The sequence below is a fragment of the Dama dama genome, chromosome 15 (assembly GCF_033118175.1).
Source record: "Dama dama isolate Ldn47 chromosome 15, ASM3311817v1, whole genome shotgun sequence".
In the NCBI taxonomy this organism is placed as follows: domain Eukaryota; kingdom Metazoa; phylum Chordata; class Mammalia; order Artiodactyla; family Cervidae; genus Dama; species Dama dama.
Window position 1 is genome coordinate 80,117,188 of NC_083695.1, and position 144,179 is coordinate 80,261,366.

At 38.9% G+C, this 144,179-nt stretch overlaps 2 protein-coding genes across 3 annotated transcripts; one reads left to right on the forward strand and one right to left on the reverse strand.

The window, feature by feature from the left end:
- Positions 1 to 6,985: 6,985 nt before the first annotated feature.
- Positions 6,986 to 31,262, reverse strand: DCLRE1A (DNA cross-link repair 1A). 2 transcript variants are annotated; one of them, XM_061162719.1, is made up of 10 exons: positions 31,183 to 31,262; positions 29,517 to 30,640; positions 25,033 to 26,724; positions 23,148 to 23,281; positions 21,969 to 22,087; positions 18,860 to 19,000; positions 14,965 to 15,110; positions 14,037 to 14,191; positions 9,072 to 9,213; positions 6,986 to 7,738 (listed from the first exon to the last, which is right to left on the reverse strand). In XM_061162719.1, exons 2-10 carry the CDS (start codon positions 29,980 to 29,982, stop codon positions 7,578 to 7,580), a joined length of 3,156 nt encoding a protein of 1,051 aa, XP_061018702.1. In that variant the 5' UTR covers positions 29,983 to 30,640; positions 31,183 to 31,262; the 3' UTR covers positions 6,986 to 7,577. The 2 variants fall into 2 exon arrangements, with proteins under 2 accessions (XP_061018702.1, XP_061018703.1); XM_061162720.1 differs by lacking the exon at positions 31,183 to 31,262 and adding an exon at positions 31,073 to 31,093.
- Positions 31,263 to 31,309: 47 nt separating this feature from the next.
- On the forward strand, positions 31,310 to 93,902 carry NHLRC2 (NHL repeat containing 2). Its single transcript, XM_061162721.1, has 11 exons — positions 31,310 to 31,865; positions 37,885 to 38,037; positions 52,237 to 52,692; positions 55,042 to 55,163; positions 66,409 to 66,538; positions 74,288 to 74,387; positions 77,558 to 77,789; positions 78,358 to 78,480; positions 79,370 to 79,579; positions 80,590 to 80,809; positions 86,205 to 93,902. The coding sequence occupies exons 1-11, from the start codon at positions 31,688 to 31,690 to the stop codon at positions 86,459 to 86,461; spliced, it is 2,181 nt and encodes a 726-aa protein (XP_061018704.1). The 5' UTR covers positions 31,310 to 31,687; the 3' UTR covers positions 86,462 to 93,902.
- Positions 93,903 to 144,179: the final 50,277 nt, after the last annotated feature.

Sequence of the window (144,179 nt, forward strand, 5' to 3'; positions counted from 1 at the left end):
TTCAATCTCTCCAGCATTAGGGTCTTTATCAATGAGCTGGCTGTTCACATTAGGTGGCCAAAGTATTGGAACTTCAGCTTCAGCATCAGTCCTTCCTATGAATATTCAAAGTTGATTTCCTTTAAGATTGATTAGTTTGATCTTCTTGCCATTCAAGGGACTCTTAAGAGTCTCCTGTAGCACAACAATTCAAAAGCATCAATTCTTTGGCACTCAGTCTTCTTTATGGTCCAACTCTCACATCCGTACATGACTACTGGAAAAAACATAGCTGTTTAGAATCGACTTTAAATGCTACCTGGTCCCCGAAGACCTCCCTAAGGAATCCAAGCCCCTTCCCTTGCCCAACACAGTGTCTTACATATAATTAACATCCAGTAAATGTCTCCTGAATGAATAAACTAAGTCAACCAATGAGGATTCAAATGAACTTTTTCATGCTATGTGTTAAAAAATTTTCAAGTTTCTGCCATTAAATATTGAACAGCTGGAAAAGCCAGCATTGTTAACGTCAAGCACCATTCCTAGCCTAGACACAGACATGTAGCAAAAGGATATTTAACATTTTCCTCAATTGTTTATTTGGCACAGCAAGGGTAATGTAACCAAACCCATCTGTTTCCTCTTGTCTGGGGATTTCATATGGTGACAAAAAGAACTTTATGCTGACCTTCTCATGACTCCTGACTCATCTCACCTGTTCTTTGTCACAAACTTGTTAAAAATTTTAATACATATGAATAAATTACTAGGACATAACCTGGGATAAGTAAAGAGTTCTTATATAAATGTCAACAGCTTCAAAACGAAAAGATAAGTTTCTTGGCTGATTATCTATTCTCATGACAAGTGAATAGCTGAACTGTTTAAAACACTGTGCTTTTATTATGTACTTTAAAAAAACCTGGATGTTAACCAGGAATTATATAATTAGAGGGTTTAAGACTAAACAGGACCCAAGTAAGTTGTTTATTTCATTATCTAGCCTTCACAAAATATCTTAAATAGCATGCTGCAATTTTAGAGTTTAAAAACTGGATAAAGATTTACATTTATGTATTCACATCAACTTGTTGGCCACTTTTATAAACTGCATTGCTTATTCAATATGATCTGCTATTATCGACCACAATATTTGAAAACTTCCTGTCTTCCTATCTCAAGTCTTCCTTTCCAACGTATAATTACAAAGATCATTTTGCTTCCTTTTCGCAAACTGAGGCAGGAAGTCTGTGTTACCTGCGTTGCATATAACCACTTTATGGTACTTGGAATGCTTTTATGCATTTTAAATTTATCTTGTTATTAACTCAAGTAATTCTCATTGGACCAACATTTTACACCTGTCTTTACTAAACATCATCTTCTTCTAGCAAGTCAAAGCCACAGTCTATAAAACTGACTATTTTACTTAGGCTTTACTAACACATTTTACAACAACCAGTTAAGTAAGCTTTCTGAACAGTGTACTCTTTCAAGATAGTGAAAAATTGCTCAACATCATTAGCCATTAGGGAAATACAAATAAAAAGCACAAATAGATACCACTTCATATCCACTGGTAGTAATCAAAAAGGCAGACAATAATAAGTGTTGGTGAGAATGTTGGAGAGGTTGGAATCCTCATAGATTCCCGGTGGGAATGTAAAATGGTGAAGCACTTTGAAAAACAATTTGGAGTTCCTCAAGAAATGTAAACGGAGTTGCCATATGACCCAGCAATTCCCTTCCAGTTACACACCCAAGAAAAAGATATAAAACCTTTCCCACAAAAACTTGGACAAAATGTTAGCTGCAGTTTGTTCATAATAGTCAAAAAGTGGATAACCCATATAGCCACTAGCTGATGATTGGATGAACAAAATGTATTTTCAAGCACTGGAATATTATTTGGCCATAAAAAGGAATGGAATACTAATACATGCTCTAACATGGATGAACCTTGAAAATATTAAATCAAAAAAGTCAATAACAAAAGACCATGTATTATATTTCATTTATATGAAATGTCCAGAATAGGTAAATCTACAGAGACAGAAATATTAGTTGTTGCCTAGGGAGAGAGGATGGTGGTAGTGATTGGGTGGGGGGAGGGGAGCAGAGGCCTAGGGAGTTATTGCTAACAGGCATGGGAGTTCTTTGGGGGGTGATAATATAAAATTCATTGTGGCAATGGTTGAACAACTCTGTAAGTATACCAAAATCCATTGAATTGTACACTTTAAATGGGTAAATGATATGGTATGTGAATTATGACTCAATAAAGCTATTTAAAAAAAAACCAGAATTTAGCACTCTTTCCATGGATAAAAGATGCTAATAAAAAAATTGGCTGATTTAACAAAACAAGGGTATTTGGCCTTTAATCCCCTTCCAGACACTGTTGCTTTTAGTTCATTTACAGTTTTATCTGCTTATCCTGTGTGATATGTAATCAGAGCCTGGAGCCTCGGAAGGAAGTCCACAACAGTTTTTCAAACAAACTTAAAAAAACAGTTTAATAACATTATCTGATAGTGTATTAAAGCATTGCTTTGAGCATTGCTTTATGATTTTAAGCTCCTTGCTTTCCACTTTGAAATAGCAGAAGGACTTATACAGATAATATAATTTGACTTTATGAAATTTCTTTTTTCATTAGAAAAAATCTATCATATTTAGGACAAAGTAAACAGTGTTCTTAGCTGTTTTTAAATCCCTATGTAATCTACAATAGCTTGATAAGGATTTTAAACCACAAAATGCAGCCCAAATATAAGAACAGCACTTATATAAACCAAATTTGATTTAAATAAGCTTGTTAAAGACCTGTTCAATTGATCACTCATAAACTGTTTACATATTGTTTCTAAATTAGTTTCATGTGTATTCTATTTCATCAGCTAGATCATATAACTCCAACCTACTCCAATCTCCTTTCTCAAGATATAAAGCCACATAAATTTATCTCTTAATAATTTTACATATATTAGCTTTCTTTTCCAGCCCCCTAAGGACATGCTAGGCTCCTCAAAGGCAAGGATTTTGTCTTAAATGTCAACATCTCTGATACCCCATAATTATAGTGCTTCTCAAGGTTCAACGCTTAGCCCAGTTCTCCTGTCAAGCTGTATATATTGTTCATATATGTATTAATATATGTGTGTAGATATATCAATAGCTATCTTTTACTTCATTTCCTATACATTAGTATATGCTGGTGACACCCAAACCCTCAAAAACTTTCAATTTTCTTCAGAATAACCTCCAAACTCCTTATTAGGGTTATCAGAGTTGTTTACCATCTTCCCCACCTATTATTTCTAGCCTGAGCTTCACATGCCAACACACCAATTGCTCAAAGCTAATCTTCCACACCTGACATCTGCAATTCCCACCTTTTTGGCACCAGGGTCTGGTTTTGTGGAAGAAAATTTTTCCACAGACTGAGGCAGGAGGAATGGTTTCAGGATGATTCAAGGGCATTACATTTATTGTGTGCTTTATTTCTATTATTATTATATCAGCTCCACCTTGGATCACTGGGTATTTGATCTGGGAGGTTGAGGACCTCTGCCTTACACTGTCATACTTCCAGGACCCACTGTCTTTTAGTTTTCTCTCCAGCCTATGAAAAGTCTGTTGATCTTTTAAGGGCTGTGTAAAAAGTCATCTTCTCTATGGACTCTTTCTTATCAGAATTAAGTTCTCCCTTTGAAGTGTTTGGTATTATATCAGTTATCATGACTGGACTTACCTGGTGCCTGAAGACATGTCTTTCTCTCCTAATACTACTTTTTGACATTGAAGACTATTTTATTTATATGTGAATTTCTGGACAAAGAACATATTTGTATGCCTTTCACCTTATACAGTATAATCACTCAATAAATCTTTATTCAATTGAATTAGTCTCACTTTCCCCACGACACCAAAAACAGTGTGGGCACACAGCAGTTATCAATCAACAACAAATAATGTTGATTGACAGAATATAAGTTATGGGAGGGAGGATTCAAATACTCAATGACTGATTTTAGTGACAAACTAAAGTGATAAAACTTGATAAAAAAAAGTTTATTCTTTAAATTGATCATGTACTGAAGTAATAGACATTTTAATATACTAAAACAATCAACTGAATAGTTTCAATATATTTTTATTTTTAGTGGTTCTTCTGGAATCAAACTATTTTCACCTGAGGAAAGCACATAAAAGAGTTTTAGAAGTCAAATTCTTATAATATAGATGGATTTTTTTCACTGTTTATTCATGATTCATTCAAGCATTTACCATCTGTTAGAACTATCTCTGGACCAGACTAGACACTGAAAAAGGTACTAGATTATAAAATGAGTAAGATTATGAGCCCTGCCCTGAAAGTATTTATAATATCCCAGGTGAAGAATCACAAAGGAATCTGGGTTTTGGTGCTGGTATAATTACCTCTATATCAATGAATCTGGAAATTCTTAAAAATATACTCTTCTAAATTCAGATTACAGTATTTACAGATATTAAAAACAGTGTATATAAAAGTATATATATATATAAATAGTATATATTAAAAACAAAGCTACAGTGATATTCTATTTAGAAAGCCATTTTGGATTTATCAAAATAGCAAAAAAAAAAAAAAAAACAAACCACAATTAGGGGCTAGCAATCAGGGCTTAGAACTAGTGTGAGGCAAGAGAGATTTCCTAGTGTTGAGTTTAAGAAGATACTCTCAGGGTCATGCGAGCATGGCGTGAGCTTTAAATTAAGACTTTCAACTTTTGCCTTTTAAAATCTTGTACTCTAGGCATCTCTGCTGCCTCACCCTAGCTCTGGCCCAGCTATGACTGTTCAACAAAAGAATAATTCTGTTATACTTGGTGTTGTATATTTGGTCTACTCCATAACAAGAGTTTTATAAATTATTTGTGGCTTACCAAAAATAGAAATGTGAAATCATGAAGGACTGAGTTCCTAAGCAAAGACAGTATGTCTACTTTCCGGAGAAGGGGTAGATACTAATGGAAAGATGAAATATAATTAGCATATGAAATGATTACCAAGTTAAAAGCTTCTATCTAGTCATGTTAGAATGAATTCTCTTACTAGATCATTCTATTATTATCCATAACCATTAACTTATAATTCTGCTGATTTCAAATAACTGCTTATTTGGAGTTTTTCTAGTATCGATTCCAAATGAACTGAATGAACAGGAATAAAACCACCAGAAAAGTTACAAGGCAATATCAATAGTCTTTCAAGACAGATAATTTTGGATATTAGCACTTGAAGCTCTCTGGTCCAGTACAGATGGTTGCTGTCGCTGTTGTTCAGTTGCTCAGTCGTGTCCGACTCTTTGCAACCCCATGAACAGCAGCACGCCAGGCCTCCCTGTCCCTCACTATCTCCCAGAGTACAGATGGTTATTCAGGATCAAATAAGTAAATTCTTGATGTATTTGGTTCACAGAAATATAACTCCATACTGAAGAAAGCCAATAATTTAGTTTTTCTGAAAACCAGTTTCATATTTAGGGACATGAAAAAAATGCAGGGAAAGTGATAAATAACTTAGAAATAAAAGGCACTGACATCAAGTAGAAAAGGTTTTCCCATTAAATCAAAGTCATGAGAACTTGAAAACAACCTGTCACGTATCATTGTATCTGGTAACTGAATGTTCAGTGTCAGATTAAGAGTATAAAGGAGCTTTCTGAAAAGTTCCAAATCCATGTAATGTGTAGTGAAGCATTTTCCCCTGCATTGGCTTAATTCTACTTCTCCCTCTCTACTCCTGTTAAGGCTGTTCAAGAGCTGCTGTCCATTTATGTTTTTTCTTCTTTTGTTTTACTTTAAAACTGAAAATTTTAACCTACCAAATTAGGTTGTTGGGCATTTAGAACTAAGAATTTCATATACAGTTCTCAACAGAGCCTTGAAAAGTTTGGTTGTTGTGACTTATTTATAAAATAAATCCCATTTTTGGAATGGTCTCTAAATGAGGTTGTGCATATTCTGCAATAATAATAGCAAAACAAAATAATTCTAAGCTGCCATAAATGGACTATTGTGTAGAAAGATGTTTCTGCACTAGAAAATGAGACAGCTGAGGCTGCTCTTAAATAATGCCTGGATTTCCAAAGTAAAACATTCAAAATCATGAAAAATCTTTTTGCCAATGAAAAATATAATTCTAGGAAAAAAATATTACTCAAATAAGTAATAATCTTAAATGACTATACTGTCTCTCCCATGTTAAAAATTCCTTTATTTATAGACTATAGTCTTTCTAACTCTTAATAACTTATAAAAAGTTTAAAACACCAAGCCCAAACAAGTAAAAATATTTTAAATATGTAATTGAAGTCAACTGAGAACATACTTACACTGGATTTATTACTACTGGGCCCTCAAAGCTTTTCCTCCCTTATTGTGATCTCTGTTAACAATTACCTCCATAACAAAGTAAAATTCAAGCTTATAAAAACAAACTTCATTGACAGTACCATCCTTCTGGTGACTAAAACTGTTATGGAAAATAATTTTCTATTAAAACATTTATTAAGAAATCCCTAAATTAATTTCATTGTTAGAGGCAATGTAAGAATTGTTGTGTTGTTGTGTAGGACTCTTATGACCCCATGGACTGTAGCATGCCAGGCTCCTCTATCCATGGGATTTCCCAGGCAGGAATACTGAAGTGGGTTGCCATTTCCTCTTCCAGAGGATATTCCCAATCCAGGGACTGAACCCATGTTTCCTGCATTGGCAGGTGGATTCTTTACTGCTGAGCCACCAGGGAAGCCCAGTGCAAAAAATCTATTTCCTTATTTAAACTCCATTAAAACATTTAAAACACGCATTACCCCAAATTTTCATTTTGGATCAGCTACTTAATCTCTGTTGGAGCGATCAAGATTCATAAATAAATTATATAATCTCACTTAAAAAACTGCAGTCTAAATTTTTAGTTATCTGATGTCTTGAGCAAACAATCCAGATAAACATTATTCATGCAAGCTTTTCTCCATCCTTTATTGGGTAATTGTCTAGGCTCTCTGAGTCATCTTCAGAGTCAAACATTTAATTACTGTCACTGAAATTTTATAAAATTACATGAACATCAATTATAAATCCTAAAAAAACAAATGACACTATAGCATATTTAAGATTAATTTATTTAAGTATGCATATAATATAAACTTTTTATCTCATAAAAATATGCCCCATATTAAATAATTTTAAAGATACATAATTACTTATATATAATGCTTTCAATCTAGTTCATTATCATGAATTCTTTGGCTTCTGAATCTGCCTTTGTTTCCCCTCCTACTGCTGGAGGCAGAATACAATAGACCCCGCAAGAAGGGGCAAAAAACAAAGATACTAGGCTGACCAGTTATCATGGATGATGCTAAGATGCTCTCCATAGTCAGCACCATGAACATACTACTCAAATGTAAATGAGAACGTAAGCAGAATGAGTGACCTTCATGAGGTTTTTCACATAAAGTGTACTTCATTATCACTCAAGATTTAACTACTAACAAGTGAGGTCTAAGTTATTTAACTATATCTGAGCCCTCTGAGGTAATGTCAATATCCAGCTTCCAGTTTCCACTCTTGAAAATATTTCTCCATTGTGCGTCTAGATTTCAAGGTGCCCACATTCACAGTAGGTATGATTTTCTGCGGCCTCAGCCACTGAACAAAACGTTTCATCTCTAGGTAGCTGCTGTGTTCACTGTAAGGAATCCCTGCAACACAAAAGATAGTGCCTATTAAACATCAAACTAATAAAGAAAATTGCACACACCCAAAATAAAATAAAAGAGAAAAAGAAAGCAATCCGAGTATTTCTGCCAAAAACTCCTTGGGGCTTTTTTTTTCTGATAACAAAATTTGCTAGTATTTTTTACAAATTGTTTTTCCTTTGTTCAGTCGTTAAGTCGCACTCGACTCTGTGCGACCCCATGGACTGTAGCATGCCAGGATACTCCATTCATGGGATTCTCCAGGCAAGAATACTGCCATGGGTTGCCATGCCCTGCTCCAGGGTATTTTCCCAGGTGAGGCATCGAACCCGTCTCCTGCCTTGGCAGGCTGATTCTTTACCACTGAGCTACCAGGGAAGCCGTCTTTTACAAATAATAAAGATTAAAATTATATAAACACTTTCGAACATTAAAAAATGCTATTACTTTTCTACGTGGGCTTCCCTGGTGGCTCAGATGGTAAAGAATCTGCCTGCCAATGCAGGAGACCTGGGTTCAATCCCTGGGTCTTTTCTACTTTTCTATGTAGATACTTAATAATAATATGCATTTCTATAGATTCTTATTTGTAAATAGATTTTTTCTTTTTAAACAATTCTTCCCCTAAGCACTTTGCCCAGCTACTGATTTCACAAAAATTCTGGAAGAAATATGAGTAAAACCTGAAGGGTAACAAGCAAAAGATTCTTGATTTCCAGAGCAAGCAAGCAGATTCCATCCCCAAACTTTGTACACATAAAAAGGAAAAAAAAAGATTAAGTATTCAAAATCTCATTATCTTCTTTACTGAAGATCAAATACCATAGAGAAAGGGTCCTGGTTAGAGTAAACTAGGGTCCAAAAATGTCTTCTTCGGCCATTATAGTCATAAGCCCATTTCTGAGGACAGAAATGGTTAACGTACTCCAAAGATGAAAAAACTAAAGTCAAGTCTGTAACTCTTGCTGTCACCGCATCCGTCACTGTCTTCCCATTCTCAGTGCCACCGCATCATTTAACCTTCCACAGCACAGTGGTACTACCCATCTCTCCTTTCAAGTAGTATATTGGGTTGGCCAGAAAGTTCTACAATCTCCCCGACATGTCACTGATAACACACATGGACTCCTCTGTATTAGTCATTGTCTACTAGCTGTACTCCTTTATATGAGTTTACAATGTACTAAAGATACAGGTTTAGAAAGTGAGGAGCAATTTTCACCTGTTAAATTCTTAAAGATACTTTGGTGCCTCTTTTTTGTTGTATCTTAATTTTACTGCCTTTTTTTTTTTAATGTAACTACAAATATTAAGAGTAAAAGCAAAATGAATATACCATATATTGAAATGTTTCCTTTGGTCTGGGGAATAATATCTGTTAGTCTAGTTAACTTGTTAGAATGCGTCCAACCTGTAGGCCGAAAAGCCAAAATCTGATTGTATTTCCCACCACACTTCTTCAAGTGATTCTGTAAACCCTGTTAAAAAAAAAACAAGATATTTATTTAACGGTCAGTGAAGATGGGTAATGTAGAATAAAACAGAATGATTAAAATGTTACATCGGCACAGTTTTAGGGAGTTTTCAGTTGGTGAGCATTGGAAAACCTAGTGCTGTGTTCCTCACCAGAAAATAAAAAACTGAAAAAAAAAAAAAAAATTTTTTTTCCCCTTTACTTTTCTGAAGTTGTGTGTGTGTGTGTGTGAGAGAGTAGCTCAGTCGTTTCTGACTTTTTGCAACCCCTATTAGAGGTATGATACTAACACTGATACATGTGAGTCCATACTCTCCATGCATTTACACCAATAGAGGACTGACAGACGGCTATAAAGATGGAAATAACTTTATAACCGCGTTATGCTCAGCACAGACACACATTTGAAGATGCACAGTAGCTCTTTTCAAATGTTTACTCCTTTTCACCCTTTATATATGAACTAGAATAACTGCAAAACTTCTCATGCTGCTATAATTAGAAATAAAATGCTAATACATTTTGAGTAGAATAGAACTTTCCAAGCTAAGGTTGTCACTAATGAGGACATTAGGTAAGCTTCTTAGAAAATCAATGACCAAGGTTCAACCTTCGAAAGATAAGAAAAACCCAGATAAAGGCAAAATGTCATGAGGGATATTAAAAAAAAGAAAAGTCTAATACTTTTTGGCTAAAGACTAAAGCCAGAGTGTCAAAGGCTTCATGTAAATTTATAATAACATCCTAGTTTTATTTAAAACAATGGAAAACCTAAACAGTATATAGTGTCATCTTGGATTTCCAAAAGTCTCCTGTTTCTTTTTTAACCATATATATAAACTACTGAATATTAAAAAGATGCTGGCAGGAAGTTCTGAAGAAATCATAAAGACAAAATCACTCATCTACCTATTCATTCCTTCAATAAGTATCTGTTCCAAGTGCTGAAGTTTGAGTGGTCAGTGAGACAGAGCTTTCACCTTCTGGAAGCCTACAGCATAAGGGGAAGACTTCAACGAACACCACTTTCTGAATCCTTTTCTTTTTTTTTAATGGAAACAATGTGCTGTTTCTTTTAAAAACTCTCATCATCTATTACACCATCAGCACCTAGGAACTTAGATTGATCTCTTCAGAAAGGACTTATTTTTTAGTAGAAACTCTTAGAAATGGAATAGCTAAGGATTTACCCATAATATCTCCTATAAGTGGATGAAGAGTGCCACTTTCTCTGAATCTCAGCATAGGAATACTACCTTCTTTAAAAGTATGCCTATTTGGTAGAAGATAAACATATCATTGTGTTTCATTTAAAAAATTTTTTCTTCTTATCTAGAGGCTGACAATTTTATTGTGTTTATCAGACATTAATATTTCACTGGTGAATTAATAATAATCCTTTGATTTCTCTTTTATATCAAATAATGATCTTTTACTAATTTGTACACCTACCAATAAACAGTCACATATCTTACCAACTACTATCCCTCCTCCAAAAAAAAAGTTTCAGTTATAGATATATAAGTTTTCATTACCATATCCCTGGCTCTGAAAATTTTCAGGTTTTTGTCTTGCTTAGTCTACGATCTAGCTAATATAATACTGTTTGCTTAATTACTAATCCTTTTCTCTTCCTGGCCTCACAAAGAAAAGAAAATTACAGGAACCAGGTTTAGAGCAATTATACATGTAATATCATAAACTAAGAGTCCAACTTTCAAAAATAGGTTATCAAATTTATCCATTCTTATGTTTCTCTGTAAAAACACTCGGGAGAACTGAATCAGAAGTAATTTCTGCTTTCCATGAGACAAATTAGAGTTACCACAAAAACATTATTAACCTGTGCCACAAACAAAAACATAGGACATCATCATCTAAGCCAAGCACATAGAAAAGACTGCAACCACCACTAGGCATTCATTAACCACAACTGGAGGATTACTATCAAGAGGAATTTTATTATGATTTAGTCAACATAAAGTCCCTGATCTATGACTTGTCTCTCTGTTTATTAGTAATTAGTTTGTGATAAAAATGCTACTAAAGTTATTTTTCAGTATGTAAATTAATCATCTATAACTAATGTTTACCACATCCTATCAATCAGGTTAAAATCAGTGGTGGTAGTCAATTATGTTCTTACATATATGAACCTGGGATGTTGAACTAGGTAGCATGAGTGCTATTATTTATAGCAAGAGTCTCCAACCTCTGGGATCTAATGTTTGATGATCTGAGGTAGAGCTGATGTAATAATAATAGAGATAAAAGTACACAAGAAATGTAATGTGCTTGAATCATCCCCAAACCATTCCCCTCCCACCTCCCAGTCTGTGGAAAAACTGTCTTCCAGTAAACCAGTATCTGGTGTCAAAAAGGTTGGGAATCCCTGATTTACAGTGTTTCTAAGTCTTTCAAGCATGCCTCAGAAACACTGACAATTGTATCATGTTTACATTTCCACAAAAATGTCATTATCTCTGATGCAATAAAACGATTTTGCCTAGTTTAAAAAATTGGCTTTAAGTACTAACTAAAATGTAGCTTTATGGTAACCATCTGCTTCCATGCCATCTGTGTTTTGAAGATATGAAATTGTAAAAAGAATGTCATCAATATCTGGTCACTTTAATGGAAGAAAGGGAAGGGCTACAGAAAAATACCAACATACAACAAATAATGGAAATAAGACAAAGATTTCAGATTTTTTTTTTTTTTTTCCTTCAAAGCAGGTAACGGCCAGTTTTTTTTTTTTTAAAGCATACTGTTCAGTGGTTGTTGGTATAGTCACAAAGTTACGTGACTATCACGCTGTCTAATTCTAGAACGTTTTCATCAATACCTCCGCCCACCCTCCAAAGAAAACACAGTTCTCATTAGCAGTTGCTCCCTATCCCCCCTCCCTCAAGCCCTGGAAACCACTAACCTACTTACTCTCTCCAGATTTACCTATTCCAGACATCACATATAAATGAAACCACAAAATATGTAGCCTTTTGTGTCTGACTTCTTTTACTTGGCATGTTATTCACAGAGTAGCATGAAACAGTAATTTATTCCTTTTTACAGCTGAATATTTCTGTTTTATGTACATATCACTTTTTTTTCTTTTTATCCATTCATCATTTAATGGACACTGGAGCTGTTTCCAGCTTTATGGCTACTATGAACTATGCTGCCATGAACATCTGTGTAGAAGTTTTTGTGTGGACATAATGTTTTAATTCTCCCAGGCATATACCTAGGACTAGAATTACTGATCATATACTCACTCCATGTTTAACTTTTAAAGACATTAACAAATTGTTTTCTAAAGTGGCTATACCACTTAACGGTCTTATTAGCAATACATGAGGTTCCAGTTTCTCCATATTCTCATCAACACCTGGCACTATCTTTCTTACTACAGCTATCCCTGTGAGTGTAAAATGGTATCTCACTGTGGTTTTGATTTACAGCTCCCTGATGGCTAACAGTGCTGATCCTCCTTTTTCATGTGCTTCTTGGCTATTTGTATACCTTCTCATTCATTCCTTAGCCCTCTGCTGCCTCTGGCTTCCTCCAACATTACTTCACTGAAATGGTCCTTGTGAATGTCACCCTTTCCTTATATGACCTCTGCACAGCACACGGTACTCTTGAACATTCTTTCCTGAGAACTCTAGCCCCTTCAGTTCCATAATATTCTGACTCCCCCACCTGTTTTGTCCCCTTAAATGGATCATTTGTTCAAATGAAACAAACTAAGCAAGAGATAAGACTAGGATAAAAATCATAAACACATGTTATACCCTCCTCAGGATATCAGTGATGGTTTTCTGATTAAGCAACATGCTCATTAGCCTCCATGCAAACTGGATACCTCTCAAATTTAACATATGTCTGCAAAGCTGGCTTAACCACTAATGGACGACACTGTGACTTGATTATCCTTGACATTTTGATGAATTACAAACTCACGGAAACAGGTGCCAAAAGGATTTTATCATAATCTCGTGAAAAGAGGAGCATTTCCTTACTCAAAGGACAGCACTAAAATACTAATTTTCCTTATACTATATCAGTGTTCTTATTTATGACAAAGTAATCAATACCTACTAAGCTATTTCAGAAGGCTCCATAAAATTGTTTCATAAATATTATAACAAAATTAAAAATATATTTTTTTGGTGTACATCATGTTCTTTATTGCTTTTAATACACAGGTTTGATGTATTCCTTTGCAAGGTGTCAAAATGTTAGTAAAAGGAATCAATCTTAGTATCTGAATAAATCTGACAAACAAACCCCCATAAATTACAGGGAGGTCACATCATATGTATCTTAATTTATACCTCAGAACTAACACTAGAACTTTCTTTTAAAATATACTTCTACTATTTCATTTAATCCTCACATATATATTTTCAACATATATCAATGGTATAGTGGCTTAATATTATACAGAATAGACCTGAAGAAAAGTAAGAATGCCTTAGAATTCTTCACTCATTTCCCCACTCATCCAGGAAGAAATGGAAAATAATCTTACAAACAGAAGGTTTGAATGACCAGAGAGACGCATACTTTTTTCTACTTTTGTTTCTTCGTTTCTTCCTTCCCTAGCTCCTAAACTCCTGGTGAGCATGTGAATCATGCTATACAGCTGCACCAAAAAAACTTAAAAACATTTCAAATTCCACTTAAAAGATTTTCTAGGGCAAACTTTACTTTGACTCCATTGTAAATTGAATTCCTCTAATGCAAGTAAAATGGGATTCTAGTTTACAATCATCAGATTGCCTTTTCTAGTTTATCCTAAAGATGTATCTCTTGAATGCTTACCTTAAAATTAATTTGCATCATTGGGAGAAGGTGAACCAGTGAATTGCACATATCTGTAGTGATGAGGGAATTGACTTCTCGTATATTGAAGCACTGTAATGTGTTATATTTTTCTTTGGACATGCCTACTTTTGAACCTAGAACATCGGCAATGGCTACAGGAAAAGTTCAAAAATAGTAAGTTATAGTTCATGAAAAGATTAAATAACAATTTAATCAACTTTAAAACAAGAATTTACCAAATAGAAAGAAATTCAAAACATTCACACTTTTGCAATGATGTCTCAAAAAGGCTAAATAATTTTCTTGGTTAACCACGAGGAATAAATTGTGAGAAATTCAAGAACTTATTTTTAAAGAACTAGTCTTTCAAAATTGCAAAAGATAGATGGAAAGGGGTTGAGGGAGGGGGAAAAAATAAGTTTGCAGGAGTTAAAACCCTGACTTTATCATTTTACATCTTAATATTTGACATTATGGGACCATAGTTAAGAAGAAATAGAAAATACTTTGCAAAATAGTACCATACTATCTAGAAAAATTACAGTTGCATTTCCAGAAATCATTTAGGAACAAAATCTAAACCTGTTCTCTAAAATAATTGATAGTTATCCAAAAATGCAGTGAAACAACTATGCACTAGTCATCTCTCAGTCTGCTAAAATATTAATGTAGCATGGACTTTTGCTCTATAAACACTTTGTAGATATAAAGGCTACCATAAACACACTTATCAAATGTTTCCATTAAGTCTTTCAAAGTTTAAAGGAATTAAACTCTATCAAATTTTTCTTCGACTTCAAAGGTAATACTGAACTGTTTCAGGAAATAAACATCGAGCACAAGAACGATGCCTCCAAGGGCTTTATGCAAAAAGAATCTGATCCTTGTAATACAGTAATGTAAATTAGCTATAGCTATCACCCACCTAGGAAGATTTTCTCTTTTCCAATAGAGTAAGTGCCACAGACAACAAGAGCCCGTGGGTTTAGAGTTACAGTCTCAAAGGCAGTGTTGATGGCAAACTGGATAACCTCTTGCTGAGACGGAAAAGAGTATTCTGGGCTGCAATATCTGTAATATGTAAATACAGTCTTATTAAAAGAACAACAAGAAAGCCATAGCATTAAGTCAGATGCTATTTTAGAAAAGAAGCTTTATCAAAATTATATACAACAGCAGTATAGTATATTAACACCACTGCAGTTACCTCACCAGTGCCTGTGGTTAAAATATTTGTTAACAGCTATTGATTATTTATGATGGAATTATACATTTTCAATATACCTTTTTCATTATATTTCTTTTATCACTCTCAAATAAAGAAATTGCATTTTCTTCTTTCAAGAATATTTCTAGCTAGCTCTTTTAGCTATGAATTGTAAACCTTAATATCCTCTTTTTTTTAACCCCAACCCATATCAAAGAAAATACTATTGATAGGGATTATCTTAATGGACTAAAGAATTCTGCTTTATCAAAAATATATATTTTTAATAATTGAAACTGAACATGAATTTGATGAAGTAGCATTAAATCAAATAGTTAATATTCACATGGTTGTTATTCTTTCTTGGGCGATTCAGAAATATATATAGTATTATAGGAATATAGCAGATCTAGTTGTGTCTACCTCAATATAATAACACCCAATGAAAAATACTACTATTAGTATTAACCCTAACACTACTAGTTATAGATATTTGACATGAAGTTCAGCACTTTTCCACTAAAAAACTCATAAAGTATAAACATCAAAGAAATATACTCTTTGCTGGTCAGCTATGAGAGTAGACAAAAAACTCAGTCCTCTCTCCTGTAAGAACCCACAAAGAAATTCAGAATGGTATGTAGACTAAAGCAACAATAAAAACGTTTCTTTTAAAACATTATTTTCTTAATTCACCAGGTATTTAAGTACATATAAAAGGATGGAAAAATTAGCTATAGTGTTAGAAAACTGGATATGGAAAGATCATCTCTTACTAAAATATGCCATCCAAACTCAGGTCTTCTTGAGACAGATTGAAATAGTTAACATCATCTCTGAAAAACCAATTAGAGATATTTTAAGAATAATAAAAAGACAAGGGATTAGATCTGATAGACAGAGTGCCTGAAGAACTATGGACAGAGGTTCATGACACTGTACAGGAGATAGGGATCAAGACCATCCCCAAGAAAAAGAAATGCAAAAACGGCAAAATGGCTGTCTGAGGAGGCCTTACAAATAGCTGTGAAAAGAAGAGAAGCGAAAAGCAAAGAGGAAAAGGAAAGGTATACCCATTTGAATGCAGAGTTCCAAAAAACAGCAAGGAGAGATAAAAACGCTTCTCAGCGATCAATGCAAAGGAATAGAGGAAAACAATAGGATGGGAAAGACTAGAGGTCTCTTCAAGAAGATCAGCGATACCAAGGGAATATTTCATGCAAAGATGGGCACAATAAAGGACAGAAATGGTATGGACCTAACAGAAGCAGAAAATATTAAGGAGTGGTGGCAAGAATACACAGAAGAACTATACAAAAAAGATCTTCATGACCCAGATAACCACGATGGTATGATCACTCACCCAGAGCCAGACATCCTGGAATGTGAAGTCAAGTAAGCCTTAGGAAGCATCACTATGAACAAAGCTAGTGGAGGTGATGGAATTCCAGTTGAGTTATTTCAAATCCTAAAAGATGATGCTGTGAAAGTGCTACACTCAATATGCCAGCAAATTTAGAAAACTCAGCAGTGGCCACAGGACTGGAAAAGGTCCATTTTCATTCTAATCCCAAAGAAAGGCAATGCCAAAGAATGCTCAAACTACCGCACAATTGCACTCATCTCACACGCTAGTAAAGTAATGCTCAACATTCTCCAAGCCAGGCTTCAGCAATATGTGAACCGTGAACTTCCAGATGTTCAAGCTGGTTTTAGAAAAGGCAGAGGAACCAGAGACCAAATTGCCAACATCTGTTGGATCATCGAAAAAGCACGAGTTCCAGAAAAACATCTATGTCTGCTTTATTGACTATGCCAAAGCCTTTGACTGTGTGGATCACAACAAACTGGAAAATTCTTCAAGAGATGGGAATACCAGACCACCTGACCTGCCTCTTGAGAAATCTCTATGCAGGTCAGGAAGCAACAGTTAGAACTGGACATGGAACAACAGACTGGTTCCAAATAGGAAAAGGAGTACGTCAAGGTTATATATTGTCACCCTGCTTATTTAACTTATATGCAGAGTACATCATGAGAAATGCTGGGCTGGAGGAAGCACAAGCTGGAATCAAGGTTGCAGGGAGAAACATCAATAACCTCTGACATGCAGATGACACCACCTGTATGGCAGAAAGCGAAGAACTAAAGAGCCTCTTGACGAAAGTGAAAGAGGAGAGTGAAAAAGTTGGCTGAAAACTCAACATTCAGAAAACTAAGATCATGCTATCTAGTCCCATCACGTTATGGCAACAGATGGGGAAACGATGGAAACAGTGAGAGACTTTATTTTTTTTTGGCTCCAAAATCACTGCAGGTGGTGACTTCAGCCACGAAATTAAAAGACAGTTATTCCTTGAAAGAAAAGTTATGACCAACCTAGACAGCATATTAAAAAGCAGAGACAAAAACAAAACAAAACAAAACAAAAAAAGCAGAGACATTGCTTTGCCAACATAGGTCCATCTAGTCAAAGCTATGGTTTTCCTAGTAGTCATGTATAGATGTGAGAGTTGAACTATAAAGAAATCTGAGTGCAGAAGAATTTATGCTTTTGAACTGTGGTGTTGGAGAAGACACTTGAGAGTCCCTTGGACAGCAAGGCGATCCAACCAGTGCATCCTAAAGGAAATCAGTCCTGAATATTCATTGGAAGGACTGATGCTGAAATTCCAATATTTTGGCCACCTGATGCAAAGAACTGACTCATCTGAAAAGACCCTGATGCTGGGAAAGACTGAGGGTGGGAGGAGAAGGGGACGACAGAGATGGTTGGATGGCCTCACCGACTCAATGGACATGAATTTGAGTAAGCTCCGGGAGCTGGTGATGGACAAGAAGGCCTGGTGTGCTGCAGTCCATGGGGTCGCAAAGAGTCAGACACGACTGAGTGACTGAACTGAACTTTTTCAAAAGACAATGGGGCTTTCCAGGTGGTGCTAGTAGTCAATAACCCCCATCCAAGGCAGGAGACATAAGAGACGTGGGTTCTATCCTGGTTTGGGAAGATCCCCCTGGAGGAGGAAATGGCAACCCACTCCAGCATTCTTGCCTGGAGAATCCTATTAGTCAGAGGAGGCTGGTGGGCTACTGTCCATGGAGTCGCCAGGAGATAGACAACAGCTGAAGCAACTTAGCATGCATGCAGTAAAAAAGACAATGGCTTATGCTATTATGTTGATAGCACTTAGTAATTCAAGACTCTTGCTTATAGATTACCTTTTGGAGAAAGAACGTAATTCTGAATATTCAGACACAGACCTCATTCTGTTTTCTTTTCTTCATAATCACACTTGTTACACAGATACTTTAAAAGGATAACTTTAAAGGATGTTTTCCTAAAGTTTGCTCAAGATTCTCATATAAACCATATTTTCAAAGGGATATTACAAAAAAAAAAAAATCGAGCTGGAGTCTTAAATTAAGACATGTAATCCCAGATTTGTCCTTAGTAAGTGTATGTTTTTTCAATTATTTTTCTGATAAATACTTAAAATGATAATTAACTATAAGTCATCGCTTTGATTACCTAAGCACAAGCTCAAAATTACTCATAATACACAGGGAAATACTGTCAGTGGGAAAAAGAGGCAAACAAACAAGCTTCTCTTACGTTGTATCTAGGTAAAGCGTGTGGACCTTCTGGCCTGCAAGTAGAGAACGTTCCATGCTGGGGTCTGCCCTGAAGTCTCCCGTGTGTAGTATGACATGACCGTTAGGAAGATAAAAAAGGATCATGACAGCACCTGGACAGCTGAACACAAACATTTCAGGGGAATATTATTTACACAGATCAAAGCATCTAAAGAAAGAGTTTCCATTTCAATATCAACAAGCTAACACACTTTATCAACTGACCATAATGATATAGTATTGTACTACAGAGAGGTGTAGCATTTTAACTTCAGGGAATTTATGTCACACACACAAAAAATTGGTGTGCAGGAAAAGGTTAATTCAGCAGACCAAGGCTGGTAAAACTCCACACATCCTCAAGAAAAGCCTGTCTTTAGGACTAGTCCTTGGCTGGCCCTTGGGAGATGAGTTTTGAGTCCTTTGAGCATTCTGCCTGCTAAGAGTGTTTTGGATGCCTCACCCATTGGGCCATGTGTTATTGGTTTGATCAGATAGTTACTAGCAGTGGTGAATACTTGTTTTTTGCTTTAGCTGACTGGAGGTCAGTCATATGGGTGCTAGAATTATATACCACTGACTTTCAATAAAATCCCTGGATACTAAGGCTCAGCTGAGCTTCCCTGGTCAGTCACAGGTCCCATGTGTTTTCAAGGGCTTCCCTGGTGGCTCAGATGGTAAAGAATCTGCCTGCAATGAAGGAGACCCTGGTTTGATCCCTGGGTAAGGAAGATCCCCTGGAGAAGGGAATGGCAACCCACTCCAGTATTCTTGCCTGGAAGATCCTATGGACAGAGGAGCCTGGAGGGCTATAGACCATGGGGTTGTAAACAGTCAGACACAACTGAACAATTAAACAACAGCAAGAATGCCGCTTTACTAGAAGAGGACACCTGGAAGCTTGGACCTGGTTTCTCCTAAGTTCACCCTCATTTGCCTTTTTCCCTCTGCTGATTTTAATGTGTCCATTCACTGTGATAAGCTGTCACCACAAATAAAACAGCTTTTCCATGTCCTGTTAGTCCTTCCAGTGAGCCGAGAGGTGGTCTTGTGGACCCCTGACACAAAGGGGTTTGGAAATTACCGCCAAAACACAGAGAACTTTAAAATTCTAGGAAAACACAGGAAATAATTACAAACTTCCCCTTACTTCCCTGAACCCAAAATCCACACCTCAGTGACTTCACTGGGCAATTCTATGAAACATTTAGGGAAGAAATAATAACAATTACTACATGACATATTTCAGAAAATAGAGGAGAAGGGAATACTTCATGAGGTCAGTATTACTCTGATAACAAAGTAAGATAAAAGTATTATTTAAAAAAACCTGTAGACCAATAGACATTGTAAAAAAGACAAAACTCCTTAACAAAATATTAGTATATCAAATCCACCTATGAATTTTCAAAAAGGGTAATACATGAAGTTTAAGTGGGTTTATCTCAGTAACGTAAGGCTGGTTTAAATCCATCTTTGTCATTTACCACATTAACATTATAGAGGAGAAAAATTATATTATAATCTCAATAGATGCCAAAGAAACACATTGGACAAAATTCAACACCCATTCATCATCACAAACTTCCAGCAGAGGGGATTTTCCTCAAAACTGATAAAAGGCATCTATGAAATACCTATTGCTAACATCATACTTAATGGAGAAAGACTGAATACTTTCTTCTTAAGATCAAGAACATGGGAACATGTCTAGTCTCACCACTTACATTTGACAGTATCTGAAGGTCTAATCCAGAACAATAAATAAAAGAAAAAGTACCACTCTAAATGGAAAGAAAGAAGTAAAATGAAATCATCTTTATTTGTAGACATATATGGAAAATTTTCAAGAATCTATTAATACAAAAAAACCTAAAACAACTAATGATCAGGTTTAGCAAGGTCTCAGGATGCAAAGTCAAAGAACAAAAATCAGTTGTCCATCAAGAACTGAATGGATAAAATAATTGTATTATGTCATTCAGTAGATACTACACAGTAATAAAAAGGAACATGTAACAGCATGGATGAATCTCAAAAATAAAACATGTGACAGAAGTCAGATACAAAACAGGAGTTACTATATGATTTCACTCAGATGAATCCCTAGTAAAGACAAATCTAATCCACAGTCACAGAAAACAAGGTTTTCTGAATCCGAGCTGGGATTTGGGATTGACTGGGAAGGAACATAAGGAAAACTCCTGTGGTAGGGAATATTTTCCATATTTTTATTGTGGTGGGAATTACATGGGTGTGTACTTTTGTCAAATTTCAACAAAGACTTAAAATAGGTCCATTTTATTTATGTAAATTATACCTCAATAAAGATCACCAAAAAAAAAAAAAAATTCAGAACGGAGTTGTTATAATTGGTGATTAAATAAATAATCAGCAGCAAAGTTAGCAGATAAAATCTCACAGGCGATCTGAAAAAAAAAAAAAGCACTGGCCTGGAATTTAGGAGACCTTGGTTTAGTCCTAGTTTTAATTCTCTAGGTATCTATGATCTCTAAGGTACATAAGGATAACATTCCACGGAAAGTGTAAAGACGCGTAGCTGACTGAAAGCTGTATTTTGGCACTGTGAATCCTGACAGTACTTAACATTAAAAAAATGAGGCGAAAAAGAAAAAATTCTTTCAAGAAAAAAATCTTCCAAGTCTTTAGCATCAAAAACCTAAAGGATTTCTTAAAGGAAAAAAAAAAATCCTCTAGAATCTGAATGGAGTACCAGCTGTTAATTTATATAAGTGATATTAAAGAAAATGGCAAAAGGTTATCTCTTAAAGAACAGCAGCAATATGTTAAAAGATTAAAAAAAAAATAAGATAGAGTCTCATATGTAAAGCACAGTAATTTAAACTGTATTAAAAAAGGGTTAGAAAACACTTAGATTAAACTCTACATTTAATCTTTGTTTCTGTATTGGGTACATTTTGTTTTTTCAAAAGAAGAAACACATTTTACTTGTTTTAAGAAATATCAAGCATAATAGTTTCAATAAAAAGTTCTTAAATAACCATGCAATGTGTTTCCCTTTTGAATATTTAAAAACAGGTTGTCAGTAAGGTAACTTTAATACTTACTGATTGGCATCTAGCAAAATAACCTTGATACCATTCACTATACATTCAGTGTCTATTGGCAATGGATGGATATATTGTTCTTGTACGTGAAGTTTGCTCTTCAACAAATTGCCAGTTATCTGCAAAACAGGATGAGCTTATTGCTGATACATTAAAACACTAAATAAGTCTTTTATTTCATATCTACTTAAGAACTCAAGCATCTTAATAATTTCCTTGTTCTCTCACTTATATAAACTTACCAGAATGCCAGGATGAACTTTCTAAAATGACTGCATCACAACTTTGCTTAAACACTATCACCAACTTCTCCCTCACCTATAAAAAGTCTATTACCCCATCATGAGACACAGAATCCTTCATGATTTGGCCCCTACCCAATTCTGCGGGTTTATCTACTGTTATTCCTTAGCTTGCTTTTAGCAACTGGAGTTCTTGGAATGGCTATACTTCTCAGTGTCTGTTCCTTTACACAAACTCTTCTCTACCTGGAAGGCTCTCTTCTCTTTCTTTTGCCTGGATCTGGAGTCAGACAGACCTGTGTTCAAATTCTGCATCTGTCATTACTAGCTCTGTGACTTGGAACATGCTATTTAACCGCTCCAAGCCTCAGTTGCTTCACTAATAAAAAGAGGATTATTCAAGAATACTTGAGGATTAAATCAAATTCTAGCCAAAGTCCTTAGTAGTACACATTAAAATGCTCACCTTTTTATAATAAGCTCAAGGTGTCTCTTTCACCATGAAACTGTTTCTAACCTTAGCCTAGGACACAGTAAAGCCCCCGACTTCTCCCCACTTCTAGGCATTCTGTTCACTTTTCTACTACAAATAGAGAGCCCACGGGAGTACTGGTGAATGTGTAGGCTGTAAGCTCCCTGAAGTTAGGTATTTTGCATGAGTCTCTTTTTAGGCATATTCAGTAAATATTTACTGAATGAACCGTATTTCAGTACATCATGAACTAGCTTATCTTTTGTCTCCATAAAATAAAGTATATTTTAAAACATCTACTGTAACTATGACAATAACTCATTTGATTTTAGAGTCTCAATGTGGAGTCTGCTTTTTCATATATTTTCTAGAAAAATGATCTTACAATTTTAATTATTTTTTAACCAGACTGCTTAGAAATTCACTGCATTCCACAAATTCAGAATTTAGAATACTAGAACTTACCTCACTACAATAAATGGGAAACATGAAGTTTTTAGACAATCCAGCGTAATGATCAGAATGGAAATGAGTGAGAAAATAGGCAGTGCAACCTTCAACCCATCCATACTGAAAGGCATCGACTGTAAAGCCAGTTCCTACAATGAAAACACCGAAGCAGCTGCTTTAGCAAGAGTGATGTAAAAGTTACCCAATTTGCTTATATAGCAAACCCTCTTACACCTTTACATCTCATGTCCAACTTAACTTTACAATTTAATTTAAAAATCTATATCACATAAATTCACCAAAGGATGATCCTAGAGATGAAAATGAGTCTTGTAAGTCTACGCTAAATATACCCAGTATAGTCTTTTTTAAGAATAACTCCCCCCCCCCCCCAAAAAAAAAATGCACTAAGCTACAAACCAGTTATTTGGCTAGCTGAATATTTTCATGATACTTACTAGGCACCTAAAAATCCTTTACTTCTGTGAAACAGCAAAAGGAGAATGCTATCTTTCTTCTAAAACATGAAATATCAATGGGGGTGACACTGACCTGCTTCTGGCAGGAGAAAAATGGTTGATGACCCAAATGATCTCACTGGCCCTCCAAAGAGTCACAGAACAACAGGTAATAGATATCTGTAGTATTTGAATTTCATTGTGGGCGGTGGGGAAGAGAAAGGGAAATGAGGGGGAAAAAAGCCTAAAAAGGCTCCCTAGAGCAGCAATTATGAAAAAAAAAAGCTGTTCTAAAATATGCAGGTAAATAAGCATACCTCCTATATATATAAATAAGCATATTTCCACAATTCTACAGAGGCCTATCCACACATGGCCCACTAGTTCTGAGCTCACTTTAAATATATAAATTTAATCAAAATAATTAATAAAAACAGAACTGGTGCTATGATGTGCATAAATACTTTTCTTTACATAAATATTTTGAGCAAATCATACATTTATAGTACCAAAAAAGCACATTAAAGAATCTTCCTGAAACCAAGTGCATTTTGGTTTCTTTTCAGAAGGGTACCTGGTTTCTTCAATAATAAAATTCATTTTACTACACATTTTTCTATTAGCTCTTCTATGAAGGCACAAGAAATTAAAAAATATGAAAAGATTATGAAACTAAGTTATGATATGGTTTTAAAATGTTTAGCATTTTTATGAAAATTTTATGAACATTTAAAATGTTTAGCATTATTATGACCTGTGTAACCCATGACATTTTCCTTCTTTGAACTTTTTACTTTGAACTTTTACTTTTACTTTGAACTCTGAACTTCTTTTGAACTTTGAACTTCCTTTTTTAGAACTCTGCATTTTTCTTAAGTTCTTAAAGGATGTCTGTTACTATGGTTACTTACAGAAATCCTTTCCTTCCTCTGTATTAAACTGGTCTATATTCATTTTTGTCAAATCTGTAATATCTTATTTAACTAGTACAGTATCTTGTATATGGTGGTGGTGGTAGTCACTCAGTTGTGTCCAACTCTTTGCGACTCCATGGACTGTAACCCACCATGCTCCTCCGTCCATGGAATTCTCCAGGCAAGAATACTGGAGTAGGTTGCCATTCCCTTCTTCAGGGGATCTTCCCGACCCAGGGATTGAACCTGGGTCTCCCACACTGAAGGCAGATTCTTCACTGTCTGAGCCACCAGGAAAGCCCCATTTTGTATACAGAAAATGTTTAGTAGAAGTTTGCTGAACTAAATGGACCAAAAACGATTAAATAGGCACACACACACAAAAAAAATCTGCTACAGGTTAATGAGGTATCAAAAATAAGGAAAACGCAAAAAATTGTTTCACAGGCATACAACATGAGCGATGAACATGAAGTTTAAAGAAGTTGCGTCTTTGTAGATACACTGAGCATTGATACTGCGACTTACCAGGTATTTTCTTATAGAATGGACATGTCCTTTTCCTTAATTCTCCTGCATTAGATGACTCTGAGATTTTCGTGTTCTCCCTCTGCACCCTGCGATGAGCTGATTTCATGAAGGCTTTGTCTTTACTTAAATTGACTGTTCCAGGCACTGTCTTTTTAAGGTGACCTGGATTCTTCTGATGTTCTCCTTCCTGCAATGAATCTGACTTTTTAAGTCTCTTTCTTTGACGCTGTGACCTCTTATCAGAAAGCTCCACAGAGGGCTGACTTTCACTTAAATTCTTTGCCTCTAATTCTAAATCACTTAAAGATTTTTCTGCTTTCCTCTTGCGCTGCTGGGACCTCTTTTCATTAGGACTTACAGCTGTATTGAAGTTCATCCCTTCTAATGAACTTTCCTCCAGCAATTTCTCTTCTTTTCTTTTGGGTGGCAGTCCAAAATACACACCTATATCCATCTGCTTCATTACCTTAGTAGAAGGCTGTGTTGCATGACACTTAGGGCCAGAGGGCAACATTTTCGAAGGCTTAGCAACAGTAGGTGTACTAGAAAATGTTTCTGAATTTAAAACTGGAACTTGATTGTCCAGCATACCATCTAATGTCTTTCTGCAGAAATATGCTGAGTTTGCGTTGTTCTTAGCATTGGAATTCTTATTTGATAACTCTCTGATTTTACTTTGGGTTGGGTGGACAGAATGACACCCTCCTCTCTGGTTTTCAAAAGGTTTTGGCATTTTACTCTTAAGTAATGGAAGACAGTTTTGATTGTAAACAGCTGATTCTTCAACCACCTGTTTCTCTTTATTTGATTGAGATGAATGAAATTCTGGCTCATTAGGTTTTGCTTTAGAGGCTTGGTAACTAGAAGAAGTAAACCTCTCTGTTAATGCAGGTGGAAGCAACATAAAATCATCATCAGTATATGCTGGATGACCACGTGAAACAATTCTCTTATTTTGGAAAGTAAGTTGAGACGAATCATTAAGAGAGTTGCATTCATACAATTCTTCATTGTATTTATCCTGTGTTAAGAAGCTATCCACTTCGGGGCAGGCCTCCTGGTCCTTCAGTAAGGGGTCATATAGTTTTTTAGACAAAGTGGAGCTGTTGTCATCTTCTTCTAGGCTGCCATCTTTAGAGCTTTCCATGAATAATAGTTCCTGTTGTGAATCATCCAGCTTATCATATGTATCGTAAGTTTCTTCATCACTTTGAAGTGGAGAATAGGAGATTTCACAGTTGCTAAAGTCATTTTCTGGCAATGGCAAATTTCTTTGTTCTGGGTTGTTTTGGTCTAATTCTTCAACAAGAGGCAAACCAACTCCTACCAGTTTGTCACTATTAACATGTCCTGTAAATTGTGTGACTTGTTGGGAAGTTTGGATATTTGTCAAAGAGGAAATCTTTTTATGGGTTTCAGTTGGAGACTGAGAACTTTTTAGACATTGTGTCACTAGCAAGGGATCAGTTGAAACATTTTTTAAGTTTTCTGTTTGTTTCTGATGTGAAGACCATCTTTTCTCAAGGCTACAAAGAAAGTCTGAATTAGTCTCACTGAAACTCCAACCTGATCCATGGGAAGGATCCTTGAGAGGACTATTACCAGCCCTGCTTTGAGCTAGCAGAAGGTGAGTGTATCTCTGGTAATGAGAAGGAATTGTTGAGGAACACTGAAGGCCATCAGGACACTCTGAAAATTTTAATAAAGAAAAAAGTATTACTGGATCAAAGCACAGACTAAGCTTTGACAGTATTAGCAATATAAATTAACAGGTAAGTGGTTTAACAGGTAAGTAATCAGCCCTACTTTGCAGCCTTAGGACAATAGCTATCTTTATACCAACAAAAAAAATCAACACACAATTATCAGTAATCAAGTATGGTTTTACAAGGTGCTAGTTATTATTTTTAAATCAAATATTCTTTTAAGTTTCTTTTCAAATACTCTTTTCTTGGGAAAAAAAAGTTAAGACTAACACCTTTTTCTCCCCACTAAAAACTTTCACAAAGATGAGCTCCTTCAAAATGCATATCATGCTTGCACGAGAAATCGATCCCATCAGTTTCACTACATCCCTATTGCTCAGGCAAAAATAAGAGTAGAGAAAGCTGGTATGTCTGTATCATAAGTTTAAAATTCCACAGACTAAAATTCTACTCCAATTTTTGTCTTATCAGGCAACACAGATGTATGACAATTGCAGTACCAAATTAGGTTCCATTATTTAATATACACACTGTATACAAAAACAATAATAGCAATCTTAATCAGAGCTGTCCATACACTAAACATTTTCGATTCTGTTGTAAGATTTGCAATTTAATTTGATAAATTGGTTAATAATAAGGCTTAAGTAATCTGGAAACTCCCCTGTCATACTATTACGATTGAGAAACAGTATGGAAACCATCTTGGCACAACCTCCCCCTTGTATGTCACTTTCCAGGCCTATCAAAAAATGACTCCCTCCACCTCCAAAGGGCCTGCCTTGTGGCTCAGCTGGTAAAGAATCCACCTGCAATGCAGGAGACCTGGGTCCCATCCCTGGGTTGGGAAGATTCCCTGGAGAAGGGAAAAGCTACCCACTCCAGTATTCTGGCCTGCAGAATTCCATGGACTGTATAGTCCAAGGGGTCGCAAAGAGTCAGACACGACTGAGCGACCTTCACTTTCACCTCCAAAAAGGATGTTACATTAAATTGGAAGACTTCATTGCTTAAAACTTAAAACTACCTCATAAAAGTATATGTTATAGAACTCAAGAACCATCCACCTGAGATTCTGTTCAAAGGAGTTTATCAGTGAAAAGCAAAGAGAAAAATCTCTTTGAGGTGGCTTCATCTGTAAGACATTTCACCCTGAGGGGCTCATTATGGGACTTCGATTTCTGATTTTCAAGCCATTGAAAACCAAATTACCAGCATTTGTTGAGGCTTTCACTTATACAGGAAAGGCTAGTGCCAGTTTTGTTGTTGTTGTTATTTTGCATCTTTGCAGTACTTTAAAATGAGAACTAGGGGTTAATAATAAAATGTCTTTTGAATCATAATTAACATGAAAGCCATATTGACTATTACTTTTATTTTACTGAATTTCAGTTCTTTGAGATTTAAAATTTTATATATGGTATATAACTTTATACAAATCAATAACAACTCATTCTCCATATACTATAAGTAGGATTTTATACATTTTAAACATGACATTTACTATATAGTTTAAAAGATAACAAAAACGTAATATTACTTCAGTTCTCATTTGGCACAATTTTATTTACTAGAATCTTAATAACCTAACACTCTTTCCTAGTTCTTCTTTCTGTATATTAAGAAGAATGTACAGCATTCTTGACTTCAAGAATCCTGTGGACTACACTCATGATTCTCTAAAAGTCTGTTTCATAAAAGATAAAATGGGCAAATTGTTCAACTTTTAAGAACTCTAAGTGCTCAGATGGTAAAGAATCTGCCTGCAATGAGGAAGAACCAGGTTCTATCCCTGGGTCAGGAAGATCTCCTGGCCAAGGAAATGGCAACCCACTCCAGTATTCTTGCCTGGGAAATCCCATGGACAGAGGAGCCTGGCAGGCTACATCCATGGGGGTCACAGAGTTGGACATGACTGAGCCTCTTCACTTCATCTCTATTGGATATCAATTGCTGTTGTTTAGTCACTAAGTTGAGAAGGGCATGGCAACCCACTCCAGTATTCTTGCCTGGAGAATCCCTATGGACAGAGGAGCCTGAAGGGCTGCAGTGTCTGGAGTCGCAAAGGTTCAGACATGACTGAGCAACTAAAAACACAATTGCTAAGTCATGTCTGACTCTTTGCGACCCCAGTGACTGTAGCCCCCCAGGCTCCTCTGTCCATGGGATTTCCCAGGCAAGAATACTGGAGCAGATTGCCATTTCCTTCTCCAGATCTTTCCAACTCAGGGATTGAACCCATGTCATCTGCACTGGCAGGTGGATTTTTTACCACTATGCCACCTGGAAAGCCCATTAGATGTCAACACTACCTACCTTATGCAGGTGAAAGTAGCTTAATATGTGCTCAATTAACATTTACGAAAAATCACAGATGTTTTGGAACTCTTATGAAATAATAAAATGCATTAAAACTTTCTTTTTGGCCATGTGGCTTATAGGATCTTAGTTCTTGAACCAGGGATTGAACCCGTTCCACCTGCAGTGGAAGAAAGGAGCCCAAACCACTTAGCGGCAGGGAATTCCCCATTCAAATTGTTTTCAGGTTTGCAACACTCTCTACAGTTATACCAATGACTAGTATCTTTTTACCCTCACAAGAAGGGTAACAATGCATTATCTTGTTTCCTTCAAAGGTGAGTCATTCTTAGAGAATCTCATCTCACTTCCGTTTACTACTTATCTTGTTTCCTTCTTTCCTTCCAGATTGGTAAGTCTGGCCTCATGCAGGTCTTGTTGACTATTTCGAGTCCACTGTCTTTTTTGGCATCTTACCTGTTCCGGAGACTGGTGTGGAATCCAAACACTCAAAAACATGCCATCGAGGTGTCTGACCTAGCAAGGAGGAAAAAGGCATCTGGCAGTTGGGACAGTACCCATCATAAACCGGTCGTGTCTTTGGAGACACGTGTTTGTCTTTGTGAGTCCTACAGCGCTTTTCTGGAGTGGCCTCCTTGTCTTGGCACTGCTGAATACCATCTCCGCAAGTGGAGTTCTGACTGGAAGCTACAGAAGTCTGACTGTCTGTTTCTCTAAGGCACGTTTCCGGGGTTTTGACCTTCTTTTTAGTTTCTACAGTCCTTTTTTTATTTCTGTTTCGTTTTAACTGGTGTTGTCCATCTGTTGCTTTTTCAACAGATTCTGGAATATTCTCAGAGCAATCATTTGGATGTACTCGTTTTGGTTTTCTTCTGGATTTGTATTCCCAGATGTCTTCTTCCGAAAAAGCATCTTCTAACATGGCAAAATTATTCTGATCATTAAAAAAGTACTAATCTTAAGCAAACTGACAGTCTGTTTCTTGTTACAAAATTATTAAAGGGAATTATTCTGCTGAGGGAAAAAAAAGTAACAAAAAACTTACTAACTTGATGGGACTCTAAAGCTCTGGTAATGAATATATTGGCAAACTACAAGCCTTATACCTAAGAACACTTGCTGTTCCATTTACAGCACAGTAAAATTAACAGGGGTAGCATCTGAGTTTTCCATTGTGTATACTTCATTCAGGTCTCTTGGCTTTTTCCAGGACTTGATTCATAAAAATAAGAATCAGTAATACTTTGAATACCAAGCCCTAATGGAAATCATAGGTTTAACAGACTAATTTTAGAAGGAGCTTTGTAAAATCCTTATAAAGCTCCTGTCAATTCTTTTTCAGCTGGACAACTGTCCAAATCACAAATCCAACCACAGTCCCTAGGCAACTGACTCAGCAGGTGTTCCAAACACTTAATGGCTAGCTACTTCAGCTTGCTAGTAACTCTAGTCACATCATAATTAAATGTGTGTGATTGGCAAAAAAAAAGTAATTGCCCTTATCCGTGACTCCAGGACATTCAACAACTTCAGTTTCCTAGGTCAGTCCAGTATCTTCCTCCAGCGGCAATGAATAAAGGCTGCACAATGAACAAACAAAATTCAAGTATGTGAAGTTTAACCTGCACCGAGGCCACCCACAAGCCTAACTTCAGAACACAGAGGTGATCTGCCTCCAAGTGATCAGCTTTCTTTCCCACCAGCCTCAAAAACCAAGGTTCACCTGCCTGATGACACCCACCGGCTCGACCTCCTGTTTGGGCATTAGAGGCGGCAAAGCCAGTGGAGGGGGCCCTCATTCCTCTCCCCACCCCCAGGGTTGGGAGTGAGGGAGCTGCCAACACAGCCCGCTCCGCAAAAGCCATCGGTGCCCCCACCCCTCTTCTGAGGGCAGACGCCGGGCCCGCAGGGATCCCCGCAGGCGCCCACCTGTCACCCTCACCACCCCCACCCCGCCGCGAGTAGCTCCAGCTGCGTCCGCTCCCCCCGACACCCCTCGCCCGCCGGGTCACCGTGTTCACTCCTGCGCTTTCATTGCACTGCCTGGTAATAAAACGCGGCCTTGGTGTGTAAGCCAAGCCATTGGCTATCCCTCCCAACTTAAAAAAGCCTACTCCTTTACCTTTCATGTCGTGGCGGGAACAGCTTCCCGTGACCAACGCTGTGTCGAATCGGCTGTTCCCGGTCTAAAAGGGGAACTTTGAAAAGAAAAAAAAAAAAAAGTTTGGGCCCTTTAAGTTCTACAGACTTATTTTGTTTTATTTTAGTTCTAAAAGCTGTTAATTTCCAAACTGAAGGTTGAGGAATTGTTCTCTCGGAGCTTCTAGAACGCCGGCCCAAGGGCCTTTTCCTTGTTGAATCTGGCGTTCTGAATGTCCAGGCTCCCCTAGGGCGGGAAGACTTAGGACGGGCGGGGTAGCTTGGGAAGGTAGTTTAATTACGTGCCTGGGAATTGCGCCGATTTACACTTTAGCTTTTGAACAAAGTGCCGTTAGCGTGGAGTGGGGCTGGTGGAAAGGGAGGCGAATGTGCGGTTTGGAAACCAAAGAACAATAAGCGCTTCCTCTCTCTCCACACGAAACCGTCCCGCGGGCTGGGCGGCCGCCCCTGGACCATCCGGAGAGAACATGGCGGCGCCCGGAGCCCGGAGCTGCAACCTCTCGGGCCTGCTCCCGGCTCAGACCTCGCTGGAGTACGCCCTGCTCGACGCCGTGACCCAGGAGGAGAAGGACAGCCTGGTCTACCAGTATCTGCAGAAGGTGGACGGCTGGGAGCAGGACTTGTCGGTGCCGGAGTTTCCGGAAGGTGAGGGGCTGGCTTCGGGGTGGGGACCCCTCCGGAACCTCCCCTTTCTCGCGGACCGCGCCCTCCCCTGAAGCGGTGGGCGAGGCGGTTGTGCAGCCGCGCGGCGGAGAGACGCCTCGCCCAGCCGAGCCTCTGTCCCCAGGCGGCAGCGAACGAGGGTTTGTGGAGGGCGGGAACCTGCCTCTTCGTCTCTCTCCTCCGTCTCAGCCCGGGCCTTGGGTTAACTCAGTACACTGAGTTAAAATGTCGTGGCCCCTGTTGGCAGTGATTCCAGTGTCCACGCCACCCTGTCCTTTCATTCTGGTTGCCCATCATCATCATTATCTTTGTGCATCATCCAAGCTAACGGTTACGGGTCACTTGTGGGCCACACAGAGTCCTAAACACAAAGTATTTGTTATTTAATCCTCTTTGGAAACCATCGAGGTGGTCTTACTGCGTGGGTGCTTAGTCGCTTTGCCGTGTCCAACTCTTTGCAACCCCATGGACTGCAGCCTGCCAGGCTCCTCTGTCCATGGGGATTCTCCCGGCAAGAATACTGGAGTGGGCTGTCATGTCCTCCTCCAGGGGATCTTCCCAATACAGGGATCTCCTGCATTGCAGGAGGATTCTGAGCCACCAGAAAATCCTCAGGTGGTCTTGTTAGCTGTTTTACAGTTGGGAAACTGAAGCACGGCAACAGAAACGTTTGCTTAGGGCTTCTCAACTAAGAAATGCCGAAGTTGGATTATACAAGCACTGCCTCCCACATCGGCTGGTTTCTTAACTGGGCCACCCTCCTCCTTTCAAAGTTATGAAACTTGTAATTTTGAAAATCGGAATCAATTATGGCCTGTCTCCAGGTATGAATCCTGTTGGCATCAATGTTGGGAGGGTGAGAGAACTGATATTCCCAGCAGTGCTATTTGTGAAGCTCATCTTGCTATGATAAAGGAAACTGAACTTTACCTTCTTTGGTTGGGACTGGCATTGTTTTGCCTGGTGGTGTTGGCATGTCTCCTGTCATGACACTGAAACCACATGTATAGTTAATTGGTTGGCTGTGGCAGGGTTCAGTGTCTCATGGGAGTCCTGTTGGAACCCTGCCTCTGACGACAGCCTCGTGTCTTTCCAAGCCTTTTGCTCTGGCCTTCAGAAGTGCTTATTTTTTTCTGTTGTTAATCTTATACTGGACTTGAAGTATTGTAGAATTCTGTCAAAAGAATTGGGTGCAATAGTGCTCATCCTATCCGAGAAACTTCCAAAGTTTATATACGTGTTGTTGCTGTTTGGTTGCTAATTCTTGTCCAACTCTTTGTGATCTTATGAACTGCAGCATGCCCGGCTTTCCTGTCCTTCACTATCTCCCAGAGTTTGCTCAGACTCATATCCGTTGAGTTGGTGATGCTGTCTAACCATCTCATCCTCTACCACCTGCTTCTCCTTTTGCCTTCACTCTTTCCCAGCATCAGGGTCTTTTCTAATGAGTTGGCTTTTCGCATCAGATGGCCAAAGTATTGGAGCTTCAGCTTCAGTATCAGTCCTTTCAATGAATATTCAGGGTTGATTTCCTTTAAGACTGACTGACTGGTTTGATCTCTTTGCAGTCTAAGGGCCTCTCAAGAGTCTTCTACAGCCCCACAGTTCTGAAGCATCATTTCTCTCAGCCTTCTTTATGGTTCAACTCTCACATCCATACTTGAGTACTGGAAAAACCGTAGCTTTGACTGTACTGACCTTTGTTGACAAAGTGATGTCTTTGCTTTTAATACACTGTCTAGGTTTGTCATAGCGTTCCTTCCAGGGAGCCAGCATCTTTTAATTTCATGGCTTCAGTCACTCTCTGCAGTGATTTTGGAGCCCAAGAAAAGAAAATCTGTCACTGCTTTCACTTTCCCCCGTTCTATTTGCCATGAAGTGATGGGCCTGGATGCCATGATGTTAGTTTTCTGAATGTTGAGTTTTAGACCAACTCTTTCACTCTCTTCTTTTACCCACATCAAGAGACTCTTTGGTTCCTCTTCATTTTCTGCCTTTAGAGTGGTATCATCTGCATGTCTGAGGTTGTTGGTACTTCTCTGAGCAATCTTGATTTGATTCCAGCTTGTGCTTCATCCAGCCCAGCATGTCAAAAGATGTACTCTGCATTTAAGATACGTAAACAGGATGAAAATATACAGTCTTGTCATACTCTTTTACCAATTTTGAACTCATAAGTTGTTCCATATGAAGTTCTAACTGTTGCTTCTTGACCTGCATACAGGTTTCTCAGGAGACAGGTAAGGTGGTCTAGTATTCCCATCTCTTTAAAAATTTTCCACAGTTTGTTTTGATCCATATAGTCAAAGACTTTCACATAGTCAACGAAGCAGAAGTAAATGTTTCTCTGGAATTCCCTTGCTTTCTCTACAATCCAACAAATATTGGCAATTTGATCTCTGGTTCCTCTGCCTTTTCTAAACCGTGTTTGTACATGTAGAAGTTCTTGGTTCATGTACGATTGTATGGTAGTTTGAACATTCTTTAGCACTGCTCTTCTTTGGAATTGGAATGAAAACTGATCTTTTCCAGTCCTATCGCCCCTACTGAGTTCCCAAATTTGCTGACATATTGAGTGCAGCACTTTAACAGCATCATCGTTTAGAATTTTAAGAGGCTCAGCTGGAATTCTATCACCTCCACTGGCTTTGTTTGTAGTAATGCTTCCTAAGGCCCACTTGACTTCAGATTCCAAGATGTCTGGCTCTAGGTGAGTGACCACATCATCATGGTTTTCCCAATGAACATGAACAGTATAAAAAGCAAAAAAATTTGACACTGGAAGATGACCCCCCTGCCCCCCGTCAGAAGGTGTCCACTATGCTACTGGGAAAGAGCAGAAGGCAATTACTATTAGTTCCAGAAAGAATAAAGCAGCTGAGCCAAAGCAAAAACAGCACTCAGTTGTGGACCTGTCTGGTGGTGGAAGTAGAGTCCAGTGCTGTAAAGAACAACATCGCATAGGAACCTGGAATGTTAGGCCCATGAATCAAGGTAAATTGGAAGTGGTCAAACTCTAGGAGATGGCAAGAGTGAATGAAGATCAACATTTTAGGAATCAGTGAACTAAAATGGACCGGAATGGGTGAATTTAATTCAGATGACCATTATATCTGCCACTGTGGGCAAGAATCCCTTAGAAGAAATGGGGTAGCCTTCATAGTCAACAAGAGAGTCCAAAATGCAGTACTTGAGTGCAGTCTCAAAAACGACAGAATGATCTTGGCTTGTTTCCAAGGCAAACCATTCAACATCACAGTAATACAAGTCTAAGCCCCAAACACTTACGCCAAAGATGAAGTTGACCGATTCTGTGAAGACCTACAAGACTAAAATTTAAAAAAGATGTCTTTTTCATCGTAGGGGATTGGAATGCAAAAGTAGGAAGTCAAGAGATACCTGGAGTAACAGATAAGTTTGGCTTTGGAATACAAAGTGAATCAGGGCAAAGGCTAATAGACTTTTGTCAAGAGAACACAGCAATCCTAGCAAACACCCTTTTCCAACAACAGAAGAGATGACTCTCTGCACAGACATCACCAAGTTGTTAGTACCAAAATCAGTTATATATAGTACAGTCATAAACCAGCATGCCAGCAACTAGGACTTTGCTCAGTGCTTTTATTTTCTTGTTGGTATTTACAGTGAGTGTATTTTATTACCATGAGATTTGATCTCCATGACTCATACGTAATAACAAAATACTCAGTCTTTGTTTTTAGCATAATTACTGAGGACAGATTACTGGATATGAGTTTTTTCTTGGTTTATCAATTATGGTAATGAAGAAGTCATGAACATAACTCTCTCAAAAACACTTCACTTTGTTCATTTCTTAAAAGAAACATGTTTTATGGGAAGCAGCATGGTATAAATGAAGGATTCAGACAGACCTGGAATTAAATCCCAGTTATTCCATTTGTTAGTTATATGATCTTGAGCAAGTTACTTAACTTCTCCAAGCCTTAATTTTTTCTCAACTTACTTATAAAATGGAACCAGTATTTACTTTTCAGGTTTATTATGCAGTTTGGAAGTAATCTATCTAAAGTTCTTATTTCATATGAGAGCTCAGTAAATGTTAGCAGCTTTTAAAATTATATTCATTGTTATTTTTATTATAAAATGCATTATTAAGTCTGCTAAGCACCTAGCACAATAACTGACATATATAATAATACTTTCCCTCCTTCCCTAATCTAAATTGCTTGATTATTTATAAAAAATATATTTGAGACTCAGATATTTTAAAATTAGGGGATGTGAAATACACATTAATTAGTTTGAAGTTTTATATGGTCATTTGATCAGGTATATAATTAACACTTTATTAAACTGGATAATTAAGACCTTACTGTACTCTGAAACCTCACTGTTGTGCTTAGTCTTTCGGTCATGTTTGACTCTTTGTGACCCTGTGGACTGTAGCCCACCAGGCTTCTCTGTCCATGGGGATTCTCCAGACAAGTATATTGCAGTGGGTTGCCATGCCCTGCTCTAGGGGATCTTCTCAACCCAGGAATCAAACCCAGGTCTCCCACATTGCAGGCAGATTATTTACTGTCTGAGCCACCAGGGAAGCCAAAACCCTCACTAGGCTGGACTATTGACAGAAATACTAGTTTGATTTGCAGGGTTTTTTTTTTAGATTTTGTTTTGAGTAACTCCAGTTGCCGTTATTAGTTGTTAACTGTTATTATTCACTGGTTCCACCCCACTTTGGTTTTCAGTTTCTATAAACTATTTCCAAGCTTCAAGGTATAATTAATGGTTTTAGTAGGTACATTTATTTACTTAGAAGCAACAAACTCATTATCTTTATTTCTTAAATTGGTAACAGAGATGCTGCTCTTTTAATCTACTTTTGTTTGACAAAATTTTTCTTCATAGTGTGTAAAGTTGTAAATCATGGTCTAGTAATTATAAATTCTGATTTATGAAAGCACAGATTAATGAGATTTTATTTTTCTTTCCTTTGGAGAGAAGGGAACATGCTCTTCATCAATATTAATATTGCTTTCATGAAATCTTTAACTGTGCTTTGCTTAACTTTTCATTTAAAATATTTTGTATTTAAGGTCTCATTTAAATCCAGAGCATTTTAGCTCTTTCTCTTATGAAATTGGCTTGGGTATTTTGTATGTTATCCTTTGCCGACAAAGGTCCATATAGTCAAAGCTATGGTTTTTCCAGTAGTCATATACAGATATGATAACTGAACCATAAAGAAGGCTGAGTGCCGAAGGATTGATGCTTTTGAACTGTGGTGTTGGAGAAGACTCTTGAGAGTCCCTGGACAACAAGGAGATCAAACCAGTCAATCCTAAAGGAAATCAACCCTGAATATTCATTGGAAGGACTGATGCTGAAGCTCACGCTCCAATACTTTGGTCACCTGATGCGAAGAGCTGACTCATTGGAAAAGATGCTGATATTAGGAGAAATAGAAGGCAGGAGAAGAAGGGTACGACAAAGGATGAGATGTTTGGATGGCATCAAGGACTCAATAAACATGAGTTTGAGCAAGCTCTGGGAGATGGTGAAGGACAGAGAAGCCTTATGTACCGCAGTCCGTGGGGTTGCAAGGAGTCGGCCATGACTGGGATTGCACAACAGCGTGTTTATCCTTAAAGTTTAACACTGTTCCTTTTTGATATTTATTCTGTTCTTAAGGTTGACTTTCATTTTCAATAGCTCATTTGTACCTAATCATGTACTTAAGTTCTTGTAATATTGATTCTTCCTCCCATTTTTACCTAAATATGTTGATCTTCCTTTCACACACAGACTAATATGCTATTTCTGAGAGAATTTAGTAGCTTTTTCTTACTATATTTGCAGACTGCCTCATAATAGTAGCTTTCTATGTATTAACTCCCCTCTCCCTTCCTGTCCCCTATCTTTTCTTAAAAATAATAATGGTTCACATTTTAATGGAAAGTTTTAGATAAATCATCTTCATTGTTTCCTTTAATCATTACTTATTTTCTGTAAATTTCAGGATTAGAATGGCTGAATACGGAAGAACCTATTTCGGTCTACAAGGATCTATGTGGAAAAGTGGTCGTCCTTGATTTCTTCACCTACTGCTGCATAAACTGTATTCACCTGTTGCCTGATCTTCATGCATTAGAACACACATACTCTGATAAAGGTATCTGCTCTTTTTAATTGGTTTCTAACGGACTGTCCTGGCATAGTCGCTGGAGAGTGGCTGACTCATTTTGCTCATAGAAGAATGAACATTTGGCAAGACTTCAGGGATTCTGAAAGTAATTTCTAATCTGTGAATTAAGGACTCCGTGTACCTTTTTGTGAAGAGTTAAGTTTAATGATAATGGTTTGCCTTCCTAAAGAACCAGCATTTAGTATATAATTTTTCTTTAAAAATAAGGATATAGTTTACTTTTTTCATGATCAGGTATTTTAAAAATGTCTTTTTGTACATCTGGACTTACCTAAATTTGTTCTATGAAAAAAAGAGAAAATAAAATGCATGACTAATTTTATACTCTTCTCACTGTGATAAAAAGGTTTAAAGTTCTTTTTAGGAAATATAACTAGGCTTCCTTTGATTTCAAATGACCTAAAACTACTACTGATATTTTAGAAGGCAGAATATTATAACAGATACTTTTTCTTTGACCCTGCTTTATTTATTTATAAAGGTTAAGGCTTTCCAGAGCACACTAGGAAATCCTTTTTTATGGTATTATAAATTTTGAAATTTTAAGAAGAGATTATGCTTAGTATTTTCTTTAAAACTTTGACATTTTTCAGATTTTGTTTTTTGTTTACTTCTTTCTATAAGAAGAGAACATGTGGAGTAAATGAAATAAAGGCTTCATTTGATTAGGCTTAAATTAATTGAAGCTGTCCTCTTTGCAGTGACCAAAAAGTGTTCACTGATCTTGTGAGAGTAAAAATGAGAGTAGAGTATGCATGTACAAAAATGAAGGGTATCTTGAAACTTAAGTTATTTAAAAAAAAAAGAAATATTGAATAAAATCTTCAGTGCAAGTGAAACTTCTGATGCCTGTTAATGACTGTTAATGAGATTTATAAAAAACTCAATTATTCCCAGTAATTAATTCATGTTTTTAAAAATTCATCTGTATTTAAGAAATAAGAATATTTCATTGTCTCCTAGGTTTTAGATGCTTGTGTGTCTTGTTCAAGTCCATGTAATAAATGCATTTATTGAGTATGTATTATGTGCAGTATACTCTAACTGCTAAGGAAATATATAACAAAGTTGAATTAAACCAGTGGGGAAAGGAGTAACTCACTTTGCCTAAAAGCTTTGGAAGATGTTTCTCAGAGGAGACAATTAGGTTGAAACTTGAAAAATGAGCAGAAGTGTAGCTGAAAATGAAAATGGGGCAGGAGGGACACTCCTGGCTGGGGAAGTGACAGGTAAACAAGCAGGGAAGCAAAGAAGGACTAAAGTTGAAGGAGGAATACTTGGTTTACATTTTATATTTCTGTTTGAGTTTTTCCCATATTAATGTATTACCTTTATGTAAAATGCTTTTATAAAAATTTTAAAAGAAAAAGATTAAGCATCTTAAAAATTATTTAAGTTAGATTTATAGCTAATATGAGAGGCAGTTAATTCCCCTGATCCATTTAATCAAATTAGGAAATTTTACAATAAAACAATTAAACAGTGATACTCTATTCATATAGTCAAAGATTAGAAATGTCCATGAAATGCTTTACTTACAATCCTCCTTCTAGGAAATTGCAAACATTTTCATCTCTCTTAGGTACCAAATGGAATGAATAGATTTGGGGAGTGGAAAATAGTTTACTGTGGCAAGACTGTAGGGGCTCCTCGGAAAAGTGAAAGGAGAGGAAGGTAGATTAGGTTCAGACTCACTATGAAGAGCTTTGTATAACATTCTTAATAGTTGAGTTTATATAGACTTTTTCATCCATTGAAAATACAGAGATGTTTCAGGTTTTTATTTGCATAATAGGAGAATGACAATATGATTTGTGTTTCAGGATGGCATTTACAGACTGGGTTAAAAATCCCAAAGTTATCCATTTCCTACTTCAGATCACTGCTAATAAACTGTTCGGTTAACTCAGTTGTTTAACCTCTATCTGAAGCAAATTCAGTGGCTTCTTAGAATGGATCCTTATAATCTCTTTTCCAGTTTACTGAAAATATTTTACAACACTTTGTGACAAAAAATAATAACAATTTTTACATATAAATACACTTCTGAAAAGTAAAATACTTTGTAAGTGGTTTCAACGTTGTAATTTCAAAGAAACATTACTTCAGTAATATGCTACTATATTAAAATTCTGGTAACTTAGAAATAAAATATTTTTATATTGATTAGAAGATAAGTTCAGTTCATATTCACAAAAGCAGGCATAATCAGAATTATCATATGAAAGTTCAATAAGCTGGCACTAAATTAATTTGCTTTCTTGCTGCTAAGAGTCTTTTTAAAAATTTTTTTATTGGAGTATAGTTCATTTACAATGTTGTGTTAGTTTCAGTTTTAGCAAAGTGAATCAGTTGTACACACACAGACACACATATATATATCCTTTTTCAGATTCTTTTCTCATAATAGATTGTTATTACAGAATATTGAGTAGAATTTACTGTGTTTTATAGTAGGTTCTTGTTATTTATTTTACATATGTTAGTGTGTATATGTTGATTCTAGTCTCCTAATTTATCACGCTGCTGTGTCTTATCTCAGTACTGTCTGATATATTTACGAATGTATCTGCAGCCGTGTTATTTATGTCCTTGAAGAGGCATTCAGCAGCCTGTTTTTATTTCATGGAATTTCACTTCATTTATCAGTAAGCCAGAAATGCTCAGCTGAGTAAGTAAGTGGATCTTAATTTAAAAACACTCTGAAAGAGGGCTGATTTCATACTCAGTCTCCTTCCTCTTAAACAGCTTTTAGAATCAGGTTTGTAAGGTGACCAGTATCACTTTCACAATAGCATACAAGAAATTATAAATATCAAAGATCTAAAGCAAAAGTAAAAAGATACTTAATAGTAGTGAATGGTTCTGATGTTCAAACAGTTTTTAAGAATGTAGCTGGGCCCTAAGCTTGTTATTAATTCGTAATGAGTTAGCATATATTTGTATTAAATTGACAGGTACCTCTGGTTTTTTTTCCCTTTTGTCCTTGAGGGTTTCTAATTTTTTTTTTAATCTCTTTATACTGGATATGTTAATGGTATATTTTTATATAACATGCAAAATTAGCACAGTGGTTATCTAAGGAAAAGCACTGATTTTATAAGAAAACATCTAATAGGAAAATTTGGCATACTTTTAAATGTGCTTGCTAGGTGAATGTTAATATATAATTAAATCAGACTCTAGAAATCTAAATTCCATAATACTTCTGAGTAACCACTGGTATTCTCATTATGTAGTATATGCTATTTTTCCATTTCATACTTTGTTAAAAATTAGAAGAATATATTTCTGATTTTACAGTGAAAGTAAACTTTTTAAAAAAAATTTATTTTTAGTTGAAGGATAATTGCTTTACAATATTGTGTTGGTTTTTGCCATATATCAACATGAATCAGCCATAGTTATACATATGTCCCCTCCCTCTTAAACCTCCTTCCCACGTCCCACCCCACCCTTCTCGGTTCTCACAGAGCACCAGTTTGAGCTGAGTCATAGAACGAATTCCCAATGACTGTTTTACATATGGTAATATATGTATTTCCATGCTACTCTCTCCATTCGTTCCACCCTCTCCTTCCCCCACTTTGTCCACAAGCCTGTTTTCTATATCTGCATCTCCATTGTTGGCCTGCAAACAGGTTCATCAGTACCATCATTCTAGATTCCACGTATATGTGTTAATATACAATATTTGCTTTTTTCTTTCTGACTTCATTTTGTATAATAGGCTCTAGGTTCAGTCACCTCATTTGAACTGACTTAAATGCATTCCTTTTTATAGCTGAGTAATATTCCATTGTGTATATGTACCATATGTACCTCTTTATCCATTAATCTGTCAATCAACAGCTAGGTTGCTTTCATGTCCTAGCATTGTAAATAGTATTGCAGTGAACATTGGGGTACATGTGTCTTTTTCAATTAAGTTCCCTCAGGGTATATACCCAGTAGTGGGATTGCTGGGTCATATGGCAGTTTTATTCCTAGTTTTTAAAGGAATCTCCATACTCTTCTCCGTAGTGGCTATATCAATTTGCTTTCCTACCAACAGTGCAAGAGGGTTCCCTTTTCTCCACACTCTCTCCAGCATTTATTGTTTGTAGACTTTTTGATGATGGCTATTCTGACTGGTGTGAGGTGATACTTCATTGTAGTTTTGTTATGCATTTCTCTAATAATGAGCGATGTTGAACATCTTTTCATGTGTTTGTTAGCCATCTTGAGAATCCCTTGGACTGCAAGGAGATCAAACCAGTCAATCCTAAAGGAAATCAATCCTGAATATTCTTTGGAAGGACTGATGCTAAAGCTCCAATACTTTGGCCAACTGATGCGAAAAGCTGACTCATTAGGAAAGACCCTGATGCTGGGCAGGTGGGGGGGCGGTGAATAGAAGGCAGGAGGAAGAGGGGGTGACAGAGGATGAGATGGATGGCATCACTGACTCAATGGACATGAGTTTGAGCAAACTCCAAGAGATGGTGAAGGGCAGGGAAGCCTGGCGTGCTGCAGTCCATGGGGTCACAAGGAGTCAGTGGGAATAACACTGAACAACACAAAGTAGCCATCTGTATGTCTCCTTTGGGAAATGAAACCTTTTAATGAGTCATTATCTGATGATTTTACTCTGTCAGGGTTCCCAAAACCACCCCTAGGTCAATTCTTTAGGAGGACTCACAGGACTCAGCATGTAGTTGTACTCCTGGTGGCTACAATTTTTTACAACAAAAGGATACAAAGCAAAATCAGCCAAGGGAGAAGACACATAGGGCTGAATCCAGGGGAGACCAGGAGCAAGCTTCCAGAGTCCCCTCTTGGTGGACTCACATAGTGAAAGTGAAAGTCGCTCAAGTCGTGTCCCCATTGTGACCCAATGGACTGTAGCCTACCAGGCTCCTCCGTCCATGGGATTCTCCAGGCAAGAATACTAGAGTGGGTTGCCATTTCCTTCTCCAGGAGATCTTCCCAACCCAGGGATTGAACCCAGGTCTCCCGCATTGCAGGCAGACGCTTTACCATCTGAGCCACCAGGGAAGCATAAGATGTGCTTAATTCCCCCAGCAAGGAGTTGTTAGGATAAGCTTGAGATGTTGCCAACCAGGAAAGGTCATTAGAGACAGCACCCGAGGTTTTTGTTGGGGGCTGGCCACAGAGGCATCTTCTGCCTGGCGCCATGTACCAAAATTCCAGACTCCCAGAAGGAAAGCAAGTGTTCAGCATAAACCATAGTGTTTGTACAAACAGTTTAGGTCTTGTGTGCTACTCTTATCAGTTCTGGAAATGATGGGAACACTCCCAAAATCCAGGCAAGGACCAGCCCTGTAAGCAGACCTTTGAAAGAATAGCACTGGGGCTTGCTGTGTTAACTCTTTTTTGTACACACTTCATATTTTCTTTTTGCAGCAGCCCATATGTTTATTATTCTTTGTTCCTAAAGTATGATGAAAATATTGGTCAATTTATGGTAAACTTTCAGAGTGTTTAATGTGGACACAGGGAAATGTCAGTTTTTGAAATTTAAAAAACATTCAAATTTGCTTCTGGCCTCTGCTTTAATTTAGTATTCAGTGATTGTGATTTTTTTTCACCTCATGTTTTTAGTGCTCTTGGTATAAAACCTAAAATCCTCTCTCTCCATACCTTTCTTGCTTTCCCTCGGTCTTCTAACCTCCCTTGTCTGCCTTCATCCTTTCTTGTGTATGTGTCCGACTTTTTGCGACCTCGTGGACTGGAGCCTGCCAGGCTCCTCTCCATGGAATTTCCCAGGCAAGAATACTGGAGTGGGTTGCTATTTCCTACTCCATTGGATCCTTTCTTGCCTAGTACTAAAGTCACACTTATCTTTTAGACTTCAAGATGTGTCAGTTTACAGTTTTTGTAACATCTAAAACCCCTCAATTATTTTTAGTTTTTGCATTGAGCTAAGTTAATTATACTGCCTGTGATCAAACTATACTGTCTTTTATATACTATATATACATAATATATGAGGCTTTTCGGTGCAGTGGTAAAGAATCTGCCCGCCAATACAGGAGACACAAGTGATACGGGTTTGACCCCTTGGTCAGGAAGATCCCCTGGAATAGGAAATGGCAACCCACTCCAGTATTCTTGCCTGGAAAATTCCATGGATGGAGGAACCTTGTGGAGTACAGTTCATGGGGTTGCAAAGAGTCGGACATAGCTGAGCAACTGAACACACACACACATTATATATATACTACTATATATAATTGTATCTATATGTCTATACATTTCACAAAAATAAGACCTTTAAAGTTTTTTAAATGATTTTAACACATTATTGACTGCTTCTGCAAAAATCCCCCAGTCACTGATGTGTTAAAAAACTTAACTTTATTACTAACCTTTTAGAAGCTGTTACTCGTTATTTGGTTTTACCTTCCCCTTTTCCCTTTCTTCTTCCTCTCCCTCTCTTCTCACTTTCTTCCTTTTCCCTCTCTTTTCTTCCTTCCATATTTTAAATGCAGTAGTTTTGATCCATGTGTTGGCAAAAGATCTAAAAGGAAAGAGTCTTTTACATCCTGTTTTATTTTTGTGTATGATTAACAGAACAAGCAAACTATTTTAAGAAAAATCTCATAAAAATAAGAAAAAAAGAAAAGAAAAATCTCTGTATGTATACTTTAAGGTTGCTGACACTGAAAAACATGAGATGCAATTGTTTGGCAATTGTTCTTGTATATAGATCAGTATAGATACCCTATTTTGTCAATATAGTATGGCTTATTGCACACATAAAAGTTTCTTTAGCATTTATATCCTGCCCATTCATTACCTTCTTTGTACTAGGCACTGTGCTGGTAAATAATAAAACTGTGTGTGGTCCCTAAATAATTAATAGGAATTATAGTCTAACAAGGGGAAAAGTTAAATAACCACATAGATATTTTTATAATTTCTGATCAGTGCTAAGAAGGAAATTACAGTCACCTGGAAGAATAGAAAGCTTTTTCTGTTTTATTGGATGTTGTGTTAGCTTCTTCTGTACAGTGAAGTGAATCAGCCACGTATCCCCCCACCCTCTTGGATCTCCTTTCCCCAACTCCCAAGCCCACCCATCTAGGTCATCACAGAATACCCAGCTGAGCTCCTGTGCTATCTATAGTAGCTAGATATCTAGCTACTAGTTCCTTTCCTGGATCTGGAGTTACCTGGGTAACTTAATTAGTGGAGAAGAATGGATCTGTGACAAGGCTGTTGTGTTCCCTGTGAGACATGATGATAGCTTGAAGTCGGTTTTAGGTAATAAGATCAATGGGACTTGATCATGGATTAACTATGGGTGATGAGAGAGGGCTGGTTGGTTATGACAGAGATATCCTAGGTAGTTTTCTGGCTTGTATAATTGGACAGATGGTGGTGCCGTTCTGTGACAGGAAATGCTGTAGAAAGGACAAGTTTGGAGGGGAAGTTCATGAGTTTAGTTTGAAGTATCTCTGAGACTTGCACTTCATTCTTCATCTGACTTCCATTGTTTTTAAGAATGAAGATCTCAGTCCTTAATATGTCTCACGAGCCTGTCTCTGTCTGTAGTTTTATTCTCATTTTGTCCAGTGCTCCCATTTATTCTGTGTGTTTAGTCGCTGACCTTCTTCAGTCTCTTTTGTGTGTGTTACTTTCTCTCCCTGCAATCTCCTTCATTGCTCTCTTCACATAGTTAACATCTTCTCATCTTTCAAATCTCACCTTACTCATCACTTCTTTGAAGAAGTATTGGGGTATATTGACCAGAAGGAAAAAAATAAACATTTTTTAAAGTAATATGGTATCAGTTCAGTTGCTCAGTCGTGTCCAACTCTTTGCGACCCCATGGACTACAGCATGCCAGGCTTCCCTGTCCTTCACCCTCTCCCCAAGCTTGTTCAGACTCATGTCCTTTGAGTTGGTGATGCCATTCAGCCATCTCATATATACATATATATATGATATACATTCAGTTCAGTTCAGTCGCTCAGTCGTGTCCGACTCTTTGTGACCCCATGAACCGCAGCACACCAATCCTCCCTGTCCATCACCAACTCCTGGAGTCTACCCAAACCCATGTCCATCGAATCAGCGATGCCATCCAACCATCTCATGCTCTCTCATCCCCTTCTCCTCCTGCCCTCAATCTTTCCCAGCATCAGGGTCTTTTCAAATGAGTCAGCTCTTCACATCAGGTGGCCAAAGGATTGCAATTTCAGCTTCAGCATCAGTCCTTCCAATGAACACCCAGGACTGATCTCCTTTAGGATGGACTGGTTGGATCTCCTTGCAGTCCAAGGGACTCTCAAGAGTCTTCTCCAACACCACAGTTCAAAAGCATCAATTCTTCAGTGCTCAGCTTTCTTTATAGTCCAACTCTCACATCCATACATGACCACTGGAAAAAACCATAGCCTTGACTAGACGGACCTTTGTTGGCAAACTAATGTCTCTGGTTTTTAATACGCTATCTAGGATGGTCATAACTTTTCTTCTAAGGAGTAAGCATCTTTTAATTTCATGGCTGCAATCACCATCTGCAGTGATTTTGGAGCCCAGAAAAATAAAACCAGCCACTCTTGCCACTGTTTCCCCATCTATTTGCCATGAGGTGATGGAACCAGATGCCATGATTTTAGTTTTCCAAATGTTGAGCTTTAAGCCAACTTTTTCACTCTCCTCTTTAACTTTCATCAAGAGGCTTTTTAGTTCCTCTTCACTTTCTGCCATAAGGGTGGTATCATCTGCATATCTGAGGTTATTGATATTTCTCCTGGCAATCTTGATTCCAGCTTGTGCTTGCTCCAGCGCAGCATTTCTCATGATGTACTCTGCATATAAGTTAAATATATTTGAACTCAACTCCTGAGTTCTTATTTGTTTCTATAAAGCATCACTGTCATTATTTATTTTGATTTTCAGAGTTTTCCTATTTGACTAATAGGATCACCTTCAAGCTATTCTATCACCTGTGTCCTTTTGTCCTTATCATTCTCTGAGCACTTCTTGTCAATAACAAAATATTTCCAGGTTCGTCTTGTACTTTACCAGCTCCATGTCTAAATCAGCCATTTTTCCAAGAAGCCTCTGATTCCTTTTAGTATTGAATATTGAGAATGGTTTTGAGAAAATAAGATCTGGACACTAGATGTGCTTGTTGCTACTGGGGTGTCTTTGCTTCCAGTCCCTCTCAACTAAATTTAAAAATTATTTAAATTAGTTCCTCCCACTCCCCACCCCCCATGAGATTATGTTATTCATTTGAAGTGCAGCAAGATTCTTTTGTTTTTATTTGTATTTTTAGCCCCCCCCCCATTTTTATTTGATATTGTTTGTTTTTAAGTATGCAAAACTATGGGCTTCCCTGGTGGCTTAGACAGTAAAGAAACTGCCTGCAATGCAGGAGACCCAAGTCAGGAAGATTCCTTGGAAAAGGGAATGGCTACCCACTCCAGTATTCTTGCTTGGAGAACCCCATGGACAGAGGAGCCTGGGAGGCTACAGTCCATGGCATCACAAAGAGTTGGACACAACTGAGTGACTAACACATTCACTACTTCATGAAGAATTATAACTTGGTCTAAAAGTCAGAACCACACAGAAAATATAGTTCCATCTACCCATCTCTTCTGCTTATTCTTTTTTTTTTTTTTCTTCTGCTTATTCTTACCATCTCATTCTTTTTGTCCTGCTCTTTTTATTTTTTAAATTTTTAAAAAAAAAATATTTTGTATTATTTTAAGTGACATACCACTGACATTTTTGTGCACTTTACTTTTTATCATGTAAGTTTTCCTGGCAGTCACTCCATATAAATTTATAGAAAACTTCCCAGTTATTTTTAATAGCTGCGTAGTAGTGTGTGCGTGTGTGTATGTGTGTGCATGAGCACGTGCCATAACTTAGTCAGCTACTCTGCTGTCCTGTGTATTGACCCTTGTTGTTGTTCACTGGCTAAGTTGTGTCTGATTCTTTGTGACCCCAGGGGCTGCAGCGCACCAGGCTCTTAACGTTGTTTCTAATAGAAACAGTGAATAATCTCGTGGATACATTTTTGTGCTGGTTAGTCAGTCTACCTGTAGCTGTTCCCTGTACGTCTGATGGCTCAACTTGAAGTCAGGAGGTCAGGCAGTTGAAAAGGAAAGATGGATATGAAGTAGGGGAGAACAAGGGCAAACTACAACCTATATGCCTGAACTGGAATCCCTTAAGGATGAGCTGCAGCCCATGTCAGCTTCCAACTTAAGTAATGAGGTGACCAGCAGAATATGTTTGTTCACTTCATCATGGAGCTAGCAGCTCAACTTGGCCCAGGAGTTGGACATGCTGAGGGAGGAGATTTGGCCGAGCTAGTGCAGCTGCGGGGGGCCCAGCCGCTCCCCCACAGCCCTCCAGGTGAGCCCGCGGATGAGGAGCGGGCGTAAACTGCAGCAGCGCCTGTGCCCTGCACCAGTCTTCCCGCAGGAGAGGATCAGGCTGCGGCTGCTTTACACCTTCCGGTTCTCTCTCACAGTGTCTCGTGGTCCAGGATAACCCAGTAGGGAATAGACTACTGGACAACAGTTCCAACCTAGCTAAATCAGCAAAATACAACCCAAGAGTTGAAGAGTAATATAAAATCATATATTCTGACAGAATTAGAAAGAATGCAACTAAAGAAAAATGGAAATAAAAGGGAAAGTGGGGAAACAGACTATTGATAATTGTATAGGTAATAAGTGGCAGTTAAAGGATACCATTTAAAAATGGTAGACCAGATCATAAAAGATTATAAAAATGGGAATTAATACTTTTATAATATGATAAAAAATATTAATAGAAAATAACCACTGGAACAAAAATAAAAACCTTCCTAAAACCCCCAAAAAGTCTTTTAAAAAAAGGAAAATGGGCATACCAAATAGAGAAACACACTGTAACATAATATGCAGTAATTACAGTATAGAGAAATACAAAAGGTTTGATCAACGAACGATCACATCAATAAATGTGATTAAGGTTAACTTTCCTACCGAAAGAAAATACCCATCAATTCCTGTTTCCCGTTTTTCAGTTTTTTATATTTTTTTGTCAGATGTGAATGCTGAATTAAAAATTTTTTTTTTAATCTCATGAATTTTTTGTTTATTACTTGCTTTCTTTTGATTTATTCTCTTTTCCTGGCCATGATTAGAAGCTTGATTATTTCAGACCCCTACCACCCCCACCTCCCATCCCTCTTCTCCAGAGAGGGAAAAGAGGCTGGAAATGGAGTTAATGATGGACCATGCCTCTGTGATGAAGCCTTTTAAAATTTCCAAGGGTATAGAGCTCAAAGAACTTAAGTTGGTGAACACAGGAGGAGCTGGGATAGTGGCAGACTGGGAGAGCACGTAGAAGCTCTGTATCCCTTCCCACATACCTAGCCTTATGTTCTCTCTTCCATCTGGATGTTTGGCTGTGTGTTCTATCATACTCTTGTACAATAAACCAGTAAACGATAAGTGTTCCTCTGAGTTCTGTGAGTTCTTCTAGCAAATAATCTAATCCAAGGGAAGGGTCATGGAAATCTGATTTGTAGCCAATTTGAACAGAAGTGTGGGTATCTTGGGGACCTGTGACTTGCTGTTGGCATCAGAAGTGGGAGGGCAGTCTTGTGAGTGACTGCCCCCATGTTAGAATTGAGAACACCCAAAAGTTGTTGCCAACAGTTGCCTAGTGTGGGGGGAAAAACCCACCCATCTGGTGTCAGCAGTTTTTAAGTGGTGTTAGTGTAGGAGTAAAGGAGAAACATGCAAGAATAGTGGAGTTTTTCTGAAACAAAAGGCAATTTTTTTGTTAATAATACCAGTTTTACTGTATTGTGGTTTAGAATGTAATCTCTATAATCCTTTTTTTATGATCAGTATTTATAAATATCCCATGTACACTTGAGAGGAAGGTGTATTTTTTTATTACTGGAGTGTGTCTGCTTTATCAGGTTGCTTCCTTTATTCCTTGGGGGTATTCCTAGTTGTTTTATCTTTGTTGTAAATGCTTTCACGTTAAAAAATTTCTTCCTTTGTTTAATGCTGTGAGGATTGACATCTGCCTTGTCAGATATATCCCACTGCTGCTGCTGCTGCTAAGTCGTTTCAGTTGTGTCCGACTCTGTGCTCAATGGACAGTAGCCCACCAGGCTCCTCTGTCCACGGGATTCTCTAGGCAAGAATACTGGAGTGGGTTGCCATTTCCTTCTCCCAGATATATCCTGCTTACCAGAATTACACCCTTCTGTTCCTATCCTTTCATTTGCCCACATCTTTTCCCATATCTTTATTTTTTGCTTTTCTGGTTCACTATGTTTTCGATGTGTCTCTGATGTACAGAATGTGTCCGAATCTTTTTAATAGATGAATTAAACCCATTCACATTTATTTTTAAGTATTATTATGTAAAGTTATGTGTTATTTTGTATATTAGGTTTTATTTGTTGTTTCTCAACATGATATGCTTTTTTTCTATTTTACATTACTAATTTCTTTTGATACATGGAAAATGTTATATTTCTCTTTTATTGGTTATTTTGTACTTATAACTTAAATAATAATAATGAACATTTGTTGAGGTTTTACAGTTTTACAGTGTACTAGGTACTATGCTAAATGTCTTATACAGATTATCTCTATATCCTCAAAGCTGACCTGTGAGGCAATTACTATTATTTTCCCATTCTAAAAATAAGAAAACTGATAACACAGAGAGATTTAGTGCCATGCCTCACCTCAGGTAACTCAGCAAGTAGTAAAGCCAGAATTTGAATTCAGGGAGCTTATTCTATTTTTTTAAGAACTTTATTGCTGCATATTTGACATACAGTGTATTTTAAGTGTACAGGCCTTCCCACTCCTCCCCACTGCCCTTCTACCTCGTTCTCCAAGGTGCCACTCTTCACTGTGTCTTTTTTTCTGCAGCTGCTTTCAAGACGTTTGTGGGTTTTTTTTTTTTTAATCTTTGGTTTTCAGAACTTGATGATGTAGGTAGGCATGGTTTTCTTTCAGTTTATCTTTAAGGTGTACTAACCTTCTTGAATTCTGTGCATTTATATCTTTAATCAAATTTTGGAAGCTCTGGTGTTATGTATTTTTTCTGCCCCAGTCTCTTGCTCCTCTCCTTCCAAGATTGCTGTGGCATGAATAGTAGATTGATCTTCCGAAACTGCTCCACAGGCTCACTGGGGCCCGTTCTCAATGCACAGCTGTGAAAGGGGAAACGAAATACAGCTGGAAACGCACCCTCCTGTAATGTGCTTTTCCAAGTTCTGACCCCTCTCTCAGTCTCCCTGCTTTTGTTTGCTGTTCTCAGCCGTCAGACATGTGTGTGTGTGTGTGTTTTGATTTGGAGTTGCTAGTTGTAATGGAAGGATGGGCTGTCTGGTACTTAGACCTCCCAATTTGTGTGGTTTTATTTTTTCTTCATACTGGTTTGTATAGTTTTTAATGAATATGTTGGGAGATTCTAATTTACATGGCTATTATTACCTCTATCACCTTGGTAGTCAATACTGAGTTTTTCTGTGAATCCAGCCTAACACTTCATACTTTTTTTTTTCCCGTGTTATTTTCTTGACATGCTGTATTGATTAGGTAAAAGAAATATTTTGTTTTTAGTTTTCAGCAGTTCTGCTGTCTATAATATGATCTGTTCTAAGAGCTATACAGTAGAAATTTTAAATAAATTAAGGACCTTATGGAAACATCTTGCTCCTATTCATTCTGTTAATCTATGATATAGTTAGATCAGAAAAATTTAAGAGGATAATGTGACAGTCAATACCAGCAGAAAGCAATCATAGTCTTTGTGAATTTTAAAGGAGCTTAAAATAGGTGGGAAAAGGTTACAAAATTTCAACATCTTTTTAATAAAATAAAAAATTATTTTAAAGCTTTATCTAGATAAAGGACACGGGGTTTTAAACTTAAAGTTGCTACGTGATTTTGATCATATGTGGTTTTTATGTAGTCATCAAGATTGAGTTTAGATTTAAATGTTAATTTTTTATTCTTGAGCTTAAATACAGTTGAAGATACTAATTTAGTCCGATCTTTTCTCTTTTTATCTGTTTATACTTATTAATGACCCCAACCCTAATATATGGATAGTGATAGTCAAATATTAATACTTAATAATGTTCAACTTTTAATTTTTCTCATTTAGATGGTCTTCTGATTGTTGGTGTTCACTCGGCTAAGTTTCCAAATGAAAAAGTCCTGGATAACATTAGGAGTGCTGTTCTTCGATACAACATCACCCACCCTGTGGTTAATGATGCAGATGCCAGCCTTTGGCAAGAACTAGAAGTTTCCTGCTGGCCGACTCTGATCATACTTGGACCCCGTGGAAACATGTTGTTTTCTTTGATTGGAGAAGGACATAAAGAGAAATTATTTTTATATACTTCAATAGCTTTAAAGTATTACAAAGACAGGGGACAGATCAGAGCTAATAAAATTGGAATAAAACTCTATAAAGATTCCTTGCCGCCATCACCATTGCTGTTTCCTGGCAAAATAACAGTGGACCATGTTTCTAATAGATTGGTAATAGCAGACACTGGACATCATAGAATTTTGGTCGTCTGGAAGAATGGACAAACTCAGTACAGCATTGGAGGTAATGTTTGCTGATTATGATATATAATGTATTTTACATTATATATGTAAAAATTATTCAGAGAAATTATTAAAATGGAAATTTATAAATAACTACAGAAGGGCAATATACATTGACTGTTAACTTCATCAGAAATTATTTTGTTAATTAATGTGGGGTATCTGAATTAATGTCTTCTCACTTGCTCAAAAACAACCAAAACTACCCAAAAAAATTCCATTAAGATCAAAAGGAGGAAATCTTTTGTATAATTTTCAAGTATATCTGTATATCCCATCTTGTTTGTTCAAAAAACTGCCACTTTATTGTATCTTATGAAAATGCCGTATACATTTTAGATTTGGGGCATTTTATATGGAAGTATTATATTTCCCTTTCCATCAAAATATAGCCATATCTTTTTTAAGACCAAGATTATACCCTAAGAACTTGAGACTTAGGTTATAAAATAAATAACCTAGAACTTGTATAACATTATACTTTTCTCTCCTTCCATAAGAACTTAAGCATGCTTTTGAATCCATTGCCTTTGGTTGTAGCAAAATAAAAGTATCATATAGGCGTAGGTCATTTTCTTCTATATCTCCCTGGTCTGTATCTAAAAAGGGCTCTTACTGACATCTTACCTAATTAATAAAATCTACTAAGTACACTATTAATCCTGCTCATCCAGGCTGAAATGACATCCAACAACATATTAGTCAAAGAGAAAAGTAATTCATCTCTTTGCAGTCTTGATTTAGTCACACATGCACTGTTAGTACATAAGGAAGGGTGCAAATAAACTAATCATACCCTAAGCCCTGGGGCTGTTATTATGCCAAGATAATATTCCCTTAGCTCTTGAATGCATTTGTTTGTTGTTTCTGTTGTGTGTGTTCTGTGTTGTTTATTTTGCTTTGGCAACTTTGTATCTTAATTTGTAACAGGCAGAGAATTGTTACTCAAAAACATGTGTTATAGCAAGTTACATTTAAATAATTAAAAGTTTTTTTAATAGCTTCTCAAATTTTCAAAATAGTTTAGATGGATATTCTCCTTTGTTAAACAGAGAAACCAGCAGCAAACTACCTTTTCTATACATGTTTCTAGAAGTACTGTTATCTTGTGATAAATTTATAGTTATTCTGCAAGTTTTAAAAGAGAACTCTGTGGTCAGATGCACTCAGGAGATACTGATCAGATGTGTTTTAAAAGATTCTTGGTGGTGGTGGTCTCATTCTACTAGGTCTTTTACTCTGCTAATGTGGCTCAAGAATATATGCGAAGGGGTTATATAGTACATAGTACTCTCCAATCTGAAGTGACCACAGTACTCTCCCGTTTTTTTCCCCTCAGAGAGCTCTCATCATCAACAATAATAGTGTTATTAATAATAACAAACAACCAAAATATACCTGGCATTATTCTGAGCACTTCACCTGTATTAATGTACACAGTGCTATAAGTTAGACATATTATTAGTTCCATTTTACAAAAGAGAAACTTTTGTCACACAGAACTTGCCTAGATCAACAGCTAAGTAGAGCTGGGGTTTAAACCAAGTCTGTTAAGTTGGGATTCATGGGCTATTAAGGAATGCTTGAATGATCCTCATGACCTGTGAACCCCTTGAAATTGTTTGTGACATTTAATGCTGCTGCTGCTAAGGTGCTTCAGTCGTGTCTGACTTCGTATGACCCCATAGACGGCAGCCCACCAGGGTCCTCTGTCCCTGGGATTCTGCAGGCAAGAACACTGGAGTGCGTTGTCATTTCCTTCTGAAAGTGAAAAGTGAAAGTGAAGTCACTCAGTCATGTCCGACTCTTAGTGACCCCATGGACTGTAACCTACCAGGCTTCTCCATCCATGGGATTCTCCAGGCAAGAGTACTGGAGTGGGTTGCCATTTCCTTCTCCAGACATTTAATGGGCATGTGTATTTTTGTAAGGGAAGGGCTCATAATTTTCACTGTTACTATCGAAGGAGTTTATGTTCCAAAATTGTTAAAAATCATTCATCTAGATGCTGAAAGACTTAAATTATTTTTAATTCTTTCTAGTCTAGGTAATAGATGCCTTTTGAATTAATTTCTTCTGATACACACTACTAAAGTATTTCAGTAACCATTATCTAGTAAGTCCTGTCACTTGCAAAACTTATTGCTGAGAAAAACAGCTATCTTGGGAAACAGTTGTTATTATTCAGTGGCTCAGTCATGTCTGACTCTTTGCCGACCCCATGGACTGCAGAAGTATCATTTATATTAAAATCCCAGCTTTAAATACAAGTTTTTATTTTGGGGTTTTTGTTTGCTTGTTTTACTTTGAGATAAGAAAAATTTTCTCTTATGGTTGCTTTGTCTTTTAGGACCCAACCCTGGAAGAAAAGACGGAATCTTTTCAGAGTCAAGCTTTAACTCACCACAAGGTGTAGCCATAATGAATAATATCATATATGTGGCAGATACAGAAAATCACCTTATAAGAAAGGTAATTTTCCATTTTAAATAAAGTTTTAATACTTCTAATCAGAAAAACATATATATACTTGCTACATAAATATTTGAAATGAGAGGGTGTTGCTTAAATATTTTAGATCATCCTCATTCAGTTTTTCTCAGAGGTACTTGCTTTAACTTTATTCTTATGTAACTTGTTTTTCTGTGGGTCAGCCTATTGTCACAGAGGGCAAATCCATCAAGTCCTTTTTTTAATCCTTTATTTCAAAGTCATGTGCCTAATCACCCTAAGGCTCCTCAATTTGAGGTATCTTCCTAATCAGTTTGTAAAGTGATGCTTTGTCCCTTTTCAGTTAAATTTTCTCAAATCTAGGGAAAAAACAAACACACATTTCTGCCTCCCTTCAGCCCTTATGTTTTCTCTGAGAATACTTATGTGTTAATTAGACTTAAATATTTTTTTAGTCTCATTATAGTAGCAATATATGATCTTGTTTTTTTTAAATGATGTAATACTTAAAGAGTTTAAAAGTCCCGAGTGATCTATTTGGGCTCCCTAGTGGTAACCAACCACTGTTAAAATTTGTGTCTTCAGAAGCTTTCTACTCATACACAAATTAATTTTGTCTTCAGAGAATCTTCCTTTTTAAACAAATGGAATCATAATGTATATACATAATTTTTGCATTCTCCTTTAACTTTTTTTCCCCATATTAGTCATGAATATGACTGCATAGTATTACCTAGTTATTTTAAGCATTTCTTACAGATGAGTATTTTGGCTGTAATTTATCGTTCTTTAACGTGCCATCTATTTGGAAAATAAGTTCATCTAATCCATTCTGTCTGAACATACTATTTCAGGCACTTCCCTTGCTTTTCTGTTTCTCTCTCTTGATGTTTTTGCCTATTTATATTGACAAAATTGTCAACTAATATACTTAGTTGATAATTATACATAAAATAGGAAAAAACATGTAGAACATATAATGATAATAATCACTGTAATGTAAATCCCCACACAGGCATGAAATTTATTTTCTTCACTACTGAAATTCTAAGCACCTAAAACAGAGCCTGGCCCACAGTAGGTATATTTAATAGATATTTATTGAATGAATTTATAAGCAAGTAACATCTGTTGACTGAAGCATTTTCTAAAGTGTGTTTATCCTATGAAAAGATGTTACATGAGAAAAAGATTTTGTGGCTTTTTAAATTAAAGCAGATTTGTTTTTTAAACATCTTAGAGAATTTCTTAGATTTTAATATGCCAATATATTGTGCATACATTAGTGGGGGGATAGATACGTGTGCGGTATTTCTAAATTTACTTGACCAAGAAGCCCTATTTGGCAGAACTTTTCATAGGACTGATAACGTTGTGTACTTCGGGCAAACGTGGTTTTCTGTTGCTCCTTAAAGGTCAGTATTTCTTTATCATTATCTTTTTTGGGTTCTGTGCTTCTAAAATTCATCAGAGTATCATAGATATCGAAGAGAATAATGAGGTAATAAGGTATTTAGCCCACAAGGTAGAGGGAATACTTGTTCTTTTTTGACTACACGTTAATTTCTCTTGCTTTAGAACTTAGTGAGTTCTAAAGTATTGATAGCATGATCATCATAACAAATATAGGTTACTTGGAGTCATTTTTATATGACAGTTTAGTATCTTCAGAAAAAGGAAATGATGTAGAATTATTTCTTCCTCTCTTTTTAAATCTATAAAAATGTTTATTTTACGTTTTTAAGATCTCATTTGCAGAGGGTGGATCATACTCCTATATTTATACCTCACGAACATCATTGTTCCATGTCAGCCTGTTTCTTGTTAGAAATAACTTACTTACTTATTTGTAAACTCCTCCTCATCTACATTTCCATTTCCCCTGCTGTTCCCTGTGCATAACTATACCTATAGGCAGCCTTTTTGATATGTTTAATTCACATCTTTTTATTTGTTTGTGACCTTATAAAACCTGTAGTATTTTATTTGTATGTGACCTTTATTTTTTTGGGCTCCAAAATCACTGCGGATAGTGACTGCAGCCATGAAATTAAAAGATGCTTACTCCTTGGAAGGAAAGTTATGACCAACCTAGATAGCATATTAAAAAGCAGAGACATTACTTTGCCAACCAAGGTCCATCTGGTCAAGGCTATGCTTTTTCCAGTGGTCATGTATGGATGTGAGAGTTGGACTGTGAAGAAAGCTGAGTGCGGAAAAATTGATGCATTTGAACTGTGGTGTTGGAGAAGACTCTTGAGAGTCCCTTGGACTGCAAAGAGATCCAACCAGTCCATCCTAAAGGAGATCAGTCCTGGGTGTTCATTGGAAGGACTGATGCTGAAGCTGAAACTCCAATACTTTGGCCACCTCACACGAAGAGTTGACTCATTGGAAAAGACCCTGATGCTGGGAGGGATTGGGGGGCAGGAGGAGAAGGGGACGACAGAGGATGAGATGGCTGGATGGCATCACCGACTCGATGGGCATGAGTTTGAGTAAACTCCAGGAGTTGGTGATGGACAGGGAGGCCTGGTGTGCTGCAGTTCATGGGGTCACAAAGAGTCGGACACGACTGAGCGACTGAACTGAACTGAACTGACCTTATAAAATCTGTAGTATTTTAAGAACTTTATTGTGATACATTTTCCATAGAATAAAGGTCACCCATTTCAAGTATATAATTTAGGAATTTTTAGTAAATTTAACAAGTTGTGAAACCATTATCATAAATCAGTTTTAGAACATTTTCATCTTCCTAGTAAGAACCCTCATACCCAGTTATAATTAATCCCCATTTCCATCCCCCAGTTTCTATCTCTATAAATTTGCCTCTTTTGAGCATTTATGTAAATAGAATCATATAATGGATGGCTTCTTCTGTGTGTCTGGCTTCTTTCATTCTGTGTAATGTTTTTGAGGTTCACTGATGATGTAACATGTCAGGAGTTCCTTTATACTGCTGAAGAGCATTCCATTGTGTGCATAAACCACATTTTATCCAGTAACCAGTTGTTGACATTTAGGGTGTTTCCAATTTTTGGCTATTACAGATAATTCACATAGAAGTTTTGTGTGGACATACATTTTTATTTCTTTTGGGTTGTTGTTGTTGTTCAGTCATTCACTCCGACTCTTTGTGACCCCATGGACTGCAGCGCACCAGGCTTCCCTGTCCTTCACCATCTCCCGGAGCTCGCTCAAACTCATGTCCATTGAGTTGGTGATGCCATCCAACCATCTTGTCCTCTGTTGTCCCCTTCTCCTCCTGCCTTCAATCTTTCCCAGCATCAGGGCCTTTCCAAATGAGTCAGTTCTTTGCATCAGGTGGCCAAAGGATTGGAGCTTCAGCTTCAGCATCAGTCCTTCCAGTGAATATTTAGGACTGATTTCCTTCAGGATGGACTGGTTTGATCTCCTTGCAGTCCAAGGGACTCTCAGTAGTCTTCTCCAGCACCACAGTTCAAAAGCATCAGTTCTTCAACGCTCAGCCTTCTTCATGGTCCAACTGTCGTATCCATACATGACTACTGGAAAAATCATACCTTCGACTAGATGGACCTTTGTCTCTGCTTTTTAATATGCTGTCTAGGTTGATCATAGCTAAGGGTTCAACTTCATTCTTTTACATGTGGACATCTAGTTATCCCAGAACCGTTTATGGAAGAGACTGTTCTTTCTCCTTTGAGTAGTCTTGGCAGCCTTTAGAAAATCAATTATTCATACTTGCATGGGTTTATATCCAGACTTTCACGTCTATTCCATTGGTCTGTTTATCTGTCTTTATGGTAATATCACACTGTTTTGATTGCCATAACTTAATAAGTTGTGAAATCAGAAAGTATGAGTCTTCCTGCTTACTTCTTTGTCAACATTTTTTGACCGTTCCTGAATCCCTTGCAATTCTATAAGAATTTTAGGATCACCTTGTCCATTTCTGCAAAAACTTCTGTTTCTTTCTCAGGTGAATATATTGTTTGAAAAAAACACACAACAGTTTTATCTTTTCCCTTTTCACTTTTTTACTTCATTACCTTTTATTATTATTGCTTTTAAGCATTATGGTAATAGTAGATATCTTGTCATGCTCATAATCTTAAATAGAATGCATGTAAACTTTCTCCAGAAGTTTACATGCATTTTCTATAGCTTTGGGAGATAAAATATTTATGAACTTAAGAAATTTTCTCTTAGTTACTAAGAATTATTATATGATTTTATTAAATGCATTTTCCGTATTTATGGAAATAATTGTATAGTTTTTTGCCCTTAGTATACTGATGTGATGAATTATATTATTAGATGTATTTGATGTTGAATCATCTTTTTATCCCTGGAGTAAAACTTACCTAATCATGATTTTTTAAAAGCCAAATTAGATTTTATTATCCAAAATTACATTCAATGTTGTAAAATTCATATTCATAAATTCTCTATTTTCTTGTACTGTTCTCACCTGATTTTGGAATCAAGGTCATACTGATCTCATCAAAGTGAGTCTTTTTTTCTTTTTCCTGTTTTTTTGGAATAGTTTGTCTCACATAGGAATTAATGGTTTTTGAATATTTATTAAAACTTCTATAACATTACCTAGGCCCAGGCTTTCTCCAAAAGGAATTTTTAAACTATCCTATCAGTTTCTGTGAAAAGAAAGTGAAAGTGAAGTTGCTCAGTCGTGTCCGACTCTTTTCAACCCCATGGACTGTAGCCTACCACGCTCCTCCGTCCATGGGATTTTCCAGGCAAGAGTACTAGAGTGGGTTGCCATTACCTTCTCCAGGGGATCTTCCCGACCCAGGGATTGAACCCAGGTCTTCCACGTTGCAGGCAGACGCTTTACCATCTGAGCCGCCAGGGAAGTCTTAAATCAAGATCTATTTCGAGAACTCATCCCTGGACACCTATTGTATTTTTCAGATTATATGTTGCAATAAAAATATAAAGTTACATTGATGAACATTATTTATAATTTCAGAAGATTATAGAGCAGCTACTAAAAATAATGCAAGAGGATATCACCAAATTAAATCAATGTAATTTACCATAATAACAGAATGAAATAGCCATCTGATGCTTTACTAGATTCAGAAAAACAGCAGAGAACATTTAATCATGTTAAAGTTAATAAACTTGAAATGTAAATGAATGTCCGCAATAGGATAAATACCATCTACAAAAAGCCTACAGCTACAGTTAATGCAAAGTATTGTGTACTTTGGCTTCATGGTTGGGAACAAGACAAGGCATGATCACGTTCATCATGCCTGTTAGACATTGTACTGAAAGTACTAGCCATTATAATGAGGCGAAAAAGAGGAATAGAAGGCATATAGGATAAAAAGGAAGAATAACAACTATTTGCCAGAGACATGTCATATACATAGAAGATTCTGAGAAGTCTATGCAAAGTTACTGGAGCTAATAAGTGAATTTGGGAATGTTACAAACTACAAAGTCAATGTAAAAAGATCTATATTTTTATATACTAGTAACAAAGGTCCATCTGGTCAAGGCTATGCTTTTTCCAGTGGTCATGTATGGATGTGAGAGTTGGACTGTGAAGAAAGCTGAGTGCCGAAAAATTGATGCATTTGAACTGTGGTGTTGGAGAAGACTCTTGAGAGTCCCTTGGACTGCAAGGAGATCCAACCAGTCCATCCTAAAGGAGATCAGTCCTGGGTGTTCATTGGAAGGACTGATGCTGAAGCTGAAACTCCAGCACTTAGGCCACCTCATGCGAAGAGTTGACTCATTGGAAAAAACCCTGACACTGGGAGGGATTGGGGGCAGGAGGAGAAGGGGACGACAGAGGATGAGATGGCTGGATGGCGTCGCCGACTTGATGGACATGAGTTTGAGTAGGCTCTGGGAGTTGATGATGGACAGGGAGGCCTGGCGTGCTGCGATTCACGGGGTCGCAAAGAGTTGGACACGACTGAGTGACTGAACTGAACTGAACTGAACAAAGGCAATGGCAACCCACTCCACTAGTCTTGCCTGCAAAATCCCATGGATGGAGGAGCCTGGTAGGCTGCAGTCCATGGGGTCGCTAAGAGTTGGACACGACTGAGCAACTTCACTTTCACTTTTCACTTTCATGCATTGGAGAAGGAAATGGCAACCCACTCCAGTGTTCTTGTCTGGAGAATCTCAGGGACGGGGGAGCCTGGTGGGCTGCTGTCTATGGGATCGCACAGAATCAGACATGACTGAAGCGACTTAGCAGCAGCAGCAACAGTCAACTGGAAATGGAATTTAAAAATTCTACTTACTTAGCAACCAAAACAGAATATTGGAATAAATTTTTAGAAATACATAACTATAAAACATTGCAGTCACTGCAGATGGTGATTGCAGCCATGAAATTAAAAGACGCTTGCTCCTTGGAAGAGAAGCTATGACCAACCTAGACAGCATATTAAAAAGCAGAGACATTACTTTGCCAACAGAGGTCCATCTAGTTGAATCTATGATTTTTCCAATTGTCATGTATGGATATGAGAGTTGTGCCATAAAGAAAACTGAGTGCTGAAGAATCGATGCTTTTGAACTGTGGTGTTGGAGTAAACTCTTCTTTTTTTTTCCCAAATTTTATTGTAGTGGTTTTGCCATACTTTGACATGAATCCGCCACAGGTGTACATGTGTTCCCCATCCTGAACCGCCCTTCCACCTCCCTCCCCATCCCATCCCTGTGGGTCATCCCAGTGCACCAGCCCCGAGCACCCTCTCTCATGCATCAGACCTGGACTGGCGATCCATTTCACATGATAATATACATGTTTCAATGTCATTCTCCCAAATCATCCCACCCTCGCCTTCTCCCACAGAGTCCAAAAGACTGTTCTATACATCTGTGTCTGTTTTGCTATCTCGGGTATAGGGTCACTGTTACCATCTTTCTAAATTCCATATATATGCATTAGTATACTGTATTGGTGTTTTTCTTTCTGGCTTACTTCACTCTGTATAATGGGCTCCAGTTTCTTCCACCTCATTAGAACTGATTCAAATGTATTCTTTTTAATGGCTGAGTAATATTCCATTGTGTATATGTACCACAGCTTTCTTATCCATTCATCTGCTGATGGGCATCTAGGTTGCTTCCATGTCCTGGCTATTATAAACAGTGCTGCAATGGGGTACACATGTCTCAATTTCAGTTCTGGTTTCCTCGGTGTGTATGCCCAGCAGTGGGATTGCTGGGTCATATGGCAGTTCTATTTCCAGTTTTTTAAGGAATCTCCACACTGTTCTCCATAGTGGCTGTACTAGTTTGCATTCCCACCAACAGTGTAAGAGGGTTCCCTTTTCTCCACACCCTCTCCAGCATTTATTGCTTGTAGACTTTTGGACAGCAGCCATCCTGACTGGTGTGAAATGGTACCTCATTGTGGTTTTGATTTGCATTTCTCTGATAATGAGTGATGTTGAGCATCTTTTCATGTGTTTGTTAGCCATCTGTATGTCTTCTTTGGAGAAATATCTGTTTAGTTCTTTGGCCCATTTTTTGATTGGGTCTTTTATTTTTCTGGAATTGAGCTGCAGGAGTTGCTTGTATATTTTTGAGATTAATTCTTTGTCAGTTGCTTTGTTTGCTATTATTTTCTCCCATTCTGAAGGTTGTCTTTTCACCTTGCTTATGGTTTCCTTTGTTGTGCAAAAGCTTTTAAGTTTAATTAGGTCTCATTTGTTTATTTTTGCTTTTATTTCCAATACTCTGGGAGGAGGGTCATAGAGAATCCTACTGTGATTTATGTCAGAGAGTGTTTTGCCTATGTTTTCCTCTGGGAGTTTTATAGTTTCTGGTCTTATGTTTAGATCTTTAATCCATTTTGAGTTTATTTTTGTGTATGGTGTTATAAAGTGTTCTAGTTTCATTCTTTTATAAGTGGATGACCAGTTTTCCCAGCACCTCTTGTTAAAAGAGATTGTCTTTTCTCCATTGTATATTCTTGCCTCCTTTGCCGAAGGTAAGGTGTCCATAGGTGCGTGGATTTATCTCTGGGCTTTCTATTTTGTTCCATTGATCTATATTTCTGTCTTTGGAGTAAACTCTTGAGAGTCCCTTGGACTTCAAGGAGATCAAACCAGTCAATCCTAAAGAAAATCAGTCCTGAGTATTCATTGGAAGGATTGATGCTGAAGCTGAAGCTCCAATCCTTTGGCCACCTGATGCAAAGAACTGACTCATTTGAAAAGACCCTAATGCTGGGAAAGATCGAAGGCAGGAGGAGAAGGGGACGGCCAAGGATGAGATGGTTTGTTGGTATCACTGACTCAAAGGACATGAGTTTGAGCAAGCTCCAGGAGGTGATGCTGGAGAGGGAGGCCTGGCGTGCTGCAGTCCGTGAGGTCACAAAGAGTCTGACATGACTGAGTAACTGAACTGAACTGAGAAAAATTAACTCAGTATTGGACTGCAAAACTCAGTATTAGAATTCATTTTGTTCTAAATTGATCTATAGACTTAATGCAGTCCCAATCCAAACACCCTCAGACTTTTTGGGTAGATATTAACAAAAGGGTTCTAAAGTTTATGTGGAAATGTAAGCCAATGATTATTACATCTAAAACAGTGTTGAAAAAGAACAAAGTTAAAAGACTCATACTACCTGATTTCAAGACCCTATAATGCTATGCAGTATACTAATGCTATACTATATACTAATCAAGACAAGTGATAGTTTCATAAGGATAGATATATAGATCAGTTAAAAAAAAAAACAAAAACCAGCACCTAAGGGTAACCATACACCTATGTAATTACTTGATCTTCTAAAAAGCATCAAAGCAGTCAGTTGGGAGAAAGGAGAGTCATTTCTGCACATTGTACTTGAACAACTAAATACCCACATGGGGAAAAGATAAACATGACCCCTGCTTCACACATCATGTGCAAGCATCAGTTCAAGATGCATCACAGACCTAAATGTAAATGCTAAAACTATGAAGCTTTTAGAAGAAAATGTACAGGAATATCCTTGTGACTTGCATGTAGGCAAAGGTCTCTCAAAGACAGGACACAGTAACAAAAATCACAAAAGAAGAAAACCTATAGATTCACATTTATCTAATTATAAAACTTCTGCTTATTATTACAATTTACTGTTAAAGTGAAAAGCCGTGGGAATTCCCTGGTGGTCCAGTGGTTAGGACTCTGTGCTTTCACTGCTGAGGGTCCACTTCAGCTCCTAGTTGGGGAACTAAGATCCCACAAACCACATGGTGTGGCCACAAAATAATTAAAATAAGGTGAAAGGCCACAGTCTATCACAAAATAGTCACAAAAATTTACAAAAATACATCTATGAAGAAGATCAGTATCCGTGTAATATAAAGGTATCTACGACTGAAAAATGGGATGACAACCCAATAAAAAATGAGCCAAAGATTTTAACATTTTTAAAAAGAAGATATGACAGTAACCACAAGTACATAGTAAAATGATCAACATTGTAAGTTGAGAAGGAAATGTGAGTTCAAACCACAATAAATATCACTGTATAGCCACTGTAATGATTAAAATTAAAAAGACTGGGAGATGGGAGGGAAGTTCAAAAGGGAGGGAATATATGTATATCTATGGCTGATTCATGTTGAGGTTTGACAGAAAACAACAAAATTCTGTAAAGTAATTATCCTTCAATAAAAAAATAAATTAAAAAAAAAAACAACCCAATGATAACAGAGGTTGGCGAGGATGTGGAGCAATTTGAACTCTCATACATTATTGGTAGCAATAGAAAATGATAGACCATTGGAGAAAACCTTCTGGAAGTTTTTATATCAAGCTGCTAATATACCTGCCCTATAACATAGCAGTTATTGTCCTGTGTACATACCCAAGAAAAGTGAAAGCATGTCCACAAAAAGGCTTATATAAGAACACTAATAGCATCCCTCCTTAAAGGTCCCCACGCTGGAAATAGTCCAGGTGTCCATCAATAAGAACATATATAAATGAGGGACTTGGTAGTCCAGTGGCTAAGACCCTGAGCTCCCAAGGCAGGGGGCCCAGGTTCAATCCCTGGTCAGAAAGCTAGTTATCACATGCTGCAACTAAAGATCCCACATGCCTCAACTATGAGCCAGTGCAGCCAAATTAATAATAATACATTTTTTAAAAATATGTAAATGAGCTGTGATATATTCCTTTGATGGAATACTATTCAGCAATCAGAAGGAGCATGATAAATTTCAAACACGTTAAATGAAAGAAGCCTTACAAAAAGAGTTCATTACTGTATCATTTCATTTATCTGAAATCCTAGAAGAGTTACAGCTAATCTATGATGGAAAAAAAAATTAATACTGTTTGCCCATGGGTTTGGGGATGACTGGAAAGAGGTGTGAGGGAACTTTCTGGAGTGATGGTAACATTCTGTGTCTATGTACATTGGGACCACACAAGTTTATGTATCTATGAGAATTTATCAGGTGATACACTTATGATTTGTACATTTTATTGTAAGTTTTGCCTCAAAAAAAGGAAAACGGAGCTCTGAAAAAATGAAGCGCTCAAGTTAAATTCTTTCAGCTTTTCTCTGTGTTTGAAAATTTTCCTAAGATGTTGAAAAGTCTCAGATGAAACCAGAGTATCTTTTTTTTCAGTAGAATGCATTAGTTTTTTGGTTTTTGAAGCAGAGGCACGTAGTAGAGCTAGAAGTGGTTCAGATCGAAGATCCTGGACTTCCTGGCTGTGGGGTATTGGGATCTTACTTAATGATCTGTGCCTCGGTTTCCTCTGAAATAATCAAAATCACAGTTGTAGGGATATATGAGTTTGGATGGATAGATGAGGTCAGTGCTTGCCACATGTTAAACTCTAAATGTGTCAGTTACTAACCAAGCACAATTTAAATATGCATTTAATTTTAAGAAGTGTTTTTCTTGATGCTGCTTTACATTTTCAAATATCACCTTTTTAAAAAATATTTTATAGTTGAGTTCAATTCCAGTTTTGGTAGAGGCATGATGAAGGCGAGTGGGTAAGAGGAAAGTTGGGGAATGGATGGATAGAGAAATGAAAAGGACTAAGTTTTGTGCATTTTAATAACAAGATCACCATGTACTTGATAAGCCTTTTTTCTTAAGCTTTTTTTTTAAAGTATTTATGTTGTACATGTTTCCTTTTTTACTTTACATACTAAAACCACTCAGTTTTTTAATATATAAGTTCACACATAGTATAAATAAAGCACATGTTTTCTATATGTTCTGTTGGAAATAGATGCATTGTATAAAACCTGTGTTAATTTCTATAGATTGACCTAGAAGCTGAGATGGTGAGCACTGTGGCTGGCATTGGAATTCAAGGTACAGATAAAGAAGGTGGTGCTAAAGGAGATGAACAGCCCATTAGTTCCCCTTGGGATGTAGTTTTTGGAAGGTCAGGTATGTAAACTTGATATTAAATAAGTAAATTTTGCTGAGTTAAAATAAGATTTTTAAAATATTATAGGAACATTCATTTGGATTAATTGTTACTAGTTATTTTATGCTTTTATATCCATGACTTGGGATTTGTTAATTGCATAAAAGCAGAGCTACCAATAATATATAGAAGGTAGGATAACTATATCATTATATATAACATGTGACATTACATGCATATTTTATATACAAGATAGATTATATATTTCTCTAATGTTAAAGAATTTCATCTTAGTTGCAGTTTTCAATTAAGATAGTTCTGAGTATTCTTAAATTGGAAGGATTATAGTTTCAAAATTTCAAAAGATTATTCATGCCATATACTGTTTAACAGTGTCCTTTTTATTTACTGCCATCGAAGAAACAAATCAAGAAATGACTGGGGTTTTTTTTAGATTATTAAAATTTTAATTTAATAATTATAGCTTATTTTGAGTAGTTAAATAATAATACTTATATATACTGGAATATTACTCAGTCATAGAAAAATGAAATCTTGTCATCTGTGACACCGTGGATGGATGTAGAAGGTGTTGTACTATGTGAAGTATATCAGAGAAAGACAAACACTGTCTAATCTTGCCTATAATCAGAATTTATATTGTTTAAAAACTGGGTGTACTTTATCAGATGCTTTATTATGTTGGATTCATTTAGTAGAGTACTTATATATTTTTCTAGGCTAGAAATTTTTCGGTCCTACTTTATGGCATGGAATTTCTGGTTGTTTATCTCATGTTGAGAGTGTACCCAAATTGCTTTCCAAGGAAAAGATTGGCTCTGTTGACAAGTACTCCCTCAGCTTCCAACTGGAGTGATGTGCTGAGGCTTATATCTTTATTAGGCTCAGTTTTTAGAAAGGAAATGAGTGCTACCTTAGCTCAATAGATCATTAAAAGCATGCGTGCGTGCTAAGTTGCTTCAGTCATGTCCAACTCTGTACAACCCTCTGAACTGCAGCCTGCCAGGCTCCTCTGTCCATGGGATTCTCCACACAAGAATACTAGTGAGAAAAAAAAAAAAAGAATACTAGTGAGGTTTGCTGTGCCCTCCTCCAGGGGATCTTCCTGACCAAGGGATTGAACCCACATCTCTTGTATTCCCTGCATTGGCAGGCAGTTTCTTTACCAGTAGCGCCACCTGGGAAGCATCATTAAAAGCATATGACTCTGCATTTAACTTAACAGTTTAAAGAGATGGAAATACGAGACCACCTTTTACCTGTCTCCTGAGAAATATGTATGCAGGTCAAGAAGCAACAGTTAGAACTGGACATGGAACAACAGACTGGTTCCAAATTGGGAAAGGAGTACATCAAGGCTGTATATTGTCACCCTGCTTATTTAACATATGTGCAGGGTACATCATGCAAAATGCCGAACTGGAATCAAGATTGCCAGGAGAAACATCAGTAACCTCAGATACACAGATAACACTATCCTTATGGCAGAAAACGAAGAAGAACTAAAGAGCCTATTGATGAAACTGATGAAAGTGAAAGAGGAGAGTGAAAAAGTTCGCTTAAAACTCAACATCCAGTCCCATCACTTCATGGCAAATAGGTGGGGAAACAATGGAAACAGCGAAAGGCTTTATATGTTTGGGTTCCAAAATCACTGAAGATGGTGACTGCAGCCATGAAATTCAAAGACACTTGCTCCTTGGAAGAGAAGCTATGACCAACCTGGGCAGCATATTAAAAAGCAGAGACATTACTTTGCCAACAAATGTCTGTCTAGTCAAAGCTATGGTTTTTCCAGTGGTCATGTATGGATGTGAGAGACCATACAGAAGGACCATAAAGAAGGCTGAGCGCTGAAGAATTGATGCTTTTGAACTGTGGTGTTGGAGAAAACTCTTGAGAGTCCCTTGGACTGCAAGGAGATTCAACCAGTCAATCCTAATGGAAATCAGTCCTGAGTATTCGTTGGAAGTACTGATGGCTGAAGCTAACGCTCCAATCCTTTGCCCACCTGATGCGAAGAACTGACTCATTTGAAAAGACCCTGATGCTGGGAAAGATCAAAGGCAGGAGGAGAAGGGGACGACAGAGGGTGAGATGGTTGGAGGGCATCACTGACTCGATGGACATGAGGTTGAGCAAGCTCCAGGGGCTGATTATGGTCGGGAAAGCCTGGCGTGCTGCGGTCCATGGTGTCAGAAAGAGTCAGACACAATTGAGTGACTGAACTGAGCTGAACTTAAAGTGACCTCGCTTCCAGATACTTGGCAAGAGGAATAATCTTGAATTTAAATAAGCTTAAATAAGCTCAACACCTTTCAAATGCTAAGAGTAAATGGTTTTCAAACACTGTAGGAATGTCCTGTAATCACAATGACTACAAGAGTTTTCTTTTTTTTTAAACCCCAGGAGTTTTTAACCCTGACTTAATATACCCAAGGTATTCGTGATTAGACTTTGTGAAGTACTTAAATTTCCCAGAAATTCTATTTAAGGTTTGGGGGAATTGGTCAGATTCTCATCAGAGTTCCAAAGTGGTATGTTACCCAAAATCATTTTTAGAACCACTGCTTTAAATCACTCTGAAATGTAATCCTAGATTAATGTATTTTGTCAGGGTATGGGGAAATTGGATCATAGACTACTTCCTCTCCTTACAGTTGTTTTTACTAAACTATATTTTGGCATCATATCATATCATTCATTTAAAAATATTTTAACATATCAATGTATCTTACATTCATTTTTATTTATATGTTTCATATTTATATTTCATCAAAACACAGTCCTATGGGACTGTTAACTGTTTTTACTGTAAGGGCTTGCTGCTCATTTTAGTTATTATCTTAACCTCTCTGAATATCTACTAGAGAATTTCTTTTCTGTGTTATAAACAATTATACTTTTTTCTCAGTATCAAGTTTATTTTTAAGCTCCGGGATAATTTAAATATCTTAACTGATTATGTTTGCATTGTTATATTGATTTGTAGGAAACTTAGAGACAGATTTGTCTTTAGCAAAGTATAATGGAAACATGACATTCATATTTTAATATTAGTATGGCTACATCTTTTTTTTCTTCTCTCTTTATTGCTTCAATTTTATTATTTTAGATTTATTTATCTTATTAGGGTTTCTTTCTTTGTGAACTACCTAAAAATAAAAGTAGAGGTGAATAAATCCAGTAGAATCCTTTATTGAAGTGATTGGCTATAAGTGATCCATACAGAAAAAAAAAATTGTTAAATCTGAGAATCATAAAACTAAAAATGCTTTGTTTTAAGAACTATAAATATACATTGTGTCCCCTGACAGTCTTATGCCACTCAAAATGTATTATTTTGGTTTCCTTAAACCATGATGAGAGTTTTTTTAAACACCTGCAAAATAAACTGAAGGCTGAAATTTTTAAAAGTTATTCTTCCCAGTTATCTTTCCACATCTGGTTCACTAATAATTTGACTTAGCTACTTGCCTTTATTGAGTCTTTCCAAAGTATTAACTTTGTTTTCAGAGAAATAGCTTCCCTTTTGCATTCATGTTGAATTGATTCATATATATTTAAGTTATATCATTGTAGAACTGGTTTAAGCAGATGCGGAATTAAATGTAATTTGACAGGGATTGTGGTTAAGAAAAATTGTTTTTGTAAACACTTAAATTCTTTAGTACTTTAAAAATTATATAGAATATTTCTAAAATTCTACCATAGTTAGGAATATGAAAGAGGGTGGAATTACCAGAAGGAAAACATGAAAAATAGGTTGTATTTATTATACTATCTTCATATATTAGCTGTTGTGCAGTACAAACAAGAGCCCACAGCTATACCTAGTAGCTTGGATGAGTATCAGGAAATCTGTTGAGCAGAAAAATGTTCAGTTTTTGTAGAATGTTCAGTAGCAAGCAAAACTAATTATACAATGAGAGAGCCATTCAAACATGGTGATTTTTAAAAACTGAAGAATATAATAAAAAAGTTTTAGACTGGTAGAGAGGAGGAGGATATATTCATAAAGGGATGCAGAAGTTTTCAAATAATACTGCCTTTTGTTGAGCTGGTGGTATGCACATGGATATTTACTTACTATTAAACTTTATAATGAACACTTATCTATTTATATGCATATTTAAAGAAAAAGTAAATCTTAAAAGGAAATAAAATAGGTCAGGTAAAGAGAATGGAAAATAAAAGATAAATATACAGTTGTGTATATACTCCCCCAAGAGACTCAGATAATGAACAGCATACTTAAAGAAGACATTAAGGAAAGGGATTTGAAATACCTCTGATTACTTTAAATATATATGTAATATGTAAATGTGTGTGTTTGTATTTTTAATAGTACCTGAATATTTAATCCAATTATGCTGTTACAGTGATAAAGCGTGAAAATAATTAACGTTTATGCCAAAGTTTTTTCATCTTTATTTTTGATTATCACTCTAAATATGGTCAGAACTTTGTCATCCACTAAAAATAATTAAAAATAACTCCAAAAAAATCATTTTTCAGCAGAAACATTGCCATGTTTCTAATGTGCATATTAAGTCTGTGCTGACTCTTACTCATACAAGACAATAACCCAAGAATTATTTTTTATCATAAAGAATTTTTTTTTTTCAGTAACCCCTGCTAGTCTCTAAGTAATTTAGACTTCAACTGATTTAAAATCACTTAAGGAAAGATAGTATGCCTGAATTCCATTAACCTTCCTTGGCCCTTTAATCAGCATTTCCCTAGATAGAAATTTAGCTGTACTTATTTGACCTTTAATGATTGAAATCCAACTATTTAGTATGCTTGTCTGGTAATTTACAGCTTAGATAATGTGCTTCTCTGCCTTCCCATTAATATGCTCTAAAATAACATTTATCTTCTAATCAGGTGAAACAGAATTTTTTTTGAGGAATAAATCTTATATCATGTGACTAGTGTGTTTTTATTTTAATAAAATAAAACAGTTGTATTTTTGTGTCTGAATATTATCACATTGACTTGGTGTTTATAAAGCACAAGCTCACTTCTGTAGTTCCTTCATTCTGATCACAACACTAATCTGGATTTGGCCTCACTGCTGTGTGCTGCTGTGTTAGTCACTCAGTCCTGTCCAACTCTTTGTGACCCCAAGGGTTGTAGCCTGCCAGGCTCCTCTGTCAATAGAATTCTACAGGCAAGAACACTGGCTGCTGCTGCTGCTAAGTCACTTCAGTCGTGTCCAACTCTGTGTGACCCCAGAGACGGCAGCCCACCAGGCTCCGCCGTCCCTGGGATTCTCCAGGCAAGAACACTGGAGTGGGTTGCCATTTCCTTCTCCAATGCATGAAAGCGAAAAGTGAAAGTGAAGTCACTCAGTCGTGTCCAACTCTTAGCGACCCTATGGACCGCAGACTACCAGGCTCCTCCATCCATGGGATTTTCCAGGCAAGAGTACTGGAGTGGGGTGCCGTTGCCTTCTCCAAGAATACTGGAGTGTGTAGCCGTTTTCTTCTCCAGGGGATCTTCCCAATCCAGTCATCGAACCTGGGTCTTCTGCATTACAGGCAGATTCTTTACCTCCTGAGCCACCATGGAGTTGAACTCACTAAGGTATTAGTATTCCAGGTTTAGCTGTGTGAATACCAACAAATTATTTAACCCATTTCAATTTCCGTTTCTTTATAAAATAGAGATGATAATAGCAGGACTTGCTAATGTCAAATTAAACGAAATAATCCATGTAAAGGGTTTATTATTAGCTCAGTGCCTTAAACTAGGAAGTGTTCTGAATGGTTATCCTTTTCACCACCACACCCCCCATCATTATCCTTATCAGTTGGTGTGTAGAATCATAAACTCCTGAAATGCAACCTGATACAGCCTCTGCTTCTGCGCTCTTTTTCATACCTCCAACTTCTAAAGGAAATAAGGACACAGAGACCAAGAACAAACAGAGGCTCACACTAACATTACTTTGAAGCTTTGGCCTCTTACAGTCAAGCCTAGTTGAACTAGACTGGCCTGTTTGGAGAAGTTGGACACCTGATTTGATCTTTTACTCATGTATAAACCAGACAGTTCTTTGGCCAAGTTAGAGAGGCTTAAACTCATGTCGTCTTCTAATGATTACAGTTTTATTTCCAATCTTTATGCTTTTTGCTTCTTTTTCTTACTTGTATGAATAAGGACCTTCATATTGATGCTAAATAAGTGTTGATAGCAGATCTCCTTGTCTCATTTCTATTCTCAGGGGGAATATCTTAGCTCGGGCTGCCATAACAAAATGCCACAGACTGGGTGGCTTAAAGAACAGAATTTTATTTTCTCACAGTTGTAGAGGCTAGAAGTCCAAGGTCAAGGTGCCAGCATGATTGGTTTCTGGTGAGAGCTCTCTTCTGGCTTTTAGAAGGTCATCTTCAAGCTTTGTCTTCACATGGCAGGGATAAAATAAGAATAATGAAGAGCTTTTGATCTAGTTTTAAAGTGATTAAGCAGAGACTGAGTCCCCAGAGCATATGGATGCCATTGTCATTCTTAATACAGTTTTTGTTTATAAAAGTATTTGACTATGAAAAATTAAATTGAAATAAACTATCTTCCTTTAGATATCTATGATAGCAATTAACAGAGAAAGGGGCAAATAGAGTTTTCTGTTGGATTGCCTGCGTTCAGATTCCAGTTCCTTCATTTACTAGCTCTGTGATCCTGGCAAGTTACATGACCTCTCTGAGCCTCAGTTTCTTCTGTAAAGGGCCTGTAAAAATGACCTAATAACACCACCTGTCTCCTGGGGCTTTGAGAAGATTTAGGTAATATTCTCTATAACATGCTTAGCATATAGCACCACAATTTGTTGATCATCACCATTATTTTTGTTGCTGTGAAAGCCACTTGAAAATAATACAAGTTAATGAAGAAAAATTTCTTCTGGATGTAACTAAAGTTAAAGAACGAAAAAATAAAATAATCTTACCAAGATATTTCTTTTAGCACAAGATACGCCTAAACAAATTATTTTAGTGAAAATGTCTCAACTACATGTAAAAGTAGCCTCAGAGTTCAGTTTAAGTTAAAATAATTAAATATTTTAACAGTAGAATTAATTTGAGAAATGGAGCCTTGTCACATTGTAATAAGTTGTAATATCAGTTTTTAAAAACAAAATTATTTATTAATTTTAGAAAATAGGTATAATATATTGTACTCAGCTTTATTGCATGTCAATTGTATCTTTTTGAGAAAAGTTCACAGCAATTAAACAGTAGGTTTTTAAATAGCAGTAGTGATGTGAGTCTAAGCCTAAAAGCTAATATATGGTGGAAATATACATTTCTTAAACTATTAAAAGGTACAATTCTTCCATGAGAAATTGTTCAAAGAACTATTCCTGTATTCCTGAAGCATGTAATTTAGGTTCTTGACTGCCAAAGTTTCTTTGGAGCGTGTGCATCAAGCGATTTCTTGTCACATAAAATAAGAAATCAAATGTTTAAAAATATCATGCCCAGAGATGCAGAGGGACATTTTGCTACTGAGAATAATTTGGATTTCTGTGAATGTATATTTTTAAGTCTAAAGTAGTAAACCTTTCACGAGGAAAATGGAAAAATTTCCAAAACGACTTAAAACATTGCAAATGTTTTTGCTTCCTTCTATCAGCTGATTTATAAACATGCTATTGTCTCCCTTAATTTAAATTTCTGAAACAACTGGGGGTGTTTGTTAACCAGATACATGTATGATAATTACTGTTTCTTTTCATAAAGGTTCAGAGGTCCAAAGAGATAACATTCTGTGGATTGCCATGGCAGGGACTCATCAGATATGGGCACTCTTGTTGGACTGTGGCAGATTACCAAAGAAAAAGTAAGTGGTAACATCTCTTTGGGTAAACGTGGAGTTCACAGAATTCCTTTTCCGAAAGTCTCTGTCCTTGTAACACCCTCTGTACTAGACAGGATATGCAGGGCTATGCTGCCATAATGAATAGCTCTGGTTCTCGGAGGCTTAAGACAAGGTTTGCTTGCAGGGGAAGCACTACTCTGCCACCCAAGCTGATGCAGCAGCCACCATCTGGAGCTTTGCCAGTTGTCCTGGCAGAGAGAGAGAGGTGGTGAGGTGTTTACCAGCTCTTAAAACTTCTCAGAAGTGACATATCACTTCTACTCACATTTCATCAGCCCAAGTATGTCTTAGGACCACACCCAACCTTGAGTAGCTTAGGAAGAGCAGTCTCACCAAGCATTCACAAAGAGAACTGGAAACATCTTTTAACACTTATTTCTAATCTCCCTGATCAGTTCAGATACTTGAAGACTGCATGAAAGAATGATTAATAGCTCTGGTTTTGTCGTCAGGCCTGATATTGAGCCTGGCTCTGCCACTTCTTATCTACATGAGCTTAGGAGAGTCACTTTAACTTTCTAAGCCTCAGTTTTCCTTACTTATGTCTACCTCATAGGTTTTGTTTTGAGAATTAATATATGTGAAAAGCTCAGCCTAGTGCCTGGCCTGTACAGTGAATGTAGGTAGCATTGCTGCCACTGTTAGGGGTATGAAGATGGAAAAGTAGTGTCTCTACAGAGTTTCTTGTATTTCTCCTGTAAAGCCTTTCCTCTTCCTCTGATACCCCAGCCTTTCTCTTCCCCTCCCCTCCCATATCTCCCTTCTTCCCTCCCTCTCACCTTTCATCCCACCACCCTCCCCTTCTCTCTCTCACCTTCTGTATTTTTGTTTGCACTTATTTGTTTACATAGCTATTTTCTCCTACTAGTCTGCCTCTTTAAGGAAAGGACCCTTTCTCATTCACTTCTTGTCCTCTGCACCTAGCACAGTATCTGATACATGACAGGAGCTCAGTGAAGGTCTGCGGAAGTAAATGAATGAAATTCATAGACCATAAAGACTGTCAAATCACCGTAGAAAGTACGTGCCCGTCACCTCAGTTACCTTTATCAGTAGAAAGGAGCAGTTGTATAAATAATCCAGAATATCGGATATCCTAAATTGTGTGTGTGTTGCTTTGTAAGATGTTTAGCAGCATTTAATCATCTATTGAAAAATATTTATTAAGCGAACAAGGCACTATGCTTTGTAGTAGAGATGAAATGGCATATCTCTTACATAAATAAGAGGAACATCTGATATAAATAAAATTAAAGGTATCAAAGGAAGGCTTCCTGGAAGAAGCTACTAACTAAGAGCTTTTTAGCTACTAACTAAACCTGACAGAAGGGTAGGAAAGAGTTCAGAAGGGTAAAGGTTTTCTACGCAAGAAATGACCCTTGTGATGTCCGTGGAAGCCAGATCCTGAAGTTCCTTGTGAATCTTTCTAAGAGATTTGAAAGTTATTCTGCATGACTTTATAGGAAGTTTTAAGTTGGGAAGTGATATGGTAAGATAGTGTTTTTGAAAGAACACTGGTAGCATTTGGAGTGTGGCAATACTACAGACCGGTACAAGGAGGAGGCCACTGCTGTTATCCAGGCCAGAGCTGACAGAAGCTGAATAGTGAGGTAACCAACAGCATATAAGATGAGGAAAGAAGAAGTAGCAGAGATGACCAGACTGTGTTGTTCTAAATGATGACTGTTTTGGACCTAGACAGTCAAGAGTGGTCTAAATTTCACTAAGTAGAGTTGTCACTCTTTCACAATAGAAAAGTGTCCAGTCTGATCACACTGACTTGTATTATAATTTCAAGAATGCATTATTTGTCACTGACCTTAAAGTGGTAATAATTCCTGAGCTTTTAGAAGTTACTGATTCTCCCCACTATTTCTAGCTTTTATTAAGAGAGCTCCTTTGTAAAATTGTTATAACTCCTTTGTTTGGCATATTTGTTATTACATATAAATAGGCCTTGAATAAATGGCTGTATTTATACATTTTCTATCCCTTTGCTTCCACTCCTTGTTCCCTACCTACGTTAGCATTGGGATGATATTAACCAGTAAGTGACTGATGGTCATTTTAGACTTTTTTTGCATGTATTACAGTATTAGAAAATGATACAGTCTCTCTCATTGTTTTGTATCCCAAGTCAGCTTCTTCCCTCCCCTCAATACAGGACACTAGCATGTCTTCCTTACAGTTCCTCTGACATAAACTTAGAAAGCAAGGTATAAAACTTTCTCCACATTACAAAGAAATCATTACAATAGTCCTTTATATAGAAATTTCCCTAGTATACATAGGAAATGGATTTATACAATTGATTAAAGCAGCAAAATCATATTATTACTTTAAAATGAGCACCCATCTTTCACAAATGATTCTTTTAATTCTTTTTGCTAGTCTCTTCTTATATTTTTTGTTGTTTAGTCACAAAGTCATGTACAACTCTTTTGCAACCTCATAGACTGTAGCCTGCCAGGCTCCTCTGTCCATGGAATTTTCTAGGCAAGAATACTGGAGTGGGTTGCCATTTCCTACTCCAGGGAATCTTCCCAGCCCAAGGATTGAATCCACGTCTCCTGGATGGCAGGTGGATACTTTACCACTTAGCCACCAGGGAAGCCTGGTCTCTACTTATGTACAAGAAAATAAAACATTTTTAATGAAAATTTAAGCTCAGAACCATCAAGAGCTAGAAGAGATTACCTAGATCTTTTAAATTTCCTTTCAAAATCTAATATTGCATGAAGCTAAGAAGACACCAGGATATAAAGGTGGGATCTAGCTATACCTACCTCTGATCATCTGGAGGAAAACTATGTCATCAGTGATGTGATCTTAATTCATGTATTTTTAGCTTTGTCAGGGATCTGTTTAATCATTGAGAATATTTCACTTTTGTGTATGTTTTAAAAAAAAGGTAGAAAGATCCCTATACAGTGGGTAAATAAGTTAATGATTAGAAAAACTACAATGAAAGCTTATTTGCACAATTTAACTAGGTCAAGATCAGCAAATTTTTTTTTTTAATATATAATGCTATCACCATTGGCTTCATCATTTATATTCATTTGTTTAATAATTAAATTGGGCACAGTGTAACAGTGTTGACATTTCACCTGTGAATTTGTCTTCTTTAGCGAGTTAAAAGAAGGAACCTGCCTTCGGTTTGCTGGAAGTGGAAATGAAGAGAATCGAAATAATGCATACCCTCACAAGGCAGGCTTTGCCCAGCCCTCAGGTCTGTCTCTGGCCTCAGAGGATCCCTGGAGCTGCCTGTTTGTGGCAGATAGTGAGAGCAGCACAGTGAGAACCGTCTCGCTGAAAGATGGAGCAGTGAAGCACCTCGTGGGAGGAGAGAGAGATCCCATGGTAATGAAAAGCACTTTTACACGGCGTGCCTGCTGAGCGAGCTTGTGATTTTCTGAATTGTGAAGTTAATAAGACGTAGGAAGGAGAAAATGCTTGAACTTATCCATGTTAAAATGGAAGTCAAACCAAAGGAAATGTGACTATAAAGAAGCACAAGTAACAAAACCACCTAAGAAAAGTTAACCGATCTGATTCGATTCTGTATAAATGTCAAGGCTTCCGAGAGAAAGGAAGGATAAAATTGTGATTACTGAGCAAGGGGAAAATGAAGAGTAGATATTTGGCAGGAGGGTGGATAGAGCACCAGAGTAGTAGACCTGACCTATCCAGATCAGATGTGTCATTTTTGTGAATAAGATTCCTTAGAACCACAAATTAAGTCAGGTTCAGAATTCTGTCATTTTTTTTTTCTAGTTTCAGTCAAATGCCCAACCCTATTTATATGAAATCAGACTTTTCCCCCTTTAACTTAAGTAGCATGTACAGCCATCTGAATTTTCACTTTATACCCTAACAAAGTTCTGTGAAAATTTTAATACATGCTGCTTCTTTTCTTTTCAAAAAAAAGAATTTATTTGCTTTTGGTGATGTTGATGGAGTAGGAATCAATGCAAGGCTTCAGCACCCACTTGGAGTAACTTGGGACAAGAAAAGGAATTTACTGTACGTGGCAGACTCTTACAATCACAAGGTGAGTCTTGACAGAATTATATAATACCCTGCTTTTTACTTGTGGTATTTAAAATGCTGAAAGATCTGTGAACCTCCTACAACTGCCACTCTAAAATGTAGAGAGAAATAACAGTCTTTGACAACTGTACATAAGCCTTTCTGTTCCTTTTTTGGTCCTTTCTTTGCAGAAATGATGTGATAGTACTCTGAGCTGGGGAAAGGACTAAACAAATTCCCAATGACAATAACCAAAAATTGGGAATTGCAAGCCACTAAAGCTGTTTAGTAACATCTTCAGTAAATAAGGAGAAGGCAGGTAACAGGGAAATTAATATGTCAGTTAACAAATGAACATTTTTGAGCCTTTGCATAGTTGCCCTGCCTGTTAGCAAATAATTCGTTTTCATCAACATTTCTGTTTTCTTTGTCTATTTTATTTTTACTATGCATTTTTAAAATAAAATCACTGGAACATAAATATTAGTATTGTGTGGTGAGAAGCTTATGAATTTAATGTAATTGAAACACAGGAATCACAGTGTCTAACGTAAGTAGCAAATCCTTAGCCGGTATTAGATGTTCTTAAGAAGGAAGTCAGTTCAACTGTGTCCCATTGTGAGGGAAAAGAATAACATTAAATAATTTTTTCAAAGATTTCTTCTAGAAGACAGGATGTAACTGGGGATTTTATAGTGTTTAACTCTCAGGATGAAATATCTCCCCTTAGACTAATTTGAATGTTTGGCTGTTCAAGAAAATATGGAAGTGTCTGTTCTTTCTCTGATGTTTATTAAGAATACTAATGGCAATCAGGAATTCTTTGCCTTGCTTATTAATATGTTACTCTTCCACACCACAAATGTGAAACTGAGCTTCAGATAAATAAATTTTTGTTCTGTCCTTTTTAGATTAAAGTTGTGGATCCAAAAACAAAAAACTGTACAACATTAGCAGGAACTGGTAATGCAAGTAATATTATCGGTTCCAATTTTACCGACTCAACTTTTAATGAACCAGGAGGCTTGTGTATTGGAGAGAATGGTCAATTATTATATGTGGCAGACACCAATAACCATCAAATTAAAGTGTTGGATTTAGAAACCAAAACAGTTTCCGTGGTAAGTAATCTTTAAGTTAAGGGGCATCATTTTAAGAAAGATTCTGAAATCCCTAGCAACAACAGAGGCACTTTTGGTTAGACCAACACTAGTGGTGAAAGTGAAACATACAGACAGAGTAGTGAGTGGGTGCCTCTTCCAAGGATATCCTGTTATTTTTAAAGTGAAAATTCCATCTGTGCCAAGAATGTTTGAGAAAAACACTAGAAGTTGGAGAGAATTTGATGAACTTTCAGAAAAGGGAAAAAAAAGGCGCATCTGTTTTTAAATGTATGGACATACTGATACACACAAACTATGTGGGTTGGATTGTTTAATCGAGTGTTTTTGTTTTTTTAATTTTTAAACAATCCTCAGACTAATGTGTAATCTTTGTTTCCTATGGTGAATCCATTACCAAATAATCTTTAAAGAAAGATCTTTAAAGGTCAGGACTTAAAAATAAGATGAGAGGAAACTTAAATAAGTTCTAATTTTAAAGATATGGACATGGTCTCTAATAAAATTTCAAGTTATCCCTTTCTATGTCACATTTGTCCAGAAAATGCAGGAGTTCTTTGTCTAAAATTCTAGCAATTTCCAAGATTTAAAATAAAAACACAGATTGCCATTATAAGTTCATTTCTTTTGACATAGATCTCTGATATGAGATGATTAACATCTTATAGTTGGCAGTGAAAATTATAAGAGGGTGTGTATTACATCCACTGCCTTTAAATTGATAAAGTTTTATTTTAATTTCCTGCTATCAATAAACATATTGAACAATTAATTTCATTCCATTTCATTCATAAATGTTGACAGTCTTTTGGCTAGGATGAAGTATTTTTTGAACCTACAAAATAATCATGAGAAAGTCTAAGTAAATGCATTCTGATTCAGAAGAAAATGACAATTAAGTTTCCTTGACATTGAACCTCACTTTTGTACTGAAGTCTGAAAATAAGCTCTCTCAGTCTACAGTACTGTAAAGGACTTGTGCTTTAGAAAACAGATTTTCTTGTTTTTAGTTCCCAGTCTTCACATCTGAAAATGCTGTGGTGGATGGTCCATGTCTAGCAGAAAAACCAAAGACCTTACCCAAACTACCTAAATCTGCTCCGGGCGTTAGACTTTCCCCCGTGGCTGCGTGTCCCGGACAGACTCTTCAGTTCAAGCTGAGACTAGACCTCCCATCAGGAACAAAGCTGACGGAGGGAGCGTCCAGTTGCTGGTTTCTGTCAGCTGAAGGTATGACAGTAACCTTTGCAAATGCAAATATTTCATGAATTTTTGATGTTTGATCTAGAAATTTTTCTCATTTGTTACGTGATACTAACTCTACAGTTAGGCAGGATTTGAAGGGGGTCTTATAACACAAAAAGATCCAGATCTAACCCCACTTTAGCAGTTTTCTTTAGTCTTTGAGATTGATTCTCTCTCTTTATTAAGTAACTGTGTAACTCACCCAAAGTTAATCATGATTGCTGCCATTTGCTCCTAGGCAAGTTCATCACATGAGGCGGACTGTTGGGTCTTAGAATGATAGGTCCTTGAATATTAGAACTGAAAGGCATCAAAATACACCCTTTGTCCTAAGCCTCTTATAGATGAGGAGACTAGTGGCTCAAAGGGGTAAAATTATTTGCTTGAGGGCATATATTTAATTAGGTCAAAGGATGGAACTTGAATCCAGCTCTGCTAGTCCTTAGCTTAGTATCTTTTCCTTTGTGCTGTGTGTGTGCTCAGTCGCTCAATCCTGTTCGACCCTTTGCAGCCGCATGGACTATGGCCAGCCAGGCTCCTCTGTCCCTGGAATTTTCCAAGCAAGAGTTTTGGAATGGGGTGCCATTTTCTCCTCCAGGGAATCTTCCCAACCCAGGGATCAAACCTGCATCTCTTGCATCTCCTTCATTGACAGGCAGATTCTTTACTGCTAGCACCACTTGGGAAGCCCTTCCATTGTGCCCCTCCATCTCAAACTAGCTCTAGAGTTACTAGTGCTTGAAATGAACTTAATTTTCTAAAGACATAAAATTCAAGGCCACCAGTTACACATTTGGATGTTACAGAAATTTCCAAATCTTACTCTTGGTTTCTGCACTTAACTCATCATTGTGTTAACACATTGTGTTGTGGACCAACACTCATCCATAGGTTATACTTCGGTGGCTCTGTTCTGGCACATTGCAGCATAGAGATCAAGGAGGGGAAGAGGGACCCTCACAGGAGACTGAAGAATGAATAAGCAAGTACAGGCAAAACTCAGAGAGGGTAGTTTTCTAGAGCAGGTGTTTTAAGGAAAGAGTGATCAGCTGTGTCAAGTGCTGTTGATAGATGAGCTAAGATAAGGGCCAAGAATTGATCTTTGATTCAACATTATAGTTAATTTATATCCTCGACCAGAGCTATTTCAGAATGATGAAGGAGGTGCCTGATGAGAGCAGATTAGAAAAGAAGAAAGGAACTGGAGAAATCAAATGTAGATAGCTCTTTGAGGAATTTAGTTAAAAAGATAACGAGAAAGAGAGCAGTTGCTTGAAGGGGAAAGCAGAGTTGGGAGAGCAGTGTGTTTGCTGTTATTGATGGCAAAGATCAGTAGAGAAAAGATGATGTGTGGTAGCCGTGGATATCCTTTAGGAAGATTTGAGAGAGGATGGGCTCGAGTGCACAGGTGGAAAACTGGTCTTTGCCAGGAAAGTGGGCAGCATTTCCATGGTAAGGAGGGAAGGCTCCAGGTGTGACCCAGAGATCTGGATAGGAAGCTGTGGAGATGAATGCTTGCAGAAGTGTTTTTCTGCATGCTTGTTTTCTTAGTATTAATATGTTGGGAAATATCACTGTCAGCTGAGCGTGAGAAGGGGATGGGGAGAAAGTTTTGGAGGTTTGAAGAAAGAGGGTCCGAAGGGTGAAAGGGTGACTACATGAGGGAAATACAGTATGACTGCTGAACAGCTGAAAGGTTGCATTTGAGGCTGGCTGTCATGGATTGAAAGTTAGTCTGGTCCACATGGAAGTGGTTTTTCTCCAGCCAAGGTTATGCATGAGGGAGCAGCTCTGTGACAACCTAGCGGGTGGGGTGGGGGACTTGGGAGGGAGGTTCAAGAGGGAGGAAATAGATGGATAAGGCTGATTCACATTGCACAGCACAGACCAACACATTGTGAAGCAGTTGTCCTCCAATTAAAATTAATTTTAGAAAGTGTAGTTACTAAGTAGTTTTAATCAGAAGTTCTCTGAAGGCCTGATCCAGTATTAATTGTGATTACCACTATACCATTAAATCTCACAGATTCTAAAGAACTAGATTTCCCCCTTGAGTATGATTTTTTTTTAAATTTTTTATTCTTGTTTTTAATTGAAATAGCTTGACATATTCTAATTCAGTTCTTTGGTTGTTTTATTATCTTTCACTTTTCCAGATAGTTTCTTGTCAAATACTTTAGAGCTTTCAATTGCTGTTCATTTTATTTCAGTAGTATCATTAAGAACTGACTTGTTCAGTTGCTCAGTCATGTCCAACTCTTTGTGACCTCATGGACTATAGCACACCAGGCTTCTCTGTCCTTCACTGTCTCCCAGAGTTTGCTCAGATTCATGTCCATTGAGACCAGTTTTTAAGCCTGAATCTGTGTTTTCTTCTCTAGAGATTCCCAAAGTAGAACTTGAGCCCCATTAACTTGCTTGCTACAAGAAAATGAATACCAAAGCCTTTGCTTAAAAGTATGCCATTCGAGTAGAAGAAAAAACATTGTTGGAGGAGGATGTGTAACTGAATACAAACAAATTACTATGATTAGAATTCAGGCAGAGCCTTTGTCCTCACTCTCTAATTTGTGATCTTTTAGCCTAGGAAGAACACTTCTTGTTTGAGCCTATTCTCAAAGTATTCAGTTATGTAAATTATGTTAAGACTTGGGTGTGTATCTGAATCAGTGTGAACTTATTTCATGAATTAACAAGTAATCAGTATACTACTTGTCTTATAGCAGTGCTTTCTAGCATCTCTAACAGAGTAGACAGTAATTTCAAAGTGAAATAGTTGTAGTCCATAACTGAATTCTGACTTCTTGTCTCTAGTGATCTTCCTCTGTCCTAGTCTCCCACGCTCTTTCACATGTTCTCACTCAGCTTTCAGTTTCCTGCCCTACTCCGCCTCTCTCATGCCCTCTCACACACTTTTCTTTTGTACATTACCCAGATCCAGGCTTTATGCCTTCTTACCTTGGTACATTCTCAGGGCAGCAGCTATTGTCCTGCAGCTGCCTGCTTGGAATCCACAGCAAGAGAGCAGAGAGCTCTTGGTAGGCTAGCCAGAAGACAATGTGTGTTGGCTCCGGAGGGACCAACTGAGCCTGTGAGAAGATCACCACCATCCACTCCATGCAGAGGAGAGTTCTGAGCCATGCAGCACTAGAGGATGTTTGGAGCTAGCTTTGTGGGCAGAAGAGAACTCAGACCCTGGCCATTCATTCCTCAGTTAGTTTAGAGCAAGTCCTCGACTGCCAGTTCAGCTGTTCGGCCTAGGTCCCTTAGTCTGAAAGCATTGCATCACTGGGAGATCATGTTAATTTAATTTCTCTCTGTGAAATTAAACATTATTTTTAAGTAGGATATTGGTAAATTAACATGCTTATTTTAACTCTACTTTGTCAATTACACAAGTTAATGATATTAATATTGAGTTATTAGAATACAAAATATAAATAGTGTTAAAGGAAAATGAAATAATCTAGAGAGAAAATTCTTAGTTACCTTAACACTTATCCAAGGCATGGGTTCCATTTTTATTGTATTGTGCATTAGTTGCCAACTCATATCCAACTCTTTGTGACCCTATGGACGGTAGCCCGCCAGCCTCCTCTGTCCATGGGATTTCCCAAGCAATGGAAAATGGATTGCCATGACTGGAATGGGTTGCCATTTCCTTCTTCAGGGGATCTTCCTCACCCAAGGATCAAACCCGCATCTCCTGCACTGCAGGCAGAATCTTTACCTCTGAGCCACCAGAGAAACAATTTTTTTTTTTGTATAGGGACAAATAAACTTTCAAGCAAGAATTCTAATAATTTAAGTCTTTGAATATTATTTTGTAGGGTACATTTGTAAACCTGTGATTAAAGGACATTTTTTTCTTCTTGGCCTGTTATTTAGAGACCATAACACTGATTTTTAACTAAATTTTGGTGGGTCTAATCTTAAAGCTGCCAGCATTTATGGGAAGGTTTTAAGCCAATAAATTAATAAATAAATGGCAGTATAAAAGTCCCAAGGGCATGTTGTGCTTCACAAATCCTTCATGTGAAGTATCTGAAAATTGTCTACAGAAACACTTTTATTTCTAAACCTGGACATTAAAATAGCGTAATTTATTATTTTCCTGTTTTCATTTAAAATATAAGAAGTTCCCCTACTAATCTGCTGTATAACAAAATCAAACATATTCCTCAGTCCAGAAATAAGCAAAGAAGGCCAGAGACTTTAAAAGGAATTATGTTTAAAAGCTCTGCATTTAACTCTTTAGAGTCTCACCTTTCACATTTTCCTTACTCTTGATATATTTTTCTCAAATTTAATTTTTCAATCAACAGAATATTAGAAGCAATAAACTAAAGGAGAGATGAAGAGGACAGGTAGAGACAGGTGCTGTAGTCTGTTGACTCATCCTGAAGTTAAAACAGAAAGAGAAGCTAAAAAATAGACATAGAATTTCATCACTGCTCAGTAGATGGTCCAGTTTTTGTACAGATAGCCCTGAGTCGTTGGTAAGTCGTTAGATTATGTTCAGTGTATTCCAGTTCAGATGGCAGGAAAGCACGCCCTGCATTTCCCAAACACTGGCTCTTAATAGCTAAGCCCCTCTAACGCTGTCAGCCTAGGTATGTGCTTCCTCAGGGTGACACACACGTTCCTTTGGAGAGAAGACACTGGGTAAATGAAGACATTTTAAAAACTTCAATACTAGAAGACAGATTTTTAGTGATTTTTAGATGTTTGTTGTATAGATGATTTATATATTTAAGTCTCAGAGGAGTCTTATGTATTAACATGAAGTAAACAAAGATCTGTTTTTTACATTGAGTCCATTGGAATAATGTATGCAGTGTTACTTGTTTCTGAAAAAAAAAAAATCAATTTTTTTTTTTATTACCCTTGGATAGTCAATAATTCATCACTGTCTTTACTGGAAAGCCATTGCAGAGTTGTACATATGTTTGTATTCCCTAGCTTGTTTTGTAGTTTGCATATTATATTTCTAGACACTTTTATCTGGTAAAAATTAACTATTTTCTGAAGTGTCTTATGTTTATTTCTAGGGCTTACTAACAGGTTTCAGTTTTACATTTTCATTTTAATTTTACCACATTTTAAATCTATAACCATACTTGTAATATTCATCTTGATTTCAATAAAAATTAATTTATATTTATGTTTGCAGTGTTCAAAGAAAGAATTTTAATTTGATATCAGGATAACTAGACTAGGACTTCTTATATCTTGTGTCCCTCACACAGAGCACAATGCCTGGCATTTAGAGGCTTTCAGTAAATATTGTTAGTTGAGTAAATCTAGTGTTTGTAAAGTCTGTCTGATTTCCTACTCAACTTCTTATGCAGTCTTAATAATTTATCTCTTTATTTTCTAGGCAATGAATGGCTTCTTCAAGGACAGATGCCATCTGGAGAGATAGAGAGCATTTCCAATCAACCAACAATCTCATTGCAGATTCCTGGAGATTGTTTATCACTTGAGGCCATTCTGTCTATCAGCGTGTTTCTCTATTACTGTAGCGCAGACAGTAGTGCCTGTATGATGAAGGGAATTCTGTTCAGCCAGCCTTTACAAATAACTGAGACACAGCGAGACTGCATACCTCCAGTAGAGCTCAAGTACGTATTTTAGCAAGCTGACTAGCAACCCAGTGCCGCCTCTTCTCGATATCCCCACCATCACTGTAATTTATGAAAAGAAACTTTATTTCTGCCTCTGGGTACCCAGAAACCCATTGTTCAGTTCTAGCAACTGATATTAAAATAAAGTATGCTGCTTATTTAATTATTTATTATAGATAAATTCCTTCATTCTGGCTGTGGACCAGCAAAGTCACTGACCATGATTCGAACCATGATTCTGTAATCTGGGCTGTTACTTGGCACAAGACTTAAGACCATGTTACAGGAAAGATAATTTTCAGTGAATACTGATAACAATAATGATACCAAATATTTTAACTAACTTTTTTACCTTTTTTGAAGCAGCACATCAGAATGTGTAAATTTCACAGTAACTTTAAACAGTGCTTAAGATCCAGTCTACGTGTTGGTATAAGGACACCTGCCATTCAAGGTGTAAGGTCTGTTTTAGGTCAAGAAAAAAAATGTCTTTTCATCACAGTAGTAGCTTAAAGAGCATCTAGGTGGTAAAAATGTTCCTTGTTCTCTTCTGTGATTTTCTCATTTGAGATATATTTATGGTTATAAATTATTTGCTATTTTAGCATACCATTATTAATGGTATGTTAAATATTCTGTATATGTCTATATACAGAAAATATATTTCTATATTTCTGAAAGAGTCTCTAAGGACATATACAGACTCCTTTTAACGTTTTTCTGAATGAATAGTTTTAGTAATGAATGAACAGTCTTAGCAATGAATGACTCCTTAGAAATATTATGACTTTCAAGGAGAAAGGGACTTCAGAACACATTACTGCATGTGACACCACTTAATGGTAAAGAATTAATTGTTACTGCTAAGTCCGATGCAAATGGGTATGTATGTTGTATTAGAAATTTACATTTCAGTTGAAGCATTAAATGCAGATTTGCCAGGTTTGGGGTTTTTTTGGTTCCCATATTGAGAATTTAAATGATCATTGTTGTGATGTTTTTAAAAATAGCTGTTAAGCCTTCAAGGTGAAAATTTCAATATGAAGCACTTTTATGCTTTCATTATGTATAGTATATCTTAATATATTACTTTAAAATATTAAGGCTGAAACATACAGTGACTTGATGATCCTGTTTTTGGTATGTTTTTTTCTTACCTTAAAAGAAATAGTCACCAGAAGATTTTGGAAAGGTTATTTTTTTCAATGATGCTTTCTCTTTATAACTATTTTAAAAGACTCTGCTTGTTTTTACTAAAACTGATTCCACATGTTTGTGGTTTAATCAGCTTACAAGATTTTAAAAACAACAGGTGAATCATACTTATTCAGTAAATATTTATAGACAATATAACATAATACACCTTCTCGCTTCAAAACCAGTGCACAATTTGAATTGTAATTTTTTAAGCATAATCATCTGCCCATATCTTTATATTCTTTTGAAATATAGTTTTGAACATACTATTTCAGATTACCTAAATATGAAGTAAGGGAGTGCACAGATCATGACTATTTAATTTGTAGCCTCCTAAAGCTATTTCTAAAGAGAAGAATAAATGTAAAGTTAAAAGAAATTCTGTTTAAAATTATTTATGTATATGCATATATATATATATATATATATATATATATAAGTACCTCATAAACCTTTTCTCTCCATAAAAAAAAAAAAGTTCTGTAATAAAAGAATGTATAATATTGACATTCTCTTTTATGGAGAATAGGCCATAGTCATTTTTAAAATCTCATTTTATTATTATACTTCTCATTTCCAGCTGGACAGAATGAAAATAGTTTGGCTTAATTTTTTCCTATTTAAGGACATAAACAATTTCACTCTCTGAAGAAAATATATACACTTTTAACTCGCTAATGCAGGATATTTTTGCAGTATTATGCATGAACTTACACACAGTATATATTTTCATGTACATTAAAATCCAAAAATATTTCTAGAATATATTAATGTTCATTTTGTCTGTATAGAGTTTTCTGTTAGTGTTAAGCTTATACTCTTCTTGATTTTTAACTACAGTTCTATTGAACATTCTTATTCTTACCCATCCAGTAATCTACATTGTTTTTCACATTTAAAATATTATGTATACAGATTACATGATTTTTTGTAAATCATGTTAAGCAATATAAATAGGTTCTTAGAATTTATGACTAACATAATAAACCTCTTACATAAGAGAGAGCACTAGAAAGTTCATTTTTAAAAACTTGTGATTCCTGAGTCTGTTTTTAAATTTATGGCATGAAGAAAAGCAAAAGTTATGTTCAGTGATAGTTTGAAAAACGATTTTAGTGTTAGTCACCATAATCAAAATGCCAGTAATGTGGCATTACATACACTTAGACACAATACCTGGATCTTTGCCCTAAATTATTTTGCTTCTTTGTCACTGTTTTTTTCCAACATTCTTTATATCACTTCACAAATGGTAAAATTTTCTTTTCTGAACTTATACTCAGGATTGATATCTCTGAAAAGAATTTTGGTTATCTTGGAAATGCTCAAGCAAATATTTAACCTGTCCACAAGAGAAAACTTTACAGTTTAATCACCCATAAGTGTAACTTTGACAAAATTAAATTACTAAGCAACTTTCTCCTAAGCTATTGTAATAATATATTTACCTATAGTATTATCAGGCCTGCAGAAAGCTATAAATCTTAACACAGCCCCCAAAAGCTTACTATATGTAGATAAATGTACGTGTCTATATACTTACACAGATAGAAAGATCAACTAAATTTCTCGCATAGCCAGTATAGTCTGGAGATAGTACCACTGAGATAAGTTGCTCTCTGCTTGCTTTTTCATAGTTGGAAAATTTGGGAAGACATTAACATTACATACCTCTGTAATATAGTAATTTTCTACTTGCCTAACATTTAGTTTATATTTGTCGATTAGAAACAGTCTAACCATTATATTTGACATAGGAACAGTCATCAAAAGCTAAATTTCTTAACTCATGAATTGCATGAAAATATATGCAGAGGGACTATGTCATGTGGTGGACTGTGAATGGTGGAATTGCGAATATTTTCAACTTTTTCTGTTTTTTTTTAATTGTGGAGTTGTGAATATTTTCTACTACTTTTTCATTTTTTTAAATTGAGCAATGGGTTATTTAAAAAAAAAAAAACTGGGAATATGCTTTTAAAGACTTAAAATGAACTGAACAGTAAGCACTAGTTACATAATAACTTTTTCTGAAGTCACTTTTATCAAGAAAGATCAGAACTCAGTTTAGAGCTCTTTGATCTACCGGTTCTCTTCAGTTTGTGATTTGGTGGAGACAAAAATAATTGTGGCTTTTGCTGCTAGTATTTTTATTGTGTGATGTAGTATAGTGTTTATGAACACAGATTCTGCAGTCACTTGGATTCTGCCCTATAAAATGGGGTCGCTATACCTGCCTTATGGGGTTGCTGTAAGGGCTCAGTGAAATAGTATTTGTATAGCAGTTAGTAGATAATGAAACTGCCAGTTATTGGTCACTAATAATAATGATAATAATTTATGACCATGAAACACATGGCTTCACACTTTCTTTGCAACTGCAGTTTCTAAAGGAAACTATTCCTCTACCAACTGTGTGGTATGTTAATACTCTCCACAGTGCTGGGATTCAAGAAGAGAAATAGTTTTATAATAAATATATTACTGTTTTATAAACGATGTTATAAAGAAACAAACCTACAGTTTTAAGAAGTTTTTTAAGACCTGTAATGATGACTGATGAACTTCCTTTGAGAAAGTCCAGACGTACCCTAAACCATGTTCCTGGAATATCCACTGATGGTGCTTTTCCAAGCCTTCCAAGTGCCTTCATGCATTTTGCCTCACAAATCAGACAGGTAGATCTTCTGTCCATTTTACAGATGAGGAAGCAACTTTAGAATGTTGGCTTCACGTCTCAAGTTCAGCACTCCCCGAATAATTGCCTGATGCTGGAGAGGTGCCCGGTGCAGGCAGTTGCTCAGCCAGTTTTGTTGAATGATTAAGAGTGACTAGTGGGTGATGGATCTTTTATTTGAACACAGATCTCCTAATTTCTAGCTCTACTCCTAGACATAGAGTGAAAACAAACTGGGATTAAGAGTATTTATTTTTGTGAATGCTTTCTTAAGCCTTTGCAGTATTTGAATAAAGTTATAAGAATAATAGCTAAATCTATTCAGTGCTAACTACGTGCCCGGCACTTTTCTAAGTGCTTTCTGAGTATTAACTAGTTTAATCCTCACAACCACCTTAGGAGAGAGGTTCTAGTTTTCCTTATTTCTCTGATGAGGAAACTGAGACACAAAGAAGTGGTAAGCAATTAGACCAGCGTAATTGAGATCAGACATTTAGGACTGGCCCAACCTGGGTGCATCTACTCAACTACCATGCTTTTATGCCTGCCTTTAAAAGTGTTTGGTTTTTTTAAAGCATAAATCTTCCATAGTTATGTATAGTAACTAATCAACCCAAAGAACTTCAAAAGTCCTAGCAGTGATTGTTTTTGAAGTTTAAAGTAAATCCATTTAATTATATCAGCTTTTTGGACTTTTCATTATACATAGTTATCCTTCAGGGTTTGGAACAGTCTGTATCATTGTTTCTCTCAGAAGATTTTATGTACCATTCTTTCTGAAATTCAGATATTATCAAGAGTTTTTCTTGGCAGATGGATGTATTAAAGAATTAACTAGCCATTCAGTATTAGTTCCAACAATGCTATTTTAATTGGTCTTCAGAAGGTAATTATAAGACCTTGTCACAAGTATAACCTTATTCTTAGTACAGGACTGTCTCAAACCTTTGAAAGCTTGTTCATATTTAAGAAAATAACTGTTTTAATGACCAAAGTGAGCTATAGAAACATAATACTCGGCCCGTCTGTTAACACACAGAATCATCTGCCTACTTGATTAATAACTACTGCAGTATATAGACCTTACCCCACTCTGCCCCCCAGGACTCAAGATATATGCAATTCCATTCTAGTAAAGTTTTCACCAGGTCAACCTATTATTCCAGGTTTAGGTACTATTAAAAGGTCTGAAGTAGAATGCTGCCTACCACGGATTATGATTCATGAGCATCCAGTTACAAGAATGGAAATGTTTTTCATTTATCATCTGCTAATTTAAATATTACTAGAATTTGTTAATATTGTTATAAAATTCCAAATCAGAAATCTATAAGGAAATGTGCATCAACTTTAAGACATGGGAGTATTATATTTTACAAGTAGAATTAACTGTTAATCACCAAGATTTCCTCCTTTTCTCTTCCAGTGGCACACAGTTTATTTAAATGAATTCACAGTAACCATAAATCATGATTTTGTTCTGAATATTTAAAAGTGTGTCCCCACCCCCCTCTTTTCCTTGCAGTAGGATAATAGAAAGCATGGCATTAAGAGCTAGAGGCTGGACTAGCCTCCTGTGTGTATTCCGTGCGCTGCACGCCTTGGCCCTTTCTTTTATTATTAGACTGCGGTCAGCCTGGCTGGTTTGGGCCAGGGCTGCCGGTCTGACCGCAGCCTGGGAAGAGCAGAGCAGGAGGCCGCGCGGCCGGCTTCTCTGACTGCATCCCCTGTGTTTCTCGGTGTGCGGATTCGGTTTAGTTTTTGTCAGAATTTGGAGTTGGAAAGTGAGAACCCCAGATACCTGTGGACTGTCAGCCTGGCTGTAGTTATTCCTTGTTTGGGACGTCCCTTTTCCACACTGGCATGTCACTCTCAAGTGGACCAAAGGACATTTTATTCTGTTGAAAGCCCCGTGATCAAAAGGAAAGAATTGTAAGTACTTCCAAATCTACTTCCTGGCCTGTACCAACCATATCCTGAAAAGCCCTGAACAAGCTTGGTGAAGCACTAAACAGCCACATACTCGCAAGCATTTTTGGAACATGTCAGGGCATGGTATGAATTCCTTCCTCTTAAAGGAGCAACTTTCAGAGCTGGTGTTTTTCAGTAGTACAGAATTAAGCAAAATTGTCAGATTTTTTTATGAGTTAAAGGGACAGTGGAATTTATTACCTTTTGCTTTTAATATACTGGGTTACATATTTATGTTTGAAATGAGGCCTCATAATAGAGGGGGAAAAAAGCAATCCTCAAATTTGAATAGAACCAGTTTAAATAGTATTTTTGATTATCTAGTGTGCTATGTTCATAAAAACTATGTGTTAAGGTATATAGGGTAAAACAGTTGATAAATTATGGTAATGAAAGGTAAAAATAGACACATTAATTTCTGAAAATGAAGACGGGCTCAGTCTTGGAACTATCTTCCATTTTTAGATTTTTGTCATCATTATTCTTAGTCCCACCAGAAATGTGTTAACTCTGTGAGCATGTGCAGAATGGGCTACCTGTTGGGTTCATTACGTGTTCAGATGCTAACAAGTGTGTGTATGGAGTTGGAATGTACTTTCTCTATGTGCCTCTGATGTTCATCACCCAAATTTACCGGTAGAAATACACAACCACATCCACTCCACACCTTAGGCTTCCCTCTCTTTGAAAACAGTAGTGTCTGTAGAAGTTGCAATGAGGAACTATATAGTTCCACAAATGACAGATATAGTAGATTGGTTTTGTTGTGGTAAATTTTTTTTTCTAAAATTCTTCATATGTCCATTTCTAAAGAAGGAGAACAGTGTGCTACATGACTTTAAAATCAATTTTACTCTACTTGCAGGTATATGTTTCTAATTATGTTATACATAGGTTAATATTTTTTAAAGGTTTGAAGTTTTCACTGTTAGGATGCATTGAGAGTCAGTTTAGAAATGCTTTAATTGCTGTCATCACTTTATATGTGGGTTATGGATTAATCAAAGTTTGCTGTGATACATACATATCACATACATACACATATACATACATATATACACACAATCACTTTCAAATTGTAACATTTCATAAATTTGTCAAGTTTTAAAAACTCAGACTCTTCCCCTCTTGTGTGTGTATTAAGTTGTGGTTTTATCTTTGAGAATAGTGTTGGTCTGCTGTGCTGACTTCACTTCTGTCATTCCAAGAGTTTGATTATATCTAATTTTTCTTCAAAGGTAAAGAATGCGATTGAAATCCAATTTACAGGATCATGTATTAGACTTAGTTGAGTTCTAAAAGAATTGACTTGGTCTGCATTTGTGAGCATTTCATGTAGATAGAGTAATATATTTTTGTACAACACTGTATTTCTACGTTTATTTCAAGTCTGTTTCCAGTGACTTTTTCAAGTACATGTGTTAAGAGAAGATGGTTTGGAATGAGAGCACAGTGGCCTTCATTTCCAACTCAAAAGAAGTGTATAATACATGTGATTATAGAAAACCAGAATGTGTTTATACTGTACACTGAAACCTAATGCCTCTTTTCTAAAGCTTTGTACATTTTTTTTTTCATGAAATAGATTAAATATTTTCCCTCTAAAGCTATGTTTCTCTTTTTTATGCTTTCTGTTTTAAGTATACCATGAGATCATTTTACTGCTTGGAATCCTATCATCCAGATTAAAAATGGTGCATAGTTTGGGTTGGAGGATTCCGGGAGGTGAGATGAGGGTGACCAATAGATGTGAGTCTTATGATCCTAGCTTTTGTGTTAAGTGATTCAGGAGTTTTAGGGAGAGGGGTTAAAACCAGGGGTTATGGATAACACAACTGTGTGTACTTCATTCCATTAAAAAAGAGAAGGCAGTGAGGCTGGTACAAACTTGCTGCACTGGATTGGGGTCGGGAGGATGGGGACAATGTCAAGAGGGTAGGCAGCAGCCAAAATTGAGTGATGTGCATCCTCTAGCATTTCAAAGTTAAGCTAGAAGCCATTAAGGAATTTTTAACAGGGAGTCTTGTGATCTAGTTTGTTTTTAAAGATCTCTGTGCCTGCTGTGTGAAAAATGGATTTCACATAATTATGAGAAATAATAATAAATGAGGCCAAGAGAGAGGAAGCAGTTAGAAATCTATTAGTCCAAGCAATAAAGAGTTAATTATGCAAGACAATATGGTCCTGGCACAAAAAACAAAAATACAGATCAGTGTAACAGAAGAGAAAACCCAGAGATAAATCCACACACCTGTGATCACCTAATCTATGACAAAGGAGGCCAGAATATACAATGGAGCAAAGACTGCTTCCTTCAATAAGTAGTGCTGGAAAAACTGGACAGCTATGTGTAAAAGAATGAAATTAGGACACTCCCTAACACCATACATAAAAATAAATTCAAAATAGATTAAAGATCTATATGTAAGGCCAGACACTATAAAATTCTTAGAGGAAAGCATAGAATACTTCCTGGACATAAATTGCAGCAAGATATTTCTCTGACCCACCACCTAGAGTAATGAGAATAAAATAAATGGACCTAATTAAACTTAAAAACTTTTGTACAGCAAAGGAAACCATACACAAGGCAAAAAGACAATCCTCAGAATGGGAGGAAATATTTGCAAACGAAACAACTGACAAAAGGTGAGTTTCCAAAATATGCAAACATCTCATGCAGCTCAATATCACAAAAACAGTAAAAGAGAGTGGAAAGTCTAAATAGACATTTCTCCAAAAAAGATGTACAGATGGCCAAGAGACACATGAAAAGATGCTCAATATCGCTTAAATGCAAATCAAAACTACAATGAGGTATCACCTCAAACCTGTCAGAACGACCGTCATCACAAAATTCTACAAACATTAAATGTTGGAGAGAGTGTGGAGAAAAGGGAACCCTCTTGCACTGTTGGTGGGAATGTAAATTGATACAGTCACTGTGGAAAACAGTCTAAAGTTTCCTTTCAAAACTAAAAATAGAACTACCATGTGACCCAGCAATCACACTACTGGACATGTACCCAAGAGAAAACCATAATTCGAAAAGACATGCACCCCAGTGTTCATTACAGCACTAGTTTACAATAGCCAGGATATGGGAACAACCTAAATGTCCATCAACAGGGGTGGATGGAGAAGATATGGTACATAAATACAAGGGCTTCCCCAGCAGCTCAGCAGTAAAGAATCTGCCTGCAACACAAGAGGTGTGGGTTCTATCCCTGGGTGGGGAAGATCCCCTGGAGAGGAAAATGGCAACCCACTCCAGTATTCTTGCCTGGGAAATTCCAAGGACAGAGGAGCCTGGCGGGCTACAGCCCATTGGGTTGCAAAAATCAAACACGACTCAGCAACTAATCAACAACAACATATACACAGTGGAATAGTAATATTAAACATAAAAAGGAATGAAATTGGGTCATTTGTAGAGATGTGGGTGGACCTAGAGACTCAAAGTAAAGTCAGAGAAAAACAAATATTGTATATTAACAGATATATGTGGAATCTGGACAGATCGGTATAGTCAATCTTATTAACAAAGCAGAAATAGAGATGCAGACGTCGAGAACAAACACGGATACAAAATGGGGAAAGGGGGAATGGGATGAACTGGGAGGTTGGGACTGATGTATATACACTACTATGTATAAATAGACAGCTAATGAGGGCCTACTGTACCGCACGGGGAAGTCAGTGCTCTGCGGTGACCTAAATGGGAAGGAAATCCAGAAAAGCGGGGCTGTATGTATATGTAGAGCTGATCCGCTTTGTTATGCAGTAGAAACTAAAGCAACTATACCCCAATAGATATTTTAAAACTTTTTTAAAAAGCTAATTATGAATTGGCTTAGTATGGGAGAACTGGATAGTACTGACACTTGGAGGTAAACCCATGAGATTTGCTGGTAGATTTGACTTTTTTGCCCATGAAATTGGCAAGATTTAAGAAGACTTGGTGAGGTCACATGGAAATGGGCACTTTTAAAATGGCTTAAAGGAACATAAATTATACATCTCTTTCGAGGGCTATTTGGCAATGTCTATCAAAGTTTTAAATGCATAAATGTCTTGACCCAGTAGTTGCACTTACAGAAATTCATTCATTAGAATACTTGCCTATATGGACAAAAGAATGTCAGCAACCATAATAGTGAAAAGCTTAAAACAACTTAAATGTCCATCAACAGAATGTGGTAATGTAAATATCCTATTATGTTTCTTAACTACATATATTACCAAAAAGACAAAAACAACAAACTATTGGTGAGGATGTAGAGAAAGGGAACGCCTGTGTGTGTCCTCTTGGTGAGGATGTAAACTGGTGCAGCCATCATGAATCTTGGAAAACACTGTGTGCTGCCCTTAGTCGCTCAGTCATGTCTGACTCTTTGTGACCCCACGGACTGTAGCCCACCAGGCTCCTCTGTCCATGGGGATTCTCCAGGCAAGAATCCTGGAGTGGGTTGCCATGCCCTCCTCCAGGGGATCTTCCCAACCCAGGGATCAAACTCAGGTCTCCCGAATTACAGGCAGATTCTTAACTGTCTGAGCCACCAGGGAAGCCAAGAATATTGGAGTGGGTAGCCTACCCCTTCTCCAGGAGAACGTCCAGACCCAGGAATCAAACTGGTGTCTCCTGCATTGCAGGCAGATTCTTTACCAGCTGAGCTACCTGGGAAGCCCTGGAAAACAGTATGGAGGTTCCTAAAAAAAAATAAAAATAGACCTATCATATGACATAGTAATTCCATTTCTGGGTATTTATCCAAAGAAATTGAAAACACTAACTTGAAAAGATACATACACCCTCATGTTCATTGCAGCATTATTTACAAGAGCCAAGATATGAGGGGAAAAAACCCTGTGTCCATTTATGGATGAGTGGATTAAAAAAATGTGATATATGTATGTGTGCATAGTATATGTATATATGTGTGTATGTATGAATATATACAGTAGAATATTATTTAGCCATAAAAAAGGAGATCTTGCCATTTGCACCAACTTGAATGGACCTTGAGGGCATTATAATAAGCAAAATTAAACCAGACAGACAAATACCATATGATCTCACTTTCTTGTGAATCTAAGAACAACATAAAATACAAACCAAAAAACTGAGCTCATAGATGTAGAGAACAGATGGGTGGTTGGGAGGTGAGGAACAGGCAAAATGGGTAAAGAGTCAAAAGGTACTAAGTTCTACTTAAAAATAAACAACTATCTCTATAGAGGTACACATTTGTTTACACACACACAAATTACATAAATGGTCATTGCTATGTACAGTAATGCAAGATTATAAAAATGACCATGCATGCAAGCTGAAACTGCAAAGCAATCTTGATAATCAATGGGAGAAAGTATTATTTTTCCATGATCTTTAAAACTATTTGTTAATTAAAATATTAAATATTTTCATGATTATAAATGTATGGGGGAAATTTAAAAATAAAGCTAATATTTATTTACCACACTGTAATTTAAAACATTACAAATATTGAGAGTTAAAATTTTTATTTCTTCATTAAGAAAATTTACCAAGACTATTTGAACAGTATTTGCTTTCTTCTCATCACAAATTTATGAGACAAAGCAGGTGTCCTTTCTCTGCCCTGGCAAATTGTCATGCTCCTTTCTAAGTTTGGATCAGTTACCAGCATTTTAATCTTTGTGCTTTAAGCGCTGTGTTATCTCTAAGAGTTCCTTTAACGTGGTTTTTTTTTTTTTTGGCCAGTGTCACGTCCCCTGAGACAGCGAATTATTTTCGTTACATTCACTTTCCTCATTTATGTTAATAAGTTCACCCTCACTAAGTTTCTCTGGTTGTGTACCTAGAGTCCATCAAACATTCTCCTGGGCAGCTATTTCCTCTGAAACTGTATTTACATTCCATTCAAATTTCACTTCCACTGTTTTCACTTTTCATTCCCTCACTGTACATTTTGTCTTTTAGGCCAATTCCCTCTTTTGATTTTCCACTTTTGTAAAATGTCACATGGCTCTGTGACTAGAAAACAAGAAGGCAACACAACTACATGATTTGCTGTCTGTGCATGAACTAAAAACATGAACAGTGACCAGTCACTAATAGACTTTGAAGGTGACATTATGAATCACTGGTCATGGGATGCATCTGTTCATAGGTAAGTTACTCACAGTTAATATACCATGATACATGAAGCTGAAAGTTGTGTTGTTGGGCAACGGGTGCTATTTAAACTGTAGTCCCTAAAACTGCACACCAGAATTGTTCAAAGCAAGGGCTGCCTTGAATATAGAGAGAAACAAGAAATAGATAATAGAAGGGACACAATAATTTCCTAATAACTATACAGAGTTAAGACCCTGATGTTGGGAAAGATTGAAGGCAGGAGGAGAAGGGGACGACAGAGGATGAGATGGTTGGATGGTATCACCAAATCAATGCACATAAGTTTGAGCAAACTCAGAGATGGTGAAGGACAGGGAAGCCTGGCATTCTGCAGCCCATGGGGTCACAAAGAGTCGGACAGGACTGAGCGACTTAACATCAGCAACAAAATATAGAGTTAAATACAGGGAATAGGTAAGGACTGGTATTTACTGACCTGATATATTTTTCTATTGTTTGATCTTTTACAAATTAATATTTATAGCTTTGAGGGCAAACAAAAGTGGGAAAAAGATTTCTGTCTCCCAGAATCACATTCTGTCTCCCACAATCAGCATCCTGGTAAAGGTAACCAGAAGGACATTGAGAAGTATTAATAACATGAGAAACAGTGCTGACTAAGAAACTCTTTGTTGGGGCATATGGGTCAGGAAAGCCTGTGATGGTTATCTCAGAATATGTGAAGAGAAATCACGTAAAGTGAGAATGAATTTGTCACACAGCATAGTGGCATGTCTAAAACACTGAATTTGTGTCAACTGACCTGACACGATCACTGAATAACAGAATGGCCTTGAGCAAGTAACTTCACCTCTGACATTGCTTCTTCTTCTGTTAAACTGAGTATTAATAACCTCACAGAATTATTTTATGATAACATTAGAAAAGAACTTAGCCCAGTGACTAACAACTAGCCCATGCTCCAACATTGAGTCATTCATGTGCCAAGAGCACTGAGTTCTCTGCCCATGAATGTCTTCAGATAGAGGTTGTAAGATAGTTGGATCCAGTATTTATCACAGTGGGTGGTAAATGAGACCAGATGACCTCAAATTCTGAATCACTCTAAGAGTCTGATTTGGAATACATATGGAAAATTCTGTTAACTTTTACTTCAAAATAATAACAATTCATTATTTATGACTTAGGACTTTATAACATTTTTTCGAATGAAATACACACACTACAAACCAACTCAAATACTAGTACATTTAAAGATATACAGATTTTTAATAGGACTCAGAAAATTATCTAAAACACTTATAGATAACCCAATGCAATGTTATTAGTATAAGTAATTTTGTATAACTTCCCTTTTGCTTTATGAATATGCCACAATAAATATTTTAAGTATTCTTTATGTACATAAAACCTTACTTAGAGTATTTTTAAAATCCATTAAAATGAAGGTTTACAGAAAGTCATAGGCTATACAATATACAGTAATTGTGCTTTTACAGATTTGTGACCTTGATCTTAACTGCTTTACAAAAAATATATTGCTTTTTATTTTGTGATTTTTTTTTTTTCATGACACATGGGATACATTGAGACATTGATGATGTTTTGTGCTCAATTCTTATCTAGTCAGCTGTTTAGGAGCAGATATAATCAAGGAACTTGGATACTGAAATGACAGGCAAATGGATTTCCAAGCTCCTGAAATCTGAAATTTGCCTTTCTGTAGGAGAAAAGTAAAGGCAAAGAAAAAGGAAAGATATACTCATTTGAATGCAGAGTTCCAAAGAACAGCGAGGAGAGATAAGAAAGCCTTCCTCAGTGATCAATGCAAAGAAATAGAGGAAAACAATAGAATAGGAAAGACTAGAGATTTCTTCAAGAAAATGAGAGATACCAAGGGAACGTTTCATGCAAAGATGGGGACAATAAAGGACAGAAACTGTATGGACCTAACAGAAGCAGAAGATATTAAGAAGAGGTGGCAAGAATATACAGAAGAACTATACAAAAAAGATCTTCATGACCCAGATCATCACGATGGTGTGATCACTCACCTAGAGCCAGGCATCCTGGAATGTGAAGTCAAGTGGGCCTTAGGAAGCATCACCATGAACAAAGCTAGTGGAAGTGATGGAATTCCAGTTGAGCTATTTCAAATCCTAAAAGATGATGCTGTGAAAGTGCTGCACTCAATATGCCAGCAAACCTGAAAAACTCAGCAGTGGCCACAGGACTGGAAAAGATCAGTTTTCATTCCAATCCCAAAGAAAGGCAATGCCAAAGAATACTCAAGCTACCTCACAATTGTGCTCATCTCAAACTAGCACAGTAAAGCTCAAAATTCTCCAAGCCAGGCTTCAACAGTACGAGAACTGAGAACTTCCAGATGTACAAGCCAGATTTAGAAAAGGCAGAGGAACCAGAGATCAAATTGCCAACATCCACTGGATCATCAAAAAAGCCCAAGCATTCCAGAAAAACATCTACTTCTGCTTTATTGACTACACCCAAGCCTTTGACTGTGTGGATCACAACAAAATGTGGAAAATTCTTAAAGAGATGGGAATACCAGACCACCTAACCCGCCTCCTGAGAAATCTGTATGCAGGTCAAGAAGCAACAGTTAGACCTGGACAAGGAACAACAGACTGGTTCCAAGTCGGGAAAGGAGTACATCAAGGCTATATATTTAACTTATGTCACCCTGCTTATTTAACTTATATGCAGAGTACATCATATGAAATGCTGGGCTGGATGAAGCACAAGCTGGAATCAAGACTGCTGGGAGAAATATCAATAACCTCAGATATGCAGATGACACCACCCTTATGGCAGAAAGTGAAGAAGAACTAAAGAGCCTCTTGATGAAAGTGAAAGAGCAGAGTGAAAAGTTGGCTTAAAACTCAACATTCAGAAAACTAAGATCGTGGCACCTGGTCCCATCACTTCATGGCAAATAGATGAGGAAACAATGGAAACAGTGAGAGACTATTTTGGGGGGCTCCCAAATCACTGCAGATGGTGACTGCAGCCATGAAATTAAAAAACGCTTGCTCCTTGGAAGAAAAGCCATGACCAACCTAGACAGCATATTAAAAAGCAGAGACATTACTTTGCCAACAAAGGTCCGTCTAGTCCAAGCTATGGTTTTTCCAGTAGTCATGGATGGATGTGAGAGTTGGACTATAAAGAAAGCTGAGCGCTGAAGAATTGATGCTTTTGAACTGTGGTGTTGGAGAAGACTCTTGAAAGTCCCTTGGACTGCAAGGAGATCCAAACAGTCCATCCTATAGGAAATCAGTCCTGAATATTCACTGGAAGAACTGATGCTGAAGCTGAAGCTCCAATACTTTGGCTACTTTGGCCACCTGATGCAAAGGACCGACTCATCGGAAAAGACCCTGATGCTGGGAAAGATTGAAGGCGGGAGGAAAAGGGAACAACAGAGGATGAGATGGTTGGATGGCATCACTGACACGATGGACATGAGTTTGAGTAGGCTCCAGAAGTTGGTGATGGGTGGGGAGGCCTGGAATGCTGCACTCTACGGGGTCTCAAAGAGTCAGACACAACTGAGCAACTGAACTAAACTGAACTGAGGTGAACAACACTTTGTCATTATCCACGGATGTGTCAGTGCAGCTATTTTCTGAGAGGGGATAAACCCCTCAAACTAAACAAACAGGATTGCTTCAAATCAGGTTTTAAATGGTTTGTTTCTCTTGTTTAGTCGCTAAATCATGTCTGACTCTTCTGCAACCCCATGGACTCTAACCCACCAGGCTCCTCTATCCATGGGATTTCCCAGACAATAATACTGAAGTGGGTTGCCATTTCCTTCTACAGGGGATCTTCCCGATTCAGGGTGGGAACCTGTGTCTCCTGCATTGCAGGCAGATTCTTTGCCACTGAACCACCAAGGGAAGCCCTTTTAAATCATTAAGTTTTAGTGAACTAGGATGAGAATTTTTTTCACATTAATGAGTATTGTACTTCATTTTGCTATTCATCACAGCACTTTAAGTTGACTTTCTTTTAGCTCAGATAGAATTTAGCTTTTTAGCTCTATGTGTTGAAAGTGAAAGGGTTACTTACTCAGTCGTGTCCAACTCTTTGCAACCCCATGGACTGCTGTAGCCTACCAGACTCCTCTGTCCATGGAATTCTCCAGGCAAGAATAGTGAAGTGGGTTGCCATTTCCTTCTCCAGGGGATCTTACCGACCCAGGGAGAGAAGCCTGATCACCTGCATTTCAGACAAATTCTTTACCATCTGAACCACCAGGGAGCTATAATAGTATAAATATATATTGATTACTATATCTATCTATATATCTATATGAATATAATCATAACATACATATGAAATTACATATGTAATTCATAGTTTACATATAATTTTTGTGTATTTCACCAACTGTAGTTCCTAGTTTTTCCTTTTTGACTCAACAGTCAAATTCTAGTACCCTAGAGCACAACTTTAATAAGTAGTCATTTTAACCATACTTTGCAAATGATCATTTAAATATATGTTCAGTATACTTTGTGTTGCTAAGAGAAGTTGTCTAGCATCACTGTATCTGCTACTTCTTCCTCGTATTGAAGAAATTGCTGAACTGCCACTGGAAGAGTGGGAGGATCCCAAAGAAAGACCAAGTTCTATAAACTTGCCAACACGTGAGAACATGCATTTCCCCTAAGGTTTTTAGATTTTAACTTGCAAAGAGGCATCTCATTAAATAATATCTATCTTTTAAACTTGAAATCATTCTATATTTGGCATTTCATTTGAAATGACACCACAACCAAGTGCCTTACTAGAGTAAGCAAGATATGGCTGATAAATATTTGAAGTATGATTTATCTCCTCATCCTGGAAAGGGAAAAACAATAGCTTACCCATGTTCCGGAAGCTGACATGCCCTAACAACCCAAGCATTGCTGGGGATCTAACAAGGCTGTTTACCCTGTGCTTCAGTCTGGGCAGCAACATAGCTAACAGCCTTGCCAGAAGTCAAGAAGGAAAGATAGCTGCTTTTATTTGTTTAACTTCCTGGTGAAGTGAAGTTGCTCACTCATGTCTGACTCTTTGCTACCCCATGGACTGTAGCCTACCATGCTCCTCCATCTGTGGAATTTTCCAGGCAAGAGTACTAGAGTGGGTTGCCATTTCCTTCTCCAGAGGATCTTACTGACCCAGGGATTGAACCCAGATCTCCTGCATTGTAGGCAGACACTTTACCACCTGAGCCACCAGGGAAATACTTAACTTCCTGGAGGAAGAACAGAATACTCATCTGTCTGGCCCAGAACATCATTTGGTTTAATTGCACTTTGCTATTAAAAACTTCAGTGACTCAAGTGGTAAAGAATCTGCCTGCAATGCAGGAGACCCAGGTTTGATCCCTGGGTCGGGAAGATCCCCAGGAATAGGGAGTGGCTACCCACTCCAGTATTCTTGCCTGGAGAATCCCATGGACAAAGGTGCGTGGTGGGCTGCAATCCCTGGGGTCTCAAAGAGTCAGACACAACTGAGTGCACACACATATTAAAAATTTTTAAATATTTGTATTTTGCTCTGACTGAATGTTGTAGGTAAAACGTACAATACTGATGCTATTTTAATAATTTATGTTAATAAAGTACCTCTGTCAAATTCTTCCATAATGAATGTGGTGATAGGAAAGCTGCATTTTACTTACTCAGGAGATCAATCATCTAAAGTTGAGGATCCAGTTTGTTTTAAAGTGCTATTCTACAAGCTTTATGGGCAGCACACTGTGCTTTTAACAACCTTATAAAGAGATTATTTGTGTCTAACTTATGTGTCTTGCTCTCCATTGCAAGCATTCCACTTTTTTGTTAGTCAATGAACATGTCCTAAGCTCTTCACAACTTTAAACTTTACTTTTCAAAGGTAATTATTTCATATTTTAACATTTTCTCCAATTCAATGTTAATTCCCCACATATACGTCTCCTATGAGGTCTTTGTGTCCTATTTTCTGTCAGTCCTCTATAAACTGTTCACAGCCACCTAAAGTTACAAAGCCAAGACTTGAAGTGCATTGTGGCAAGGTTGGAGATTGGGCATACTTCTAGAATTTCATGTGAGGAGTCCTAAAGACCCTCTTTCCAGTGAACAACCTTAACTGGTGGAATTATCTATAAATAACCATCTCTGTAAATTGTCTAATTGTATACAGCAAAGGAAGAAATACTGAACCAAGAAAATCTACTTAAATGTCAAGAATCTCTGGCACTAGAGCTATGACCCATACTCTTGCAGCCTCTGCCCCAGATCAGTGTGATAGAAGGCTCACTCTGGCAGTCCAAGAAGACTGAACTGCCTCTCCCCAGTTCCCATAAAGAGCTGCAGTGGTTCTGCAGGTAGGCAGGCCGCCTGCATGTTTATCTCGCCTACCCCACTGGCCTCTGTTGAAATTCCAGGTGAGTGTAGCCAAGAGATCATGGACTCCCTTCCTTTACCCAGCCTCACTTATACCGTGATGGCTCTACTCCAGGTATAGCAAGCCAAGAACCCTGGGGCCTGAGCACCTCATCCTACCTTAGTCATTTGGCAGAGGTTCCACAGCATAATTCTCAAGCCAAGAAGACCAGAGGCTACCACCCCTGCCCACCGCCATGCTCATGAACCATGAGTGCCACTCCAAATACATAGGTCAGTATCCTTATTACCATCTCCAGAACAGTGGTACAAAGAAGCAGAAATGAAAGAGAGGTGTTACTACTGACCTTACAAATATAAAAATTAAAAAAACAGGATTATGAATGAAAAATACAAATAATTCAACTTAGATAAAATGGACACATTTCCATAAATACAAAAATGACTGAAACTGACTCAAGAAGAAATAGAAAGTCTTAAAAGACTTAAGAAAATCAATAGATTGAATTATTAATTGCAAAACTGCTCACAAAAATTTCTCCAAGAATAGATGACTTCACTGGTAAATTCTCCCAAATGTTGAAAGAGGAATTAACATTAATTCTTCACAAACTCTTCCAAAAAATACCAGAATACTCCCCAGTTCATCCTATGAGCCTGATACCAAAAACAGAACAAAGACGTCTATAAAGGAAATCTATAAACCAATATCTCTTTTGAATACAGATGCAAACATTCTCAATTAAAAATACAGACAAATTGAATGTAGCAAACAGGAATGGCACACGATGATTGTTGTATAATAAATGATCTGTCTGTTCTTTGCCCAGGGTTCCTGGCATGGAATTTCCAAAATCCTTGGAATTTCCTGAGTGATGAAGTACCTTTGTTATTTGTGAGCCCCTTGGATTACACCTAAGTTTGTGCCAATGAGTTGACTCACAGTGAACCCCTGCTTAGCATCAGGATGGAGACTGGTCATGCTGGAAAGAACCCTGTGATTAGAGAGTTGGAACTTTGAGCCACGTGATATCAACCTGACCTCCTGATCTCCAGGGGAGAGAGGGGAGGAAAGAGCTAGAGACAGGAGTTCACACGGCCAATGTTCAGTGCAGTGGTAACCTAATAAAAACTCTAGGCAGGACTGGTAGAGCTTCCTGGTTAGCAAAAGCATCAGTGTGCCTGAAGGGGGACATACACTGATTCCCTGGGGAGAAGGCATTGAAGCTCTGTGTTTGGGATCCTCCCAGACTCCACACTACCTGTATCTTCTTTTGCATGTTAACAATGGTGTTGTCCTGAGTTCTGTGGCTTATTCTGGTAAGTTACTGAACCCCTCTGGCTTGTAGTTGGTTGATCTGACATAGGGTCAATCTTGTTGTGGACCATACCCTTCAACTTGGGGTCTATACTAACTCTGTCTGGTTGACACATTTTATCTTTGAGCACTTTAAATATATTATTCCCCAACCTCAGGCCTCTATTGTTTCTGCTGAGAAGTCAGATGTTAATCTTATTGAGATGCCCTTGAATGTAACGAATTTGGTTTTTTTCTTGTTTTCAAGATTCTTTCTCTTGTCTTTCACCATTTTTACCATGATATGTCTATTTGTGAATTTCTCTGTATTTATCCTACTTGAAGGTCATTGAATTTCCTGAGTTGTGTACGTTATTCTTCATTTACTGTTTGTTCTTAGGATCATTTCCAGAAGTTTTAATGGCTGCTTTCTTATAATTTTAACTGGTTTCACCAGAGAGTGAGTCAGCTCTACACACCGTCACTCCACAGGGTGACCTCCTCTCCCATCTTCTTGGGTTGTACTCCAGACAAGGACCATCTTTCCCTGCCTTGCACTCATGAGACTGTCAAACAGCAGCCATCTCCAAAGTCATCGTGAATCTTTTAAAAGATCAAAAAAGAAGGCCTTTACATAGAAGTTCATGAAGATGTTATATAGCACTTGTAGAAATTCCAAAACAGTCTCCTAAAGCCAAAAGCTCAAAGTGGCATTCAGTGGTTCAATGTGTGTGTGTGTGTGTGTGTAAGATTAGGACTTGAAGATAAGGATTTTACTTACTCTCTTAGTCTGTTTAATCTGCTTATAACAAAATATCATATACTGGGTAGCTTGTAAACAATATCAATTTCTCCAAGTTATGGAGTCTGGAAGTCCAAGGTTAGGGTCAACATGGTTGGGTTCCAGTGAAAGCCCTCTCCTAGTTTTCGGGTTGTCAATGTCTCACATGTCCTCATATGGTGCAACGGAGGGGCTAATTCTCTGGGTCTCTTTTATTAAAGCATTAATCCCTTTCACCAGGGCTCCACCATCATGACCTCAGCAACTTTCAACAGCTCCACCTCCTAATACTATCACCTTGGAGGTTAGTATTTCAACATTATGAATGGGGAGTGGTGGGAAAGACATAAACATGAAGACCACATCCCTACATCTCTAGTTTTATTCCTTTTACTGGATAAAATTCCTAAATTGATTGTCCTGAAGGTGTGTTCTAGGAAATCCAAGTCTGAAGAGTTTACATGAGAAAAGATTCCTTGCTTAATAATTTTCACTTTCCACGAAAATAATTCCACAGGAAGTTTGGCTTCCCATCTTGTCAGACCTCAGGAGTAAGACTCAAAGAATATATCTTATTGGAGAATGGTTAATAATACATCCATTACCCTAAAACCAAACATGAACCAGAAATATGATCCCACTATATGGATGGAAACTTGGAGATAGTGAAATGGTAACTGTCAGAATGTGACCTTATTTGATAAAGAAGTCTTTCCTAATGTTGTTAGTTAAGATGCAGTTATAATGTATTCAGTTCAGTTCAGTTCAGTCGCTCAGTCGTGTCCAACTCTGCGACCCCATGAATCGCAGCACGCCAGGCCTCCCTGTCCATCACCAACTCCTGGAGCTTACTCAAACTCATGTCCATTGAGTTGCTGATGCCATCCAGCCATCTCATCCTCTGTCGTCCCCTTCTCCTCCTGCCCCCAATCCCTCCCAGCATCAGGGTCTTTTCCAATGAGTCAACTCTTCACATAAGGTGGCCAAAGTATTGGAGTTTCAGCTTCAGCATCAGTCCTTCCAATGAACACCCAGGACTGATCTCCTTCAGGATGGACTGGTTGGATCTCCTTGGAGTCCAAGGGACTCTCAAGAGTCTTCTTCAACACCATAGTTCAAAAGCATCAATTTTTTGGCACTCAGCTTTCTTCACAGTCCAACTCTCACATCCATACATGACCACTGGAAAAACCATAGCCTTGACTAGACGGACCTTTGTTAGCAAAGTAATGTCTCTGCTTTTTAATATGCTATCTAGGTTGGTCATAACTTTTAGGATGGCCCTAATCCAACAACCAGGGCTTCTCTCATAGCTCAGCTGGTAAAGAATCTGCCTGCAATGCAGGAGATACCAGTTTGATTCCTGGGTTGGGAAGATCCCCTGGAGAAGGGATAGGCTGACCACTCCAGTATTCTTGGGCTTCCCTGGTGGCTCAGATGGTAAAGAATCTGCCTGCAATGCCGGAGACCTGGGTTCGATTCCTGGGTTGGGAAGATCCCCTGGAAGAGGGCATGGGAATCCACTCCAGTATTCTTGCCTGGCTAGTCCCCATGGACAGAGGAGGCTGGTGGGGTATGGGCCATGAGGTCACAAAGAATCAATCACGACTGATCAAGCAGGCAAGCACAGCACAATCCAACAACCAGTGTCCTTTTAGAAAGAAGGAGATTTGGACCCAGATGCATGAGAGAGACCGTGCGAAGACATAGAGATCCAGACTTATGCAGAGATAAGGCTACACAAAGACAGAGACTGGAGTGCTGTACCTACCAACTAAAGACCACGAAGAGCTGCCAGAAGCCCTCAGAGGCTAGGGAGGGAGGAATGAGGTAGATCATCCCCTGAACTCAGAGGAAGCATGGTCCTGTCAATACCTTGGACTGTCCGTACCTTGTCAACACCTGTCAACACCTTGAGTTTGGACTTACAGCCTCCAGAACTGGGAGAGAAAATTTTCTCTTGTTTTACACCACCACGTTTGTGGGACTTTGCTATAGCAGCCTTAGGAAACTGATACAAATTAATTCTATACAAATATTTACTATTGTATAAAAAAATAACAACAAAGCAATATTGAATTCTAACAAGGTAGAATTCTTACTGGTTTAAATGTTACCTCAGAAATATAGTTAATCTAGAGGTGTCTCTACCCCATGGGCACTGTCAAATTACTATTACCAGTTGACGTTTAATTGTGTTCTCTAAAAGAATTGTGGGCATTTGTTTCTTGTGAGTTAAAAGCTCAAGAATTTGGAACAAAATCTATGGTCTCTGTCCAGGCCAGCTTAAGTTTTCAAAAATTTTATTAATAAAAGAAATCATTAAGCATTTTTGCAGACATTTCTGAAATTTTTTTCTTTTTTTCCAGCATATTGCCACTGCCAATTCAGCTTGTCCTCAAAATAAGGTCTTTTAATTAACTAATCCTTCAGAAACAACATATGGTGACCAGATTAAAGATTAACGTAAGGGCATAAAATTGGTTTTTGTTAAAGAATGATTAGCTCGCCTGATGTACCAGAATCAGTCTGGGTAGAAAACCTTCACTGATTTGTGGATGGTTTCTCAAGTTCATCGCTTTCTTTATTCACCAACATCCTACCCTTTGCTTCACCCAGTATATCAGCGTGCCCCTCATAACCACACATTCAACCCTGAGTCTCAGTACCAGTCTTTGCTTTTAAAATGCAATTGATTAAATAAGCCCTCTTTCTTTAAATTTGACTCACTCATTTATGTCATGAATGAAAATAAAAATAATTAAGAAAACAGTGAGAGTGTTACTCACTTCGTGGAAAGCAAGCCCACCCATCATGGCAGCAAAGCCTGCATCGTGACACCCTTACTACGGATGTCACTGTAGCTGATCAGTTGATGGAAGGAAAGCAACTTACTCGGGAACTGATATAGGAAACAATATAGGAAACAATGTGTAAATTCTGCTTTTATGATGATTATGTAGCACTTGAAAAGGATATCTATACTTTGACAAGTTATGAGCAATTAAACCAGACGCATGACCGAACTAGTGGCCCATTGTCCAGCAAAAGGCTGCTCCCCGCATCTAGGAACCACAGAGATCTGTGTTGGATTTTCCAGTTCTTCTGGTTAGGGCCAGTGGACTCTGCTTTCAAACGGAGCGAGCACGACAGTGTCAAGCAAGCCCACGTCAGGAGGAAACAGCAGCACGCACTCCCACTGAGAGACAGCTGGCCGGCTTGCAGCATGGTGACAAGGACGTGCAGTTTGGAACTAAATATGGAAAGTCCTAAAACTCGCTGTGAAGACCTTCCATCACGCTGATGGAGACTGGCTAGGTTTTTTTGGCCATCTGGTTAATCGCTGCCAGCTTCAGTTAAAGGTGTTTCTTCTCCAAATGGAGATGCCTCCGTTTAACTATGGCTCCCACCAGCCTCATATAGGGGGGTGACCCTGAAAGTATCCCCCCAAGGAGACCCCCATGAGAGGTGGTGGCTGGGCTGCCTTGTGTCACCCTAGAGCATAGCAAGGCTGGGGGAGGGGTCTTTTTCCCTGGACTCATTTATCTGGGAAGAAAGACATGTCTTGCTTTGAGCCTTTTTCTAGGGCTTTATAGAGTGCCTTTATTGACCCCCAGAGTGGGAAGTGACACCCTGGGAGACCTGACGAGGATTCAGAAGTTCACAGGGCCATGGAGACCCACTAGCTGAGTCATCATATTCTCAGGGAAAACCAGACCCATGGAGCTTGTGACTTAACACAGTCCTACTGTTAGTGGCAGAACTGAGCTTAGAACCTAGGCATCTAGCAAGGCCATCACACTTAACACTATCATGGTCTTATTTACCATACTCCAGATGCCCCAAAGGCTGCTGAGACTCTCATAGTGGTATTTTCTCACTCTATACATCAGAAAACTTGGAAAAAATGATGCCCTTTCATCTCCTGTTTACTTTGTCTGAAGACTGATAAAATATTTCCATACCCATAACAAAATGCTCTTGCTCCCCGTGAGATTATATCTGATATTTACTTAGGGTTTAAACCTGGGCACAACCAGAAGGTTTTGGCTGTCTGGCTTGGTCCTAGGAAGGGTAGCAGAGAGCAGAGACGTTTACAGATGCAAGTGTTTGCCTGATGAGTCATAGACTCTCAGTCCCATTCTCCTCTGAAATCCCTGGATACAAATTAATGTTCTTGACATCAGGTGCCCAGCCCTGGTATCAGTGACTATTTACAGTATGTCATCCTACCCTTCACAGCACCTCCAGGAAGTGAGGCTGTTATTATCCCCCATTTGCTGTCTGGAGCCTTGGAGTCACGCCCCCAACATCACCTGGGCAACACTGCCAAGCCAGGACTCAAACCTAGGTCTGTGCAACTCTGCAGCTGCTGATACAGATTCATAGTGGGCAACAAAACCCTTTTTGTTAAAACACTGTCAATTTAGCATCTGACACACTTTAGATAGGTAAATGAAAGTATAAAAAGATCTTAGGAGGTATCGTTAAATTTACATCCAAGAATAAACTCCAAAACACAAAGTCCATAAAAAGAACAAATGACATTAATTACAATTTTTTTTTTTGGCTGCACCACATGGCATGTTCCCCAACCAGGGATCAAGCCCCTACCCCCTGCAGTGGAAGCACAGAGTGTAAACCATTGGGCCCCTAGGGAAGTCCCTAATTACAAATATTTGTTACTCTTTCATTTGAGCAATTCTCCTAAAGACCTCCCTCTCCCAAGTGATTTTCTGTTTCTCTAGGTTGAGAATAAGGAAGCTGCATTTCCTTGATAATTACCTAATCCTGACTTTGTATGCATTCTTCAGGAGGACCTACACTTCTCACCTGAAAGATTGCTTTTCCTTGTTCAGGTACAAGAATAAGTTTTAAAGAGTAACAAATACGACAATTTATACATTCTTGGTGCCCAGAAATGAGAAGGTTTCAGAAAGAGGCTTACAGTAAAATTAGAGAATATTACAAAGCCACACCCAGCTCTCACAAAAAGTCCCTAACTGTCTTCACTGGTGCCTCAGATGGTAAAGAATCTGCCTGCAATGCAGGATACCCAGGTTCAATTCCTGGGTTGGGAAGATCACCTGGAGAAGGGACTGGCTACCCACTCGAGTATTCTTGCCCACTCGAGTATTCTTGCCTGGAGAATTCCATGGATAGAGGAGCCTCGTGGGCTACAGTCCATGGGGTCCCAAAGAGTCAGACACGACTGAGCGACTAACAATGTTACCTTCAAGAAATAAACATCAGGATCCAGAAAAGCCCGATGTCTTCAGCGTCTATACCCGGCATATGTTTCTTTCTGTTTCCCATCCAAATCCGTTCTTTCTTTGATGTCCCTTTCCTTTGCATGTGCAGATATAATATAACTTAACTCCAGGCATCATCAGCCTGGCTTTGAAAACCACCGCCAATAATACTGCTCTAGTCTACCCTTAGCGGAGAAGGCAGTGGCAACCCACTCCAGTACTCTTGCCTGGAAAATCCCATGGATGGAGGAACCTGGTGGGCTGCAGTCCATGGGGTCGCTAAGAGTCGGACACAACTGAGGGACTTCACTTTCATGCATTGGAGAAGGAAATGGCAACCCACTCCAGTGTTCTTGCCTGGAGAATCCCAGGGACGGGGGAGCCTGGTGGGCTGCCGTCTATGGGGTCGCACAGAGTTGGACACGACTGAAGAGACTTAGCAGCAGCAGCGGCAGCAGTCTACCCTTAGGGTTATCCTTAGGGTTAGGGTTCTGGAAAGCGTTCTTACATATGAAATTGGTATCTGCAGTGCTTGTTCATAATCCTCATTACAATCACTCCTGGGAGCTTAAAAGGGTGGGATTGCTTTCTTTGGAGGAAAGGGTAAGCTGATTTTCATGATGCTGTTTTGGGGTCAGGGCATTCAAGCCATGTCTGAATGAGATGCCCTCATTTAACCTGGCTGCATGAAGAAGGAAGGAGAAGTTCTCTGGAGAACTAGATAGAAATATGCCACTGGAGCAGTCTGAGAACCGCGCGGTTTCCTGCTGATGTACTTCTCATTCAGGGCAAGGCATGTCAGAGCCGTGGGCTCGTGAGAAAGTGGAAAGCACATGTTAAACCGGCAGAGTCCTGAAATCTTATTTCTGCTGAGGCATTGTCAAATAGAGTGCCTGGGAGATTCAGCTTTGGAAGCTGAAGGGAGGATGCAGGAATGTCCATGGGAAAGCCTGACAACCACAGAGGAGCCCATGCACCAGTTCAATCACATGCCCCTCTTCATTGGGCATTGTTTCTGCAACAATTGTACAAGGTGGCGCTGTGTCCACCCCAGCCCTCGAAGCAACTAGATGCACAGGCCAGAGAGGAATCCATTTGGGATTTAGAGGCCCTGGCCAATGCCCACAGGACCTCAAAAAGGCAGCCCCTCAAAATGTAGAAAATTAGAGCAGCTTCTGTTGATCGCTTCATGGCATATATAAAGGGAAAGGTAGAAACAGGGACAGATTTTATTTTCTTGGACTCTAAAATCACCACAGATGGCGACTGCAGCCATTTAATTAAAAGATGTTTCAATTCTTTTAATTCTCCTTGGGGAAAAAGCTATGACAAACCTATGCAGCGTATTAAAAAGCAGAGACATCACTTTGCCAACAAGGGTTTATAAAGTCAAAGCTATGGTTTACCCAGTAGTCATGCACGGATGTGACAGCTGGACAATTAAGAAGGCTGAGTGCTGGAAAACTGATCTTTTTGAATTATGGTGCTGGATTTTGAATTATGGTGCTAGAGAAGACTCTTGAGAGTCCCTTGGACAATAAGGAGAACAAGTCAGTTAATCCTAAAGGAAATCAACCCTAAATATGCATTGGAAGGACTGATGCTGAAGCTCCAATATTTTGGCCACCTGATGCGAAGAGCCAACTCATTGGAAAAGATCCTGATGCTGGGAAAGATTGAAAACAAAAGAAGGAGGTGACAGAAGATGAGATGGTTAGATAGCATCATCGACTCAATGGACACAAGTTTGAGCAAACTCCAAGAGATAGCGGAGGACAGAGAATCTTGGTGTGCTGAGGTCCAGAGGAGCCTCGAAGAGTCAGACATGACTTAGTGACTGAACAGCAATTGCTGATCCCATGTACAGAACCCAGAAAGATCTGAATTGTTCTCCTTCATGTTGTGATTCAAATCCAAATGACCTAACAAGGAAAGCTTTAAATCTTTTTAAAGAAATCCTTAGAGCCCATCACCCTCTGGCATCATGATGTGAAATGAGACTAATAATAAGAATCATTTTAACAGGGCAGTACTTAAAGAAACCCAAGTGTGTATTCAGTGGCTGCCCTCTGGTCTATTCCAGGCAGTACCACAGGTTTGCATCTGAATGAGTGAAATTGATCACTTGGTTCTTTTACCTTACCTGTTTCCTCCCTAGGTTAAAAGAACAGAGATGTCAAGACCGATTATCTATACAACACAGAACTTTCATTTTTTTTCTCTTCTAGGAATCCTCTGCAATATCATGAATCCAGGTGAAGCTTGCTACATTGCAGCTATGCAAAACTGTCATAAAATTATTTGGTCCTTGATTTGTTCCTCTTCAGTTAACTTAAAAAAAATCCCCACCCCCTAACATCTCCCACTTCAGCAAAGACTTTGACAACCCCTCATAAGCCTGCACATTTGGTGACAGATCTATGATTATATTTAAGCAGGCTTGTCAGGGGAAGCACATGCAAGCTTTTAGTTGTTGTTGCCCGATTTTGAAGAGTGCGGTGAACTCATTCATGTTCTAATGAGAGCCTTCTGCACTTCAGAAAGGAATGGAAAATGGGTGGGACTTTTCGAAGGTGATGGTTGTCATTAATACATAAAAACAAAATAAATAAACATACTAAGCTACACTAAAGGACGTCTGTCTGGACCTAACCCTCATTGGAAACTAAGGCAGAGCAAGTTTAGCAGTCAAATCAGTAAGGGATTCATTGGGAGGTGGGGTTGGAGAGGGGGCTTGGAGGCAGGCAGTGAGGGTAACTGTCCTAGGACAGAAGGCTCCGGGTTTTGTTCTGGTGGCTCTGGAAGCAGTTGTCAGCAGACACAGCAGGAAAGTAGATGCCCTCTGATTACAGAGAAGGGCGAGACAACAATTAGACATGTCTGTGAATGGAACGGACAGGAAAAAATCTTGTCGCCCCACAGCCGGAAGTGTTCAAGCAGAGGCTGAGTGATCACCTGGCCTGGCAAAGAGTGTGTGGAAAGTGTTTCTCCTTTGGGTGAGAGATGAAGCTAGATCACAAAAGACCAAAGGTGTCTTCCATCGCTAAAAGCATATGATTCCATGGAGACACAGACATAGAGAATGGGCTTATGGACACAGCGGGGGAAGGAGAGGGTGGGATGAATTGAGAAAGTAGCTTTGACATATATACACTACCATGTGTGAAACAGAGAGTTAGTGGGAAGCTGCTCTATAACGCAGGAAGTCCAGCCTGGCGCTCTGTGACAACCTAAAGGGGCAGGATGGTGGGGGGTAGGGTAGGAGGGAGGCTCAATAGGCAGGATAGTGGGGGTGGGTGGGAGGGAGGCTTACTAGGGAGGAGGGCTCAGTTATGACTGATTCATGATGCTATATGGCAGAAACCAACCCAACATTATAAAGCAATTATCCTCCAATTAAAAACAATGAAAGTGAATGAAAGCATAAGGTTCCACGGCTTTGGAAAATACTTAATCCACTCTGGTCTCAGTTTCCACATCTGAAAAGTGAGAGGTTTGACACATAGTGAGAGCTTTTGACCACATAGCTATGACCACAACGTCCAAGGTCCTTCCCAGCCAGAGGTGAGATAAATGGATGGCCTGGTAGACTGGTTTATGTGGGAGGCCTGGCAGCCTCACTCTGTCTAACCCAGACGAGGTCCCTGAGCTTCTCTGAGATTTGCTCCGAGGTCTTTCTTGTAATCTCCAGTCAAACGGCAGATTGGGCAGACACAAGCTCACCACCGAGGGGGAAAGCAACAGGTCAGATGACCAAAGTCAAAACATTGTAAAGCAGGGAGTAAGAGGAAGGCCCAAGAGGGAGGGGATACATGTATACATATGGCTGATTCACGTTGTTGTAGAGCAGAAACAACTCAACATTATAAAGCAATTTTACTCCAATAATCAAATAAAATTTAAATTTAAAAAATCATTGATAAAACAGAGGTTTTCTGAACTTTGTTTCAGACAATATCAATGGCGAGGAACATTGGGACAACACCTTAGATTCCTTGTCATGGATTTAAGGGAGTCTCTCGGGCGGCCTGCGTTGATGGCGTGTCTTATAGGGCAGTTTGTGGTCTGAAGAAGGAACGCCCCCACCCCCAGCAGGGACAAGTCACCAGTCCTGTTTGTTCCCAGAAGGCACAACTCACCTACACCGGCGACTCTTGCCTTCTCAGCCACATTCGTGTTTGGTAAACAGTTGGTGCCCAAAAGATATTTAAGTGAACAAAATAGTTTTTCTCAAGGGAAAATGTTTATAACAAGCCTATTCTAAGCTTGTGCATCCACTTCAGCTATGCATGCTATAGAGTATATTTGAAAATTACCTTGACAACTGGAGTTGAATCCCCAGTAAGCAAAGTCTCTGGGGGGAAGGGGGCCACTGTGACATCACAGGGACATGTGTCAGGGCTGCCAGGCTGGAGGAAGCTCTGATGCCTTGAGGCCATTCCCTGGCATGCTCCCCGGTTTCTGCTTACATTTTTCCATAATTGAGTGAATTTTTGCCTCTCAGGGAGCTATTTGTCCCTATACAAAGAGAAAAGGTGTTTGTATGCACCTAAAAAGCAATGCTGATGTATTTTTCTTTCTAAACTGTTAGGGAAAGAGAGAGCTTATGTTGTGCTTAGTCACTCAGTTCTGTCCAACTCTTTTCAACCCCATGGACTGTAGCCCTCCCGGCTCCTTTGTCCATGGGAATTCTTCAGGCAAGAATACTGGAGTGGGTTGCCATGCCCTCCTCCAGGACATCTTCCCAACCCAGGGATCGAATTCAGATCTCCCACATAGCAGGTGGATTCTTTACCAGCTGAGCCACCAAGGAAACCCTAGAGAGCAGGGTGCACTTTATCTATAAAACTGAAATGCAAAGACTTGGAAGACCCTTGCTTATAACAGTTCGTCTCCATGCCCCGAGCCTGTGAGCTATCCAACAGAGCTGATGCCGGGCAAAGTGATGAAATGGCCAAAAGAATCTCTCCGATTCTCTTTCACTTCCTACAGTCTTCTCTCAGCACCTTCCCAGTCATCCCCAACACTTGTTCCAAGTCCCAGGGATAATATTCCACAAGCGTTCAGTTGGTGCCTATTTCTTGATATTTATAAGATTCTGTCCTATTCAACCCAATAGCCCAGTACTCCTGGACACACTTAAGCACCTTAAGCTCCATCCAGAGCAAGGCTTCAGGTGACTGATGCACATGTTCCTGATATTAACATATGGTGTAGGGTGTTACTCTTCCAAGGACATACACGTTGTAACAAGATTGAAGTTCAAAGATAGGTAGAGAAAACTCTAGACTACATGACATGCGGCTTTTCCTGACCAATAGTTAAGAAACATGAACTGAGAAGATAATAATATACTTGAAATCAGAGCTACTTTGAAAAATTGAAATATCCATTCCACTAATTTTTCAAATTATATAGGTTAATAGAAGACCTTGTTGTCTAGTCATCATATCCTCTATTTCTTCTCCACTTCTTCAAATGATTTGATATATGGGGAGCTAGTCTGTATTTCATTGTAGGAGTCTTGCTGGAGGTCTAGCTACTTGCATACAAGTTTCCTCTCTCTGATGAGACTATAAGCTTGTTAGGCAAGACTCTTGCCCTAATAACCTCCACATCCATGGTTCATAGTGGAAGACTTATAGCAGTTTGCTCAACTGTTACATGATGGGTGGATGAATGGATGATGGAAGACTGGTTACACCCACTGGAGCCCACAGCTTAAACTGCAGGTGCTATAGGAATGGAGACTGGATTTAAGAAGGGGACAGCAGAGAGGCAAGTACCACAAGAAACAGAACAGAGCCCTTGGTGCATCTGGTTCAGGGGTAGGACAGGAAAGGTTCTGAGAAGACTGAAGAGGGTCTCTGGGCCTTCACTACTCTGCCTGCCAAGTGAGTAGGTTTAGATCACTGTAAGGTCCCTTGCAGCCTGAGAACCTTTTGGATCACAGATTGTGAATTACTAGCCACTGGGCCCTGGTGGATGCAAATGGCCCAGCTTCTCTCACCAGAGGATGCACTGGAGAGTGGCAATCATTTCTGAGCATTATTTTAAGGACAACCTTTAATTCTCATGATGAGCTATTCGTCCTCTTTTAAAATTCTTGCAGTTCAAAGACTCTGCAAACATGAGCATGAGCCCCTCACATGGCATTGAATTTGAGGAACATCCTTTCAGCCTCCCTCTCCTTTGCACAATGCTGCCGTTTCCTCTGTGTGAACCTGCCAACTTGGATGCACAGAACGTGTCCCACAGCCACTACCCACCTCACAGCCACCTCTATTCCTGCTGAACCCTGACCTCTGCTTCTTATTTTAAGCTGGCATGATTACGAGGCAGCTGAGACAACCAAAAACTCTACACTCACATATACAATAGCTGCTCCAAAGTACAAACTGCTCCAAGTACAACCAAGTTCAAGAACATGATGGGGAGAAGGGCAGAGGGATTTTAATCTTTGGCCTATCACATGGAAGAAAGGAGACAATCTCACGTACCCATGCTTGGGTCCTGTGATGTTCACCATCTGAGATCACAGGCAATAAATCTATTCACTGTGTCCCCTCTCCTCCCCCAACCCTGGGTAAGGGCTGCTGGCCTGGAGTTAGAGAGGACAGGATGCCCCTCCCCAGAGAGGAACCAGGAGACTGAACTCTAGATGGAGCCTCCAGGGGCTTGATAAATCTTGACTCACTATCAGAAACCCTTTGGACTTACTGCAGACACTGGGGAGGTTTGGCTGGAATCTTTTTCCAAGGAGATAATACATGTACTGCTTCTAGGGTCTGCGGTATGAGAGGTACGTTGTTGCAATAGCAGCCTCCAAGGCCACCACCAGGCTGGCTAAACCAGAAGCCACAGAACTTTAGGTGACAGGCAGCTTCTAGGTTGGTCCCCAGTAATTCCTGCCTCCTGGAATTCAGATCCTGGTGTAATCCCCTCCTCTTGTGTAGTGGCTGGACCTGTGACTTCCTTTTAATGGATCTTGCAAGAGATGGGATGTGAATCCTGAGATTAGGTTATGAAGAGGCTCTGGCTTCTGTCTTGCTTACTCTCTTTTGCTTTCTTACGCCCTCCCTGTGATAGAAGGCAGATCCACATTGTATGCTGCCCTACAAAGAGGCCCACATGGCAAGAAACTGAGGGTGGCCTCTCTCCAGCCTGTGAGAAATTGGAGCATCCTGCCAATACCACTTAGGAGGCCTTAGAAATAAATTCTCCCCAGTTAGCCTTGGGAGGGCTGCAACCAGGCCAACAGCTTGATTACAGCCTATGAGAGACCCTGAGCAGAGGACTATATCCAGATTCCTGACCTACAGAAATTACGAAATAATAAATATTTATTTAAAGGCACTAATGTGGGGGTAACTTGTTATACACCCATAGATAACAAACTGCTGTGGACTGAATGTTCTTGTCTCCTCCCAAAATTCATGCTGAAACCTAAACCCCAATGAGATGTATTTAGGAAGTGGAGCCTTTGGAGGTGATTAGGTCATAAGGGTGAAGCCCTCATGAATGAGATTAGTGCCTTTTTAAAAGAGACCCCATGTTACTCCCTCATCCCTCTACCACATGAGGACATAACCAAGAAGACTGTCATCTATGAACCAGAAGGCAGGCCTTCATCAGACATTGAATCTGCCAGTATTTTGTTCCTGGAATTCTAAAGCTCTAGAATTGTGAGAAATCTTTGTTTATAAGCCACCCAACCTATGATATTATGTTATAGCAGCCAGAACAGACTGAGTCATTAATGCAGCTTATTAAAGCAATTAAAAAAATGAGAAACAAGAGGAATGAGGTGGGGTAGGGTCCAAGTGAAATGAAAGACCACATAACTGAAACCCTCCCCAATGAAAGACCCATTTTTGCACATTAATTTTTTAAAAATATAATTAAAAACTCTTTAAAAGGTGAACATAGAGGGAACATACCTCAATATAATAAAGGTCAGATATGACAAGTCCACAACTAATGTACTCAACAATGAAAAATTGAAAGCTTTTCCTTGAAGATCAAGAACAAGACAAAGATGCCCACTCTTGCCACTTTTATTCAACAAAGTATTGAAAGTCCTAGCCAAGGCAATTAGATAAGAAAAAGAAAGAAAATGCACCCAAATTGAAAAGGAAGAAGTAAAATCGTCTCTATTTTCAGATGGCATGTTACATACAGAAAACCATAAAAACTCTACAAAAAAAAAACTGGTTATAATAAATAAATAAGGTAAAATTGTAGGATACAAAATCAATTTTACAAAAATATAACCAATCAATATACAAAAATCAGTTGCATTTCTATACACTATACAAAGAAATAAATTAAGAAACCAATCCCATTTAGAACTGCATCAAAAGAATAAAGCTCCCAGGAATAAATTTAACTAAGGAGGTGACCACTCTAGTATTGGGCTTTCCTGTGGCTTAGCTGATAAAAAATCTTCCTGCAATATGGGAGACCTGGGTTCAATACCTGGGTTGAGAAGATCCCCTGGAGAAGTGAAAGACTACCCATTCCAGTATTCTGGCCTAAAGAATTCCATGGGCTGTATAGTCCATGGGGTTGCAAAGAGTAAACACAACTGAGTGACTGTCACTTCACTTCACTTCAAGGAGGTGAAACTATAAGACACTGGTGAAAGAAATCAAAGAAGACACAGATAAACAAATATATTCCATGCTCACAGATTGTAAGAATATTGTTAAAATGTCCATACTCCCCAAAGAAATCTACAGATTCAATACAATCCCTACCAAAATCCCAATGACACTTTTCACAGAAATAGAACAAACAATCTTAAAATTTGTATGGAACCACAAAAGGCTCCAAATAACCAAAGCAATCTTGAGAAAGAAGAACAAAGCTGGTGATATCATGTGTCCTGATTTAAAACTGTATTATAAAACTATAGAAATCAAAACAGTATGATATTGGCATAAAAGACACATACACCAATGGAGCAGCATACAGAGAGCCCAGAAATAAACATACATACCTACACACACACACACACACACACACACACACACGATAGATTTATGACAAAAGACCCAAGAATATACAATGGGGGAAAGGACAGGACAGTGTCTTCAATAAAAAGTGCTGGGAAAACTGGACAGCCACATGCAGAAGAATGAAACTGGACCACGATCTTCCACCATACACAAAAATTAACTCAAAATCAGTTAAAGACTTTAATATAATACCTGAAACCATAAGGAAGAAAACATAGACTGTAAACTCTTTGGCATTGGTCTTGGAAATGGTTTTGCTTTTGGATTTGACACAAAAAGCAAAGGCAACAAAAGCAAAAGTAAACAAGTGGGACTATATCAAACTGAAAACAGATGAATGGATAAAGAAGATGCAATACTTAGATACAATGGAATATTAATCAGCTATTAAAAAGAATGATGCTTTTAAACTGTGGTGTTGGAGAAGACTCTTGAGAGTCCCTTGGACTGCAAGGAGATCCAACCAGTCCATCCTAAAGGAAATCAGTCCTGAATATTCTTTGGAAGGACTGATGCTGAAGCTGAAATTCTAATACTTCGGCCACTTGATGCAAAGAACTGACTCACTGGAAAAGACCCTGATGCTGGGAAGGATTGAAGGCAGGAGGAAAAGGGGATGACAGAGGATGAGACGGTTGAATGGCATCACCAACTCTATGGACATGAGTTTGAGTAAGGTCCGGGAGCTGGTGATGGACAGGGAGGCCTGGCGTACTGCAGTTCATGGGGTCGCAAAGAGTCGGACACGACTGAGCGACTGAACTGAACTGAAAAAGAATGAGATAATGCCATTTGCAGGAACAAGGAAGTATCTAGAGATTGTCATGTTAAGCAAAGTCAGATAAAGACAAATATATATTGCTAACATGGAATCTAAAAACAGGTTACAAATGAACTTATGTTTCTACAAAACAGAAATAGAATAACACATGTTGACTACAAACTTATGGTTATAAGGGGGTAAGGTGAGAGGGATAAATTGAGAGATTGGGATTGATATACACACCACTATATACAAAGCAGGTAACTAATGATGACCCACAGGGAGCTCTACTCAATGCTCTGTAATGACCTGTATGGGAAAATGATCTAAAAAAGAGTGAATACATGTATATGTATAAATGATTCAGTTTGCAGGACACATGAAACTAATACAACACTGTAAATCAACTATAGTCCAATAACATTTTTTTTAAGAAGAAAAACGTTTTTTACTTCATTCCCTCCTCACCCAGCCCCTTTTTTTTGAAGGAGAGCAGCAAATGTTTGATGTGGAGTCAGATGCTGCTGCCAGAAACCAGTTTTTCCACAAGACAGTTCCCACATGGGAGTTGTCCTGCTTCTCCCCAGAGTCTCCAAAGCCAGGTTTCAGAGGCTGTTCTGACAGCCCGGACCTGGGCTGATGCCAGGAGTTCCAGGTCTGAAGCACCCCTTGGAGGAGTTTTAATGTTCTTGACAGACTATTAAAATACTCATGTCTTCATTTGGAGTTTCCATCTCTGTGTTTTAACTGAGTTCCATCCAGCTAAAAACGGAAAGAAAATACTTGATGTGTTCTTTACTGCAGGGTCCAGCCAGATACCAACCAAACTTTATTTTCAGTGGCACCAAATTCTGCACCATCTGTCCAACCTGGAGACTCTAAATGGCTCCCCAAGGCCATGAGACTCGTGTGGACTTGGGGTTTGGAAGAGGGCAGTTTGGTTCTGGCAAGTGCATGGCAGGCCACCTCCCAAGCCTGAAAACACCCATCGGAATGATTTTAAGTTCAAATGAACATCAGCTGGCTTTAGCCACAGTGCCCCATTTATATTATAAAATCATGCATTCTTAGAGCTAGAAAGGATCCTGGAGATCTTCTAGGACAACATCCTCATCCTAGGGCAGTAAGTTGAAGTGGGTCATCAAAGGAAACCTTCTGGTTGGTAACAGAGATGGGACTGGAACCCAGCCAGGCTCCTGACCCCCTAGCCCCAATCCAAAGTTGTATCTGCTCACTACAATTCGGCAGGGTTTCCAGGTAACCAAAACATGGAATAGACCCTGCCAGAGGCCCACCAATTTCAGTCTATATTTGCTATAACAGCGTTCCAACAGAACCTAGAGATTTTGACATTCCTTTCACGGGGTTGGATGTGTCTAGTAGGAGAAAGATGCTCTTTGACTTTTCCATATAAGTGATCTGTTTATTGAGTTTGCCCAGTTCAGTGTTCTATACTTCTTTACCAGATTCATGCCCAGTAAACGTTTCACAAACATCTAGCTTATTTCTGCTGCTTCTGTAGCCCCCAGAAAAGATTCGCAAGACAAACACCTTCTGGTCCCCTAAGGCAGGCTGAGGTTGAGTAGCAGATGAGAATTAGAATTCTCTGCTATTTGGTTCTGGTGGCTTCACTTAATGGAGCCATTGAACCAGAAATCAGGGGGACCTGGGGTTGAGTGTGGATCTGGTTCGTCCCTGCATGGCTCCCTTGGAAAGCCTGTCTTAGCCTGGCTTGTAGAAGCCAGGAGGGATGTAAGCAGTTCTGCCCTGGGCTCTCAGTTTTGACTTGTGCCAACTGCCTGTTTCCTAGGTTGGCATCTGCGCTTTGCTCTTCTGTGCCCACGGTATTGTCTACCAGGCTCCTTGCTCCGCTCTACCCTGCACACTCACTCATTCTTCCCCACAACCCTGTCTGTGACAGATGTCCTAAGAGCTGGGTTCTGGACCCCCTGCCCTTATGTCCTGCCAACCTCTCGGAATGAGGAACAGTCTTAGACTAGACCTCTCTGGTGCCAAAGCCTCACTTGGCTGGGTTGGAATGAAGCACGTGGTGGTTCAGAGTTTGTACATGTGTGTACATGCAGGTTCCCAATCTGATGTCCCACCAGGATTGGGAACCTCTAGGCTCATCCTCTTTCTGGCTTCCCTCCTGGTCTCAGCTAGCTTTGCCTAGCCCCCTCTACCCCTCCCATTCCTCCTTCAGCCCTTTGGATGGGTCTAATTCCAGATTAATCCCACCCTGTCTTATGGAAGCCAAGGGGGCCAGGCTGGACACCATGACTTAAAGAAATGCTGACGTACACAAATACGCAAGCACATGTATGATTTCTCTGGTTATTGGCGTGAGAGGCATGTAAGAAAGGGCATGCAAAACTTGGCCACTAGAAAAACAAGGCTGCTGGGTCTCCTGAGGAGAGTTTGATTATTTATTAATGTCTTTAAAGTGATCTGAGTTTATATGGGAGTAGAAATGTACCCACTTAATGAAGGTGAAAACTGAGGATCTGAACATGGTGATGGGTCAGTCCTGTCCGCTGACTCAAGTGGATGTCACCGACGTGTGGAAACTCAGCCACAGGAAAGATACCAAAACAAGACTTTGAATTCTGAGGACATGTTTTTTAAGCCTGTGTGTATGTGCTCCAAGTTGCTTGCTCTTTGCAAGGAAAGTTATGACAAACCTAAACAGCATATTAAAAAGCAGAGACAAATGTCTGTATAGTCAAAGCTATGGTTTCTCCAGTAGTCATGTACGGATGTGAGAGTTGGAACATAAAGAAGGCTGAGTGTTGAAGAATCGATGCTTTTGAATTGTGGTGCTGGAGAAAACTCTTGACTCCCTTGGACAGCAAGGAGAGCAAACCAGTCAATTCTAAAGGAAATCAACCCTGAATATTCATTGGAATGGCTAAAGCCAAAGGTTCAATACTTCAGCCACTTAATGCGAAGAGCCAACTGGTTGGAAAAGACCCTGATTCTGGGAAAGATTGACGGTACAAGAAGAGCACAGCAGAAGATGAGACGGTTAGACATGAATCTGACTCAGTAGACGTGAATCTGAGCAAACTCCGGGAGGTAGTGGAAGACAGGGGAGCCTGGCATGCTGAGTCCATGGGGTCACAAAGAGGTAGACACGACTTAGTGACTGAACAACAACAAATGTGATCCTTGTGAAAAGTACTAAATCTGGTGATATAACAAAATGGCCTTCGTTTCTATTTACATTGTGTTGATCAAAAATCTGGGTTAACCATTTGCCTCCCTGGACAGTTTCCAAAAGTAAGTGCCTTCCTGATATAGCTCTCAAAAGTGAATCTAGTCTGGGCTCTTGTCCTAAGCTCAGGACTTTGCCTTTCTTCTGGAGCCCTGAGAAAGGTCACACAGGGAGTGGAGTGGGAACATGCTGATGATCCTTGGGTGGAAAACGGTGCCGACTTAGCAGACAGAGCAGTGCAGGGGCCCCCGAGACCCAGGAAGATGAAAGCTCCTAGTTGCTGGGACAGCACCCAGAGGCCGACTGTGCTGAGTATGTTATGCAACAATTAGCTTCAGGTCACCTTTTGAACTTTTGTTCTGTCCTGACCCCAATACTTCAGAGATGGAAGATTTGCAGTCAGTTCTGCAGTTATTTCAAAGGCAATTTCTCACATTATGTTTCACTAGTAAATTTTCACAATGATCATAAATTGTCTTCAGTGGGGTCCCTCAGATGTGGACTCAGGAGAAGGTTCATGGGCAAGTGATTTACAATGGAGATGCTCCCAGGAGAAACCGGCCAGGGGCTGGGAGAAGCAGCTCCAGCAGCCCAGTGACCATCCTCCAAAGATGGTCTCAGCCTGGAGCCTTTGGAAGGAAAACACTAAGAAACTGGGGGATAGGCACACAGAACCAGTCAAAGGGTTCTAAGGAGGCCTGGGTACAGCACTGACAGTGTCTGCTACACCTGGGCTACCTTGCTGGGTCCTTAAACAACTCTAGGAGACAGGAGAGAATACAACCTCCATTTACATCTGGAGTCCCCAACCTCAGATCTAATGCCTGATGATCTGAGGTGGAGCTGCAAATGTAATGCACTTGAATCATCCTGAAACCATCCTCCTGCCCCAGCCCTATGGAAAAAAATTGTCTTCCACAGGACAGGGCCCTGGTGCCATAAAGTTTAAGGACCACTGATTTACAGAATGTGGGCGCTAAGATAAAGCGAAGCTATGCCCAAGGTCACACAGTGTAGATAACTAGGCATATAGGACTCACCTGTCTGCGCTCTGCCTACCAGGCTCTTCCTTCTTTGCCACATGAGTGCTTGCCTTCCACAATGGTTTCCCACCTGGTCAAGATGATGCACGTCCAATGTGATTAGGAAGTCAAAACAGCTGGAGACTACTTTTGGGTTTGTTGATGTTGATTATTCAGCTTTCTAGCCCCCTAAACTAGAAGAGATAATCAGGAGTTGGAAGAAATTTTGTACTTATTAATCTCAACCTCCTCTGGGAAACAGACATCAGAATAGTGTTTCAAATTTGCCACTCTCCTGGCATGCCTTGCTGCATCTCACTTTGTACCTATGCTCTTCTCATCTGTGAACCGTACCCACCCCCTCCCACCACTACTGAAGACCCCACCTAAGCCAGTGAACAAGTCTTGCCAGATCCCCTAAACACCCCCAGGGGTCTGACCTCCTTGGAATTTGGTTGTGTAGCCTGTTGGTGGGATCTTGTCCTTCCTACCTTGTAAAATTGGTTTACTTCTTTTTGCCCAAAGAGAAGAGCTGCTTTTTAGGACTGGCCTCACATACAGTGTGGAAGCCCAGGGGGTGCAGTGGTAAAGAATCCACCTGCCAAGGCAGGAGATGCAAGAGACGTGGGTTTGATCCTTGGGTCAGGACGATCCCCTGGTGTAGGAAACGGCAGCTTGCTCCAGTATTCTTGTCTGGAGAATTTCATGGACAGAGGAGCCTGGTAGGCTACAGTCCAAGGGGTCACAAGTAGTCACACATGACTGAGCGCACACACACACTCTCACATCTGATGCCACTCTATATTCTCTGCTAAGTACAACATGATGCTTCAGAAACAAATGTTTGAAGAGCTTTCAGTCATTCAACAATGGAAGCAGCAAGAGCAGCCTACCCAGATGAATCACAAGCCACAGGCTTGCAGACACTTCCTCTTGGTTTTCCTCATTGAAACCGAAAAGGACTGGAGAGAGTTTGGTTCAAGACCACTCCTTTTAGCGCTGACAAGAAAGGGGCAGGCTCTGAAGTCTACCTGCCTTCCTAAGTGGTTAACTGTGTGGCCTCAGGCAAACCCACTTCACTTTCCTCTGCCTCTGTTTTCCACTCTGTAAAATGGGGTTATTAATAGCACCTTTTTCATAGAATTATGGAGCTTGAGTTTCATGCATACAAAGACCTTTAAAGGGCACAGAGGAAGCACTTTAAATAGATTTATCTGTTATTATTACTATTACTGCTGTTATTTTATGAGTACAAAAGAATAAGGAGTTTGCCTAAACATTTCATATCTAGGAAGATTGCACTCAATCGTCAGCTCCTCACTGAAGCCTTCCCTGACCACCCTGTTTAAATAGGAATTTTTCTTCTTTGTATTCTTTGTCGCCCTTCCCTACTTATCACCTTTTAACCTACCCTGTAATTTACTCACTTTGCACATTAGCTGTTCTCCTCACTAGTGGGGAGGCCAAGGCTGGTTTTCTGCCCATTTTGCTCACAGCTGGGTCCTACCCCAGCCCTCCACCCCCTGAGCCTGGAACAGTGCCTAGCACACAGGAGGGGCACAATAAATATCTACTGAAGGATGAAGTGGCAAATCTGGGATTCAGTGTCCCCTTTGGTGGCTGTGGATACCTCCATATGCTGGTCTGGGTGGTGTGGCTTCTGGCAGACAGACCTCCCTCTCCAAACCCCCACCCCCAGCACCCACACATACAGTGACTCTTCAGAGGTAAAGCACAGAAAAGGTTCCATGTCTCTGCCCAGGTGCTACATGAATTAGAAGGCAGGACAGTTGGGCTGCCAGTCAGAACCATATCCCGGGCCCAGGTTGGCCTCTCTCTAGGCATGTGTACCTTGGGGAAGGGCCTTCTGTCTCTTGGGACCCTCCTCTGGGCATGGTAGTCTCCAGGCCTCTCCCAGTTTCCTCGATCTCAGTTTTAAGGCTTGCTTACTTGCAAAACGAAGAACACTTAGATCTCCCTGACCTTCCTCGTTACACCTGGTTTTAAAATCAGCAAGGGCCACTCTGGGCACTGTTGTTCTCCATGCAGCCAGCCCTGGCCCCAGGGAGAGTGAAGAAGGAATTCATAGGGCCTGGACTCCATCTTAGGCCTGTTCATGCTGATCCTGCTCGGCCACCTCTCCAGTGGACTCAGCTCTATGTTTGGTGCCTATGGAAACGACAACAGAAGGATAAGACCCTCTCCGGACAGGGGAACCTTGAAGATCATATCCAGGTTACTCCTCACCTAAGAGAATACATACACTAATCACCCCTTCCTCCAGACCGGCCATAAGTTTTCTGTACTGATTGGAGTGTAACCTCGGGCTTATTGATTATCAGCTAATTGTTTAACTGTCTAAACACATGGCACATGAATGATGGGGTTATTGGGGTTGTATTTACCCTTCCTTTGTTTATGTAAGTCTCAAGAAATTTGGGGTGGTGGGTTTGGACACATACACATGGGGTATAAAAGATTTTCACAAATGCTGGTCGGGGTCCTTGGCTAAGAGGAGACTCTGCCTTGGGCCCGCCAGTGTAATAAACTGCACTCCACTATCTGCATTGTCCTTCTGAGTGAGTTTGTTTCCCGGAAAGTGTGGCTACAACAAGAGGAAGGGAAATGAATAGGCTACACTGGCTGCCCCGGCCAACTCTCCCAGGACTGGCTCTCATGCTACCCCAAGCAGCAGAGCCTGGACGCTTGCTGAATCCTTTGAAGCTGGGACTGTCGCTTGGGGCTGGGGCTGGGAGGTGGCAGCAGGCAAGTGTTTGCCTGGGCAAGCTTTTTGCTTTTTTTTTTTTCCTTATTGCAGAGAATTTCCGCTTCCAATGGCATTCATCTTCCCCCGGAACTCCCTTCAGCTAAAAGAGAAAAGAAAAAGCAAACAAAAGAAACTCTCCCTGGACAAGGAGATTTTCTTTCTCTGACTGTGAGTCCCTGATAAGAAAAAGCCTCTGCCAACTGCGGCATCCTGTTCTAGATCTGCCTGCTACTTCTCTCCTTGGCAAGGCCATTGCGTCTCTCTGTCTCCCAGACCCACTTTTTAATAACAACTTATACACATTGCCTGCTAGACAATGTGTTTTAAAAAGATAAAAATGACCACATTATCTTTTCTAATCTGAAACACCTCTTTCACTTTAACAATGAAACCCGCAGGCCTGAACCCACCAGAAACTGAATTCTCCTGTATAGGGCAGAATCGCCATCCAATATAGAAGCTACCTGTCACATATGGCTTCCTAGGCACTGGAGATGTAGTGACTCCAAACGAAGATCGGTTGTAATTGTAGATATGTGCCTTAATATGACCAATATGTACAATATAGCAATAGTAAGTTTTATACTGATTACCTGTGGACATGATAATGGTAGGGATATATCGGGTTAAATAGATGACTGAAATTAATTTTTACTTTTTTAATGTGACCACTAGGAAATTTAAAATTATGTATACGGCTCACATTACTTTTTATGGATTGTGCTTTTTCTTTTCTCTTTCAGCTGAAGGAAGTTCCTGGGGAAGATGAATGTCATTGGGAATGGAAATTTCTTATTTTCTTAGAATTACTTCTAGTCTCTACATTCTAGCAAAGAAGACTAATATTTTGCCCTGCGCATCTTCCTTGGATATTCAAATCCACATTTCCCAGACTGCAAGATGAGAAAGAACAATCCTTTATTTCTTGCTAGTTATTGGTTCCGAAAATCCCGAGAAGGGAGGTAAGCACAGGACTCCGCTCAGTTAGTCAAGTTAAAGGAGGATAAGTTCCCATTTTCCTCCATAAAGAAACTACGTAGTTTCTGCTGTGGACGACCATCATTTCCAACTGTACCTTTTACTCAGAAATACTTGTTATTTCAGAATCTTCTTTGTAAAACCACTGTTTTCCTAGTTAATCAATTAGCAGAAAGTGCTTGGAAAGGCATTTGTGAGCAGCTGAGTTAGGGATAGCTCTGCTGGAAATCTTTAAGAATAAGTCATATGCTTGTTGCTATGCCCTGCCTTAACCTGCACGTTGTAAGAGCAATTATAAGATTAGTACTCGGGAGACACGAACGCCGACCCCAGCTCTTAGATTGGTAACTACATGACTTTCAGAAAGCCACTTCTCTAGCCTGCAGTTCTGTCATCCCTAAAGCTGGCAGGTGGCTTCTAAAGTTCCTTGTTCCTTTTGGACTAGATTTAAAATTCTAGACTTGAAAATAAAACACTCGATTTTTCAATATACATCTTGAGTATGACAAGCTTAATGATAATGTCATACTCAAGATGCAATAACAAAAAATTGAATTTTTACAGTCAATTTTTTTACATTATGCAGATGTGTCTGATTATCTTACCAAGATTCTTCCTCTTTTAAGTTTGGGATTATCAAATCTAAGGAGTAGAAGGACCTATAGCATGTTCATAGTTATTTTATAGTAAAAACCACATCTGGTTTGTGCAAATCACCCCATCGTAGCAGTTTGGTAATAAATATTAAAAATGGCAAAACTCATCTCCTGTGATCCTTTCTTGGAATCCATCATAAGGAAATGATCAGGAATTTGAACAAAGATTTGTATGGGGACACAACACTGTGAATCAACTATACTCCAATATAAAATAAAAATGAATTTGAATTTAAAAAGAGAGTTAATGGAGAGTTAATAAGCAAGGCTACTTAACATACAACAGCAATAATAATAAAATCCATATGTCCAGTAACAGGTGAACAGTAAAACTAGACGAAGTAAATCCGTACAGCAGAATATTATTACAGCATTAAAAATTGGTTTACAGAGCTATTTCACAACATAAGAAAGTATTTTTTCTATTTTTAAAATTTGAAGAAAATTCTTCATCCTAACAATAGTTTTCTCCAAGTAGTGAAATTTATGACTGACTTTTATTTTATATTTTTTATTTTCCAAATTCTTTAATAATTCTAATTACCATGATAATCAGAAAAATGATGACTTGAAAAAAAGAAGGCCATTGTATTTTCTAAACCCAACAATGTCCTAGGCTTTATTTGATTCTGTGATGGATTTGCGGCTAAGCCAGAGCGTGTGGCAATCTACATGCTTTAGAAGAAGACATAGATGTGTTCAGCAAAGGCTTGATTAATGACCGAATGAAGAACTGGAGAGAAAATATAAATCATGACGAGTTAAATAAAATACCTAACTTTTCAGGATTAATTTTTAAATGAATGGTATAAAAAACTGAGTTGAGAGGGAGAACAATCACAACGAACTTCAGCTGAAAAACAAGACCTTATGGAGGAAACCTGCATTAGCTTACCGGGGCTGCCATACAAAAATACCACAGACCAGGTGGCTTACACAATAGAAATGTATTTCTCACAGTTTGGGAGGCTAGAAGTCCAAGGTCAAGGTGTGGGCCGGTGTGGTCTCTCCACAGGCCTCGCTCCTTGGCTGGCATGGGGCTGCCTTCAGGGTGTGTCCTCACATGGCCTTTCCTGTGTGTGTGCATCCCTCCGGTCTGGGTCTAAATCTTCTCTTCTTATCAGGACCCCATTCATATTAGAATAGGCCCCACCCGAAGGGCCTCATTTTAACCTAATCATCTCTTTGAAGACTTTGTTTACAAACGCAGGTACTTTCTGAGGTCCTGGGGCTTAGGGTTCCTATGAATTTGGGGGGACACAATTCTGCCCATGCCAATCCCAATCCAAAGTGATTCCATGAACCTAAAACCTTCCAAGTGGTCCTAACTGGTCCCATTGGAGGAGCAGGGAATGGACTTAATTCTCTGGCACTTTCTGCCAACACTGTCCCGCTCCCCACCTGCCAGAGACGTGTCAGAATCTGAATCGGAGACACCAGTCAGAGATTTCAGTGGAGCCAAAGGTCCCTTTGGGAATGTTTTTGGAGGAAAAGTAAGGAACCACATTAGAAGAGTAAGAATGCAGTAAATCCTTTCGTCCTTGGCCAAGAAATTAGATGTAACTCTGTAGATATTAGAGGATCACTGCTGCCCTGTGCTTAGCCAGTCATGTCCAGCTCTGCGACCCCATGGACTGTAGCCTGCCAGGCTCCTCTGCCCATAGGATTCTCCAGGCAAGAACACTGAAGTGGGTTGCCATGCCCTCCTCCAGGGGAATCTTCCCAACCCAGGGATCAAACCTGGGTTTCCACATTGCAGGTGGATTCTTTACCATCTGAGCTACCAGAGGATCACTAGACAAATATTAATAAAATAAACTTGTGTAACTTCCTTCTTTTTATTTGTTGTTTTTTTTTTTAATTCTAAAAATGACCATTCCACATGAGATTTCAGAGGTGTTGCTGGTTAATACGCAGCATTTAAATAGAGATAATCTTGGCAAACAAGTCTTGGGGTTAAAAGAAAAGATAGCCTTTGTTCCATTAAATAAAAATATCACACAACTGAACAAACACGACTCTGTTTCGTTGTGCCCCCACAGCCAGAGCAGAAAGTCAAGTCAATTATCTAGATAATCCTGTTTCATTTATGAAGCTTTTACTTCTGTTGGAGGATGCTTACCTAGTCCTATTACATTTTAGAAAATAATTAAATCCTGAGTCCTCTAAGTGCTAGAGGTAAAGTGGATATTCCTTCCAGAATTTTGTTTTTCGAGTTCCTGTATTGTGCAGGCTGTCTGATTTTTCCTTAACCTTTGACTTCCTCTGCTACCCTCTTGAGTTGCCAAATTCCCCACCAAGAGATCCCTAGAGGAAGGCAGTTACAAGAAAACTGTCAACTGGCTGTGACGGAGCCTGCTTTTCTTATTGAAATGGAGATTTAAGGTCAGGGAACCAAACAAAAACCAAAACAGGACAAGCTCATCAAAATGCAGTCCCCTAAATTGAGACTAACAGCATTTAATTCTTTATTTAAAAGAGAGATGGAAGAGAATGCTGCTGGCTTTCCAGAAAACAGGGCAGTTTCCCCTCCTGAGACAACATAGATTTCGTCGTCTTCTATTATAAAATTCAGCCATATATTTCATTCCTACCCTTGTTGTCTTTTACCTTGTACTCTCTCAGTGACTTCTAATTTTTTTTTTTTTTAAATCTTTGCAAGCCACCTTAAATTGCTTTTAGAACAAGACACACATAGAGACACACTTATCCTAACAAATAATACTTGAAAGCGCTCATTGATCATGCCGCTGCTCAGGCTTTTTTCTTCTCTCCACTTTGTCTCCTGAAAGCCTGGCATGTGCAAAAGGAAACAGCCTGGGCCTTATCCTTCTATTCAAGTCTCTCCATATCCACTTCGGTTTGGTTCTAGGATCTTTGCCCCTTTCCCCATCCTCCTCAGATACCAAATCCAAGGATGCTAAAGTCCCTTATGTTAAATGGTGTGGTATTTGCATATAACTTCCATACATTCTTCTGTATATTTTAAATCATCTTTAAGTTACTTAGAATAACTAACAATGTAAGTGTTATGTAAATAGGTGTAAATATAATGGAAATGGAAATACAACGTAAATAGTTGCTGTGCTGTGCTTAGTCGCTCAGCTCAGTCGTGTCCAACTCTTTGTGACCCCATTAACTGTAGTCTGCTAAGCTCCTCTGTCCATGGGCATTCTCCAGGCAAGAATACTGGAGTGGGTTACCATGCCCTCCTCCAGGGGAACTTCCAGACCCAGGAATCAAACTGGTGTCTCCTGCATTGCAGGCGGATTCTTTACCAGCTGAACTACCAGGGAAGCCCAAATTTCCTGCTGCTTGGCAAATTCAAGTTTTGCTTTTTGAACTTTCTGGAATTTTTTTTTTTTTTTGGCCACCTAGCAGCCTGTGGGATCTTATTCTGCAACCTGGGATCGAACGCATGGCTCCTGCAGTAGGAGCTCAGAGTCTTAAACACTGGCCTGCCAGGAAAGTTCCCATTTTTCTGAGTGTTTTTGATCCAAGGTTGGTTGACTCCACAGATGCAGAACCTGTGGATGTAGAACTCACAGACACAGAGGTGCAACTGCCTTCTCAACTGAGTGTTGGCAGAACTGAGGGACAGAGAACATCCCACAGAGGGTCCTTTACTGTGCCCCAAGATTGTCACCATGTGTTATGGAATGAGGGTTTCCCAGGTGGTGCTAGTGGTAAAGAATCCACCTGCCAGTGCAGGAGACAAGAGATGTGGGTTCGATTTCTGGGTTGGGAAGATCCCCTGGAGGAGGACACAGCAACCCACTCCAGTACTCTTGCCTGGAGAATCCCATGGACAGAGGAGCCTGGTAGGCTACAGTTCATGGAATCACAAAGAGTTGGACACGACTGAGCAACTTCACTTTCACTTTCCTGCCAACAAAAGAATGTCCCTTGTCATCTGGTTCTTCAAGAATTAAGTCATTAGCCACTGCCGTCACTGACCTTCAACACATCCGAAAAGGAATTCAGGGTGGAGATCAGGAATGAAGCACTCTGTGCTCTCGGAAAACAGGCAAAACAAGTATTCAAGGAGTTAGTTATTTCCAGGAGGAAATTTATGAACGCCAGTTCTTGCATCTTCCCATACATAAAAAGCACTAAAGCCATTAACTAAGATGTTGGTTTCTTATGACTAGCAGCAGCATCTACTAAGAGGTATGCTTGATTGCACATCTTCCTTCTCCAAAGTCACATATATGCTGACCTCCCCCCTACCCCACCTCTTTGGAGAAGTTTCTCAGAGCTACCTGAGAGACTGTCTCCCAGGCTATAGTCCTCAGTAAGTCCCCCAACTAAAATGGAAACTGACACCTCTCACATTGAGTGTTTTTATTTCAGTCAATATTCCTTTGGGAGGAAAATAAGTTTAGATGATATCCTGAGAGTACAGTCCCCAAGGTGGATCAGTGCCCTTATAACCCTGGTGGTCCAGTGGTAAGAACTCCACATTTCATTGCAGGTGGCCCACGTCTGATTCCTGGTCAGGGATCTAAGATCCCACAAGCTGTGTGGCACTGCCAAGAAAAATGGAAGAAGAAGAGAAAGAGATAGCAGAGCTTCCTCTCTCCACCACAACAAGACACATCAAGAAGTGGGCAGTCTGCCAGTCAGGAGGAGGGCCCTCACTAAGAACTGAATCTGCTGGCACCTTGATCTTGGGCTTCCCAGCTTCCAGAACTGAGAGAAATAAGTGTGTATTGCTTAAGCCCCCCAGTCTCTGGTCTTTTGTTATAGCAGCTGGAGCCCTGGCCAGACAATGAAAGTAAAGCAACAAACCCCCCAGCAGTCCTGCCATCAAGCCACCTGGCAAGTCATGCCCATGGACCACAGTTGGCTCTGATGGGTTTCCATTACCTCCTAGGGAAGAGCCTAGGACTGGTGAAGACTTTTTGAGCCCTGAGGATCTCAGAGGCTTCATATCATTTCTTTCTCTCTTAGAAAAATTGGAAGCACCTGTCCTTAAACATCTGAGGCTCAAACTAGCATTTTTTATGCTCATAGGATTTGGTGGAGCTTCACAGAAAGTAAAATTTTCCTCTAGTGTGTTCCTGGGAACTGACATTTTCTTTGACTGCTAGTGTTGCAGTTTCCATAAAGTTTCACCATGTGCCATCTCTCTAAATTTATGGCTAATTTACTTTTTTCTCCCCATCCCATTCAATGAAAGCCAGTTACAAAAAATTACACATTGCATTTTTCAGTCCAGGCAGGCGGTCCAGTTGACGACAATATGTTAATTACAGAACTTTGCGCTGTTCATCTAAATGAAGACTGATATGGTCTAATTGTCTGAATTGGTTGGAGGGTGGGTGCAATTCTAAAACCTGTGCCATTGCCAAAATAATCTGCTGCCTAATAAGCAAGCTGATTATGTTTCTCTGAAGCTATTTTGCATAGAGCACTATGGGGAGCCAGGGGTCCCACTCAACCACCTCTGACACTCTTAGTCCTCTCTGGCTTTCAAATTTCCGGCAGAACTTAGACTCTAGCTCATGGAGTCACAGGCCAGCCCCTTGGGTCCCCACTGCATCAACCCATTGTCAAAGTTCTCAAGGGCTCCTCTGGAAATCCCACAGGCTTAGTTAGGCTTAGATGAGGGGTCTGGGGGATTCACAGCCAACCCCTACTGCTCCCTGAGTACTCATTCCAGTGCATTGGATCCCCTCTTTCTCACTTTTGTTCTGGCCTTGGTCAGTTCCCAGGGTCATGTCTTTTGGAAAGCTGTGTATGGGAAGGGCTCTATATCCACACATGGGCCCAGTGGTTCTCAATCTGGCAACACTGTACCCTCAGGAAGCTCAAGGAAATGCATGAAGACCTTTCTGAGGATTGTTGAAACAATGGGTTGGAAGATTCTTCTAGCATTTTAGCACCTGGATCAGGGATGCTAAGTGTTCTGAAATGCATGGGGCATCCCTACATGCTGCCTCAAATGTTAGGAGTGACTCTCCTCCTAGAGAAACACTGCTCATTAAAACTAGGGCACAAGAGCCCCATTCTAACACAATGATATATTCTGGAGCCCCCTTTCTGCTTAAGTGAGAGCCTCTGTGGAGCCTGAGTGACTTGGGAAGTATCCTCCATTTGCCATCTGTGTCCTTCTGCCCAGACCATAAGCATCTTGAGGGCTGATGCTATTTCTGATCCTTTGAATGGCATCTGCGACATAGTAGATTCCAATTAGGTCTGTTGAACTCGACGAACTGAATTGCATTTCACTATTTCATGAGAATATGAATAAGGATCCAAACACAGAAAGTCTGAGAAAGATAAAAACCCTGATTGGACAGGACAAAAATACTTTGTAAGGGACAGTGAATAGGAAGTATATTTACTGTTCCTTAGAAAGTGGGTTCACTATACCTTCCCCATGGCTTCTGTTTGTACCCCATCCCTGCCCCACCCTGGCCTGGCCAGGAAAAATTCAGTAAATATCCCAGACTCAACCTCTGGGCTTTGTGCTAATCAAATAGTGAATCAGAGCAAAGAGCAAGGTGACAAAGAAACAGCTGAGCTTTGGAAATGGGCAGAAGTTAACACCCCAGAAGGTAAAGAGGGATCTGAAAGGAAGGAAGGGTCAGGAGAACCAGACTGTGGGCAGAGCCATGGTGGGAAGAGTTTGGACAGGGGAGGGGAGAGGATGGGACCAGGCTCAACAAGGAGAATTTGGAAGCATGGTCATAGGGTCTTTAGGTCCTTCACACCTGTTTTATTTGTTTGTTGAGCCTTCTCTTACGTGTGGGAGATCACAAAGTCAATAAATAGTTGACCATTATATAAGCATCTAGGGCTTCCCTGGTGGCTCAGTGGTAAAGAACCCTCCTGCCAAAATGTAGGAGATGCAAGTTCAATCTCTGGGTTGGAAAGATCCCCTGGAGGAGGAAATGGCAACCTACTCCAGTATTCTTGCCTGGGAAATCCCAAGGACAGAGGAGGCTTGCGGGCTACAGTCCATGGGGTTGCAAAGAGTCGGACATGACTGAAGTGACTTAGCATAGATAGGTTACAAGGGCGGAGCGCTACTGGTTTAGTTAAGGTTCCAGAAACAGAGCTTGAGACAGGAGTTTGAGGCAAGTGATTTATGGAGAGAGCGCCTCTCAGGAAAACCTCCGTGGGAGGGCAAGGAGGAGAACAGAGCAAGGATGGGTTTGACAAAGATGAGCTGTGACCACAGCATTTCCATATGGCGGTCATGCTGTCCTGGGAGGCAAGGGGGCTGGCCCTGTGCCTCCTGCTGTGTTGGGGGGCAAACAGCTTGGAGATGAGGGCCCTGGTCTGGTGAAAGGATATGTCTGGTTCTTTTGGAGGAATGCCATACCTTCATGACTCACATATACAAACCACCCACAGGCTAGATAGCTGAGATGGCTGTTCCTGGAAACAGGCGTGAACTATGGTCCAGTTATGAAGTGATTCCTCTAGCTAAGAGATGACCATGGTCCAGAACTTTCCAGTGTGAGAACTGAGGCTGAGAGGGTGAAGGCAACTGATGACTGACATGGAGGGAACGTAGCTATTACCTGCTATATGGCAAAATATGGACACAGCAATTTTTGAAAAATGTTTATGTTTTAATTGGAAGATAATTGGTTCATAATGTGTTGGTTTCTGCCATACAACAGTGTGAATCAGCCATAATTATATATACATATATCCCCTCCTTCTTAAGCCTCCTTCCCCCGCTCCCATCTCTAGGTTATCACAGAGCACCAGGCTGGGCTCCCTGTGTTATATAGCAGCTTCCCACTAGCTATCTATTTTATACGTGATAGTATATATATATGTCAATACTAGTTTCTCAATCCTTCCTACCCATACCTTCCCCCACTGTGGACACAGCACTGTTTTAAGAAGAGAGGAAAAAAATCACTCAACACACAAGTTTACTGCTTGTAAAACCCAACATCACAAAATACCCTGATAAGAATTGATGCCAGAGAGGCATTTAAATAGTTAGCATCTTCTTCTGCAGTGGATGTAATTACCACTCTGCTTCGTACATCTGTGTTTGCTGTACCCTCCAAATGGAACAGGATGCCATTTCACTGATTTGGCAGATTCATCCACCTGGCTTTTGAGCAGTTGGTCACTTTTCAGTCTAGTGTTGAATGCTTCCCCCACCTACTTGGGCATGCAGGCTGGCCCCTCCCACCCCAAGCTCCCAAATCCAAGAGAAAAAGAAGAGAAGTCAAGGAGAACTCAACACAGGATGGTTGGTTTTTCCATTGATTGTCTGCTTTCTGATCCTTCCAGAAAATGCAACTGGCTAGTTCAGTGGGCACTGGGGGAGCAGGGGCAGCTTAGCAACCCAGAAATGACAAATGCCAATGACATACCCAGAGGGATAATATCTGCTCGTTGACCAGAGGGTAGGTCCCAGTGAGGTGTGGAAGGACACAGCTGAGTCCAGTGGCTGGGAGGCACAGTCACTGCCATCCCAGGGAGTTTGAATCTGATCTTCTGACCCAAAGAGTCATCTCATCTGGGTTTCCTCCTGGTTTCTTACACCATTTGTAATCATCAAGATAGCACTGATTTCAAGGAAGAAACTTTCTTATGGCTAGGCACTGTGTCAACTCATGATTTGCCCAGCTCAGAAATTCTAGAGTGATGAGACTGTGTCCTTCAGGGTGGGGTGCAGCTTTCCACCTCCTCCAGCCTGTGTACAGAGGAGACTTGCTCCCCAGAAATCAGCCTCTATGGGTGAGTTTGCATGGCTCAGGGCCGGCCAGGAAGATTCTAGAGCCCTTAATCACATGAATAAAGTGAAGTAAAGTCACTCAGTCATGTCTGACTCTTTGTAACCCCATGGACTGTAGCCTACCAGGCTCCTCCGTCCATGGGATTCTCCAGGCAAGAATACTGGAGTAGGTTACCATTTCCTAAACAAGGCTTATCCTCTGCCAGAATTAACTGCCAACTCTATCCTAGAGCCCCAGTGAGTTTCTCCCCTCAACCTCCCTCCTGCCCCGTAAGCCTCCCTCTGGAGTAGGAAGGTGAGTTATGAAGTATTGGATCTGTCAGGGGTGCTGACGTCGTCCACCTAAGGGGGCTCACTTTCACGTTGTAGTCAACAAAGAAAAGTAACCCGTGAACACGAGTTGGCTCAGGTCAGAGCAGAGGGGACACTGACTCCAGGCTTACTGGCCTACCCCCATCCACCGACCCTGGAGCCCCCTGGAATTCCCAGGGCCATTTGGAAACCACTGATCCCCAGCAACTCCTTTTGATGTGCATAAAGACAACCCTGGCTACCATGGACAATTATTTAGTCGCTAAGTCATGTCCGACTCTTGCAACCTATAACTATAGCCCTCCAGGCTCCTCTGTCCATGGGATTTCCCAGGCAAGAAAATTGGATTGGGTTGCGATTTCCTTCTCTAGAGGATCCTCCTGAACCAGGGATCAAACCTGGGTCTTCTGCATTGGCAGAAAGATTCTTTACCACTGAGCCACTAGGAGCCCAGTGAACTATTACACAGCCACAAAACAAGAAAATAAATGAAACGTTGCCATTTGCAACAACATGGATGGACCTGAAGGTTATCATGCTCTGTGAAATAAGTCAGAGAAAGACAATTACTGTATGTTATCACATATGTGGAATCTAAAAAAATAAAACAAACCAGTGAATATATTAATAATAAAACAGAAACAGACTCACAGATATAGAGAATTAGTGGTTACCAGTGGGGAGAAGGATGAGGGGAAGGGTGAGATAGGGGTAGGGAACTAAGAGACAAAAACTGCTGTATATAAAATGAATAAGCTATAAGAATATATTGTACAGCACAGGAAATAGTATCAATATTTTATAATAACTTTAAGTGGAGTATAAAGTATAAAAATTTTGAATCACTCTATTGTATACCTAAAACTAATGTAATATCGTAAATCAACCATACATCAGTAATAATTTTTTAAAAGCACATCTAATTTTACACTTTGGGGGAAAAAAGAAAGAAAAGCAAATGCGGACCTTAAAGGGAAACCTGTGTTTCCAAGTCTCAGGAGGTCTGCGGGGGAGATGGGCCTGGGTCCCTCCTGTGTCCCGATGCATGTGGCATGTCCCACGGGCCTGACCAGGCTCCTGCTGGGACTGTGTCCCTTCCCAGGTCAACCTCGCTCCTTGGTCGAGGCTCCACATGAAAGACCAGACTTGGTTTTCGTGGTTCACGGCTCAGGCCCCTGACTCTCCAGCACCACAACCCCAAGGCCGCCTGCCCCACACCCACTGTGTGTCCTGGGAGGGTGACACCCAGGCTGGGGCAGCCACTGTTTGCCTCGCCCAAGCAGAGGACGAGCGTGACTCTGTTTGATGTTGTTAAGGAAATAAAAAAAATAAAACCGCAGGCTCCACAGTGAGGTTTTGGGTATGACGGTGCAGCACCATCTCCCAGAGTGGTGGGGCGTGGAGCCAGGGCCGGGCTGGGTGATGAGAACCGCGGCTTGGGAGAGGGTGTTGGGGGGAGGAGGGGACAGGAAGACAGCCACCATGTGATGAGGAGACAGAAAAGTGACAAAGGAATGACACTACTCTTCGGGGAGTCTGCGTGGTGCCCCAAAGGGCATTTCTCTTTTTTGAAAAATATTTATTTTTATTTATTTATATATCTGGCTGGGCTTCCCTGGTGGTTTAACTAGTAAAGAATCTGCCTGCAATGGGGGAGACCTGGGTTCAATCCCTGGGTTGAGAAGATCCCCTGGGAATATCCTCTGGAGAAGGGAGCGGCTACCCATCCCAGTATTCTGGCCTGAAGAAATTCCAGGACTGTATAGTCCATGGGGTTGCACGGAGTCGGACACGACTGAGCGACTTTCACTCTCATATATTTGGCTGCACTGGGTCTTAGCTGTCCCGCAGAGGGTCTTGGATCTTCACTGCGGCATGCGGGATCTAGTTCCCCAATCAGGGGTTGAATCTGGGCCCCCTGCATTGGGAATGAACCACCAGGAAGCCCCCAAAGGGCCCTTCTTAACACCAGAAAGGATGCAGACTTAGCACCTCTGAGTCTCCTTTTGTCTCGCTTCTCTTTCTGCTCTTGCTCTGTCTTTGCCCTCGGTCACTTGTTTCCTGTCTCCTGGCTTCTTTCACTCGTTCACTCTCTCTGTATCTGTGTTTACAGAAGCTCATTGCTCTACAGGTTTCTTTTCCTTCTGCGCTTCCATTTCTCCATCTCTCTGCTTTCCCTTTGGCCATTTGCATGAACACACACACACACACACACACACACACACACACACACACGATACACACATGAACACGTACACAATCCCACACAGCTCACACTCTCCCAGACTCACACTCTCACATCAATGCACACCCACACTCCCACCTCCCTGTCTAGGCTAAAGTGAGTAAACTCAGGAGAAGACCAACTGGATACTCACAGGCTTGTTGACACCTCTTCATATTAAGAGCGATTAGTAACCATAGAGGCGTCTTGGTTAATCAAATATCTGAGGTTCAGGACCAATAAGCTGGGAGGCCTCTTATATGAAACTTGTTCCAGCCACATCACCCCCTGGAAGGGAGCCTCTTGTCTCAGTCACTGGAGTAGGTGGTGACTCTATCAGCTGTAGACAGAGTGCTAAGAACTGGAACGTCTCATTTGCCTTTTGAAGATGGTTGTGGTTAGAGTTTGGAGGCCTGTGTTGGTTTAGATTTTCTGAGACTGACTTTAGAAAGGAAGTATTATTTTGAGGAAGGAGATCATAATCACGCTAGTTTGTCTGATTTGGCAGTTCTCCTCTTTTATATAAGACTCCTCAGGAGAGATGCAGGTTTTGCTATGTAAGTCAAAAGGAAGATGGTAGCTTCACCAGGTCAAAGAAAAGAGAGAGACCTAAGGAAATCTAAGTTTTCACCAGCCTTGCTACAGATCAAGAGGTTGATACCACTGCCAGTTCACCTCCTGTGGCCTCAGTTACCTATTCTCACCATGCCAACAGACCCCTAGGGATGGTACTACCAATGAAAGTATTTGTGCAGAAAATTATTTATCAGGGTTGAAGGGTAACAAACAGGAAACTTCAGAATATTTTTATTTCATTTTAATTCATGCAAGGCAAGCACATGATTTATGATTCCCTGTTGCATTGTAGTTTGGAGCCGATTATCATAAAGACAAGTAGCCTTTCAGATAGTGACTGTTGTACCTGAACAGAAAACCAGGAAATGTAATCTGATAAGAATAAAGAAAGTAGGATAGAATCTTTAAAACTGGGATCATTCCAGAAAATCTGCAACACATGGTAGCTTTCCAATACTGAGTGATCCTCAAGGGTGATGCCATTACATGGGATAATAGTTTATGTTCAAAGTAAGAAATCCCCCCACACATCACCAAAATGTTAAATAAAGTTTAATGCATTCTGTTTAAGTAGAAAGGAATATATATATGAATTCATATTTATATGAAGAAATATATATGATATATATGACTCATATGTATGATTCACAAAGGACTTAATCTTCCCAAAGATTAAAATGTTAAACATGAACGTTTAACTCAAAATGTTAAAAATGAAACTTCCTAAAAGTTAAAAATATTCATCTTACAAAATGTTTAAACTAAAAGATGTTTCAGGTCTTAAATGAGTAAACCCTCAGCTTTTTTAGAAAAACTCAATTGTCATCAGAACATATTTAGTAAGAGTCCAGATAGCTGAGACTTCTCTACACATAATTTATAATTGTCCAGCATCTAGTAGTTATGAAGAAGAGGTTGCTTTTCTTTCTCTTGGGGGCATGCCAGCTGGAACTAGGGCATTAGGGTATTAGTTGTCTAGTATTAGTATAACAAGTTACAGCAAGCTTAGTCATTGAAAACCAGACACACTTATTCTCTTACAGTTCTGTAGGTTATAGTGAGCTAAATTCAAGGTGTTGGCAGGACTGCTCTCATGGAGACTCTAGGGGAGAAAGTTTTTCTATGCCTTTTCCAGCTTCTAGAAACTGCCCACATTCCTTGTCTTATGACCCCCTTCCTCACTCTTCAAAGCCAGCAATGACGGAAAATTGAGTCCTTCTTGTGCTACACTACACTATGTCACTTCAGTCATGTCCTACTCTTTGTGACCCTATGGACTTTAGCCCGCCAGGCTCCTCTGTCCATGGGATTCTCTAGGCAAGAATACTGGAGTGGGTTGCCGTGTCTCCCTTCAGGGGATCTTCCTGACCCAGGGATCAAACCCACCATCTCATTAAGTAACCTGCATTGGCAGGATTCTTTACCACTAGCACTACCAGGGAAGCCCCTTGAGTCCTTCTTATATTACATCAATCTGACCCCTTCCTTCTGCAGTCACATCTCCCACCCCCCATCCCCCACAGCCAGGAGAGGGTCTCTGTTTTTGAGGATTCGGATGATTAGATTGGACTTGCTTGGATAATCCAGGGAAACCTCCCCAACCCAAAGTCCTAAACCTTAATTACATCAGAAAGTCCCTTTTGCCTAGTAAGATGACCTGTTCACAAGTTCTGGGGATTCAAAGGTAAATATCCCTTGGGGGTGGGGGTAGTGGTGGGAGATAGAGACCAAGATTCTAGATGTGAAATTAACAGGCCAGTTCAAGCTTAAGCAGTAT

Excerpts from the sequence above, each read along its gene's own strand:
- DCLRE1A (XM_061162719.1), bottom strand. The coding sequence starts at position 29,982 with ATGTTAGAAGATGCTTTTTCGGAAGAAGACATCTGGGAATACAAATCC. Across the intron at positions 22,088-23,147 it reads TTCCCATTTATTGTAGTGAG|ATAACTGGCAATTTGTTGAA; the intron begins GTAAGTTCTAGT and ends CCTGTTTTGCAG. Across the intron at positions 7,739-9,071 it reads AGGAAACATTTCAATATATG|GGATTCCTTACAGTGAACAC; the intron begins GTATATTCATTT and ends TTTGTGTTGCAG.
- NHLRC2 (XM_061162721.1), top strand. The coding sequence starts at position 31,688 with ATGGCGGCGCCCGGAGCCCGGAGCTGCAACCTCTCGGGCCTGCTCCCG. Across the intron at positions 55,164-66,408 it reads AAAATCACCTTATAAGAAAG|ATTGACCTAGAAGCTGAGAT; the intron begins GTAATTTTCCAT and ends TAATTTCTATAG. Across the intron at positions 77,790-78,357 it reads GAGGAGAGAGAGATCCCATG|AATTTATTTGCTTTTGGTGA; the intron begins GTAATGAAAAGC and ends TTCAAAAAAAAG.